The following is a 108791-nucleotide window of genomic DNA, read 5'->3' on the forward strand; positions in this document are numbered from 1 at the left end:
TGAAGAACCTGGACGCTCTGGACAGCGGCCGCTAGTATGACGCCTAAAAAGGCACTGTAAGGACTAAAGCAATCGAGCCGGGTATGGAACCGGAAATTTTATGCAGCTTTGAAAAAACTCGGCCAGGTTCTATCGAAATACGATCCGTTTTTGTACGACCGCTGCAAAGGTGGCAAAATGCTGATCGTTGCCATTTATGTTGACGATGTCATGATTTTCGCAAGCGACAAGACCGAAAAAGACGACATCAAAACGAAGCTTAGCATTACGTTCCGAATGAAGGATTTCGGACCAGTGCAGAATTGCTTGGGCATCCGGGTCACCCGACTGGAGGAAACCATTATTGTGTTGGACCAAAAGGCATACATCGAAACCGTTCTGGAAAGATCCAGAGTGCCAAGCCGGTAGCTACACCGTTGAATCCTGGTGTCAAGCTAGCCAAGCAGATGTCGAGCGATGGATGTGATGGCGAGCGTATGGAAAGGGTTCCATATCAAGAGACGGTTGGCTGCTTAATGTATTTGGCGCAATGCACCCGATCCGACATCCTTTTTGCGGTCAATATGTTGAGCCGCTTCAACCAAAATCCATGCAGCGCTCACTGGAAAGCCGTGAAACACGTTCAGAACATCTTCGATGAGGCTCGAGTGTACAAAGAACGGCGAGTCGAAGTTGGTTGGATTTTCCGATGCGGACTGGGCGGCGGACATGGACGATCGCAGATCAACGAGTGGATACGTACAGTAAACTTTTTTTACGCGTAAAAACCGCGAATTACATGATACGACATTGACAATGACATTGAGACCTAAGACATGAGACCTGAGATCTAAGATCTAAGACCCGAGACAAAAGACTTGAGACATGAGACATGAAATATGAGACCTATAACTTGAGTCCTGAGACTAGAGACCTGAGATTTGAGACAAGACACATGAGGCCTGAGCCAAAAGACATAAGACTTGAGACCTCAGACCTCAGATCTGAAACATGTCTCTTGTCTCAGGGGTTGCTCTGGGCTGGTAGTTCCACGTCCTCGTGGTCCAGCGCGGAAACGTGTCTGCAAGTCTCCCGGCGATCACTAAACCCACTAGAGGCCGTCGACGGATCTGGCAAATCCGCGCGGAAGAAGTGGTGCACCCGGGTATTCAGGTACCAGTACTTGGGTGTGAGGGTCCAACACGCGTTCGGGGGGTCATGGCCCTGAACTGCGGATGTGACCGGGGGGGTGCGATCGCTTACTCGTTTTGCGTTTCGGAGGGTATAGTCCCGACTCTCAAAACGAGTAGATGCGCGAGGTGACTATGTTGGGTCAACACATAGAGACTTGTCAGACCAGACACGTCTGGGTCAGTGAGGTACAGGGTTGGTCTGGAGGAGGTGCCAGGGTTCGACACGCGTTTCGGGAATTGATGCACCCGAATCGCGAGTGCGACCTGATGAGGGCGGTCTACAGCTCGATTTGAGTGGTGAGTGGTGACTTAAGTCAACACTAGAGGGTGCGGAGGAGTCTGAGTTTTACACATGGTTTAGGGGGCTTTGTCTCCTGACCCGCGTGTGCGAACAGAAAAAGTGTAGTTGACAACTCGCTTTGTGTTTCTGGACTTCCTGGACTAGATTCGAAAAGTTAGTAGTTGCGCTAAATGTGGACCTTTTTTAACACGATGAGATGTCGGGTCTTAACTCGTCAGAGGGAGAGGTTGTGCATCAAGTCTTGTTGGAATGAGGTATTTGCTGATGGTGGTTTCGGAAACGAGTATTGCCTTGGAGCGCTTCAGCGAGAAACGACCTCCCACTATTGAAGTATAGAGTGCTACATTTTTCGAGGTGGGAACAAAGGTCAAGTGGCCCCAGGTGGACTTTATGGCGTAGGGGGTACAATGTTGCTTGTAGCATTTTATCATGAGTCGTCCAATTGCACCCATGGACTCAGAGTAGCAAACTGGGGGGACGCGGTGGCTCGCCGTGCCTTGAAATGCAATCCGTAAAATGGATTTACCACCTGGGTTATCAATTAATAAAAAAAAAGGTTTCAGGTCTTAAGCCTCATGTCTTAAGTCTCAGGTCTCAAAAAAATGTGTTTTCCTTTGAAAATGACTTATAATGACTCTCAAATACCGCGTAAATTCCGAAAACCGCGTAAAAAACCGTGTAAAAAAACTGCGCAAAAAAAATCGCGTAATAAAAAAACCTTACTGTATTCCTATTCCAAGGTGGAGCAGTATCCTGGGCCTGTAAGAGACAATCCACCGTTCAAGAAGCGTCGTGGAGGAGGGGATTGTTATCGTAGGGTTGCCATCCGTCCCGCAAAAGCGGGACATGTTCCGCTTTTTTAGAAAATGTCTCGCCGCTCCGCTTTTTACTCAAAATGTTCCGCTTTTTACTGACCAAACTTTTGTGGTAGACCCCATTTTCAACTCCTGTTTTTTTTTCTAATCTTCTTTTATCCATTTATGATTTTCAAAACTAGAAATATCTTTACTTAAAGAATATGACATTCACCGATACGGCGAATCGCCCACTCGACTGTGCGTATATGCCCCAGTATACAAATAAAACATTCAAACATGGAGGACGTAGCATCATGGTGTGGGGGTGCTTTTCTTGGTACGGGGTGGGTCCCTTGTACTGGATCGACCGAATTATGAACCAGCATCTCTACGCCCAGATACTTCGGGAGGTAATGCTGCCACACGCCGAGTGGGAGATGCCCCTAAAGTAGGGTTACCATATCCCCAAATGCTAAAAAGAGTACAATTTAAAAAAAAAATCTAAAGGAAAACTCTAGAATAATTAAAAACAGAGCTATTTGAAATCGTTCAAATACTGCCAATTTGTTACTATTTTTATTATGAGGAAACATTCGGATTGCCTGCCTTTTTCCTGGTCCGTAAAATCACCGGTTATATCCTCAATCGAAGCAAAATCCAAATCAATACCAGGGGAGATGAGGGCATAACGAGCACCCAGGGCATAACGAGCACCCAGGGCGTAATGAGCAGTGATGGTAAATTTCGCCCGTCACGCTTGACCCGACTAGTTTTGTTTCATCAAACGACTGGCACTGTTCTCAATTGACGGAGCCTCACTACTCGCATGACGGATAAAGCACGACAACAATCAACATTTCTCCATCATCGACTGGCGAAGCTCCTACACATGGTCAAAATTTCTCCTGAGAGTGACTGACAAAGCTCTTCACACTTCGATCGGCTGCTGACGGCAGGTACAACTAATTGAACGACTTGCTGGCAGAGAGCAACAATAGCAATAAAAAACTGAAAACGAGCTTGCTGGCAGGAGCAACAATAATAATAAATGCGTTTGTTTTTCGTCATCGGTCGCTTGAATGCGATTGCTTGACTAGGTTATTATTTTAGCTTCAAATGAATGGGGAATGAATGACTGGCAAACGAAGTGACTGGTCGTTAAGGAACAGTCAATTGAGTTTGACGGACCAAGAGGCTTCACAGTCACAGCTTCACGCCTCATGACGATGACTTTTGCCAAGCATGGTAATGAGCACTCCTTTTTTCTACATAAGTAAGTATTTTCTTAAACAAATTTTCATAAGGACATGTTTCGTACTACCCATAGTATTAGTTTTTCACCAAAAAATAAATATCCTTTTCATTTTTACAGAAATATTAAATAATAACCAGCTAGGTTCTCAAGTGACGAAAATATTATAATTTTTAAGCACCACCAAATAAGCTTTTATGACTTTTAAATCATCTTGGTCTGAAATGTACGCACTGCAACATGATCTACACATTGTTTCTCAATTTTCAGCATTATAAAATTTTTGATTTTTCACTTTAATCAATTTAAAACGCTTTTTTACTTTAATTTGTTCACTAGAGGCGAACAGAGCACTATCAATGAAGGCATAATGAGCATTTTCTGCCGGGGAATCTACACTGAACAAAATCGGGCTATAAGGTTTATTGGGAATTTTAGTATTTTTGCACTAAAGGAAAATCCAATACTTTTTACGAATGCACGGTCGAAATAGAGGTGATAAATTTTATAGAAAATTTCAATGAATTTTAAAGTGCGCCATGATGATATAATTTACCATAAAAAGAAGTAAAATTGACAGTACCTAGTTGTAATAAAAATGTCGTAGTTCAATTTATTCTTAAATTCAAGTTTGTTTTTTCATTGCAGCGTAAATAAATAACATCATTGAGATTCATTATGCAAATTTTATTGATAGAAGATTAATCCCGTCTAAAAAAATACATCCATCTCTAGCCTCTGTTTCCCGAATTTTCCGTTAAAATCAATTGAACATGTAATTTGGAGCATTTTCTGGATTCGATTTTTGTTCTCAGCCGTTCTGTTGAAGTAAGAGGATTCATCTCGCCATCTCATAATCCGTTTTTATTCATCATCTGAAATCGACAATATTTGTAATATCACCACTACTCGTTGAAAATGCATGTATGTTAATTTTCAAAACTTACCGATTAAAAGCTTTCTGTATTCGCGAAGGTACCGGTCCGGAAGTTCTTCTGGTCCGGGTTACTCCAGTGTCAGAAAGGATATCATTCAAAGAGCCAAATCTCGCTGGGAATTGAATGAAGGAACTCCAGTATTGAACTTCTTTTAGTTGTAGCTTAATTATTCTCCTTATGCTGATGTTGTATGATGAACATTTTGATCTTCCGCCTGATCAAAATTTTGCACCCACAAGTTACTCTGGCCAGATGTCTAATTTAAATTGTTATGATCCTTCCGTTTAATTCAGATGAAAGCTGGAAAAAATAAATTCAATAAAAACGATATTTTAAAATTTAATTGAAAAGTTATGATTACTTACATACTCAAAACATTTTGGATTAATTTTTTTCTCCCTAGTTTGATTCTTCGCCGCTTAAGGATTTTTTTTTTGATTCCGCACTGTGGAGTCTTAGAACGGCCCGTTCTCATGGCTCATTCTAGACTGATTCTGTTGACACGCACGCACCAATCTGATGCACAAACTAATTATCTTAGAAACACACATTTCCGTTCTATTTTGTTGCATTTTATGTTTACCGGCAGGACTTAATTTCTCCAAGTCAAAACAAGTACCGAAACTTCACGAACAAAGGTACTGGATTTTCCTATACATTTCAAAAAGCGCTACAAGCTTATTAGATTCATTGAATTTTCTAGTACTTTTTACTGGATACTGTCGGATATCGACAAACTTGTAAAAAGTATTGGGTTTTGTAATATTTTTTACTGAATATACCATTAGTATCTATCAAACAGTAAAATCATAAAAATTATTAAAATGGAACTATACATTTTATAGCCCGATTTGGTTCAGTGTAGCAGCGAATTCAACTCGATGAATTCAACTGAATAATAGAGCTACAGCTTGGCTTGTTTCGTCTGTCGATTTGGCCTATTGGTAAGGTGTCGGAGAGATAATCAGTAGACTCGAGTTCGATTCCTGTTCGAGGGGATTTTTTTTTGCACATACCACATGATTGAGTTTTTTTTTATTGTTACATTATACGGCTAATAGCATCAAAGCATCATCCGTCAAACAAAACACCAGAAACATAATGTATGAGCATGTGTTAATTCTTTGAATTCTACAAACAGACCTAGATTATTTTGTTATTGCTTTGTTTGATGAATCTACGCCTCACCGTTTAGTGCAATCATGATAATGAATGATAAATGAAAAAAAAAATCACCTCCACCAGGAATCAAACTCGAGCCTACTGATTACCTCTCCGACATCTGACCAATAGGCCAAATCGTCAGACGATACAAGTTAAGCTGTAGCTCTATTACTCAGTTGACTTCATCGAGTCGAATTCGCTGCTAGATTCCCCGGCAGAAAACGCTCATTATGCCTTCATTAATGGTGCTCATTAGACTAAGGCTATGATCATTTAGTATTACTTTATTTCGGTGATAGCTACGTTATTAGAGCTTGGATATGCAAAACTTTGGCAGCGTTGTGTTGGTTATGAAAAGGACTATCTTGTCTATTTTTGCCAGATTTTTATGTTAATGTGTGTTTGAGATATTAACGATGCAAAAAGCCATGGTAAAAATAATTTTGCACAAATTTGCGTCTTTTGCGCATTTTGCGCCTCGAAAATTCTTCATTGTCGACTTGAAAACTCATAAACTGTTGATTTTTTTTCTGATTACTTTTTGGACTGAATGGATCCACACGAAGTTCAAATCAAGCATCGGAATGGAACGCTTGATGTTAAATATGCTAAAATGTCTATGGTTATTGGGGATAACTGAATGCAGATCCCTTAAATAATGCAAAAAGCCCATTTCCGTCAGTCAAAAAGTGTTGTCTTACTAGTAGACACCAAGTAAAATAACTAACAGTGAACAGTTCCTTAGATTGCAATATGTGCAACCGGTTTTTATGCAATGTGACAGATGTGTCCTGATGGACGAAGAAATTTATGTTATGTTATGTGCACAAGTTGGTGTGGAGCAAACTTGAATGAAAAATATTTTATCAAATCAAATTTGTTGCATAGATATTTGAATATCTTTGCTTGTACTGTTGCGATAATTAAGTGTTATACATCAAATTAAAGGTTAAAAATAAGGCTATCTTTTTATGAAAAGTTTATATCGAAAATAATTTTTTTCTATTTACTACTTATTTTAAGTTCTTAACTTGTAAGTACATTTTCTGTAAAAGTTGGTAGTTTATGAATTTTTAAATTTTTTCGGTTTGATTTAGTCAATTATCTAAAACAGGTCCATACGAATGCTTGTCATACCAATAACCGAGCACTATAAAATTATCATTTTATATTAACAACAGCTTGCTAGAACACATCTACGAAAATTTTCCAGAAAAATGGACTTTTTTCAATAAAACTTCTAGCGCACGCTGGAAAGTTACTCAAATGAGCTCAAATTCGGCCAGAGTTCTTGAAAATGAATGAGGATCAAACCCTGTAAGTGGCGTTGTGATCAGCGAAAAAAGCCGAAAAGTGAACTAGTCCAGTGCTCATACTGCCTCGGGGGGTTTCGCATTATGCCTCTACAGTGACTGGTTTTCAGCTTTCGGCAAAATTTTTTAAAATGCATTTTCAAACGTTTTTATCTACTTTTTCAAGTTTCATCCAATTAGGCAATAGACTATTTGAGTGTTTGAACACGAAACAATGATGTAATTCACATATTACAGCTGGTCTCTATGGTTAAATAAGCGTTTTCCTTAAGGGGGCCATTATGCCCCCATCTCCCCTACGTTTTTCTTTTCATAGAATTTACATAAATTGAACATTTTGAATTTACATGAGAAAAGCCTGCATTTTTCAGATTTTCCCGGTTATTATCCGATTTTTTAATTAAAAATTTCAAAATCCAATGACCGGAATTTGGACAGGTTTTTGGGTAAAATACCCGGATTTGCAAGCCGGAATACACTCAGAGAAATATCTGGCAGGCTTAGGTATGACGTAGGTATATGATAATTATAAATTTTGTCATATTTTTTTTTGTGAAGAAAAGAGAAAAGTCAGGGACTTAGTATTCCTATTTGGATTATTCGAAGAAAAAGAAGTATTTGATATTATACTGACAAACCACATCAAATCCGATAAAATACTTGATTTCAAAAAGAGATTTTAGGCGCGTAAAAAAAAAACTCAGAAATCTGTGAATATTCCCAAAATTCTGTTTTCTTTGACACAGACTCTGTGTGATGAACATTTGCTAAAAATTCTGTGAACTTACAGATATTTCTGTGATTTCGGTAACCTTGCCCTGAGCTACAATATTTTCGACTAAAGTGTTCGCAGTATACGAAAAATTTGTTAAACAAATTACATTTATACATGTTTTATTTCTTTCTATGAACCATTTTAGCTAAGAACATATACGTATGTATAGAAAGGATCATAAAAATAAGGTTTTTAAGAATTTCTAAAATGTTCCTTTTTTCGGCGACGTCCTGCTTTTTCTCGTGAAATGTCCCGCTTTTTTTCTGAAAGTATCTGGTAAGCCTATGTAATCGCAATTCGACAAATAAGAAATACAGAAGCACATCGATATTCGCCACCACTATATCCATGAGGCGCTGGAGAGCATAATCGTGTATCTGGATTATATTTGCACAGAAGAGTAAATAGCATTAGCTGATGGTCTTACGAAACTTCTGCAACGTGTGAAGCTGGAGTGGAAAACCGTGAAGCGATGGGGATCAAGAAACAACAAAATTTTCCGTTTTTCCATGCAAAATTTCATAGTCAAAATTGCATATTTTCAAAATTGAAAAAATTCTTTTCAGTTTTGTTAACTGGAAATGGACACTTTAGATCCCAGATATATTGAATTTCAAATAACACATAACCTACTGCGGAAAGTATGGTGATAAAGTTTGGCAGGAACGATAGCAATTACTAGACAGACATTTAGAGACAACAATAAAGGGTGTCCACGACGAAATTGCCACACACAAAATTGATTCGCAAAATTCGAGTTTACATCCGATTGTCATCAAATTTTCAAAGATTGAAGAATGACTATTAAACTTCATTTTACTATTTTTCTCGTATTTTATTCACAGTCCATATGCAAATGCCAGCACATTGGCCTTAACCCTGGCCATAAGATTCTGCACAACTTGTGAATCAACCGTTTTTTGCATGTAAACTAGAGTGCCCCAAATGACCCGACTCTTGAAAATATTATGCGCTGCAGGCTAAAATTGATCCAAGGTCAAGTACAAGATCCCATGTCAAATTTGGGCCAGATCGGAACCCGGGAAGGGATCGCTCAATGAGCCTGAAGTTTGTACGGGATTTTGAGACATTTTGTTCGGGAGAAATATGAAAAACAAGTTTTTCATCAATAACTTTGGTTCCTGTCGGTCCATTTCTTTCAAAAACGGTTTTTCTTAAACCCTAAGATATGAAAAATATTTCATCCCAACACTGCATTTCGATAAGAGTTAAGATAAAAAAGTTATTGGGCTTCAAAAATGGGCTAGCCTGCAGCGCATAACATTTCACAGGTTTTGAATTTCCCATTTGGGGCAGTCTAATGTAAACCCATACTTTCTTCAGCTCCTCGACTGTCTTCACTACCGTTTAAACGACCTAAGGTAGTGAAGACAGTCCAGGAACTGAAGAAAGTACGGGTTTACATGCAAAAAACTGTTGATTCACAGGTTGTGCAGAATCTTATGGCCGGGGTTAAGTAAGGCTAATGTGCTGGCATTTGCGTATGGACTGTGAATAAAATACGAGAAAAATGGTAAAATGAAGTTTAATAGTCATTCTTCAATCCCTGAAAATTTGATGGCAATCGGATGAAAACTCGAATTTTGCGGATCAATTTTGTGTGTGGCAATTTTATCGTGGACACCCTTTAGAAAAAATTTGGTTCCGTCCTTTTACAGGAAGTATATACTGTTTTTCAGAAAAAGTTTTTAATTAAAAAACTTTTAATAAAATTATGAAAAAAAGCAGAAATAATTCATCGCGAATGTAGATGTGTTGGATTTTCGGATATTTCTAATTTAAAAAACAATGTCAAATTTAATTCCATATATTCCGGTTGATAACTACTACTAGAGTATAGCAAACAGGAAACCTTCCACACGAAAGGTTGTAGCTTAAAACAAATTAACCACTTTAGAGTATCTGTATTTACAGTCATGTTTCTTATTTAAACTAGCTCTTTATATTGTCTCGTTCGTTTTTTTTTTCTTCTGAAAGCGCAACGCGTGACAAAATCACCTTTGAAACAAACTTATCCGATAACGCGACTACCGGTAAACTTAACTATATAATGTACACATTTGTAAAGATAAAGGTACTTTTCAGTTCTGTTCAAAATATATTCCTACAAACAGTTTCCGCTCTCAATTTCTAGTAGCTATATGCTTAGTTTGCAAAAATAAGGCCGATGTCTATTCAGTGATTTTTTTATGTCTATCTATACAAAGTACTTATAGCTCAACAACTCGATTATTTATAAGAAAGGCTTGATTGTCTGATTGATAGCGTGATCTATATGTAAGCATATCAAAATGTGTAAAACGCAGTCTTGTTTTGCAGCTCAGTAGAGTGAATTTTGATTGGCAGAGTTCGCGCAGTTTGTAATTAAATGCATTCGATCATTGTAAGCTATTATTGTTATTCCTGGGTGCTATAAAGAAGCACAACACCACCAACAACAGCAAAAAAAAAACGGTACCTATCGTATTTTTCTGTTCGACTGTTGTGTGGTGTGACTTCTACCTTCCTACTCTAAAATATCACGTTTTCCAATGAGGGGTTTCGATATTAGTGGTGGTCGATTGATGTTGTTCGCTTCAACGAAAAGGATTCTATTTGTTCCTGGCTCTTTTTGTTTTTGTTTTTTAAATTATCATAGCAAAATGAATATTTTTTAGCATTTGATGACGTGCTAGAATTGATTAACACCGTAAAGTTAGTTGAAACCCATTCTTGACGTCAGCTTGTGAGCACTTTTTTAAGGCTAAATTCTAGTTTAAATGATGACGAGTATGAACTAGACAAGGCATATGACTGTATTACAAAAAAAAACACAAACAAAAACAAGTGGGTTCACAGATAACAGTTTACTGTAGTGTTAATCAATCTAGCGCGTGTCATCATCCTATCATTTTTTTCTATTTGTTTTATCAGTCTTGCGATTAAATTTTCTTCCCGGAAAATCGTACGCTGACTAACTGGTACAGTAGGTGTATTTGTATTTGTTGTGTAACGCTATATTCGTTTCAAACGATCGACATTAACAAGGAACGTCCGGCATGCAAAGCTTCTCTCTGTTGAAAGTATTGAACGGATCAATTGTAGTTGATAGGGTGGCATATCGAGGGATTGGGTGGTTGATACACTACTTTCTGGATCATTTCGCCTCCGTTGGGACCACCGGAGGAGTTGAGGCCACCGGAGCTGTTACCATTCGGACTAGGTAGATCGAACTGCTGATGGTGGTTGTGATGATGCTGTCCCATACCCAATTGGTGGCTTTGTTGTTGCTGTTGTTGTTTCTGGCGGAACTTGGTGGAGTATTTGTAGAAGTCAGACATCTCGAACGGTTTGCTAACCTCCTTGTAGGGTAGTATCTTGCCTTGCTGAACGATGGTAACGTTTTTGGGCGATTCTGTTTGGATGTCCGGAGTTGAATGGATGATCGCTGTCACATTGGGTCCCGCTGAAGTTGTTGTAACAGTGGATGGTGTAGGCGATACTGAGGTCTGCTGCCGTAGTGTTGGGGATGTTAAGGTATGCGATGAAGAAGCGGACAGGGTTGGAGATATGAGTAAATCTGGATGACGGGAGGAAAGATTGTTGGGAGGAGGATAATCCTGGGAGTGACTGTACTGGTTTATAATATTTTGATTTTCTCTGTCATAGAGCTGGGAAGGATGTGGCAGCAGGTCCAAGTGTTGTTGGCTGGGATGTTGTTGAGCGTGATACATTTGAGCTTGCTTCAGCGATTGAGGAGATCGAAGCAGTTTCTGGTGTAGAATTTGCTGCTGCTGTTGCTCGATGAGATATGCTTGGTGCTTTTGTTCCTCTAGTTGCTTTATTCTTTGCTGTTGCTGCCTTTGCTGTTCTAAAATCTGCTGCTGTTTTTGCTGGTAATATCTCATCTGCTGGGGTGACAGCAGTAACGGTGACGAAGGCGAAACTATATACCCTCCGGAAGTATTAACATGTAGAGGAGTTTGCACCGGTGCATGATGCTGTTGAGGTGGAGGAGGTGGTTGAGGATAAGCCGGAGGACTCAAAGGTACAGTCATGGCTATTGAAGAAGTTGGAGATGGAAGAGTTTTATGTCTGATAACTGGAGTATCTAGAGAAGTCTCTCTCCAAACCTTCTCCCGTCGTTTATGTTCACTTGAGCCGGATGTTACAGATATAGCATCAGGTTGAATTGAACATTCCGAAGGCTGCTGTTTGTTGATAAAATCGAAGTTACCCATCGAGTTGCTCTTGGTGGGTGCGGCGTGATTCAGTGGATTTGGTTTGGATCGGGACACTTTCATGCTGCCCCCTTGCTTCCGATCCAAGCTGGAAAATCGATTGTCTACTGCACACCAAACCTTTTCACCGGTTTCCAGCATCATCCAGTAGCCGCCCAGCCCGGGAGTCACCTCATGTTGACTTTCGTAACTACTGTTGGCTGTTGTGTTGGAGTTTTGATCGTTCGGTTGTTGAGGTTGAGGAACAGGTGGTTGATGTCGCGAAATCAGCTTAGAATCATAAACAAAGGCTTGACTGGAAATGGCTGAAGAAGCACTTGCCGGCGGTGAGAGCACATATCCGGAACTGTTGGAATGGGAAAGATGGCCTGGGGGCGGTGGGCTGTGGCTATGCAATTGTTGATGGATTATTTTGTTCAACCTGTTTGGACCTCCCGGAACAGTCGTCGTTGGAGGTTGGGATTGTCGCTGTTGCTGCTGCAGTTGTTGTGGTTGAAAATGCTGATGAGGATGGACGTGCTGATGATGTGTGCTACCATTACTTACGGGAGACATCTTGGCTAAATCGATGGATCCGGCCATGTCATAGTTTATCATACCACTGAAGCTATCGTGCCGAGCGCGCTGTCTTAAAATATTCAATTGCGATACCATTGCCGCCGAGGCGGCTGGCGTCATGCTCTGCGAACCAGAAGGCATGACAGAGAGCATTCCAGAATGTATGGAATAAGGCGATATTTGTTGCGAATGATAGTGATTTGTATGTTGACTCGGTATATCAACCATAAGTTGTTGCTGCTTAGTCACGGAACCCATGGAGGTGTTGTGCAGACTGTTGGAATGATTAGAGGACGTGTTGGATTTGATCGAGTTACGTCGCTCTGACATATGAACCAACATCATGCTGCTGCTGTTGCTGTTTGATCGAAATCTGTTCACGGGTTGGCTCTTGTGAAGATCTATATCGTCTCTGGTAGAAGGTGGGGGTGGCTTTTGCTGTTCTGCTATCTGCTGTTGTCGTTTCTTCAGAACGCTCAGATTCTGATTAATCGCTAACAATTTCTGTTGAGCTGTGTCATAATTTTGTTTGTGAGTCCTTCGAACTGACTTGGGTTGTGACGTATCGTTAGCTAACCTAAGGGATGCTTCTGATATTTGTTGTTGAATCTGTTTCTCCAAGAGGAGTTTGTTTATGTCGTCTTCCTTGTTGTTCAATAAATTTTCTGGCAATTTGAAGCTTGTACCAATCTTCCGCCTCAACGTTGGTGCTGTTCCATTTTGATCCTGACTACCAACTCCAGCGCTAAAATCGCTTGGATACATTCCAATAAGCTGAGCCTCTTCACGTTTGATTTGTTGCAGCTGAGCATACTTTTCATTCAACTTTGCTTCTAGTTCGGCCTTACGCGCCTTCAACAGATCGTACTTGGTAGGACTTTTACCCACCACATCTTCCTTAACTGTCGGTGAGTTTTTCAAATTCGACGGACTCCCTTTCTGACCGTCCATCACGGAAGGTGCCATGACGGCTTTTGAAGTTGTTGCCTGCTGGTGAGGCGCCGATCCAAAATACGACTGCTTCACTTTCGTGTCCCCCATGGTTGGTTGGTTTGTGGTAATTTTTTTTTTTCCTTTTCCTCACTGATTTCGTGTAAATGACACTAAATCATGGTTATCCTTGATTTTAGATTACAAAAAAAAACAGAGCTCTTCAACGAATGTTTAATGACTGTGAGGGAATAACAATTTGCAGTTATAATAACACCAGCACTAGCCCTCCATGATCAAGACTTTGGACCGTTCGTTCTCCCAAAAACACTTTTATTTTGTTATAAGATTTCATACACTTTATCACTTTGTTTCACATTTAGTAAGGTGCTTCGGAGAATCAACGAGAATATTTTGTTAAACAAAAACCCCGACTCCATTTGTTTTGAATCAACCGTTGTGGCAAAATAACGTTAGTTTTCCCGGACAGTCTCGTTGATGATTCACTGTTAAATCTGCAGGCGTATGTTGCTAAACTCCCATTTAACTCGCAAACATTTTTTTCACATAGATCTCCTCGCTGTGTGCATTGCTTCTTGTAGATTGGGTAGGAGTATCGTCATCGTTATGCTCGTAATATTCATATCATCAGTGTGATCAGCAACTCGACGACGTAGCACATAGCTAACATAATGAACAAAATAGGGCTGGACCTTTCAATCATCAATCTGAACTACACACACAGCTTGAAACACATTTCCGACTCTCGCACGAGAGTGCATGTGTGCGTTGCCTTGCCATTATGTTGGCTCCGATGGCCCGAAACAAAACTGATGACGACGATGACTAGTGCGATGTCATCTCGCTCTCACCTTTTCGATTCAAGCGTGCTAGCCTGTTAACGACAACACCGATCTCTCTCTCTTCTGCTAAGTGTCCTGAATTCTTCTGCCCGAATACACACACAGCGCACGATCACTGGCTGTGAGGTTTGAGCCCGAGAAAAAAAATGGGTCTGTTTTCAAACACAGTTTTCCAGCATTTGCCCGAAACTAGTCGTCTGTTCTATATACGCAACAGTTTTTCGGAAACTGAATACACAAAACTAAACAAACTTTAAACCGAACAAATAACGAAAATTAAAGAAATAAAGCGAAACAAAAGCTACGCGATAGCAATGATCCGAATTGCTCTACTGCTGGCTACGAATTATGCCGTTTTCACTACTACTAGGGTAATGGTTGTACAGGTCTGTTGCAACGTTATGAATGAATGGTTCATTGGACGCTGACAATGCGGCAGAACGAGAAAAAAAAAGTGAAATGTTCACTGGCATTCGCAACCGAGCCTTGTCATTCACTCGTTGTGCTATAATAGTCCATAGGCGTCGTCAGTACACAGTAAACGAAAATTACCGAGTTCGGTAATTATTTTACCGAAATCCTAACATGTGGAGATCGTTAAACTGTTCGGTAATTTTCTATGGCTGAGAAGTGACAGCTGTCAAATATTACGGACCTTTTTCGGTAAAAAATAACCAAAACTCGGCTGATCATCTGTCAAAATATTGACAGTTGTCAACATGACAGCTCGTTATATAACCGACCAATCGGTATTGTTGAACCGAAAGGACTTTAATTAATACCGAAAGGCTGGTTATTTTTAACTGAAAAACTAAAAAGCTCGGTTATATAAACCGAACAACTGGTAGACTTAACCGTAAAACCTGTAATGATTACCGAAATACCTAAAACTATTACCGAAATACTTGAAATTTTTTACCGAAACACCTGTAATTATTATCGAAATACTGATAATTTTTACCGAAAAAACTGTAAAAGTTCGGTAATATTTACCGAACAATCGGAAGAGTTTACCGAAGTATCTGTAATTTAAACCAAAAAACCGGTCAGTTTTACCAGATAAATTCAAAAAGTTCGGTAATGTTTACCGAAAAACTGGTAACTTTCACAAAATTGCTCCAATTTTTACCGAAAATTCGGTAGTTTTCACCGAAAAATTGATTTTTTCGCCGAAATATCTGTTATTACCGCAATGCCGATAATATTTACCAAAAACTAAATTTTTCACTAATTTTTACCGAAAACCGCAAAACGTTCCGTAGATTGGTGTACGTAATCAGCATACTACACGAGATGATTTGAGTCTCGAATATCATCTCATGTAATATGCTGTGCATCATAAGCTGAAACTAGCAAACGTTTTGCGGTTTTCGTTAAAAATTACCGAAAAAAATATTTTTTGCTAAATACTATCGCATTTCTAGAGGACGCCTTAATAGCAGAGGCTCAATCTACAAATAAAAATGAGGAGCTGGATCAAATTATTTTAACTTTATTTTCTGTGTTATGGCAACATGGTACCGTCTCGTGGCTTTTCAAGGATCCCCTCCTCCACATTCTGTGGACAATGGCCATCTGCCACAGGTGACTGGAGGAAGGTTGTCACAGCCACGGGACCTGGAAGTAAAATTAATTTTTTACTAAAGTGCGGAAAATAAACTCATCTGATGTACCTTTACTGGAGCTGCGATCAAATTAGCAATCCATTCCATGCGAAGCGCCGCGGTGCTGGCGATGTCCCAAATCCGATCGTCTATGTGCGTTCAAGTGCATGCATGGAGGCCATCGAAGCAAAAATAAAAACTGCTGCTTCATTGCTCAAAGCACGCGAAACCGAAAATGCCGAGCAATGGCGACGACTGGCCGGTTAAAAGACACCCATCACACTCGAGCACACGAAAGTAGTCGAAACGATTAATTTCGGTTGCAAGAATGAGAAGGAAGACCCGGAGTGCGAAAAATGACAATCGAATTTTGACGTTCGTCTTGTTTGCAGTTTGATTTCGGTGATTTTTTACCGAAAATTGATGGCATTGAGATTTGTTTACATTAAAATATAAGAACTTCGGTAAGTCAAGAGCCGATTTACTGAACTCGGTAAAAACTAAACGTCAAATTGATCAATTACCGAAAATTTTCTAATTACAGAGCTAGTTCTGTAAAATAAATTACCGAACTCGGTAATTTTAGTTTACTGTGTATAGCTTCATTCTCCAATCTCCCGTTTAAGTCTTTGGACGGTTCTTGCATCAATGCAAATTATATACATATTATGCAAAAAAACATGTAATCCACGAATTTTTTATAAGGGGTCCCGATCAGGAGAGCATATCAAAATAAGAACTTAAACATATCTCAACGAGATATTTATATCTTTTTCAGTTAGAATATTGTTGTCATAATTTTCGACTCTTATTTTCTTGAATCTTGGTTATATCTTATATTGATTGGCAGTCTTGAATAGGATTGAACTCACTTTCAACGATAAAGAATTTGTTTCAAATTGTTATAATATTATAACCGTATCTTATTTTGATATGCATATAACTTTCAAAGAAACACGGACATTGAAGTCAACACGCAACAGTCCAAACCGTACTTTAATGAGTTTCGCTCAGCAGATTCATAAAATTGAACCAAATTTTTGGGATACCAAAAATGGAGCATGATTTTAGCAAATAGGGTGGGTTACTGACATTCCACTAGAAATCTTTCTCGAAGCATTAATATCTCGATAAGTTATAATTTTGATAGGATTTGTTCTGCCTAATATCAAACTATGCTATCTGAACCAGATATAAGCTTGATAGGAGCAGGGCTCGGCATCGTCGAAAGGAAAGAATGAAATTGAAATTTCCCTTTATTCGTCTCACTCCAACAAATTTCAATTTCGAGCAGTTCACTTTCATTACTCGAATGAAAGTGAATCCTCTCATATTCTCTGCTCGGGTGAAAGAAAGAAATTCAAAAGTCAGCAGAAGAGAATTTCAATGATGCTTGAAACTGTCCGCAATCAGTGTCATCAATTTCGACGTCAAACGAGACTTTCAATGCAGCAAAACAGGCAGCAAATAGCATACATACTTAATCTTTTCTCCTGTGGTCGGGAGGATTTCGTCCTGTATTTTCAACAGCTGAAATTACAGGACGATTTCAGGACAGAGAAACAGCTCAGGGAAACAACTGTCACATGCACCTGTACGTTCGAAACAGTTTTCTCTTGTAATTTGCAGGGAGTTTCGAAGTATTCCTGTAGGTTCGGAATGGTTTCCATCCGGTATTTACATGAATTTCAGATATGTTTACACCAAAATAACAAAATCTTTTGTTCATTATTATTAACATTTATTCACAATCAATAATACTTAACATTCCTTTGTCATAATTAGCACATAAAAATCCAAGCTGTCTTTCCTGATGGTTATGTAATTTATGTTGGATTTACCTGCAAACAAAGAACAGTCAAATATCAGTTTTCAGTCGATTATTAATTGGATGAAAATACTAACCTGCCCCAGCACCATAACTTGCTGCGGATTCCACCGGATTTTACCTATCCGTTAGATCCTCGGCCTTATTTTGTGAAGCATATTTCCAGCAGTCAGCAGAGGTTTCATCGGCAATCAACTTCTCCGGCAGTCAGCAGCAGCAGCATCGGTATCGGTATATAATTCTCCAACGGCCAATTCCTCGACCTGTTGATTCCTACCGCCCGCTAGACTTTCAGCCACTCCCGCTTTAATCGAACGACTATTAGTTTATTTCAAAAGGGAAAATTATGCGAAACGTTATACGTAAGACAGAAAAGGATGAATTATAAAAAACGCGACAGAAAACTTTTGACAGCTGAAGTTTTCCCATGATACAGGAAAATTGTTAGAGTGCCTGTGCATTCGTGAATATTATGTCCCGGATTTCAGGAGAAATCAACTGTCCCAAGATTCGGGATGGTTCCCATACGAACTTCGAATGAATTCAGCCATTACCCTGTGGTTCAGAGAGTCATTATCCCGAGGGGGAAATATGCAATCTAAGTGTGTACACTTACACACACCAGTCGCGTGGCAACAGATTTCTTGATGTGCCCCGTGCAATTGTTGGTATTTTTGTTGATGCGTCTACCGGCCGTGTCGGCCTGGCACCGTGTGCATCTTCAAGCAATTGTTGGTGTCTTCCTTGGGCGCCAGCAAATTGTCGGTGTATATTGTTGTTTTCCAGCCGGCATCAGCCGGCTTTGTTTTCGGAGGTATGCGAGTATACGCAATGAAACTTTCATTGAAAGGGATATGCTCGAATTTCGTTTTTAAATGAAATTGACGATTGCCAGTTTCGAACGAAGGAGACCGAGGTGAAAGCGGAGTGAAATTAGCGTTTGCCGAATGTGAAGAGAAGCTGGTGTGAGAGGGAATTGACAGTAAAGCTCTTTCGAATGACGCGTTTTGTGTTCATTTTTGAGTGACGATTGACGATTGAAAGTGAAATTGCCAGGGCCTGGATAGGAGCATATCAAAAACTGATATAATTTAGTTATGATCGTATAGATTTTTAGATATAATTTGAGATATTTTCCTTATCCCACGAGAACTGAATTATAACTCATTTAGATAGAAAAGAATTAGTATCAAAATATCTCATCTTGATATAATTTTGTTTTTCCCTCCTGATCGGGGTTACAAAAACTGGGCATGGCTGCTCAAACCCCGAAGAACATCCATGTTGAGCATGCCTTTGATCCTAATTTTTTTTACTCTAAAGTTCATCTAAAAGGAGACCAAACGAAATCTGGTAAATCGAAATTTTAATTTTGATGCCAAATAACTCAAACATGCATGAACGTCGAAATCTGGTGTTAGTTCGAAACAAAAAAAAAATGGTTGAAAATCGTCTTTCTAGCACTTAGCCGTTTTTACGGAACTCCGAACTGGATTTATACAGAATGTTTAAGAATTGGTTTGTGAAATAAATTACAACTCGATCTAAATCATGCCACAAAAAAAGTGGTAGAAAACTTCATCATACAATGATCTGTAATTATTTTCAAATGTTATAGAGCTTAAAGGAAATACAGTGAGCGAAAGCAATAGCGAATAGCACCACTATGTGTTTTGCTTGTTAAAATATGAATGATTGAAAATTACGAAAATTTTCTTCCACAGTTTGTTCTGAATTGCTTAACGGATAAATTAAGTAAGGTACACCGGGGTAAATGTGGACGGTTTTTCGTATAGTTCAACTTTAAAAAATCATTGAAAATTCAGCAATGTAGCAATTTTCATAAAATTACATTCAATGTGATGCAGAACATGTTGTTTACAAACGCTAAAGAGATGAGCTTGATAGAAGCAAAGCGAGAAAAGTTATCACGTAAATTGTAATGGACTGCTGGTGTCTTCACTTACCCCGCAAAAACAAGATTATTTATAAAAATTTACTGTGAAAAAGTCAATAATAATGTGTTGTGGGCGTCTTGCTCTACAAAACCCCTCGATCATCTACGCCTCTGAGCTCCGGTGTGACAGCTCGGTCTGTCTCCCTTGCGACGCCACAAGAAGCCAACCACAAAGAAGAAGAATACAAGAGAAGTGTCTTATACAATGAGTTGAATAAATGTAAGCCTAGAAGTAACACGCGGTTTTAATTGCTCCGACATTTCAACTATATATTTTAACGGTTTTTAATAAGTAATTTCTTATGAGTTCGCATTCTAATTATTCGGCCACCGTGCGGGGCGTGAATTCATAAAAGTGGCGACTTCGGAAGTGGAATTTTACTCGAGTTTTTAAGCTAAAACCCTTCGGGTAAAAAACGTCGACCACGCGGAAACGTAGAAGAATGAATTCTTCTCATGAGGACATTTCGGACCAAGTTCCGACCGAAAACGGTCAGCAGCAGCCTACAAATGGTGCCAGGAACCCTCCTACATCGTTTCCTCAGCAGCCGTTCATACGTCCACCAGTTCTCCAGCAAGTTCCTCCATCTCGTGCCGATCCGTACATGCAGTACCTACAGCAGCAGCAGCAAGGTTATGTTTCGGAGCTGTTAAGGCAGCAGCAGGAGATGATGAGGCAACAACAGGAGGCAATGAAACAGCAGCAACTTGCCTTCATCCAGCAGCAGGAACAACTGATGCGGAGCATGATGTCATCCATTCAGGTCCAAGTTCCTCCGAATCCTGAAGCGCTACTAGACTCTTTAGCAAACAATATAAAAGAGTTCCGGTACGATTTGGATGGCCAGATAACATTCGCCGCCTGGTATCGGCGATACGAGGACTTGTTTGAAAAAGATGCTAGCAGGCTGGAACCAGCAGCTAAAGTTCGCCTGCTAATAAGAAAATTGGGAATCGCGGAACATGACAGGTATGTGAGTTTCATTTTACCGAAAACGCCGAAAGACTTTACGTTTGTGGAAACAGTTGGGAAACTCACTACCTTGTTCGGATCACCAGAGTCGGTCTCAGCCGCAGATACCGCTGCCTGCAGATTTCCAAACAGTCGTGCGAAGACTATGTGACGTATGCCTGCCGACTAAACAAGTTATGTGTTGAGTTCGAACTGTCTAAGCTAAGCGAAGAACAGTTCAAATGTTAAGTTTTTGTGTGTGGGCTAAAGTCGGAGAAAGATTCGGAAATAAGAACACGTTTGCTGACGAAAATAGAAGAGCGGAATGACGTTACTCTAGAACAAATTTCCGAAGAATGTCAGCGCCTTCTGAATCTGCGTCACGATGCTGCTATGATCGAAGCTCCGGCAGCTTCCGTGAAAGTTTTGCGGTCCGGTAAACAACGAGCAAGAACAGTGAACAAAAATCCAACGAAATCGTTCCCGAAAAGTGCATGTTGGCTCTGTGGGGGGATGCACTATGCTCGTGATTGTGTCCATAAGAACCAAAAGTGCAATGGTTGTGGAAAGTGGGGTCACAAACATGGATTCTGCCAGAGCGCAGCGAAAATGCGAAGTGGAGATTCGAGCAGCGGAAGGGCAGTGTTGCAGCAAAAGTGGTTACAGTGAACACTTGTAGTGTAAAAGAAAGACGAAAATATGTGAAAGTTGATCTGAACGGAACAGTTGTGCGACTTCAAGTCGACACCGGGTCGGATATCAGTATAATATCCAGTGATACGTGGTGTAAAATTGGAAAACCCGGACTTTGTTCGTCGACTGTTGTCGCCAAAACCGCAACCGGAAAGCCATTGGACATTTGTGGCGAGTTTGAGTGCACATTAGTGATTAACGGCAAAAGCTTGCCTGGACTACTACGAGTGACAAGTGAAAACCTCCATCTATTGGGAACGGATGTCATCGAAGTGTTTGGGTTGTGGTCGGTTCCTTTGGATACCGTCTGTGGCCAAGTTACCAGCAGTATATCGACAGTAGAAGGATTGAAGAGCGAGTTTCCGTCGGTGTTCACAGAGCAACTGGGGCTCTGTAAGAAAGTGCAAGTGAAACTGGAGCTAAAAGCCGGCAAGTCACCTGTGTTCCGGCCGAAGCGGCCAGTGGCATATGCGGTACACGAAGCGGTGAACGACGAATTGGATCGTCTCGAACGGGAGAAAATCATCACACCTGTCGATTTTTCGGATTGGGCAGCCCCAATCGTCGTTGTCAGGAAAGCCAATGGATCGATTAGGATTTGTGGTGACTATTCAACGGGGTTGAATGATGCATTGCAGCCCCACCAGTACCCTCTCCCGTTGCCCCAAGACATCTTTACGAGTCTGGCTAATTGTACAGTGTTTAGCCAGATCGATTTGAGCGATGCGTTCCTCCAGGTTGAAGTGGAGGATGGTTCAAAAAGTTTGCTGACGATAAATACGCATCGGGGCTTGTACCGCTACAACAGGTTGACACCAGGAGTGAAGGCGGCTCCCGGAGCCTTTCAGCAAATCGTGGACCAAATGCTGACTGGTCTCGTACACACTTCTGGTTACCTTGATGACGTTGTTGTTGGTGGCATCAACGACGAAGATCACAGGAAAAATTTGCGTGCAGTTTTCCAAAGATTCGAGGAGTTTGGTTTTACGATCCGAGCAGAAAAGTGTTCGTTCGGGAAAAGTCAAATCCGATACCTGGGTCACCTCCTCGATCGTCACGGGCTCCGACCAGATCCAGCTAAGATCGAAACGATCCTCAAGTTACCTGCTCCTGCTGACGTTAGTGGTGTGAGATCGTTCCTTGGAGCGCTGAATTATTACGGGAAGTTCGTCCCAAACATGCGCACTTGGAGATACCCGATGGACGAACTACTCAAGGAAGGTGTCGAATTCCGGTGGACAACCGATTGCCAACGTTCTTTTGATCGGTTCAAGGAGATTCTCAGCTCGGATTTGTTATTAACTCACTACGATCCGACGCTTGAGATTATTGTATCCGCTGATGCATCGTCCGTAGGTGTCGGTGCAACGATTAGCCACAAATTCCCGGATGGTAAAATCAAAGTGGTTCAGCACGCTGCTCGTGCTCTCACCAAAGCGGAACAAGGGTACAGTCAGCCGGATAGAGAGGGGTTAGCTATCATTTTCGCCATAACCAAATTTCATAAAATGGTTTTTGCCGGAAATTTCGCTTGCAAACGGATCATGCTCCTCTTCTCCGCATCTTCGGCTCTAAAAAGGGCATCCCAGTGTACACAGCAAACCGTCTACAGCGTTGGGCTCTCACTTTATTGTTGTACGATTTTGTGATCGAGCACGTATCAACCGAAAAGTTCGGACATGCAGATGTCTTATCGCGGCTCATTGACAACCACGCAAAGCCGGATGAAGACTACGTCATCGCAACCGTCACCTTGGAAACCGATATCAGGTCAGTCGTACATGACGCTACTAATGCTCTCCCTCTTAGTTTCAAGGTGATTGAGAAGGACACCCAATCTGATCCCGAGCTCCGTAAGGTATTCCGGTACGCGAAAGACGGTTGGCCACCAGACGCTGGCACTACAGATCCGGAAATAAAGCGCTATTTTTCTCGTCGTGATTCGTTGACCACCTTCGACGGGTGTATTTTATTCGCCGAGCGCTTGGTCATTCCGGAAAGACACCGAAATCGTTGTTTGAAGCAGCTACACCTGGGACACCCAGGAATCCAGCGTATGAAGGCCATCGCCAGGAGCTATGTGTACTGGCCTACGCTGGACGACGATATTGCGGCGTACGTTAAGTCTTGCAAGAATTGTGCATCAGCAGCAAGATCACCGGCATCCTTACCACCGATTCCGTGGCCTAAGCCTACAGGCCCATGGAGTCGCGTCCACATCGACTACGCTGGCCCGATCGACGGTGACTATTTCTTGCTAGCCGTTGACGCCTTTTCGAAATGGCCTGAAGTGATTCCGACGCGCCGTATATCAACGACAGCAACGATTGGTATTCTGAGAAACATTTTCTCACGGTTGGGAATGCCGCAGATCCTGGTTAGCGACAACGGAACCCAATTCACCAGTAGTGAATTTCAACAGTTTTGTGACGACAACGGAATCCAACACATTACCACCGCTCCGTTCCACCCTCAATCGAATGGGCAAGCAGAGAGGTTCGTGGATACGTTCAAGAGAGCTGTGAAGAAAATTAGCGGCGGAAGGGGATCCATCGAAGAAGCTTTAGACATTTTCCTTTTAACTTACCGTTGTACACCAAATCCACAGGTAACAAACGGCACCTCTCCGTCTGAAGCTATGTTTGGTCGTCGCATCAGGATGAATCTTGACTTACTTCTCCCACCTACGAGGCCACCAGAAACGAAAATTGATAGGTGTTCTTTAAAACGGAAATTCGACATCCACGATTTGGTCTACGCTAAGGTGTTCAGCAACAACAAATATCGTTGGGCGCCAGGCATCGTATGCAGCAAGGTTGGGCGAGTCATGTACACAGTGTTCATCGAAGAAAGCCGGATGATTCGGTCACATGCGAATCAGCTTCGAAGCCGTACCGAATCAGATACAAGTGGTGAACCAAAAAGAGCACAGCAGAATTTGCCTCTCGACGTTCTACTGGACTCTTGGAAACTACCTGCCAAAGTGTCACCAGAACCAATTACGTCTACACAACCAACCGAAGCCAGTTTCCATTTTACACCGAATCAATCAAGTTCACTACTCCAATCAACGATAGTAGGTGGCTCAGCTCTGTACCCTGAGTCGTCTGTCATGGATACAAGTTTATCAATGTCGTCGTCAACCACATCTTCATCAGCACCGAGTCAAGAATCCGCTTCCATGAATGGCGGGCCAGTTACATCGGTGCCTACAGAACCACGTCGCTCTTCGAGAGTTCGAAGGCAGCCGCAGTGGTATCACCCTTACCATCTCTATTAAAGCCGGGGGATGTTGTGGGCGTCTTGCTCTACAAAACCCCTCGATCATCTACGCCTCTGAGCTCCGGTGTGACAGCTCGGTCTGTCTCCCTTGCGACGCCACAAGAAGCCAACCACAAAGAAGAAGAATACAAGAGAAGTGTCTTATACAATGAGTTGAATAAATGTAAGCCTAGAAGTAACACGCGGTTTTAATTGCTCCGACATTTCAACTATATATTTTAACGGTTTTTAATAAGTAATTTCTTATGAGTTCGCATTCTAATTATTCGGCCACCGTGCGGGGCGTGAATTCATAAAATAATGCATCTACGAATTATTTGAATAGATAACTGCATTTTAAAAAGCTTTCCAGAATTCCAAAGGTTTTAAAAGGGGGTTTTAAGATATGCTCCTTTAGCGTTAAGAAATTTGATATTTGAGCTGTGATTCTTTACCAAACTACTTACTTTTTTCATTCAAATGACGTGAAATGATGAAACAAATTAGGGGCGGGATTAGTTTTTAATCAGAAAAAATAGGTTGGAAATCAAAAACTTTGATTTTGTTCAGTAAACCACACTTTTTCCAGTTTCAAGTCGTAGCCTTATCTTGCAGTTAAAACCAAATTAAGTCTCAATATTGATTTTCCAGGTTTATTTAGGCACATATTCATCATTTTGAGGTATTTTCCCATCACAGTTTTGTGAAAGTTCACGCTGCAGAAAGCTTTTACGGAATTGCAAAAGAATCACCAGCACAAAAATGTACAACCCCCTAAATTCCTGCTCATCTCAACTTCCGATTCAATTGCAAATCATACTAATAATGCTGCTAGCCGTCTGGTCCATCAAGCTTCATCGCAAAGAATAACTGTATTCTGATATTCGATCTAAAAAATTCACTTTAAGTGACCTTAATGCAATTCTATTTTTTTTTTTTTTTTTTGATTTTGTGATCTTAGAATTTCCAAAGCGTTCACAAGGTACATGTATTCATTTCTTGACCAAAATCATCCAGCACTCCCTTATTAATCCTGGATATTTGAAAATGGGCATGAATTTGGTTAAATGGCAAGATAGTGCTGCCATCAGTGCCATCTATGACTTAAAACTAGAGAAATAGTGTTTGACTATTAAAAAACAACAGAATTTTTGAATTCCAACCTGCTTTTTGGATTCAAACTCAGCCTCAAATCTATGTTTCATCATTTTGCATCATACTTATGAATGTTAATGAAGAAATCAAGCAGTTTGATAAAGTTTTATAGCTCAAATATCAAATTTCTTAACGCTAGAGGAGCATCTTTTAAAATCCCCTTTTATACCTATATGAAAACCTTTGGAATTCTGGAAAACTCCTAAAATGCAGTTATCTATTCAAATAATTCGTAGAAGCATTATTATTCACAGTACATTTTTAAAAATAATTTTGTTTTTGTTGAAAAAATCAAGTGGTGCTATTCTTATTTCGCACCCCTTTTTCACATTTTTGGTCCTCAACGACAATTGCTACGTCCAAAAAAAGTAAACTTATGCTTGATTTATCCGTTATGCAATTCAGAACAAACTGTATGAGAAAATTTTCGTAATTTTCAATCATTCATATTTTAACAAGCAAAACACATAGTGGTGCTATTCTTATTTCGCTGACTGTATTGTAATAAAAAATAGGATTCTCTTGAAACTTTTGAAGCCACGTTCAAAGTTATTCTACAGAATTGAGAAATAAAGAAGCTACAACGGCTTTTGAGAAATGTGACGCAACGGAAACTGTGCTGTGGAACAAATTTTTTTTATTCGTTTTACCACAGAGAACAGAGTTCGAGCTGGAGCTCAACACGTGTGTTTGAATACCAACCTTAGTTTCAAACCAAATTCGTAAGTGGACTAACATCCATAAGATGTCGCTACCGGTACACCTATTTTATTTTCATTTTTTCGACACGCTTAGAAATTAATACTCATAGCTTATCTCAAATGAGGCCAGTGCAATGTATGACAGTAACACAAATTTTGGTGTAATAAATTTTAAAACATCATGATTTTAAAAAAATGCAAATCATATTTCAATAACACTTGAACGCTGTCATATGCACCAATCAAACAATTTTCGCGCTGAATTGAAAGTTGAATTCCAAGTGTTAAAGTATGTGTTGGGATTTTACTATCAGTTAACAGTTTTCTAGAACAGAAAATGTGAACATAAATGTTATAATTGTAAATTATAGCTCGATATTCTGGTTGATGTTACCTGAGATCGATACATGAGGACTTGTAACTCAGGGTTAGTAATCAGTAGAAATGAATAAGTAATAACAGAGAGAAATGAATAAATAAGAATACATGAGTTACAAGATAACATCAACCGGAATACCGACCATAATTAACAATTATAACATTTATGTTCACATTCTCTGTTCTAGAAAACTATTTACTGACAGACATACTTTAAAACATGGAATTCAACTTTCAATTCAGTGTCAATATTGATTGAACAATATGGGACATATGTTGGGACATATGACAGCGATTAAAGTATGATTGAAATATGATTTGCATTTTTTTTTTAAATCAAGATGTTCTTAAAATTTATTACACAAAAAGTTGTGTTACTCTCATATTTTGCAATGGCCTCATTTGAGATAAGCTATGAGTATTAATTTCTAAGCGTGTCGAAAAAATGTAAATATGTGTGTACTGGTAGCGACATCTTATGGATGTTAGTCCACTTACGAATTTGGTTTGAAACTTAGGTTGGTATTCTCACACACGTTTTCAACACATTTTTGTTCGGGGCTCGATGTCTGTTCTCTGTGGTTTTACGTATTCGTATTTTTATTGCGTCCTTTAGGCGCACATTTTCGTGTTACACAAATTGCATACTTTTGATTGTTTTTTTTATAATTTCTTCTTTGAAACGGCTCATAAAGGGCGAACACGAAATTGTTGCGACCCATTCAACAGTGCATAACTTTTTTACCATTGCACAATAGGAAAAAAAAGTGTACAAACCGCGAAGAAATTCAATATCTTTCCTCCTACACAAAACAAATCTATGAAAAAGTACTTTCCTTTAGCAGGGTGGCCAGCGAACCGGGATAACCGGGAAAAAACCGGGAATTGAAAATAGCACCGGGAAAACCGGGAAATAACTGGGAATTTGAAATCAAAACCGGGAAAAACTGTCATCAAAAGAAATCATTTTTCCTCTTAATATACTCACATACTTAATTGGAAAGTTCATCAAAAGAATTTTTTTTCAGGAGCTATAGATACAATTTGGTAATTTTTTTTTCTGTAATAATTCAATAAGAGATGGAGTTGCATGTTTTTGTGTCCCTATTGAGTTTTTTATTTGAATAAAATAACCAGCTATAAGAGTCCGAATTTATAAAATCTGTTTCAAATAATCAAATTAAAAAAAGAATTTTTATCTTTTATTAAAATTTGTGATATTCAGAAATAATATTCATATGTGATTTGTCGACTTTCAATGGATTATTGGTATACTTTTTCGGTCAGCAGTTCAACAAAAACGACTATTTCTTATGATTCCAAGGATCGATCAAGAATTGAAATTGGAATGCTAAATAAAAAGCCGTTGTTGCTATTTATCACACTGTTAGCCGAAAAAGTATCACACAGAATTTATGTTCAAAATTCTGATAAGAGTTTCAAAATCTGAATTTATTTTCGATTTGAATTCAAAGTTCAAGTAGAAAATTCAAATTAAGAGATCGAATTGAAATTTCTATTATTTATACAGAAGTCCGACTCAAAATGCAGATGAAGAATTCATATTCAAAATTCAGGTTTTAGGTTAAGATTTGTGATTGAAAAATCAGACTAAAATTTCAAATTTACAATTTAAGAAAAATATTGAAATACAATTTTCAAAGAAATATACAGCTTCAAAATCAGAGTCTGTTTTGAGAATTTCTGTGGAAAAGATAAACTTTTGAAAAACAAATCAATTTATGCAACTAAAATTAACTTAGATTTTAAAGCTGGAAAGTTAGAATAGAAATTAAAAATTAAAATTCTTTTTTCAAATTACATAGGATTTTTCAATCCTAAATTAGAAATTTTTCAATCACTGCTGTTTTAAGTGACATGTCGTTTGGAAGCTCTAAACCTTATCAGTTCTGAGTGTAATCGATATTGATAATTGATGAGCTAATAAATCTACACTCAGAGGAAATCTTATTATAAATTTCATAAGATACATCTTATGAACCACTTTTTTGCGTCCAAACTAATTTTTCATAAGAGTCTTATGAAATTCTTTCAATTTTCATACGATGTTCTTATGAAAAATAAAAGAAACGGCATTGTGAAAAAATGATGAACACATTCATTCATAGCATCAGTTTTTTTTCATCATCTAACAGTACGAAGCAATCGCCAGTTCATAGTTATTATAGTTTTCCTTCAATGTTAAATGTTATTGTTATCTCCGGAATGGTAAGTTCGATTTGATTTTTTTGTTGTGAACGTTGAACTAAAATACATTATTTTTTTACTTTTCAGCAAGCTGATCTGCAAAAAACGAAAGGTCGAAGATTAAGATGCGGCAAAAAAACTATGATGGAGCCGTCTGTTGATGCGCTGCTGATGGTGACCATGAAGGATTTAATTTTAAACAAATTTGGCAAACAATAAAGTGAATGTTTTCAGCATGAAATATCGAGAATTTTTCTTATTAGTGATTCACTGTTTCCATAAGAATCTCTTATGAAAAGCAACAACCTCTCATTGAAGTAGGCGTTCATCTTCAGAATTCATTCGCGTCATAAGACAATCTTATGGATTTCATTAATTTTTCTTATGGCGCCACTTCATAAGAGAATCTTATGGCATACATAATAGTATTTTTCTGAGTGTATATGAGGCCTTCAGAGTCAAAAGGGTATAAGTGCAAAAACGTTAGATTTAGAGTTAACACCTCAATCTTTTATTCATATTTCAAACTTTATTTTGTGTTTTTTTTCAGATTTCAAGAATTTTATTTTTATATGGTAACATTCGAAAAAAAAGTATTTTTTTGAGTATACGGAAAATAATCAAACACCACATCTTTAATGCGTGTTTTCTCGAAATTATACCCCTTTGGATCAAAAGGCCTTACAATTTCTATAAGCTTATGTTGCCCTCGAGGATTCAGATGTTTCCTAGATGTTGTAGATCTCATAATACAATGCCTTACTTTTGGCGTAAAATTCCTTAAAATGTCTACGAAATTTCCGTGTTTTACAGAATCAATACAATTCACGATTTTCAATGAAATTGATATGACATAACATCTAAAATCCTTCGAATGTTGTTCAGTTTTTCTAAAAAAGGTAAATACACATTTTTAGAAGAAAAAAATATTTTCAAAGGTCAACAAAATTCTCAACCAACTTTTTGACTGAAAAAAGCTTATTGCTAAGAATCAGCGCCTCAAATAGAAAATAGTTGTTAAATCTTGACTCTTCAGAAAGGGTAAATTTTGTAAACCTGTGTTAGCAATTGAATTTAGAATAAAATATTGAAATTAAAATACGATTCATTTTCTTTTATCTTAAAAAAATGCAAAATGTTTTTTCTACGGTATAGAAAGTATGTATCTGGGTATGTTGAAACCGGAAAAAAGATTAAAATCTTCATCAGGAAAACCGGGAAAAACCGGGAATTCGATTATGGACATCCGCTGGCCACCCTGCTTTAGTGAAAATGTCCGTAGAACCGATTGGACGTAGTTTCAGACGCCACACGAGCTTACGAACGGAGTTATAGTGCCCTTTTAATCCCTAATTATCCTACATTTTGTAAACAGTCCAGAAAAAAACTAATTTAGACTTAAAAATTTTGAACAAAAATAGACCTATTTTGTGAAAATGGAGTTATAGCTGTTTGTTGCGTATCTGGGATCTCGGAGGTAGATGAGACAATCGCGTTTCTTTTATAATATTTATTTCTAATTTAACTTGTGAAATTATATTTAATAAAGAAACCTTTTATAAGCCGACAAGTAAGTGTCGCAATCGAAAAAGCAGATTTTTGATTGAACTGATTGGAAGTGCTGCCAGAAACATTTTTAATCAAGTTACATACATAACATTTCTTCTCTCCTCTCGGAATGTAAAGCTACGGTGAGTACCTGCGAGGCGGGCGACGATCTCGGGTCGAGCGACGCACGATGACAGGAGTGGAACTTGCATCTTGCTGGACCGGGTTGTCAGACGTAGTCTGCAACGGCGGCGATGTGTCCGAGATACCTGGAGATGTTGATCTGCTTGGGGTCTGCATGTCATTTTCGTAGAAACGTATCCGCCTCGGTATGTCGTTGCTTCTTGGAGAACCAATCCTTGGACGTATTTGATCAATGTGCCGCTTGAATCGTTTCCCACCGAAGTCGATGTAGTAATGCAGGTCACCAAGTCGTTCTGCAATGACTCCAGGAACCCACTTATCCATACGCGGGTTGCCTGAGAGAAAATAGACCAGTTGACCAGGATTAAATTCACGAAAATTTGCTTCAAAATCGATTTGCTGCTTTGTCGTTATTTTCTGTTGCACATTTTCGGGTTTCAAAAGATCTAGACGCGTTCGTAGTTTTCGCCCTAGGAACAAGATGGAAGGCGACTCTCCTGTCGTTGCGTGTGGAGCCAACCGATATCGCTGAAGAAAGTTGTTGAGGTTCGAACGTAGTGTTGACGCAGTAGTATCCATAGCTTTAAGTGCATCCTTGGTTGTCTGCACATAACGTTCGGCCTGACCATTTGTGGCCGGGTGATACGGAGCAGATAGTTTATGGAATTTGACACCACTCTTCTTAAGAAACTCTTTGAATTCCGCAGCGGTAAATTGGGAGCCGTTATCGGACACTACGGTTACAGGAGCTCCATAACAAGCAAACAATTCATCCATGATTCCAATGGTTGCTGCAGTTGATGTTGATGTGGTGACTTTCACTTCCAACCATTTACTGTAGGCGTCGACGATAACCAACAGCATCGCTCCTGCTACCGGACCAGCATAATCAATATGTATCCTTTCCCACGGGCCTTTAGGGTATTGCCAGTGGTGGTCGGCAAACTTAGGAGGTGTATGTGCGTGACGAGCACAATCCGAGCAATTTTTCACTGCCTCTTCAATGTCTGCGTCGATTCCTGGCCAGTAAATGAAAGAGCGGGCCAACCCTTTCATTTTAACAATTCCAATGTGGCCTATATGTAGGTCACTCAACACTGACTGGCGAAGCACAGATGGAACTACCACACGATGCTCAAATAACAAACAGTTTGCTGCGAGAGTGTACTTTGCCTCGGGTGCTTTGTAACCAAAGCGAGTCAGATCGCTACCGGATTCCAATAGCTGGACAATTTTACCTAGGCAGGAATCTTTTCGTGTTTCTCGCCCAATATGTTCGGCGCGAACTGGTAGTTGCTCGATTTGGTTTAGCGCAAACAAGTCAAGTTCGTCTTCGCCGATACTTCTACCCTCCTCTAGAGAAAGTTTGTTTATATCACGGGTTGTTGGTCGAGGAATCCGAGAGCAGTAGTCTGCGTTCACATTTTCTTTTGTTGGTTTGAATTGCACATCGAAATTGAAGTGTGCCAAGTAATCCGCGTAATTGGCCATTCGACTTATACACAGGGTAGGGAGCGACTTGGTTGGATGAAGAATTTGTGTTAGTGGTTTATGGTCGGTTACAAGTGTAAATCGTCGAGCATACAAGTAGTGAAAAAATTTCTTTACCGCCCACACAATCGCTAGAGCCTCCTTATCTATCTGGGGATATCGCTGTTCCGTAGAAGACATAGAACAGCTGGCGTACGCAATTGGGCGCTCTAAACCACCTCCTAATCGGTGAGAGAGAACAGCTCCCAACCCGATTTTACTCGCATCTGTTGCCAATATCAATGGTAGTGTTGGGTCATACTGCATTAGCACCTGTGGTGATGTAAGTGCCATTTTGATGTCTTCGTAAGCGGAAATTCTTTCGGAATTCCACTTGAATGTATCTTCTCGAATCATTTCACGCAGACAACTTGAACGGGTAGACAGATTGGGAATGAAAGCGTTATAGTATGTGGCTTTCCCGAGAAACAGTTGTAGTTCATCTGTATTTGTTGGTAGGGGAGCATCTCGTATGGCTTCTATGTGTTTATCCGACTTGTGCAAACCGTTTGCATCGATTTTGTGTCCCAAACATTCAAGAACTGGTGTCGCAAAAACACATTTTGCACGATTTAGACGTAGTCCGTGAGATTTCAATCTATCAAGTACCTCTGCTAGCGCTTTGTGCAGATTTTTGAAGCTATCTGCAAAAACGATAATGTCGTCAAAAAAATTTATTACTTGTGACATACCTTGAAGAACTATCTCCATCCGCCGTTGCCAGATTGCTGGTATGTTAGCTGCGCCATAGACAGCTCTCGTAGGGCGTACTAATCCGTGAGTTGGTGTGTTGAGCGTCAATACATGTCGAAAGTCTTCGTCGATAGGAAGATGTGTGTAGGCATCCGTTACGTCGAGATGACAAAACAGACGAGCTCCTCGCATTTGATTGAAGATGGACTCGATCTTGGGAATAGGGTGTTCATCGATGATCATACGGGAATTCACTGTTGGTTTGTAGTTGCCCGTAATACGTAGTTTGCCATTCTTTTTAACGACAATATGTGTTGGGGAGGCCCATTCCGAGTAATCAACACGCTCGTAAATACCTGATGCGAGTTTTTGATCGATTTCTGCAGCATATTGAGCCTTCAAAGCTAGTGGTACGTCACGAGCTTTTGCGAACACCGGGGTGGCACCTGGTTTGAGATGTACAGATGCAGGAGGGCCTGTTAGCATACCAGGTTTCTCGCTGAAAACGTCGTCAAATTTCTCCAGCAATTGTTCAAGGGATTGTTTTTCGTCTTCTTTCAAAACTGGCGTGGTGCACAACAGTGATTTTACGGATTCTTTAGTGCCAAACAACTCATTTAAATTGATTTCAGACGAAAACTGAGATATCCATTCGCGTCCAAAAAGGGAGTCATAGTCACCCGAAACTACATACACATCGAGTTTACGAGTTGTCGAACCAATACCAACGGTAACTGGAAGACGGCCCAAACACTGGATACGGTGACCAGTGTAGCTGGAAAACTGTCGGTCTGTGTTCAACAATGGGGAATTTGGTTTAATCATACGCAGTTTCACTTCACTAATAATTCCGCATGGAGCTCCGGTATCCACTTCCATTTCAACATTGTGACCATTGATGCTAACGTTAACGAATCGCTTCTCGAACTTGGTTATGGAGTGTATTTTGCTTAGTGAATGGACTAAATCAATTTGAGAAGCGGGTTGCTCCTCTGAATGGACCTGGGCAGTATTTTGGAATCCGGATGACGCATCACTAGATCTGCAGACTTGGGCTATGTGACCCTTTTTGCCACATCGATAACAGGGTGCATTCCGATACTTGCACTGACTCCGAGCATGATCACCACCACAACCACTACAAACACTGTGGCCATGTGTGGGTTCTCTCCATACTTGCTGCTTGTGTTGGTAAGATGTCGAGCTACCAGGATGATGTGTAGGTTTTCGTGTGCTCGGTTTCTCGTAACCCAATTTGTTCGTGGATTCTGGAAGTGGAAACGATTTAGCCGTTCTAACCTCGCCAGCAGCATTTCGAATGGCTTCTAACGTATGCGCTATATCGAAAGCCTCTTTGAATGTCGTGGGTTTCTTTGCCACGATCTCATCACACATTTCACGGGAATCGAGTCCATTGAGCAGTTGTTCTATAAGCATCCTATCGAGAAAAGTATCATACTCACAATGCACAGCTCCTTGCTTGAGTCGGAGGGCAAAGCTGGTTATTGATTCTTCTTTTTGTTGAACGATTTCTCGGAACTTGATGCTTTCAACGTACTTGTTCTTAGGTTGGTCGAAATGATTGATTAAGGTTGTTCGAAGTTCATCATACTCGACTTCTGCTGGGTTTCGGGGGCTTACAAGAAATTTAATAGCACTGTTCAGCTCCGTACCCATGAACACTCGTGCATAGTGTGCGTATTCTGCTATCGGGATTTTACTCAATTCCAAAGCCCATTCAAAACGAATAAAATAATCCGAGACAGATGTATCATCCGAGGATCGGAATTCCGGAACAGAGAATGACGGTGGCTTTGGAAGAGGCATTGCTCCAGAGGTAGGTGCTTGTCCCAGAGTTGCTCCGAGGGACGACTTTAGGGCGTCGGCTAACATGCGTGTGAGGGATTCCATTAGCTCACTGGACGGTGGGGTAGCCATTTTGAATTTCCCGAGTTTTAGCGACCGCGTTTATACTTTCGACCGAAAAGTTTTTATTTTGTCTCACAATCCCACTTCTGACACCACAAATGTTGCGTATCTGGGATCTCGGAGGTAGATGAGACAATCGCGTTTCTTTTATAATATTTATTTCTAATTTAACTTGTGAAATTATATTTAATAAAGAAACCTTTTATAAGCCGACAAGTAAGTGTCGCAATCGAAAAAGCAGATTTTTGATTGAACTGATTGGAAGTGCTGCCAGAAACATTTTTAATCAAGTTACATACATAACACTGTTTTTACCCTAAATTCCCCAACATGTTTAAATTATTTCCGAAAAAGGCATGATCGGTCTTGAAAATTTTGAATCAAATGGAACGTATCTTGTGTGATTTTTTGTTTGAGGAATCTACCGAAGCTTATTTGAGTCAGCACACGCATTAAAAACAGGAGTTATGGCTGTTCTACCCTAGAATCCCTACATTTTGTTAAAACAGTTCAGAAAAAAATAATTTAGACTTAAAAATTTTGAATCAAAATTGACCTATCTTGTGCGACTTTTTATGAAGAATCGAATAAACGCTATTTGAGCCATCGTACGCTTCGGGTGATGGAGTTATAACTGTTTTTACCCTCAATTCCCCAACATGTTTAAATTATTTTATTTTTTTTTTTTTTTGTGTGGTCTTGAAAATTTTGAATCAAATGAAACGTATCTTGTGTGATTTTTTTTAGGAATCTACCGAAGCTTATTTGAAACACCACACGCATTGAAAACAGGAGTTATGACTATTTTACCCTCAATTTTCTTACATCTTTCAAACAGTTAGAAAAAGCATGTTCGGACTTGTAAATTTTGAACCAAATGGGACGTATCTTGTGTGATTTTTTTCCGAGGAACCCAACGAAGCCTATTTGAGTCACCGCAAGGATTGGAAACAGAAGTAGAAGTTATATTTCCCTACATTTTTCAAATAGCTCAGAAAAAGCATGTCCGGACTTGAAAATTTTGAAACAAATGAGATTTATCTAATGCGATTTTTTCCAAAGAAATCAATGAAAGCTTTTTAAGCTACCGCACGCTTTGAAAAATGAAGTTATGGCTATTTTTACCCTCAATTTCCCAACATTTTTAAATTATTTCCGAAAAAGGCATGTTCGGTTTTGAAAATTTTGAACCAAATAGAACGTATCTTGTGTGATTTTTCTTGAGGAATCTACCGAAGCTTATTTGAGTCACCATACGCATTGAAAACAGGAGCTATGGCTGTTTTACCCTAAACTTTCTTACATCTTTCAAACAGTTCAGAAAAAGCATGTTCGGACTTGAAAATTTTTAAACCAAATGGGACGTATCATGTGTGATTTTTTTTTCCGAGGAACCCATGCAACGAAGCCTATTTGAGTCATCGCAAGGATTGGAAACAGGAGTTATAGCTGTTTTACCCTCAATTCCCCAACATTTTTAAATTTTTTCCGTAAAAGGCATGTTCGGTCTTGAAAATTTTGAATCAAATGGAACGTATCTTGTGTGATTTTTTGTTTGAGGAATCTACCGAAGCTTATTTGAGTCACCACACGCATTGAAAACAGGAGTTATGCCTGTTTTTCCCTTAATTCTCTTACATCTTTCAAATATGCAGAAAAAGCATATTCGGATTTTTCCGAGGAATCCAACGAAGCCTATTTGAATCACCGCACGGATTGGAAACTTATGGCTGTTTTATCCTCAATTCCCCTACATTTTTCAAATAGTTCAAAAAAGCATGTTCGGGCTTGAAAATTTTGAACAAAACGAGACGTATTTTATGTTTTCTTTTCGAAGAACCCAACGATGCTTATTTGAGCCATCACACGGATTGGACACTGGAGTTCTGGCTTTTTTACCCTCAATTCAGGGTTGCTAGCGAACCGGGAAAACCGGGAAAACCGGGAAAAACTTTGGAATTTCATAACGTCACCGGGAAACCGGGAAAAAACCGGGAATTTCGGCACGTCACCGGGAAAATTGACATGTTTAATATTTTCTCATAAACGCTTATTTTCGTTTATTAGTAAACAAACGAAGTTTGAATAGATTTTTTAACTAATTGCGAAGAAATATGATTTATCTCATTTTTTCGCTCTCCGTAAGCAAGTAATTTGACAGCGTAAGACGTTTTTAAGCAGAGTTACACCTCTTTTTCACTAGAACAAGATATTGGTTTTCCAATTTTGTTTTTGTTTTGTATTACGTTTGAATTGGCCTGAGGAACGAAGCATTACATTGCAAATGTTAAGTTTTGAATCCATTCTACGTTAAGCTGTTGTTTAAAGTTCCCGAAATCTAAGGTCTTAACCCTGATAAAAAATAATATCTTACACTCAAACAATTAAAGCTCAGCCCCGTCTTCTACACAATTTCTATATTTACAAGAATCTTTAGTTAAAATGACTATTACTAAAGGTATTCATTGTTTTGTATTTAAAAAAACATTTTTTTCAAAAATATGTCTTTGGATTTGTACAAAAAAAATAAATACTGCATTTATAAAATAACTAAATATTTTCCTGCAATCTGATGATTTTAAGTTTTGTACGACAAATCCCCATTCAAGTTGATTTTATAATATGTTCCGATGTATTGTTAACATATTTCTATACAAATTATACCTTTTTTTCTAGATCAATTTAACCGGACTTATTTTTGCAAAATTAACCAATACTGATGTTGTGAAATCGCTTGGTACATCTTTGTACCTGAACATAATCACATTTTCGTAGATGATGGAAAGAATTAGAGAAACAGGAGATATCAAAGAACGAAAGAACATAAGCCGTAAATATCATGAATTTTTCGAAAAACATACAACGGCGCGTTTGATATTTACGGCTTATGTTCTTTCGTTCTTTGATAGCTCATGTTTCTCTAATTCTTTCCATCATCTACAAAAAATTGCAAAATTGTTTAAATTGCAGAGTTCGTTAGATTTGTTAAAAAAAATCATGAAAACCTGTCAATTTGGTACGAAAAGACTACGTGTTAGAAGACGCCGAAGTGTTTCTAACATGATTTCTAACCGTTTAACAAGTTTTGGGATACAATTATTTGAAATTTGAAGCCCTGTATATTGATTTTTTTTATTCACCATGATTTTATATCAAAAACCAGTATAATAAATATTGGAAAAATCATCATTTATAACCGGGAGAAAACCTGGGAAAAACCGGGAAAAACTTTGGAATTTCAGAACGAAAAATCGCTAGCAACCCTGTCAATTTTCTGAATTACCTATATGCAAAAAAAAAAATCCCCTAAAACAGGAATCGAACTTGAGTCTACTGATTACCTCTCCGACACCTTACCAATAGGCCAAATCGACAGACGAAACAAGCCAAGCTGGAGCTCTATTATTCAGTTGACTTCATCGAGTTGAATTCGCTGCTAGATTCCCCGGCAGAAAATGCTCATTATGCCTTCATTGATAGTGCTCTGTTCGCCTCTAGTGAACAAATTAAAGTAAAAAAGCGTTTTAAAATTGATTAAAGTGAAAAATCAAAAAATTTATGATGTTGAAAATTGAGAAACAATGTGTAGATCATGTTGCAGTGCGTACATATCAGATCAAGATGATTAAGAAGAAAGTGTATATTTTCACGCATAATTTGAAAAGAAACGAAACTTTAAGTGCTTTAGGGCACCCCTGAATCAAGTCCAATTAAGCTAAAATTTGCCACTGGACAGATTTTTGGCCAATCAACAAAATTCTAGAAATTTTATTGAGCATGGAATATGTTGTCTGCTGGAATATTGGGTTTCAAAAAGCTGTGCACAAAATAAAACAATATAACGCATTCCAATAGTCCTATTTGCCGCTGGTAGTGTTCGTGATATTATGCTGGTTGCTTCACCAACACTTTTCAGTTTTGGGACAATCAACCTCAAAAACGACCATGTGCGTCGACCGGCTGCCCGTTTTTTGTACCGAAAGTTTTTGAGGTTAATTGTCCCGTCTCATCTGTACACGCTCAGCAAGTGTGCGTAAGAAATGTCAAAAACAACTCTATGGTGCCTTGCTGTGCAATTTGAAGAGCGTTTTCACCAACTAAAAAAAATGGACAGTTGAACAGTCTTTTCTTCGGAATGAATATTATTCTACTGCAATGTTCAATAACAATAATTTTTTGTGGAGAATATTGAACCGAAATGAACGGCAGCGATTATTATTCCACCTAACAGTTTTTTTCTGGCTTGTCTGTTCATTTAATCGAGACCTGAGTAAAACCACTGTAATCTTCTTTTTAATTTTTGTTAGCATCGAATTTACCGTTTGCTTTTATCAATAATGAATAACATTAATGGGGATTGTAGTTTCGTTCATTCGTATACGTCGCCGTCTTGCTTATCGTACGTACGTTCACGACATTCGCATCGCGTATCAAATCAAAGGGCAGCGAGTATCAAAAGGCAAATTCGACGACAGTGAAAGAAGGTAGATAGAATATTGGGTTGCGAGCTCGACTCTGCGAAAAATCGTTCATCAGGAGCAATTGATTGACTCAAGTCGGTTAACAAACTGGTGGTGAAAAAGGATGGCTCTGAAAGGTATCAAGGTATTGGAGTTTGTGGGGCTGGCCCCGGGTCCGTTTTGTGGAATGTTATTGACCGATTTCGGTGCAACGGTAACTCGGATTGATAAGGTAAATATACCTTCAGGCTTTCTCTAAAATATTACAATTTAATGCACCGTAGAAAAGTTAAAAAGGTATTTGTTTACTTAGGTACTGAATAGCTAATTTGTTTCAGAATCCAACCAACAGCATCGATGTGCTCCAGGGAGGTAAAAGAACGTTGTCCTTAGATCTGAAGAAACCAAAAGCGGTGGAAATTGTGCGTTCTCTGTGCAGAACCACAGATGTTCTGATCGAACCTTTTCGACCGGGCGTTATGGAAAAGCTAGGTTTAGGACCTTTGGAGGTGATGAAGGAGAATCCAAAGTTAATTTACGCACGACTGACTGGATTTGGCCAGAGCGGGACTCTTGCTAAGCGTGCAGGTCACGACCTCAACTACGTAGCTCTATCCGGGATTCTTTCCATGCTTGGCAGAAAAAACGAACGCCCCACGGCGCCGATAAACTACATCGCAGATTTTGCCGGAGGTGGTCTGCTGTGTGCTTTCGGTATATTGGCTGCTTTGCTAGAGCGGTATCATTCGGGAAAGGGCCAAATAGTCGACCATTCCATGGTAGAGGGAGCCGCTTATGTCGGTAGCTGGTTGATTTGTTCCCAGAAGTTGCCAATTTGGGGACAACCTCGTGGTGAAAACGTACTGGACACCGGAGCCCATTTTTATGATACATACCGAACGAAAGATGGCAAATACATATCTGTGGGGGCCATCGAACCCCAATTCTACCAAGAGCTTCTGAGTGGGCTTGATCTTCAGATTGATTTGTCACAGTATGAGGACAATGAAAAGGCAACTCACCTTTTAGAAGCTATTTTCCTAACGAAAACTCGCGACGAATGGTCCGAAATCTTCCAAAACAGAGACGCTTGTGTGTTTCCTGTATTAGAATTGAATGAGGTAGATAGTTTTCATCACAACCGAGAACGAAACGTTTTTCTCGATAGAGAATTAACAAAAAATGGCGAACTTGTTCCCAGCCCGGCTCCAAAACTCAGCCGAACTCCGGCGATATCTGGAGCATTGGCGACAGACAAAAACGAATACGAAATGGTAGAGGAAATTCTAAAAGAGATTGGTCAGGATTCGCAAATTAACAATCTGGTTTCTGATGGCGTACTGTTGATGAATGTGAAACCTAAACTGTGATAGATAGAACAATTTGTGCTTCGGACCTTCGGTTTTTATTAAGTGATTTTGGTTTTTTGTAGTAGGTTATTATTGTAATAAAGGGTTTCAAAATACAGTGCTTTTAGCTGTCCAAAAATTTAATTCATATTCATTAAATGCTGACAACTCAAAGGGATGTGATACACAACGTACAGCAGCGAAACACATTTTGTAATTTTCAACAAAGACCGATACAAAATTCAACCAATTTGACTATTTTCTGTAAAACAATCATCAATCAACGATAGGTACTTTTCAACGTGGTTCAATAATTTTAAATTTTCCAACAAATCCCTCCGATTCGACAGCATCCGACTCAAGGTGTTCCTTATTGCTTCCAGATCAAACCGTACGTGATTCGAGCCAAGGTGAAATTTATCAAACAAAACCACCGATGGTTTTGGTTCGATTTTTTGCAACGTGGCTAGACGCCTTTCGCAGATAAAGGTTAAAAGGTTTAGAAAATTTTCTAAACTCATTCCATGTGCTGCTTTAAGCATCACCTGACAGTGCTGCTCGAAATCATCCATATCCCGGCAGTCGTGAATCTCAGCCATCACCTGATCTAGAGTGTTATCCAAAGCCGTCCAGATTTGCAGCACATTACAACCGTTAAACCAGTTATGATTAACTGAAATCGCATCCTCCACATTTTGAACCTGATGGTACCAGCCGCTTGGGATGAAAATGGCTTCACCGGGTGTTTGTGTGATAATATGGTAAACAACATGCTTGCTTTTTAAGAGCTCCTCGGAAACTTGAAATGGTAAATTTCCGAGTTGATCTTTCAGTTTAAGTTCCTCTCCAGGAGGCAGCAAAAGCCATTTTTTAATACCAAATATATTAGTAGACCAGCTGTAAGACGAGAAAACATCAGCGTGGAAAGATGTCCAAGTGCCCTTGGGGCCCATGTAAACGAACATGTAATCATCTTGATTGGTGCTCTGTAGATACTCGTTTAACCAATCGGAAGCAAAATATTTAGGGGTGTTATAAAACTCATATTCTGGCAGAAGCTTCCGGAGATGCCAATCCTTGAGGTACAGCATGCGAGGCTGTTCACCATTGGCTTTTTCAAAATAATCGAGATAATCGAAAAAGTTCATATCCAGCTTCTCGTGGGAATCGAAATACTGCTTACCACAATCGGCCACCGGCACCTTCATATCACCTATCGTTGTTCTAAGATAATCGTAATCGATTGTACCGGAACATGACCAGCGATTAAAACACTCCCATTGGTCTGCGGTGGAACAAATGATGATCGCTTGATTCTGGCACATATATTGGGTAAAAAATTCATCATATTTAAAATTTATCGCTGATCTTCGGCAAATGTCGTTAGAAGACTTTTGTTGAGCAATCTCTACGTTTTGTCGGTCGGGACCAATTTCTATTACTTCCATGAGCTTATTCTGGAATGACATAGAAACATGAACAGAGATTTCCTGTATAAAAAAGGTGTTCTTACTTGGTTTGAATCCTTCGAATCAGAACACAACAAGAAATAATTTTACTGCGCTGGTCATACAACATCAAAAATTGTGTCGTCGTATAAGGAAAATAAAAAGGTTCGAAAGTTTATTTACATTTTTGCAGAATTGCACACTGCAAACCAAAAATACTCAAATGGGTAAAATAGAAATCCCCCAAAAAATTAATTTTGATTTTTTAATTGAGAACCATTGTAAATTGTAAATAATGACCTGACGAGGTTGGAACAACTTGGAAAAGAATACTTAAAAGCCAATTTCTGACAACATTGGCACCAGGCCAGACATGGAATAAACGATGTGTCAACCGGAATGGGACACCCCATGCCAATGCAACCACCCAAGCAAGCAAACCCATCAGCAAGGAAACTTTTGGCAACCAGCAAGGAGATGGATTTTTGTTATTGGGTGAGGATACCTCAAGTTTATCTTAGATCCAAATTGAGTTCTATTTTTGATAACCCCACGAGTTTGAACTAGGGTGATAAAATGATAATCCTGAATCCTGAATATTAACGGCTTTCTTCCTGACTTTTCTACTTAAAACTACCTATTTAGGTTGAATTGTTTTCCCAAAAATAAAAACAGACAACAAACATCGTTCCAACAGTCAAAAAAGCACAGGAGTATGACATCCGGGGTCCCTAATACAGATCATTCATCTAAAGGCGTATACGGGAGGCGGTAGAAGTGCTGGACAGCTGGTTTTACTTCATAACTCAGAAGTGGCACCAGAAGGAAGAGATACCTGAACAAGTGATGTTTAAAAGTCAAAGATTTGGAAGCGCACAATAAATTTGTCGCTTCCGATGGGGTCACGTGGTTCAAGATTGCCAATGATTGGGGTCAGCGGTTTTTTTTAATGACTGAACACATGCTCACAACAACTGGATTGTTCGGATGCAATAGAGTATGTAACACAACTTATAGCTTTTTAGAATAACGGATTATTTTCGTTTTGTTTGCTGTTAACTGTTTACAAAAAAAAGAGAAATACACTAAAGTACATTTTCGCTTCTGTGTTATGAAACATTTACCATAACACTCCTAGCAGTATAATGGTTCATATTCAATAGTAAGAGGCGAGAAAGGTATAGATAGATGCTCGTCAATCATAGAGAGATCGAGGAATATTTATCAAACAACCATCAATGAAAGTATTCCCAACATCTGCCCAGTCACACGACTAACAGACCGATTGTGGTACATCAAACCTCCAAAAACCGATAACACACTGAGAAAAAGCATTAAAGCTGGAAGTAGTCGAGCGCTAGTTATTCCGAAATTTCAAGAATTTATAACCAATAAGTACTCTGGGTACAAGCAGTTCTATACAGACGGTTCCAAAAGTACCAACGAATGTGGAGCTGGAGTTTACACACGACCAAGGAAAATCAGTCGCGCTCTTCCGAAAGAATGTAGCATTTTCTCAGCAGAAGCATATGCATTGAATATTGCTCTTCAGGTGTGACAATTAGTGCCGGCTCGCATGTGGTCTGCTGCCACAAATGAAAAAATATTAAAGCTCGCAAACAATTTCAGTGCAATCTTAAATTGATGATTGCAAAATTTCTTAGAAGTTACCCATTTATGTTTACCTCCCCATGAAAAACACTTAAAGGCGACTTACGTGGCTTGTTGTGGTTTGTTGCTCCTTTTTATTGGGCCCAGGGTTGGGTTTCCTTGAGCGGCGAAGATTTCCACTATGGCACATGTTCGTCCCGTCTTGCTTCCTTGCCCTTGTCATCCGCTGACCAAATTCCGGTGGGCGAACTTTCCTCCTGCTTGTGGAAGATGTGATGGGGCACACTGCTGTAACAATGGATCCGCTGAAATACTGCTGCGCGGTGGGAATTCTATGTTGCTACCGGATCTATTTTTCCTTTCCTCGTGGCTCGCGCAAAATTTTGGTGCGAATTATGCCCACAATAGTGAGTTACGCACTGGTTCACAAGGTCGAAGTGGTTTTCGTGGGACTTTTATAAGACCACTGACCGACTTTCGCACCAGGAAACCGAAAAAAACTGCGAATTCCGCAGAAAAAAAACAAGGAACGATCCGAAGCTCGCCAAAACAAATACTCCACAGGCGATGAAAAGCGCGATGCCAAGGGTTGCCACAACTGATGTGGTGATGAACGGACGACCGATGCCTTCTGCCAAGGCCAACCTTGCACCTCGGGTTTTTTCCGAATCGGCAGTGATTCCGGAGAACCGTTTTGGATCACCTGCCAGCTGCTGCGTCTTGATGCGGTGCTAAGCAAGGCAAACGCCAAAAGCAAAAAGGCCAAAATGCCAAACGGATAAATGGGCCAAAAGCCAAACGGATAAATGGGCCAAAAGCCAAACGGAAATAGCCAAAAGGGGTCCTGTCGGAACAAAAAATATCTTGGTCAGGCATGAACTCTTTTTCTGTATTTTATTGTTGGGTACTTACAGCACATGTCTGACCCCTTTTTTATCTTGCTCTCTTCCTGTCTGTCTTTGCTGTGGCTCGGAACTAGCCACTCTTCGCCCGACGTGCACGGAATCGATTGGCGGATTTTTTGGCGACCAATTGGTGGATTCACGACTGGAATGAACTTTCGTAAGGGATCGGTTTGGTTAGAGCTTATTTGAATTACCTGCCGACTCCTCGTTTAGCGTACCGTTCTCGTCTCCTCCCGATTCTGGGATCGAGCGGTGTTCCTGGCTCTTTCCGCGGAGCGTAACTAAAAGAACCATTTTTTTTTTTGTTAGCTGTGGGTTCAATTTCGAATCCGAGGTTGTGAATGCCGCTTACCTTCAAATTTGCCCGCAAATCGTTGCTTCTCCGGGGAGCGGCGTTCGTCACACCAATGGCGCACTTTTTTTTTTTTCTTGCACTTTCTGTGCAGTTTTCCGGAAGCGCAATGACAGTTCAATGCTGCCAACCTTTGAGGTTTTGGTTTGACGCCTGTCAAATCCGAGTCTGTTCTATGCCTGCCAGATTTCTGGTTGAACATTCTTTCTGCAGTGCGAATTTTTGCACCGTGTTTTGTTTCCGTGTTTTTCGGTTTGTTGATGGCAACTTTTATTTTTATACTTATTTCGTGTATGCACGCTCAGTAATCTTTCATGAGGGAATGGGTTAATGAAAATAAATGTTTGCGAATGCGCTCGTATCGTATCAAATAAACATAGAATATTCATATGTAACATAACATTGCTACTTTGGTAGAATTTTTCATGAATCGTGACAGCGATTCATGAAAAATTCTTAATCACGCCACTAGGAATTCGAAGGAGACATGGAATCGACGATTGTGTCGAGAAATCCTCGCACTTGTGTCACCTTGCAGTGGTGAGTTTCTTCAAAAAACTAAAGACGAATCAATACAGTAGATCTCTACGCCAACGAGTTTTGGCAAAATCCATACAAATATCTAAGCCAACGAGTTATGGCAAATAATGTCGATGCATGCCAGCTTAACTGGCAGAAAGGAACTCCTTCGAATCCTTAAAATAATCCAACAAATATCTTCCACCTCAGCAGCATACGAAAATCCAAAATCAAATGGTTATTGATAGAGATAATAACCTAGATCTTACAAATAGAACTTAACAAACGAAATTTAGGTGGGAACTTAACTGGTTTATACTAAAAGCAACAGAAGTCTAAGGAAAAGAGGGATTTAATCCTCTTAATTACCAAGGGCCCAGAATAGAGGTTATACCGCGCCTCCAGATCGCGTTCCTTTTGATATTTCCTTGGCAACCCCCTTGACAACTGTGCATGATCCATTATGTATCATTTTGTGAGGTTGGTGATTTGTGGTCAAGTCTGAATCGGACAGTTGAACTGTCGACACCATTTCAGGCGAGGGTGTGGTTCCGCTGCGCGTATTTTGGGGTGTGGACCGTGGTAGATGGTGATCTCATAGCTTGTGGTCTTGATAAAGTTGGTAGATAGCTTTTGAGAATTTCGTCTAGCTCGGGAAGTCTTAATCGGGAGTTGACATGGTTGGTTGAAGATAGTCTTGATCGGGAAGTCTTAATCGGGAGTTGTCATAGTTGATTGAAGATGGTCTTGATCTGGTAGTCTTGATCGGGTAGTCTTGATCGGGTAGTCTTAATCGGGAGGTCTTAATCGGGAGTTCCTTGTGGATGTACTTGTTCGGTTTTCTTATTTCTGGGAAGCCTGGTCAGCTATGGTCCTCCGGACTAGGAGAAAGTCAGCAGGAATCTTGCAACCTCTTTCAAGCTACCCTGGGCGTTGTCCTGATTCGTCCTGTTGATACTGTGCTGAATAAGCAGGGTTCGTGTTTGCGGGACAAAATCGGATATTGCTGCTGCTGCGAATGAGCTCCCTCAGACGGGCCCTTCTTCCGGAGTCGTCGAGCAAAGCAGATGGTTGTGGTGCTGACGATGAACGTGTTTTTGCATCGGCGATGCTTTCGTTGGCAACCTTGGGTAGCGGACATAGCTAGACTAGTTACTGTACTCACGAGGAGGTAGATGAGAGATATTGCTCGCTGCGTTTTCCAGATGCACGATTTTTCCCGATCGGCCTAACGGTGTTTCCTGCGCTGATGCGCTTGGTTGACAGGCTTTGGCTGTGGTCATAGCTGAAGGTTTTTTGTATTGATTCGGAGATTGTTGGGGTTGGTGGATGATCTCCTGTTTGTGGTATTAACGACTGGCGTGTTTTGACCTCGTTAGGCTCTTGTTGACTACCTTGGGTAGCGGTCATAGCTGGATCATTGGCGTGTGGCTTTTGACAGTTGGCGAGAGAGAGTCGATATGGTAGTAGCGGCCGTCATGATGTCTACTCCTCACAACTTCTTCGCATAACTGTATTCTATGGTGCTGAATCCTCTTCTTGATGTCCTGACAATCCTTTCAATTGCAGCGACGTGGTGTTTGGAGCTGCTGTACTTGACTTTCCAAACATTCCAATATCCCGAACCTGGATGGGTTCTCTGCGATGGTGTGTAGCGCCTGGCTACGGTGGCTCACCAGTACTACTATCCCCAGCGCTGCTACGCTGCTTCAGATGACAGGATTGCATTCTGGACAATGAGTGGAGGCAATCCCACGCAAGGTTGCCAGCCCTCTCCAAATTCTGACGAACTTCCTGGCAGAGTTCTCATAGTCCATTCAGCCGACGCTGGTCCCGCGCAAGGCCGTTGTCTCCTTCATAAACGCCTACTTCGTCGTGTTCGTCGGTGTCCTAGCGACGAATTAGCATCAGCTGTGCTTCATTGAGTTATTCGAATGGAAGAGTTCTGCATTATTTACTCCGAGTTGTTGGGGGCGAGGTTTCAAAGATGATGTTGGTCCTTCAGCCTTCTCCATTTCGTGTTTCGTGCTCCGAGAGAGCTTGTGGTCAGCGTTGTTGCTTACATAGCTTGAATATCTAATCAGGTTTGATGTCCTTCGCATGGTAGCGCCCACGCTTTCCTGTGACGACATCCTCTAGAACATACAAATTCGCTCCCAGTTTCTCCTTCACGATGGCAGCGATGAACTTCGGATCCAGCTTCTTGTTTATATGGTCCGCCTTCGACGAAAGTACAAACGAACGACGCCATACTAGCTCGCCCGGTTGGAACGAGACAGTGCGCTTCCGTAGATCGTATCGTTCCTTCGTTCTCTCATGGTTCTTCTTGATTCGCTGCTGGATGAACTTGTGAATCCTGTTGATCGTGGACAACCTCATCTCCTGCGCGACCTTTGGATCATCTGACACGTTTAAGTCTTGCTGAGTGTAGAGGTCCGTATGCAGCAAAAGTTCCCGACCGAAGTTGGCGAAGTGTGGGCTGACCCCGGTGGATTCGTGCTTCGCACTGTTAATAGCGGCGGTAATGGCTGCCAGATTCTTGTCCCATTCGCGGTGATCTTCTTCCAGCAAGGAACGAATACATGTAATGAGAACTCTGTTCACCCGCTCGGCGTTGTTGACCTGCGGTGCGTAGAATGCTGTCTTCATATGGATGATGTTGTGACGACTGAGCAGCGCTCGAAAGACTTGTGACTCGAACTGCTTCCCGTTATCTGACAGTACTATCCTCGGCCTGGAGAATTTTAGGAATACCTTTTCCTCGAGAAACTCGACCATCTTGGTTGAATCGGCTGCCCGCATCGGGTGGGCAATGACGTATTTGGTGATCCAGTCGACGATGACCAGAAGAACTGTGTTGCCCTTCTTGGATCTGGTGAGTGGTCCGACGAAGTCGATGGATATTAACTCCCACGGCACCTTTGCTGGCTTGAGTTTCCCCATTTGCGGCATCATTTGCTTGTTGGGAGCTTTGCTGGCTTTGCACGTAGTGCAAGCCTTCACGTAACGAGCGACGGTGTCCTGCATCTTCGGCCAATAATAGTGTTGTTGAAGTTTGTGCCATGTTTTGTAGAAACCTAAGTGCGCGGCTGAAGGCGAATCGTGAAAACGACGGATCAATTCTGCTCTCTCTTCCTCTGGAACGATCTTCTTCCATCGATGACTGATAACGCCCATCTCGTCTTTGACCTGGCAATTCTTGTAGAGTTCTTCATTCGCTATTCGGAAGTCGGGATATTTTCCGCCTTGATTCTGCACCTGCCTGATGAGGTTTCTGTACCACGGATCGTGTACCTGCGTGATTGAGAAGACCAATGAACAAACTATCCTGGACAGTGCGTCTGGAACGATATTACAGCTGCCTTTCCTGTATCGTATCTCAAAATCGAACGCGTTGAGCCTCAACAACCACCTGCTCATGAGGGCCGTTGGATTCTTCAAGGTCTTCAGGTAACTGAGGGCGGAATGGTCACAGTAAACCACAAAACGTACTCCTTCGACGTAGCCACGGAACTTTTCAATCGCTCGTATTACGGCCAGGCATTCCTTTTCAGTTACGGTGTATTTCCTTTCCGCTGAAGAAAGTTTTTGTGAAAAGTAGCAGATTGGGTGTTCGTCTCCGTCGGTTATTTGCGTCAACACGGCTCCAATTGCCATATCGCTGGCATCGCAAGAGATAGAAAATGGCTTCGTATAGTCCGGCATAGCCAAGACCGGAGCTGTTACTAGGGCTGACTTGAGTTTAAGAAAAGCTTCCTCGGCTGCTGTTGTCCAACGAAACTTCGTTTTGGTTCTCGTAAGCTCGGTGATGGGAGCAGCAATACGGGAGAAATCGGAGATGAAGCGACGGTACCACCCACACATTCCCAGAAACCGTTGGACTTCCTTCCTGGTTGTTGGTACGGGGAATTTGACGATACACTCTACTTTTTCATCATCTACCTTCCAGCCTCCTTCGCTAAGAATATATCCTAGATATTTGATCTGCTGCCGACAAAACTTAGACTTCTCGGCCGAAATGGTAAGCTTTGCACGATGTAGTCTGACTGCGACTTCCTTAAGAACTGAGATGTGTTCCTCAAACGATTTCGAACAAATGATGATGTCGTCTAAATAATGGAAGACGTACGGCTCCATATCCGCGAACAAGTGAGTCATAATCCTCGCCAGACCTTGGCTGGCTGTGCACAGCCCAAAAGGGACCACCTTGAATTGAAAGTGCCCTCGGGAAGGTACAGTGAATGCCGTCATTGGCCTCGATTCCTTGTGAAGCGGCATTTGCCAAAAAGCATCTTTGAGATCTATCGACGATATGAATGAACAGCCTCCCAGATTGTTGATAATCGATGAAATTTGTGGGATTGGGTAGCCCTCGTTGACCATAATGGAGTTAAGATGCCTTGCATCCAAGCAGACGCGGTAACTCCCGTTTTTCTTCTTGACTGCCACAAGAGGGTTGTTCCACGGCGAAAAAACTGCCTCCTCTATCACATCTAACGAGATCATCCTGTCTACTTCGCGGTTAACCTCCTCCAGGACATATTGGGACATTGGGTAATATCGCTGCTTCCGTGGCATGGCGTTGCCCACATCTATACGGTGTTCATAAAGCTCCGTTCTTCCCAATTTCCCTTCCTCGGCTTTCGGAAATAGCTTGATTGTCTCATTCAGTATCTGGCGTTGTTCTACCGATAGTTCCTTCATCGGCTCTGCATCAAGTTCTTGCTCAGTAATCATTGAACAGCATACTGCTTTGACTCCGAACGTTTGCCAAAAGTTCATGCCCATGATGGCGCAGTCTGGCAGACTCGGCACAAGAAGGACTGGTAATATTTCATTTCGATTGTTATATGATATCGGTAGACGTGTGAAGTGATTTATTTTATGTGGCGTCCCATCCGCTGTCTTGATCCCACCGTTCAGTGCTTCCTTTCGCAACCCCAGCTCTTCCACAATTTGTGCTTCACTACCACCTAGCAACGAACAGTTCGCTCCACTGTCCAACAAGGCTGTGATTTTCTTTCCTAGGACGTCTAGAACGGCGTGTGGACGGTTGTCATGTCCGGGATTGATGATTATAGAGTTGATATTTTGTAAGTCGGGAGGTATTGAAGGTTGATCGATGTGTTGCGAAGAATCTGGCCCTCCATCTACCACTTCCTCGCTGCGGCGTTTTCCGCTTCGCTGTTGCAAACAAGACAGCTGCGTAACGTGTAACCTTTTCGACCGCATCTGTAGCAAAAGAGAATTGCCTGTGCCTTCGTGCAATCCGGAAACCTATGCCCCTCCTCATCGCAGTTCCAGCAAAGCGCTGGGCGGTACGCTGTATGCTGAACAGGATCTAGATCGTACATGTTGCTGCCTGCTTGCTGAAGCTGCTGGTTCTGGAGCTGTGGTTGATAGTGCTGTTGGAATTGCCGTTGAGGCTGCTGTTGTTGAAGCTGCTGCTGTTGAGGCTGCTGCTGTTGTTGAAGCTGCTGCCGCGGCGCCCATTTAGCTTGCTGTTGCAACGGATGTTGTATTCGATAGTTCTCCGCTTGACTGCCTTGACGATTCACCAAATTGTTCTGACCTGCCGAAGTTGTAGGCGGTTGTTGACGCTGTTCCGGTCGTTGTACAGAGTGCTGCTGCTGTAGTCCTGTAGTGAAACGATTCGATCTGCGCTCCAGTTGAAGCTTCATGGCACAAACTTGCTCGTACAGCTGGTTAAAGTCCCCTTGCAAACCGTTTGCTTCTTCTGGATCCACTAGATCTGCTTCAGTTTGGATAGCTGACGTTGAAGCCGCACCTTGCTGGACCTCGTTCTCCACCGCATGTACTCTGTTGAAGCGTGGCTGTTGTATTGGAAGCCGATGCGATGGTGCTGAGTATGATGTGGCTCCGTACAACTGCTCGTCCGCCTCCACTGCTTGCAATCTCCCGAAACGCTGCTGCTGGTGTTGCTGAGATCGACTTGTTGCTGCTGGTGTTGCGAAGTTCGGTTCTAGTAAGTGGTTGTGCGGAATCGGAATTCTGCGCTGCTGGTTCAGCAATAGCCTTGTTTCGTCGAAGTTGCTGCATACGTTGACCAGGTCCATCAGTGTCTTTGGTTGAGCGGCTGTTACTATTGTTGCATAGTCCATGTTCATATTCTTCTTGACTATGAACAACTTCTCCTCTTCCGAAAGTGGTGGATCGATGAAGCGGAATAGTGTAGAGATGTCACGGAAGAACTTATCGAACGTTTCGTTTGCACCTTGAAAGCGGAAGCTGGCTTCCAACCTCAGGATCTGAGCGTACCCGCTAGGCAGGAATTCACGTCGAATTTCTTGTTTGAATGCTTGCCAGGAATACAGGCGACGTTGGGCAAGTGCTCTGGAGTACCAGTCGAGAGCGTCTTCAAGCAACAGGTGCTTGATAGAAGCCAGAAGTGTCTGATCGTCGATTCCCTCTGATCTGGCAAACGTCTCCACCCGGTCCAAGAAAATGTTGAGGGAAGTGGTGTCCTTTTCACCTCGAAACTTGAAAGGCCAATTGTGAATCGCCTTCTGCATCCGCCTGTCATAGTTGCTACCACTTCGGTTTGTAAAGCTGTCGTTCAGCTGCTGTTGCCTCCTTTGTCGTTGTTGAATGTCGAGCCGCAGCTCGTCCAGAACGTTCACAGCAGCCAGACCAGCCGAACTACCTGATCTCCGGATGACTCCTTCCTCGAAGTCCCTCTGTCCTTGTCTGCCTCCTTGGAACGGAAGAGAAGCCGGCTCAACATCCGCTTCTTGCATCCGTGCTCGTGCTCCTTCATTGTTTTCAGCTGCTTGTGGCCTCAGTGGAATCGTCAACGCATCGCAGGCATCCCTACTGCTACTGTTCTCTGCCTGGATGGTTGGGACACTAGTTGAAAGGCTAGTGTTTTCTGTTTCACTTTGCACCATATTGACTGCACTGTTCACACACTCTATCTGAGCTAGCAGCGTCTCTACAAGCTCACACATGACCCTACGCGTTTCCTCTAAATTCGCGACCACTGGAATCAGTGATAATCGTTGCCGGTAATGAAGCAGTCTCGATTTCGCGCAAGCCATTTGATCGGCATTTCTATTCTGCGTGGCTAAATCGACCTGATTCCTCAATTCAACAATTGCCCTCTGGCAAACCTCGATGTTTGACTCCGGTGACATTACGTGTTCCGAATTTACATAAATGGTGTCTCTAAGGGCGTCCTCTTGGACAAGGGCTTTTAACTTGACAACCCTAGCTCTTCTAGAGCATGGGGCTAGATTCGTAACATGGCGCAAGGCCAATTCATATTCCATCTCCTCATCATTAAGATGATACAAATCAATTTGCTTATTCATTATTACTTATTTGGATCATAAACCAGGTATTTTTAAAGTGGACTTACTTATGAAAAAACTTGATACGATATAATAAATAGAGCGACAATAATAAGTACAATAACAGTAGCAATTACGAAATAACTGTTATAATAATAATGATAATATCATCACAAGTATTCATAGAGATGATATTAAATTCATCGAACAAATTAAAGTGGTTCGATTTTAGCTGGGCGCCATTTGTGACAATTAGTGCCGGCTCGCATGTGGTCTGCTGCCACAAATGAAAAAATATTAAAGCTCGCAAACAATTTCAGTGCAATCTTAAATTGATGATTGCAAAATTTCTTAGAAGTTACCCATTTATGTTTACCTCCCCATGAAAAACACTTAAAGGCGACTTACGTGGCTTGTTGTGGTTTGTTGCTCCTTTTTATTGGGCCCAGGGTTGGGTTTCCTTGAGCGGCGAAGATTTCCACTATGGCACATGTTCGTCCCGTCTTGCTTCCTTGCCCTTGTCATCCGCTGACCAAATTCCGGTGGGCGAACTTTCCTCCTGCTTGTGGAAGATGTGATGGGGCACACTGCTGTAACAATGGATCCGCTGAAATACTGCTGCGCGGTGGGAATTCTATGTTGCTACCGGATCTATTTTTCCTTTCCTCGTGGCTCGCGCAAAATTTTGGTGCGAATTATGCCCACAATAGTGAGTTACGCACTGGTTCACAAGGTCGAAGTGGTTTTCGTGGGACTTTTATAAGACCACTGACCGACTTTCGCACCAGGAAACCGAAAAAAACTGCGAATTCCGCAGAAAAAAAACAAGGAACGATCCGAAGCTCGCCAAAACAAATACTCCACAGGCGATGAAAAGCGCGATGCCAAGGGTTGCCACAACTGATGTGGTGATGAACGGACGACCGATGCCTTCTGCCAAGGCCAACCTTGCACCTCGGGTTTTTTCCGAATCGGCAGTGATTCCGGAGAACCGTTTTGGATCACCTGCCAGCTGCTGCGTCTTGATGCGGTGCTAAGCAAGGCAAACGCCAAAAGCAAAAAGGCCAAAATGCCAAACGGATAAATGGGCCAAAAGCCAAACGGATAAATGGGCCAAAAGCCAAACGGAAATAGCCAAAAGGGGTCCTGTCGGAACAAAAAATATCTTGGTCAGGCATGAACTCTTTTTCTGTATTTTATTGTTGGGTACTTACAGCACATGTCTGACCCCTTTTTTATCTTGCTCTCTTCCTGTCTGTCTTTGCTGTGGCTCGGAACTAGCCACTCTTCGCCCGACGTGCACGGAATCGATTGGCGGATTTTTTGGCGACCAATTGGTGGATTCACGACTGGAATGAACTTTCGTAAGGGATCGGTTTGGTTAGAGCTTATTTGAATTACCTGCCGACTCCTCGTTTAGCGTACCGTTCTCGTCTCCTCCCGATTCTGGGATCGAGCGGTGTTCCTGGCTCTTTCCGCGGAGCGTAACTAAAAGAACCATTTTTTTTTTTGTTAGCTGTGGGTTCAATTTCGAATCCGAGGTTGTGAATGCCGCTTACCTTCAAATTTGCCCGCAAATCGTTGCTTCTCCGGGGAGCGGCGTTCGTCACACCAATGGCGCACTTTTTTTTTTTTCTTGCACTTTCTGTGCAGTTTTCCGGAAGCGCAATGACAGTTCAATGCTGCCAACCTTTGAGGTTTTGGTTTGACGCCTGTCAAATCCGAGTCTGTTCTATGCCTGCCAGATTTCTGGTTGAACATTCTTTCTGCAGTGCGAATTTTTGCACCGTGTTTTGTTTCCGTGTTTTTCGGTTTGTTGATGGCAACTTTTATTTTTATACTTATTTCGTGTATGCACGCTCAGTAATCTTTCATGAGGGAATGGGTTAATGAAAATAAATGTTTGCGAATGCGCTCGTATCGTATCAAATAAACATAGAATATTCATATGTAACACAGGAAGCAGACACGAATGAACCCACTCTAATTCTGACTGACTCAGCAAGCTGTTTAGATGCGCTATCAAAAGGGACTTCACGACATCCATGGATCCAATCTCTTGAAACTCAACTAACCAATCACAACATCACTTTCACTTGGGTACCAGGCCACGCTGGAATAGTTGGCAATGAGGAAGCAGACACATGTGCAAATGACGCTCGAAACAGCTTAGCACCACCCGCTGATTTTCGAATCCCAGCTCAAGACGCTGTGCGATCCATAAAAACTGGAACATGGAGAGCATGGGAACATCGATGGCATTCAAGCCAATCATTCCTCAGGCAAAGTAAATACACACCCAACAACTACGTAGATCAGAATTGCCCATCAGATCAACGTGTTCTTACAAGGCTACGTATAGGTCATACCAGACTGACACATTCCTACCTATTCGACAAAAGCTCTGCACCGATGTGCCAGTTCTGTGGTGTATTAACAACCGTCCAACACATTCTGACTGACTGTCGCGGATTTAAAGAGGCCCGAGAGGAACACAACATCAAAGGAACTGTTTTTGAAATTTTGAAAAATGAAGACTCGCAGGAAAAATCACTATTACAATTTTTGAAAAAATGTAAAATTTATGAGACACTGTAAAACTTAAACTACATTGACACGAATGCCAAAGCGTTGGTAAAGTGTCACAAATAAAAAAAAAAAAAAAAAAATAGTAAGAGGATTTTTTCATACGCGTTTAATTATTTGATATCTAAGATTATTTGATTTTTTGTATTTTTTTATTTGCTATTGTTATTCATATGCATTATCATTTTATATATTTTTAAATTTGTTTGCTATAAAATATGTTCCATTTTAAACTCACCTGGACTCCTTAACACTTAGCACGATTCGGCAGAAAAGTGATTCTCGTTCGAAATCCGGATTATTTTTCTTCTTCTTTATATTGAGTTGAGCATGGTTCTGCTTTCCGTCCGTCGTGACAGATGCTGGATGTTGACTGTTGAAGCTTGTATCATTGCGCCTTATATTATTTTTCTTGCTTCTAATCGTGTTTGCCTGACCGAAGCACGACTCTTTTCAGAGAATCTTTCAAAACAGTGCACGTTCCTACTTATCGGTTCACATTGATGGTACATGTTTACTATTCTTAACTAACAATTTAATAGGTTTTCAAAACTGCAATTCATTTAGGAGTGTCGAAGGCAGTATGACGTTTTTTATTTTACATCCCTATCGACTTTTGTTAGATGGCTAGCACTTGTTTTGACTATTTAAGGACGTGTGCTACAAATCTAGTGACACTACACCACATCACTGTATTTTAACGCGAAATCGCAATATATTAGGTAGTCATATTTTCAACTTGTTGGTTATTGGAAGTCGCCTGGTTCGACTTGCACCGTGGGCTTGATAGAACCAACAGAGCTGTTTTTTCTCTAATGGTGATTTATGCTGTACGTAGTGTTGATTTCAGATTGCGGGAATATTTTCATACTTATTTTTCTCAAAAAATGGGCGATTTTACGGGATCATTTCACCGGAACACCATAATCAACAATGTAATAAACCGCAACTTTTCCCTGTGTTTCGTTTAACCGACACAAAAGCACAAATCAATATAAGGTACACCGGGGCAAGTGCAAACGGTTTTCACCATAGTTCAACTTTCACATGTCCTTAAAAAATATGTATATGTTCAAAAATTATCAATTTTCGTTCGTTGCATCACTAAAATAGTTCTCAACAAATTCCCGTTGAAAGTGAAAAATAAAAAAATGTTGGTAAAAAGTAACGGTGCTTTTGTGAAAAAAATTCAAAATTTGCACTTGCCCCGTTTATGGGGGCAAGTGCAAACGCAATACTTTTTCCGAACTAATTCACAGATGAGTCAGTGTATCGGTCCTAAAATGAAACGAATACATGTTCCGGTACGTTTTATCAACTTTTATTAATATATTTGCTGTTTTCTTGCAATATTGATAACTTTTTGGAACTTCATTTTTGGTGACTGCTGTTTTAAGCTAAAGACCTTCATTTACTAATGCATTACGGAACTTTGAACATCCGCTTCAGATACAATACTTTGGATACCCCTTCTGACCATTTTAATATAATGCTGAACCATTTTGGTGATGAATTTTCTGAAATGGCTGATGTTACATGGCTTAAAGGTGCGTTTGCACTTACCCCGGTAGTGTCGTTTGCACTTGCCCCACAGTGTGGGTTAACAAGAGCGAATATTATTTTCACAACTTTCGGGGTGTACTGAAAATTTATCATGAATTTTCTGCTTTCACTTGAATATCGGTCTCAAACACTCACCTTTTAACGGAAATTCGGATTTGAATGCCCTTTTTTTGTAGCCAAAATATACAAAACAAAAACACACTGTTCATGTCTAGTACGTACTTGAATTCGTGTGTGATCAAACAGTGCCGTGTTTTTAGTGAAAAATTTAAAGAAAGTTTTGTTTATCTATGTCAGATTATTTGTTTGGGTTTAAACAACAATTTCTAGAAGAAGAAATATTTTTTACTTTTTTTGTAACAGAGAAAAGTTGAACGTTTGCACTTGCCCCGAGTTTGCACTTGCCCCGGTGTACCTTACATATAATAATCACCTTATTTAAAGCTATCCCAAAAAAGAAAGTGGCTTAGAAAATATTTCCACTAAAATTTTGCATTTGAGTTCATAGACTTTCATAAATTTCATTATTTCTACTTTTTTTTTTTAATTTTAATATCAGGGAAGTAGATTGATTTGCAGTGGTTTAGCAGAGAAGTACAAATTAGATATCTATAAACTGATTTATGCCTGGATTTGTTTGCTTTTTAACAAATTTTAAATAATAATAGTAAAGATAAATCGAAAATAATTCAAAAAAAATTAATTCCTTAACCGGGAAAAGTATGAATTTTTTTCAAGCAAAGCTAATTGTTGATCTGTGGTCGTTCATCAAAAAATGTTGCTATTTCTTCCCCCGTAAAGTGACTTTTTCCCACTTCCGCCTCCACCGCCACCACCCGATTTTTTGTGACTACCACCGTAACCGCCGCCACCACCACCTCTACTGCCATGTCCACCGGAGGAAGAATGCTGTCCACCACCTCCACCACCACCACCACTACCACCACCGGAGCTGCTACCGAGGCCGCCGGGCCCAAAGAAACTGGGGGGTGGTCCGCTTTGCTGTTGCTGCTGTTGTTCGTCGGTCAGCGAGGCGAAGGCATTATTTTTACCCCAACCTTGGAACATCGAGGCTGATCCCAGACGAGTAACTTCCGTTGTGTTTTGCTGGAATAGGTTGAAAATAAAAAAAACGAATTAAAATAAAGAAATGGTGTGAAAGCTAGACGAACTTACCGATAGGTTCAACTTTTTAGGGTCGAACGGTGTGGCCAGCGAGCGAGCTGGTTTGTTAGGTTGCACAAATCCATCGTCGTCCACGAAACGTTGCTTGTTCTTGGAAGCACTGCCTCCATCGCGATCCCGATCGTGTCGATCCCGGTTGCCACGATCACGATCTGGTCCGGAAAGTTGAAAGTTTAAGATGCGATTCTTATGTTCTTCGGCTTCCACTTCCTTCTGGATTTGGTCCATAGTTTTTGGAGCGGCTTGCGCTTGCGCTTTCCTTGGCTGCCAGTTGTTTTTACGCAAATCTATCAAATCCAATATCATGAAACGAATTCTGTTGGACACTTGTATAGCATTAGGTTTTTTGTCGGCTATGTCTTGTAATCGTTCAAAGCAATATTGCAACCCTTGGGAGTCTGCAACCGGATCTTTCTCCATGCGCCCACCTATTGTGGTCAATAGTTTGCAGAGACATTCAAGCGATTCCTCACACAACATTTCCTCGCTTAGCAGAATGTTGATGCACGTGTACATAATTTTGCACGTCAGCTGCTCGTGCTTGAACAATTCTCCAATGAAACGGATTGTTCCGAGAGCACGTCGTCGGACTTTAGCATCCTTTTCCTCTAGTTCCAGTTGTAGCTCTTCGGAATCTTCAACTTTCTCCTCGATTGCCTTTTTAATAGTTTCCTGTTTCTCGCTGGCGTTTACTTCCTTATCAGTGTGATGCCGTTCGAATTCCTTCTGGCACTGAGTGATTAATTTCCGCTTAAAGTTGATTCTATCGCTGTTTTCAATTTTTATTATGGTACCCAATTCCTTGCACATTTGCGCATAAGTGTCTGTAAAATTAGGTTCCATTATGGCCTTCTCGAAGAGGATTTTAATGCAACCATCTAAACGATCCTCAGTGTCAATGACATATGTTTTGACCTGTTCTACCAATTTGCTGAAATTGTCAGGCGTCAGTTTATTCAGAACACTGCGGAATTTCTTGAATAATTCTTGGCTTTTAGCACTTTCTTCGTCAGTCTCTTCCTGTTTTTGCAAAAATCTTGGCTTCCAGGCATTGCTTGACGTTCGCAGCTTTACATCCTCGGTAATATTGATATTTACTTTAATTAAGCCACTGTCAACATCATCGGTAGATCCTCCTGATCTCATTTCCTTCGCAGACAACCGTCCATGGTATGGGGCACGGCGCATCGGAGGCGGACGGCTCATCATGCCTCCATCGTTGTCTCCGGATCTCATGAACGTGGGAAGCAGCGAATTATCTTGATGGCCGTAATTCCTGCCTGATGACATACCTGGAGTATGACTGGATTTCAAAATCGATTTACAAGCATCTGGTATGGTGGTAGGTTTTTCTCGGCTAATTGTGGCATCCTTTAATGAAAGCAACATATCTAAGGAGTATTTTTTGTGTCCACTAGCAGTGTCATCAGCGTGAAGTTTCTCCGAAGTACGACGGATGCGTTTCCCTATGGAGTTATGGCCAACTTCAACTGTTGTATTGTTGTTGGTGCTGTTGAGTTTATTTTCGGCCAAATTGTTATTATCGGTATTCTCTTCATTGCTGTCGTTGCTATTGTTGTGTCTTTCCTCTCCGTTAATGTTCAGCTTGCTTACCGATTCAACCAGATCAATCTGATTGTTGTTGCTCTCCTCGGCAACCACCGGCTCCCCTGACTCGGACATGGCTAATCTCGTGGGATCTATCTTTATCTGACTAGCGATCAGGTTGAACAGACTTCGACTGGGTGATCCTTTTTGTCGCACAGGAAAACGCAATAAATAATATAAAAGATAACAATTCCGACGCTTCTACGTTTAACGAGGCAGGATCGGATTTAAAATTGGTTATTACTAGAGTACAAAATATAAATTTTAACACCTTTTTGTTCTAATCACTTTCGGAAAATTTCCCAAGATGAGGTTTACGGGCGCTGATGCTGCGGCAGTTTCGCGATGTACAATGATTCTGAAATAAACGAAAAACGCATTTAAAAACTGTTCAACAGGTATATGGATTTTTTTGTCAAGCTTACAGGTTAACTTAAGTGTAATATTTAGCTTCTTCTGATTCAGGTGTAAATAAATTCATGTTCTAGGTAGGAGGATTCCAATTTTTGTTGAAGCGCTGAATGATGTTAATAAATAAACAAATAAAAATTTTATTATACCGCTGATAACAAAAACTTCAAATCTCATAATAATGTCGGTATAGTTTTACTTTATCGCGAATTTATAAAGTGTAGGACGATTTTAAGATGTTTAATGTATTTGTTTATCATTTCTTACCAAAAGGATATTTAACAAATAATTTGATTTAATTGACGATCGATTCGAATGAAAATTCCATCTTCAGTTGAAAAAACTCTTTTTTTTTAGCGAGTTGATTTGCCTAGAAATTTTCTTAAATCTCTATCAGAAAAATTTGATAATTAATCATTAGCACAGCAAAAATCTAACTGATTTTTGATATTCATGACAATTTCAATACGATTCTCGTGTTTCAATTTTTTTTCAAGCTTTTCAATCACGAAATTGCACAAAGTACATTGCGTGCATTGCTTTATTAACATCATGAATGAATCGCATCGACCAATGCGATGTGCGATCAGCTGCTAGACGAGAGACAAGCGAGAAATCTTCAATACAGCCGCGTTTTCAACCATCCTATAACGATCTCAAAGTGAATGATGTGAGTGCAGTTCGTCAGACATGTCGTGATCTAATTTCGCTTTCTTTCTTTACGAGAGTGGGAATCTGTATGTACCTTTTTTTCTACAAGAAGATGCATTCTTTCACACAAAATGCTGACCTTGTTGATATGTTCGCTTAATACGGAAATTACAAAGAAAGCTTATTTATTCTCCAAAGTTCTGTACAGGTGCAAATGCAAACGATCACTATAGGCCAACTTTCATAAGTCCTAGAAAAAATGTACATCTTCAAAAATAATCAGTTAACTTTCGTTGCATCAATAAATAAGAAAGTAAAAAATTAAAAAAAAAAAGTGGTAAAAAGAAATGGCACTTTTGTGATTTTTTTTTTTTGAAATTTTGCACTTACCCCGTTTATGGGGGCAAATACAGCCAAATTTTTTCCAAACTAATTCACAGATGCATAAGTGTATAGGTCTTAAAACGAATTTAATACATGTTCCGGTGTGTTTTGTCAAATTTTATTGTTATATCTGCTGTTTTCCTGCAGTATAAATTACTTATTGAAACTTGATATTCGCTGAATGTTGTTTTGAGCAAAAGACCAGACCTTCTTTAAGAATTTTGAATATCCGCTTCAGATTCAACGCTTCGAACAAACCCTTCTGACCATTCTAACATAATGCTAACCATTTGGGAGATAAAACTCTGAAAAGGGCGATGTCCCAAGGCATTCTCAAAAGGTACGTTCGCATTTGTGTCTTCACTTGAAGATCAGTTCCAAACACTGACTTTTCAACGAAAAAGCGGATATAAATGCCCTTTTGTATAGCCAAAATATGCCAAACAAAAACACACTGTTCATGTATAGTAGATTGAGTCGATTTGTGGTCATTTTCGAATTTCTCCAACCCTAGGGTCTACACAGTAAATTTTTGCCTCGGTTTCCAGCAAAAAAAAATTGCTGGAAACGTTCAGCAATCCAAATGTTTGCTGGAAACCAGCAATCGGTTTTCGCATTGCTGGATTTTTCAGCAATCGGTTGAGTTCTTCTCATTTTGGCTGAAAAATCAGCAATCGGTTTTCAAATTGCTGGACTTTCCAGCAACTGACCTAGTTTGCTGGAAAACCAGCAATCGAGTTGTCACATTGGAGTTTGTTTGTTTTCGTACGCTGAAGCAAGGTGAGACTCTATTTTACGAATTTTGGTTAGATTAATATAATTATTTTTATTTTCCTCTATATTATAGCAACCAGACATAAGTCAAGGGTGAGTTTTTATTGGACAGATTTCATAAAGATACTAATCAGAACTCTTTTCTCAGGTGGCGAATGATCAACACTTTGGCACAAAGCTGCCACTCCAGGACCGGTGTTGGAAAATTTAAAAAATAAGTTCTTGGAAATAAATCCAAACATAATTTTAAAATGAAAGAAACAAATTCTTTTTCATTGCTCATTTTTTTCTTTTTTTTTTTCTCAGGGAACATTGCTCAATATAAACACAGGCAGTAATCAATATTCAATTTAGAATTGAAATATAAATTTGGTACTAAATACAGCCGGTGGTTTTGAAAGAAATTGCTGGCTTCCAGCAATCTGGATTGCTGATTTTCCAGCAATTTAAATTGCTGGAAAGTCAGCGGGACAAAAACCAGCAAAAAAAAATTGCTGTGTAGAAAGCTACGCTTTAGTTCAAAATTAATCCATGATTTTGTGCAGAATTTTTAATTAACATTTACATGAGTAAATTCGATTTTTTAGGTTTGTATGGGAAAATTGAATTTTTTGTAGTGAAAAATCAACATCATTTTTTATCGTTCTGTGGAACAGAGCCTGCTTATGGTTTTTGTGCCAATTTGAATAGAACAATCGATGATCGGATAGGTCCAGTAGTCATCAACAACACAACACAATTACTGTACCTTCAGTTGAGAATTGCAATTAGGAACATTAATTGAAAATGAGTGATTTTCGGAGCACTGCGCTCAACTAGCTGCCTGCTCGAAGGTATAAGAGAGGATCGTAAATGATGTTATTTTCTCAGCTTGTCGGAACTGGATCTCTCAAAATCAGCACGGATTTTTCCCTAAACTTTCGGTAACCACGAATTTGACAGTTCTTACATCACATTGCATATCAGAAATGGATGGCGGAAAGCAAATTGATGCAATTTATACTGATATTTCGGCTGCATTCGATTCAGTGAATCACGATATTCTCCTGAAAAAATTGCAACGTTTGGGACGTTCTGAACGACTATGTGATTGGATAAAAAGTAATCTTACGAATCGCCGTTTAGCTGTTAGAATTGGTTCTGCAGAATCTACTGATTTTATTCCAAATTCTGGGGTTCCTCAAGGCAGCAATTTGGGCCCTCTGTTGTTTACAATGTTCTGTAATGACATTAATTTGCTTCTTATTCGCTGTGAAGTTCTCCTTTATGCGGACGACCTAAAAATACAAGGCTTCCTGGACATGGTTGTGAACTGGTGTGCTGATAATTTACTGGTTTTAAGCGTTGCTAAGTGTTGTGTTATTACATTCGGTCGGAGGAAACATCCATTTATATATGAATACAGCATACTTAGTGAGTCACTGCAACGTGGGGATCAGATAAAGGATCTTGGAGATCGAGAAGGCCAACAGGATGCTGGGATTCATTATACGCCTGAGTACAGAATTCACCGATCCGATCTGCCTGCGAGCTTTGTATTGCTGCCTGGTTCGATCAATACTGGAATCTGCAAATCTGGTATGGTGGCCGTTTGAGGCTTTGTGGGTTGCGCGTTTCGAAGCAATTCAACGGCTATTTGTGCGGTATGCTTTCCGTGAACTACCTTGGGAAAACCCGTTAAATCTACCGCCTTATCCACAACGATGTGCTCTGCTTGGACTCCATACGCTGGCGGATCGTCATTCCATTGGTCGATGACTGTTCGTGACAAAAATTTCAGAAATGAAATTTACTGCTGTTGGCTGCTTTCCCGTTGTAAAATTTATGCTCCAGAACGAACCCTTCGTAATCGAGACGGGCCACGAAGTACGCGCTATGGCAGTAACGACCCCCTTCGTTCCGCAAATTATGCTTCCTCCGTTGTTATACCCTATTCGATTTTAATGTGTCCATTGCAACTTTCAAACAACGGATTGAGCATAGCATGAGTGAACGGTTAAGAAACTAGCAAACGATTTATGTAAACCTAGATTTAAGTTTTATTCATTCAGACACCCATCTTTGTCAGATGATATCAAGATAATAAGGGGGCATCCATAAATTACGTAACGCTCTTAGGAGGGGGAGGGGGTAAGCTCAAGTGTTACAACTTGTGACATAGGGGAGGGGGGGAGGTGTGCTCATCGTTACGTAACGATTTTCCTTAAAAATTTCAGTTTTATCGCAACTATTTTTAAGTCATGCAATTTTTGCAGAATGATATGCAAACCAAAATCAGCTTAAAATTTGTAAGCTACAACATAATTGAAACTAGTTTGAAACCTTTCCTTTTTAAAGACTCTGAGATAAAAAAAAAGTGTATTGAATATACGTGAAATATAGCGGAAAACAGAATATTTGTAAATTTACCCCCAAGAACTCAATTCAACCATAAGACGAAAATTCTACAATTTTTCTCAATTGGTATAAAAAATGCATTTTTGATTATTCCGACGAATATTACTAAGTGGAGTATATTTTGCATAACAAGTTCTGCAGGAGTATGAACAAAATAAAGTGAACAAGGTAGATCATCAGTTAACAAGCACAGAGCAACTCGCAATAAGACAATCAATATATTTCATCTGAGAGTTATCATCAATGAGTACTAAGAAGCGATTTGGATAGATATTTATTCCGTTTTGAAGAACATTAAAAAAAATTATGTTAAAATCTTTTTTTACCTCAAGAAATCAGTAAACGAAAACCTGGGGGTGGGGGGGGGGTTATTATCCGCGTTACGTAATTTTCATAGGGGGGTACGTCGAAATGTTACGATCTGTGACATACGGGGGGGGGAGGGGGTTAAAAAAGTGCATTTTTTGCGTTACGTAATTTATGGATGCCGCCTAAACAAACTACGGTGCATTTTGTTGTTGGAGAATCACCCAACATTGTTTGAGGCGCTCGCTCTCTGTTTTCTCTCGAGCGCCCACCCGAGGCAAGTTGTTTGTACGTTTTTTAATTTTTTGAAAATAAAAAAAATACTAAAAATTTTCTTAAACTGACTTGAATTATATCCCAAGCAACCAAAAGTCTCGTTAACCCATTCGAGACGGATTGCACACCGTGTGTGCAATGGCTTTCCGAGGTTATAAGACCGATTGCACACCGTGTGTGCAATGGAAGTAGTTTTAACTTTTCCATCATTTTGAATAAACCAATTTCTTAAGTTAAATTCTGAAGCTTTAGAGCGTGCTGTTGGATTCTCCAGCCCTTGGCGGAGTAATTGAAGTAAATTCTACTTTCACCAATGTGAAATCTGTATCTTATAGTTGAAAACAATATGAACGGTAGCTATTCAACTAAACGTATGATCAAATAATATTTAAATTATTGGTAACTTTTAAACAATTTATCTAAAAAAAACAAATGAAATAAATTTCTGCTCTATGGTAATCATCATGGATTTTTTCATAGAATGTATTCAAACAATTGTTTTATATTGTATTGAAATTTTTGAAATTTCAACGTTCCGTTCCGTTCGATGTGTCTTCATGAAATGTTGGGCGAATCAACCTTCTTTTAAGGTGTGCTATTCAGTAGAATATACGCAAGATTATGTGACGATCATTAGATTTTTAAATGTATATTTTTTATGAAATATAGATCTAAATTATCGCAAGAATTAATTAGCCGGACTTAAATAGTTGAACAACTTAAATAGTTTTCAAAAAGAAAAAATCCACAGGAAGACGCAAGAAAAAAATGGGTTAAAACCGACAAAGTTGAAAACATGGTCATGAATCACAAAAGTAAACACATTTTGGAAAAAGTTGAAAAAACTTATTGTTGGTTTAAACCACATTACATAATATTTTTTTTTGCATTATATTCTTCCTTTATGACCAGGGAATCGGACGTATTTTTTTTCCGCGTGTGTCGAAATCGTAGTCGGAAAAGTGTATTTTGTTTATATTGTTCAGTAATTTGTAAAGTAATTACACAGGGCATTTTCCACTAATAGAGAAGCTGGAACCTGTTTAGGCCCTCGAATGCCGATGCAGCTCTTTCTGAAATGTTCTAGTGTGAGTGAGCAAGTCTAGTGGAGCGTAGTTTTGTTCTCCAGGCCGGGTTGGGCCCAGCGATTCCAGACTGCGGTCGTCTCTACAAAGTTCTTTTTGACAAATATTGGCAGAATGAAGTGAACCGGATTTAACAACAGGATTGCATAGAGCTTTATTTAGCATTGGAATTGTGTGAACTTAATGTGCTGAGAGTGTTTCGGGTCACGGAAATCAGATTCATGGGCAAGGCTTATGGATAAATTACTCCCTGTTCACCTGCTTGAAATGTGTATCCTTCTTCCCAAAAACGGATGAATGAAAGGAGGGGTTGTGTCCTTGGATGCTACTTAATGAAGACATCAAGTTGGAAGCATGAACATTTAAACTAAAATTTGATTGTGAATAAACTGGTGAACATAATGCTAGTGTAGGAAAAAAATTGTGTTTGGACGATCGCTATAGCAATTTCGGCATGCTGCGACCAGTCAATTTGTTGTATACATGCAGATGTTGCCTTACCAGCAGCTAAAATTCGAAGTGGTAAGGTAATAAGCTTTCCTAAAATACCTGCAAGGGCAGCCAGCGGCCAGCAGCGAAGACGCATGTTAATTACATTATTTACTCAGAAACATTACGAAACGGCATATAAATCAAACATCTGTTAAAATAATATCGGTTTCAAAAATTGGAATTCCACGTTTATAACTTTTAAGCATAAAATTATACAAATTCTTGAGTTTATCTAGATATTTAATTCATGAATTGCTTTCTATGTGTGATAAATTTGTGGTAAGTAAATAGAGTGGAACGAAATTTTTTAAAGTGAAAAAAATTACTCTTTTCAAAAACAATCCTTTGCAAGTTAGTTTTAAGTTGAAATTTCAGTAGAAATTATACATTTCAACAATTCATTTGGGCTTGTGATATAGCTCAGTTGGCAAGTCTGTTGTCTCCTGAGCCGATGTCCGCGAGTTCGAGCCCAAGAGTAAACATCGAACACAGTTGTACCGGATAGTTTTTCAATAACGATCCGCCAACTGCAACGTTGATAAAGTCGCGAATGCCATAAGAGCACCAGTACCGGTAAGTGCTATCCCAGGTGTTAACCCGGGACATATTTTCGGTCTTATTTTAGCTTTAGCAGCTCATTTGCGCACCGGTAGTGCTAAACTGGTTTCCATTTTTGCAACTGGTGACGCATCGATAGGTGTTGTTGTTGTTTGTTGCTATTTTCTTATGTAAATTTTCCCTAGACACTTTAGCACCTGTCAAATCAGGAGCTGGTCGGTATTCATATTTGACTCCTGGCTCGCTTTTTTAACACCCAGGAGCAAGATGACACCTGGTTTGAAACCTTGCGGTGCGCCGTCGAAGTTTCAAAATTGAGTGTTATTATAGCTTTGACACCTGACCGCTGCTGATACTCTAAAGATGGTAAAACGACTATAACCGAAACAAAAAAAAAAAAAAAAAACAATTCATTTCTCAACTTTTTGGAACTTCAAGTCCATTGAAGGCTATTTGAGACCCAATTTGTAACTTCTATACTGAATGGATTCGATTGACACATCACAAAAAAGGCTATTTGATTAACTTTTTGGAACTTCCAAGTCTATATAAGGCAATTTGAGGCTCTATTTGTAACTTCAATACTGAGTTATGCGATTGACGTGTCACAGAAATCCGATTTAAGGAACATTTTGTAACTATCATGTTCGCATTCGACAAAATTCGGTACCAATTCTCTTTGGAACCTTTGTTCAGCGAAATTCGAACTTTGGAGGAACGCAGACTTTTGGTTGAATTCCACCTCATGTGTCCGATCCGCTGCTAGCAGCGGGTTGTGGGGGTCCTACGTCGTTTGGCCTAAAGTCATTTGGCATAAAGCCGTTTGGCATAAAAGTCGTTTGGCATAACGGTCATTTGGCATAATGGTCATTTGGCATAATGGTCATTTGGCATTATGCCAAACGGCTTTATGCCAAATGACTTTCTGTCAATCGGTATACAATCGGTTGTGGGTAGCAATGCAGACTTTTTCGTCATTTACTAGTTACAAATTACCAGCTGGCGCTGGGCAAAGAATCACACTGGCAGTTTAAAGCTGTTCATAACACAAAAGCCCTAACTCATTCTTCGAATGTCTATTTAAATATTAATCGATGCATTAAAACAATCTATAATCTTCCCCGTCTTTACCCAACCAATTTACTTTATTCCGATAGATCTCATAACATATTACCTTTCTCTAAACTGTGCGATTTGCAAACCGTAGTTTACGTATTCGATAATCTGCACTCGTCTAACCATAACCAAAACTTGATATTTAATGCGGGCCGGAGAGTTCATAATACCCGTCAATCTCACCATCTTATGCGCAGCACAGCCTCTACCTGTCTTAGTCAACGTCGAATTTCTTTCATTGGTCCTACGAAGTTCAACAGTCTTCCAGAAGATATAAAAAACAGTTCTAATAGAAACATTTTCAAGATCAAACTAATACAATACTTCAAAGTAAACCTTAACCAATAACCAACCACTAATTTAGCAATTTTTTATTTTTTTGATAATTTTCTTAGCAGTAAATTTAGTTCTAATAATTTAGTTTTAGTTTATTATTATCAATTCTCATAAATAAATAATTAATTTGTTAATCATCAAAATGGATCTCTTCAAAGGAATATTCTTCCACTGAGATTCATTGAGTAAAATTCTCTTTTGTTTTTTCATACTTCTTCGTAGTAAATAATATTTTTTACGTTCTCAGCATGATTAAAGTTTGTCCGCGTTAGAGTTTTTTATGTTATTTTCTTGTTTGCTGCCAGACATGCTGAGAACAGTTAGCGTCCATTACCAGGGGGCTCAAATGTGCTTTCTTCTACCCAGAGCGCTCTAGCTTTGATCTGTCCACCATTTATATATTTCAGTATCTTTCTGAACCTTCCTATGCGGTTAGGGTCTATATTACCTGAACTGTACTTTCTCGCTAGATACTTGAAATTTTCTGACTCTTCCTAAAATGAGATTTATTTATTTTTATTCAAGATTCTGATTTAAAACACAAATGGATCATTTATTCCATTTTTCTTTACTTCATTGCTTTTGTAAGACATTTTTGACTGATTTGTGAATGGAAAAGATATTCAACCTTATTCTGCGCGGCGCGTGAGGTGACAATAGTCGAGTCGAGTCGGAGTCACGTGAGTCTTGTCACTTTATTCCTGATGTGATAGAGGTTCATGCCCAGCTGACTACTATATTAGGATAAGAACTCAAAAAGTTCATTCTAAAAGACATTTCTCACCTGAAGCGACTACTGGAATCGGGTGACTAGGGTGACTCGACTATCGTCACCTCACGCGCGGCGCATTATAAGGGGGATTGTTCTCATGAATCGTCCAAAATTTTATAGAAATCGCATTTTTAGGTTCATGCCGAAAATATTATAACTCGCGTAACTTTTGATCCCATCGATAGAACTTTTCAAAAATTTCAGACATGCTAACTTTATATTTCAACAATCACTCTGCAAAATTTCAATAAAAAGTGTAGCGTAGCTTCTGAGATATTGGAGTTTGAATGGTAAGAATCCAAAAAGTCCGATTTTAGTAGAATTACTGTATCGCAGGCCACACACACTTTAGAATGCTTAAATTTTTTGATATAATAGTGTGATAGTTGGCCTATCTTAGGCAGAAAATTTGATAAAAAAATATCATCGTGATCGATATTTTGAACTACACAGATAATTAAAAAAAAATTGCTATATCTGCCCGAGAATTCGTTTCGTATTAATCTCGCTACAACCAAAGTTTGCGTTTATGGGGATGGCTTCCAGGACATCGATCATGTTGTATGGGCGTGTGAACGGTATGATCGAACGAAGGCTTGGTTACTGGATACCCTTAGTGCCCGAAGTTGATTACATGGTGTTCCAAATCGAGGTATTTTGGCAAACTGAGAATTTGGATATTTGTTCTCATCTAACAAATATCTCAAACTGTCTGACTTGGTCGTGTAATCCTGTTGTTCACGTAAATTTTCCCACAGTATGTACTTATTTTCACGTCTGTTTCGTTCATTCATTAGTACCCTGGGTTGTCAGGTGCCCAGATTTGTTTGTAAAAAAACAGTCCATATATTGATCGGACACAGATTTTGCTCTGATTTCTGCTCAGAGTGCCCAGATTTTGCAGACTTTCAAAATTGAGTGATGAAATCAATATTTATGTTTCGGATATGATCCGTAAGTGCCAGATTATACTAGAAATCTCGCTTGTATGCATTGCTATTTCATCAATCATTCATGAAAATTTAATTATACTAGATCGGCATGGTATGTGGTAGGAAATAATGTTTGTTAAATAGTTCTTAACTCGAACGTAACCCGAATACAAAACCACACCAAAACACACCCCTCACACAATTACCGAACATTTGGAAATACAAATTCCAAGAACTTTTGCGTTCGGTAAATATTACCAGTATTTCGGTAATTTGGTTCCGTATAAGGTCCGCCCGTCATGATAAATAATTGCCGAAATGAATAACGAACTTCGCATGCAGAACATTCGTTAAATAATTTACAGAGTTCGTCGATTCAAGCTTACTGTGTAGAGTGGCCTCTGAGTGGGTATTGGAGCTTGATTAAATTTTGAAGATTGGTGGACTTAAACGTTCTCCCGTCGCTGTACGTTAGTGTCCAATTGTATCATACACGCAGAAACACAGTGCAGAACATTTTGTAATTGTTTGTTGAATTCAGGTTTTGGTCCCTAGCGGTACGTCAGCAATCTGAAAAGGCGATCACTCTTTGTTCTGAGCGATTCAAGTTTTTCGCTCTGAGCCAAGCGAAGTTGCGCGAAAACATTTTCCACTTTCGGTGTTCACGAGAGGAATAAGCCAGGGTAGCTTTATTTTGCATTGATATAGGTTGAACTAATTTTTAGCAGTCTCAATGCAATCGCTTCTGTATCCTACGTCCGATCTCTATCGCATGCACATACATACTTTCTTATGTGGTGACGTGACCATGACGGTATTGACAAGGTCGCATTGGTGATCATGTATGCTTGTTTTTTTTTCTTGAGGTGAATGACTTTACAGTCTGGAGCAGGAAGTTTCAAGGATATATGGAAAATTTAACTTTAATTTCTAAAAACAATTAATTTTAACTTAACTCCTTATTTTTATACACTCGGCAGAATTTAGGTCATTTGTGTCAGATTCAAACCCCTAACCAGCAACTAAGTAAAGTAAGTTGTGCTGAGCTATGCGCTAGGCAGAGTGGTGTGTGGAGCAGCTAAATGGAATTTTAATCGCAGCAACCAGACACGCAGCCAACATTATCAGCGGTGCAGCGATGGTGCGGCGTAACGAAAAAAAAGAGATGCTATCATGTGCGAGCGAGTGGTTTTCTGTTTGGCTGAATCTAATTACCATTGATGGCCGGGAGAAGGAGAACCGTAAAAAAACTAGTTTTACCTTCCCTTTCGTTAGAGGAGAACCACCACGATTTGTGCACAGCGCAGCGACAACCACTAGAAAAGAGTAGGTGTCTTACTGCGATCAGTTCTCTTATGCAATTTCCATGTCCCACTGATAAACGAATAACCCCATTTTTTGCGGGTAGGTACACGAGTAAACCACTTACCTTCGACAACGGGCTCGCTCCGTCAGAATCTGAATCGGCTACTCTACGTTTTGGAAATTTTCCAAGTTGAGCTTCTTCAACGCGAAATGTCTTGTTTTTTTTCTTGCTACGTTGACAATTGCCGAGATGGTGGTATGAAGGCCAGGTTCACCATTCGGGTACTATAGGAAACGGGTCAGTCTTGCGGATTATCAATCTCCAATCGATTCTGGTTTTCTTACTTGTCACGGCCAGCACGACAATACTGCGGCGTTATAAAATTGTCTTCCACGGGGAACTTCCTGTTTCAATGCATGAATTCCTTTCGGCAATGATTTTCTTATAACTTTACCCTACTTTTTTTCGCAATGCACGATTTTTTTGTTTCCCTATGAACCCAATTTTTGAGAACGTTTTCTCACACACAGCACTCGTTAGTATTACCAAGTTTTCACACTATAGCGTAGAGTTCAATTTAAGATTAATTTTTCCGGTAGACAGCCGTGATTTTCGGTTTTCAAAGTACGGTTTTAGTTGAAAAGTAATATTCAACTTTCATTTCACGTGCTACGTGCGAAGAAACTCAATGTCTGGCGAGTGTCCGATGATGAGGTGCGCGACGGCACTAACACAGCCCCACAAGCCAAGGCAGCCAGCCAGTCGAGTTGCAATTTTTTGACAGTTCCAATTGACAGCACAAGTACACTCTGCGGAAAAACACATGTTTTTGGTTTTACTAATGGCGTATTTTTTTTTGATTCCGGATTTGGCTCTGGAACCGTCAGAATAAAAAAGCAAGTTTCGGGTTTCGAGTTATTCCATACGTAGGTGTGCGTGAGAACGAGTGCAATGTTTACATGCAGCTGTCATTTTGTCCTCCCTTCTGGATTCCTTCATTCGGTTCTTCACATCCGGATTGCCGTTTTTCGTGTCCGGATTGCACTGGACTGCAGATAGTACGATTTTGCTTGGCTGAGAGGTTCAAAATCGCTGCAATAATCATTTGCCCGTTCATTATTTCAACTGTTTTGTTTTCAGCCAAAAACAGCTGTTTAATGTTTTGACAACAACGTTGAGAGTATTGGTGAACTTCTCGCAAAACTGACTTTTTTCTCAGGGCGACTCCGTCCCTTTTTCGAGCGAACCTAGGTTGCCTCTCGAGCAATAAATGAGCACGATGACAGCAGTTAGAGCGAACCTAGGTTGCCTCTAGTTTGCCTCCAGGTGAAAAAAATACACGGAAAATAATAAAAAGGTAAAATTTACCGAGTTAGCAAAGGTGAACGCTCGTGAAAGCCAAAAAGGTAACTTCTACCTCTTCGAGGTGAAACTCACCTCACAGTGAGGTAAAATTTACCTGAATCGAGGTTGGAAAAAAGGTACAATTCACCGAGAAAAAAGGTGAATCCAAAAAAGGTAAATCTTACCTCGTAGCGAGGTGAAGTTCACCTGAATTGAGCTCGATAAAAATGTATAATTCACCTAGAAAAAAAGGTAAATCCAAATAAGGTAAAACTTACCTCGTAACGAGGTGTAATTGACCTGGATTGAGCTAAAAAAAACGGTACAATTCTTCTAAAAAAAAAGTAACTATTCGCCGAACCCGTTCATTGAGGTCAAGCTGTTTTGTCATTCTAGGAACAAGTTTTGCTTTGTGCCTAATATGTGAAAATCGGAATAGAATGGTAAGTGTTCTTAAATATCATTTAGTTGTGCTGGTTCTCGTCATAATACTATTGATTTTGTTTCAGATCGGCCCATAGAGCTTTGAGGTTTATTCCACGTCATCCTCCAGCCGGAAAAGCCGAACCTGACCGGATTAGTCGAACGGAGGAGGCCAATGTACGCAACGCAGGTGGATTCAGCGGCCATAGCGGCTCAGAAGAACGCGAAGCCGAATTACCAGTCCCGATTTATCTCCATTAAATATCATTTTTGAAAGAATTTTGTATTTTTTTAATTCTTATTGAAGAAAACAATCAAACCAACCAGCATTTACCTTTTAAATCAGTAAATGGGAAAACGGAATTATTTACTATTTTGCTAGGTGAATGCGAAAAAGGTAAAATTTACCTTTTTGCTAGGTAAATTGAAAAAAGGTAAAATTTACCTTTTTGCTAGGTGAATGAAAAAAAGGAAAAATTTACCTCGAAAGAGGGGTGGAAAAAAATCACCTCGCAAAAAGGTAAATTTTACCTTTTTTTTATTTTCCGTGTACGTTATAAATCACACGCGTATGTACACGGTAAACAAAGTTACTCTATTCTGTATAAAATTTCATACAGTTTCAAGAAAAGTGTCTCCACGCACTTTTATGTTTAGGCGTTTTATTCAGAGCGTGCACGCTAACTTTTGGCTACCCCTTAACGAATACTTTTGACCCGTTATTCAATAAGACTGGGAGAACTCCTTTTTAAGGATACAGTCGCTGTACCCCTTAAGGGGTACTCAGCTTCATAACGCTTGTAGCGGGTCAAAATTACCCCTTATTCCAAACGCTCATACCGGATGAAAATTACCCCTTATTTGAGACGCTTTCATATGGTGGAAATTTCAGGAGCTGCTTATGGGAAATATGTTTGCTGGGAAATTAACGACAACAAAATATCATTTTTGATTTGGTTTATTGAAATATGACAATAGCAAAATTTATCCACCATTTTTTTTTACCATTGTGTTAATCCACTGCGGTTCCGGTTTCGTCCATCGGCTTAAAATTTTTCACCGCCCTCATCCGGAACTGTGCAGTTCTGAAAAAATAACATGAATAATTAAAATCGAGCAAAAGGAACAAAATAAATACATCATAAAATACTTACAATCTTTCGCATCAATCACAATTCACCGAATAAATAATAACGCTTTCAATGTTACATCTAGAACTACCCCTTTGAAGCGGACTCGAGCTTTTCGAAATAAGGGGTAATATTGATCCGTTAAAATGACCCTTCATTTGACAGATAGTGGAGGTTCTCAATAACGGGTCAATTTTACGCCTTTAAGGGGTAGCCAAAAGTTAGCGTGTGTCTATTATGATATATTGACAGTTCTACACGAACACCACTTTAACAGAAGGCCTCAGCCCTAACCTCAAACCATGGGAGAACAGAATCGATTTTTGAAAAGGGCGCACGATAAACGCGTTTTTCCGGTACTAAAATCGACAAATTCGCTCTGTGGAAAAGTGATACACAGATGTTCGTGTTTTGATTTTTTTGGGTGTTCAGGGCTGCCAAGTGCATTGATATTTGGAAAACGATGATTATGCAATTAAGAGCATTGTTATTGAAAAACCTTTTCATGAGTACTGAGAATTTGCAACTTTCCCGTAGATTTATATTCGAATGTGAAATAAAACGCATCATTTATCTGAACGAAAGAACAACTTACTGTATCGCACACTTTAGCGAAGAAGCGAATTATGTGGATTTGTTTAAAATAGTCAGAGCATGCAGGCGAACCTTGAACATTCATTAGCAAAAGATAGCTTATCTTCATCTATTTATGGACGCCTCGTATTGAACTCAAACGTTTAGCTGTTGATAGTTAAAAAAATTAATCAATTCAGAAATATTATAATAAGTTTGAAACAAGCAAATACTGATTTTAGTAACGCACCTAGCATCACTGCCCGAATAGAAAAACCAAGGCGGGTAAAGCTAGGTGTGTTCTTATACCAATGCACGGAATCGTCCATCTTGTGACCCTTGTGACAGGCAATCGTAATCGTAGGCATGGTAGGCGAACAATTCGCTGTCAAAAAGCGCACCGTCTCCACCCCCCACCAATGAGAAACTTTTAGTACCCCTTGCCTACTTTTCCTCAGTATGCACCCACCCTACTGGAGGCACTCTGAGAAAAACATTGTGAAAAAACCATGAAGATCATTTTCACACTGCCATGGATTATATGGTTGACACTATGAATATGATGGTGCATGAAACCTTGAATTTACTGTGAAGTTAATCTTTTTCGACGTTGAAATTTATGGTTTTGGCGAAATTAACCATGAAAAAAGGGGGTTGTTAAGCAACTTAACAATGAAAAAATAAACTTTTTTCCATACATTTCGGAACACAAAACGATATTATTTATGGTTATTTCAGCTTCCAGTTTTTTACAAGGGAATCGTAATATTCATTTTACTTTCATTGTTTTGACGATGATCATTAATTTTCACGGTTTTTTCATGGATTTTCATTTTTTTTTTTTTGCTTCAGGTTATCGTGCATTGCTTAATCATGGAAATTAAAAAACAAACAGTTTCATATATGTCAATATATTTATTCACGAATCACAAAACACTTAATAATTTACATGAAAATTTCTTTGAGATTCAGTGTTTTTTTGCAAGTTCTATGTCTTCCAGCTCAGGTTGAACATTCCGAAATCCAGCGTCACGGCTTCATTTTTCGGCAGACATCCGGGTCTGCCTCTAGCGCGATTCTCCGTGGACTGATCTGCTTCAATATCGTCTGCTTTTCCTGAAATCAAATAAAACATAAGTTTGATACAGCTAAATCCTTGAGATCGCTAAAACTTACCATTTTTTGAAGTGAATTACATCTCTTGGGAAATTTTTTTAGCAAAACATTTTTCTAACACCATCGCGTACCTACCACGCGCACCAAACCTGCGATGAAAATTTTCGTTTTGACAGCAAATGCTACACGCTCATTTTGAAATCCAACTAATAGGCAAAACATACAGTGAAAGAATATATTTTTACAGTGGTTTTCACGATAACTGTAATATTCATGATAATTTCATCATCATATACAATTTTTACCAAAAACATAAGATTTTGATCTTACATTGTTATTCACTGTTATGATAAAAATTATTGTTTATTTACTGTAATACCGCGGTCTTGGCTATTCGGGTGGTGAGGCCGCCAGCAAATCAAAATTTGAGGTTATGGCTGAGGCCAATTTTTCGTCAATACTATCGTCCGTATACCTACCCTTATAGAGCTTTTATACATTTGCGAGCTTTCGGCCGGTTAGTCAAATCTGTATATTTTGACATGGGGATGCCCATGCATTTTCAATTTTTCTTCAGAAAAGTAAAAGTTAATGAAATTTCTCAAAAAAAATCATAAAAATTTATTTTGCGTAGCAATAAAATCTTTATTATTGATCATAAAATATAAGACCAACCATCGTGGTATCGAAATATTGTTTTTTTTTTCAATATTTTTTTTCGGCAGAAACTTAAACCTTATATGGCTCAACTTGAAGTTTCCATGACTTTCCGTATCGATTCACATATCTGTTACCTTAAGGCCGGGAAGGAACTCAGAATCTGAAAAAGAATTTATTTTTCAACCTTTTGCAATAGCAGAATAGAATCAATTTGTATTGTAACAATTAATTATACTGGGAAACTAAGATTTTTATTTAATCGAAAATCTTGGGTAAAACTTTGTCGAATAGAAATTATAAATTTTGTCTGATTAGGAACAAACATTATTCATGAAATATTTTTGAGATACCTTTTCAAACAGTTCCGATGAACTGGCCAGACCGAGACGGTTGCTCCCTCAAGCCGGTAGAATGGCAGAACTTTTCGATGCACACCGATCGAAGATTCAACTGGGACGATGGCCGGATTGACACTAAGAATATTTAAAGTCAGATCCAACATCTCTTGGTTCAGCTCGTTCCCCAGCTGTTTCTGCAGTATTAGTCCTGTACCTGCGCTTTGCCTTCCTGTTCCTTTATCTTAAGAACCGTCTGTGCTGCAGTTAAAAAAAATCAGATAGGGAAAATAGTAATAAATTAATGTTGTTTGACATACCTTTTCCTATGTTATTAACTTTTGCTGTTGCCGGATTCGGATGCCGTTTTCTGCTGTGACCTTTCCACTTTCTTCGGCGTAATCGAATCGGGAATGGTTCTGGTTGCTGTGACATATCCTTCTTCTCGGACGCGGAGACTGCTCCAGCCACTAAAAATGTAACATAGTTATAATAATGATTATTGTTCTTCAGAATTGAATTCTTCATTCTTACTCAATTAACCAGCCGTCCGGCGCCTGGCGGCCCATGCAGAGCGGGATTTGCCTTTTTCGATGTTTCCTGATGCACATTATCGGATAGCGGGTGATTTTTCTTCTACTAAACCCAATCTGAAATAAAAAAAAAAAACAATCAAATTTTAACATCAACTCACCAATTTCCAAAGCCCAAATGACGAGAAGCGACAGATGATGATGATTTTACATCGAATTAACCGCAAAAATCAAAAATATGTTTGACTGCAGTTTATAATTAAAATGAATATCAATGTTGTGTTATGATAAATATTATGGTCTTTGCTATTCGGGTGTTACTCCATCATCATCAGAAAGCTCAAATGATTTTTCTTTTTTTCGCTTCGACATCCCTTCAAATAAAATTCCAACAACAGTAAACTTTTTATACAGAGCTGAATAATCGAGATTAAGTTCAAACCTGTATACTGGCAACTAAAAACTACTCAGAATTGAATTGGGGATATGCAAATCAAGCGTGAGTTTTCAAAAGGACGTATGTAACATCAGACAAAATCTGAGAAAAAGGAGGGACAAAATTATGTTAATATAAATAAATGCTATTTAAAGCTGTTTGATCTAGAATCAAGTTTTATCATGGCAGCTGCAGGAAAAACAATAATGTTTTAATTATAGGTTTGAGCATACTGGATTTTTTGCTGTTTCCTAGTGAATTTGTCAAAAAAAATATTTTACACCGTATTGTTGAGTTTTTTTTCACATACGCCATAATGATTCGTCGTTGTGACAGTTTAATATTTACATACACCCTTTATGATTCGTCGCTTGGACAAATTGTTTTCATTATGCGTCAAATCAGATACGTCGGTTTTTTCACATCATTGCAGATGCGTCAGTTTTAAAATAATAATTATTTTAAAACTGACGCATCTGCAATGATGTGAAAAAAACCGACGTATCTGATTTGACGCATACGACGGTTTGCTGCGATCCTATCTGCTGTGTGTGCGATATTATTTGTTTTGACAGATGCGTCGTTTTACCAAAAAGAGGTGTAAAGAAGAATTTCGAAAACACTGAGAAAAGATGACATAGGTCGTTTGTATATTTTTTTAGCTAACGGCATATTATTTTTTTTTTGTACAAACAGTTAATTCATACAGAAGAAAATAAAATTTACTATACCGTGCAAACAGTAACTCAATTTGTTTACTTTTGCGACATACGTCCTTTTGAAAACTCACGCTTGAAATTATGAACAACAACCGATTAGTTATGCTGAGTGTGTAACTGCAATGCATTTAAAGAATAACTCAATTTTTCCGTGTAGTTATAGCTACTGATAAATCATTTTACACATTTGACAAAAAAAAAAAAATCACGCATTATAGCGAGTACTTTTTCCCAATCTGAGACCACCAATCACCATACTCATCATGATATGGACAAAGGGTCGCATAAAAAGTCTGAGTTTTACTGACAAATCAGGGCACTTGGCAACCCAGGCTACAAAGTGCACCGCGGGTTTTCGCGCTAATGTAAACAATGAAAAATTAATAATTATTTTACTTAAATTATTATTTACTTTGGTGAGTAACGAACAACTTCTCTAGAAAAGCAAAAATAAACCAATTTAAAAAGTTCTTCTGTTAAAAGATATTCTGGAAAATGAAAGGTATGAACCGATTACGTTTATTTAATAATTTACTTTTTCGAAAAACGAATAGGTATACAATTACAATTTTTACTTTAGGTGTGAAAATTTTGGCTTGCCTTTCGATATTGGTTATCTTGCTTAGTAAATCGTCGGTCGCTGAAAAAGTCTTTCGGGATCCAGACGATGATTTTATCAATCCGTCATGGGTAAAACCTGACATTTGGAGAAGTCAAAAACGGCGTGATCCCGAGCCGCCCAAAGTCGAGTGTGAAAAGGTAACGAAACCATGTCAATGTCCACCGGCTCCCGTTTGCCTTTCTCCAGATCAGCGAACGATGCATTCTTACCGAAAGTTTGTCACCAGACTTTTTGATGAAAATCTTCTGGAAAAAGAAGTAGATTCCGATTATCTGGTTCGTAAAATTCAACTGAAGATAACCAACGGGCAGCTGACACAACTGAAGACCGCGCAAAGTATTGGAGATATCGATGCTGTAATTGCAAGCATAGTCGAACAGTCTGGCAAAATGACCTTCTACGAAAGGTATCAGTTGATTGCTTTCAACCTAAAGGATTTTTTTAGAGGATTAGGAAACAGCATTTTCTTCCTCCAATTTGCGACGCCTGTTTTGTATATCATCGTAGGATACTTGCTGATAACGTTGCTGTCTCGCATGATGCAAATCAACCGATGGTTTTTATTATTGCTTCTCTTAGCAGGAATCAGTTACAGTATGTCCTACGAAGACTGTAATCGAAAACTAGAGGCGGAAGCCCTAGCTCGTGTCAGCTTTAATAAAATACGAAATCCCTGCAAGGAAAACAACTCCGGTTGGCTTGATTACTTGAACCCGCTGAATATGTTCTCTGAAAGCAACGAACGAAAATGCTATCGACATTTACTTGATACGCACAACCTTCACATCGGCCAATGCAATCCAGCACAGGTAAATTGTACACCGTTTGTAAAGAGCGTTACGTTTTTTCTTTTGTTTGAAATTTAATCTTTTTTTTTATCAATTTGTTTGCAATTACTTAACTAGTTAATGAACATGTGCTTAACTTTTTCTCAGGTGGTTGTTCAAATGATTGGCAGCCTTCAAATGGAATATTTTGAAGTTGTAATCGAGAAAACAACACAGATGCTCAGTCAAAGCAGCTGGATTGGCATATGCCTTATAATACTGGTCGTTTACCTGTTTATAACAAACATCCCTGCATATATGCTATCAACAGCCAAATGTACAACAGCATTGCTTTCTACGCGCAGAATCGGCGAACTCCCGTCAGAAACAACCCAATCGATTGCACCTGCACCGACCAATATAAAAGTTGACATCAATTTACCATCATATGATTCATCAATGCTAAACCGATTGGAAGACATATTAATTAGAAACGTTTCCGTAACCAACCAGCAAAGCATCACAGAAAAACCTAACGACGACAGAGATGAATCAGAACCACCAAGGGCTTTGACCTCCACTGTACTTGAGGCGTGCACATCTCCAGCAAGCGATGTACAGGATCTGCATGAGCCTCCATCCGAACCTCAATCCACCAAACCAGCACCGGAATCAACTGTCAAAACTTCTTCAGCGGAAAACTGGGAAGAGAAGAAGCCACGTTTCGAAGATCAACCTCCAGAATAACGTCCTTTTGACGGAACGCTACGGCTTGTATAGGTAAATTAAGGAACTAAACAGTGATAGCTATTAGCCTTTTGAAATCCACATTTTGTATAATTTATGATGCTTCGGAATCAATTGATAGAATTTAAGAACAATTAGTCATCTGGAGCAGTAGCTCGTTTCTGTATAACTTAATTAATATTAGAACATAACATAGAATACAAAAATCTTCACAGTTTTAAATACCAACAAATAAACTTTAAGCATAGAACGGCATGTTTTTCCAACTATGAAATTCTTTCAAAAACGTTCTTCACATGGAAAACAACATCACTACACCATAAAGTGAATTTTATTGGTTAAAACCATTTTATCTGATCATTGGTTTGAGTTTGGAATTGTCAGTTAAGCAGACCTTCCTTACAATATAATTAAACTCTGATCTTTGCTAAAGCTAGAATAATTTAAAATCTAATGTAATATACTACAATAAGGGGTTTTTCCCACACTAAAAATCCGTTACCCGTCCTTTGCGTTCCCAGTCGCCATAGCGCGTGGGTTCCGGTCCCCGTGGGCCACCGATCTCTCCGGTGTTGGGATTGGTATTGTTCGGCCACGCCTTTAACGGTTCCTTTTCCTGATACGGATGCTTTCCGACAATTTCATCTAGCTTTCCGATCGGGGTCTTTTCGCGTAACTTCTTTTGGAATTCTTCCATCCGTGGGCTGACCGGTTTGTCGGTTGGAGACTTCGTTGAGAACGATAACGACGGCACTAGTGGTTAAAAGATGGATAATCGGATTAAAAAAACGTTTTCATTCTTTAGAACTTCGAAAAAGGAATCCAGTTGCGATGTAGAAGTTGTCCGCATGCTTTAGGTAATTAACGAGATTAACTTAGAACATTTCAAATTGACTTACCGAAGTTTACTACATAAACGTGCCGGGCGGAGAATGATGAAATTTGATTCAATAAAACCTTTGAAGTCATTTCTATCGAAAAATGTTTACAGTAACCGCGCACAGAAAATGTTTCGCAAATTGAACAATAAAAAATCAAAACATTCGAGAAAAAAGTTTTGTTGGAGTGGATTCAGACGATGTGGTCGAAAAGCCTTTTGAGCCAAACTACACGTAAAATTAAAAAAAGGTAAAATTTACCGAGAAGCAGAGGTGATTTTTTCCCCATTTTTCTTGGTAAATTTTATCTTTTTTTCATTAATCTCGCAAAAAGGTGAATTTTACCTTGATTCCATTCCCTAACAAAATGGTGAATTTAACCTTTTTTGGATTCACTGGCCACAGGTAACAGGTTTCTCATTCACTTACTAAAAAGGTTTTGTTTTGGATTTGTCACAAAATGATAATAAAAAAACAGAGATTTAAATTTATTTAAGATTTGATTTTTAATTAACGTTCTTCGCGTTCTTCCAAGCCAACATGGCCGCTGAATCCGCCTGCATTGCGTTAACACATTCCTGTTCTCCTTCGATTAATCCGGTCAGGTCCGGCTTTTCCAGAATGATATCTGGGGTATGTTAGGGAATGACTTGGAAGCTCTCTGGGCTTACCTGTAACAAAAGCACAGTTTTATGCCGACCAGCATAAATAAATGAAATCTATAAGAAAACATATACCGTTCTTTCGCGATTTAAACATATTGGGCACGAAGCAAAACTTGTTTCAAGGGACACAACAACTTTAACTCAACAGACAGGTTTAGCAAAAATAGTTAGCTTATTTTTAGATGAATTGCTCCGTTTTGTTTAGCTCAATCCAGGTCAACTACACCTCTCTACGAGGTAAGTTTTACCTTTTTTGAATTCACCTTTTTCTAGATGAATTGTACCTTTTTCAGCTCGATTCAGGTCTACTTTACCTCGCTGTGAGGTGAGTTTACCTCGAAGAGGTAGGTACCTTTTTGGCTTTCACGGAGTGTTCAGCATGTTATCTCGTTAAATTTTACCTTTTTTTTATTTTCCGTGTACAAAAAAGGTACTTACAGCACCATCTTCATCTCAAAGTATGAAAGTGTACCATGAAATGTACACGGAAAATAATGAAAAGGTAAAATTTACCGAGATAGCACGGTGAACGCTCGTAAAAGCCAAAAAGGTAACTTCTACCTCTTCGAGGTGAACCTCACCTCACAGCGTGGTAAAGTTTACCTGAATCCTGCTGAAAAAAGGAACAATTTACCGAGAAATTTAAAAAAGGTAAAACTTACCTCCGTAACGAGCTGAAGTTGAGCTGAATTGAGCTAAACAAAACGGTACAATTCATTTTGAAAAAAAGGTAACTATTTGCCGAACCCGTTTATTGAGGTTAAGCGGTTTTGTCATTCAGGAACAAATTTTGCTTCGTGCCCAATATGTGGGATCGGAAAAGAACGGTAAATATTTTCTTATAGATATCATTTAGTTGTGCTGGTTCCCTCATACAACTTTGCTTTTGTTTATGATTATGATTGTTGTTTTAGATTAGCCCAGAGAGCTTCCAAGTGTTTTTCACGTCATTCCGGAACATCCCCCAGATATCATTCCGGAAAAGCCGAACCTGACTGTGGAGTCCCTGTTCTAGACCTTATTAAGATCCAAATCCAGACTGCCGCACAACTGACTTGATTGCTTGCTACACTCTAAAAAGGTCAGTTGTGCTATCGATTGCTAAACATCGTCGGTTGAGCTGGGCTCTCATATATTGTCTGTATGGTGGGAGCGCAAAGACGATTAATATCAAGATACCACATTCTCCCCGTTCTCAATAATTGCTTCATATTACATTATCATATTATTTTTATATTGCCATGAGCTGAACCCGGCTCTTAACATTATACCAACGGCCATGGGCAAAACCCGGCTAACTATCGGTTGCCATGGGCTGAAACCCGGCTTTTATTCTTTTACCGATGGCCATGGGCTAATACCCGGCTTACTATCGGTTGCCATGGGCTGAAACCCGGCTATTCATCCTTTACCGATGGCCATGGGCTAATACCCGGCTTACTATCGGTTGCCATGGGCTGAAACTCCTGGCAGGATCGCCAATGTGGAGTCCCTGTTCTAGACCTTATTAAGATCCAAATCCAGACTGCCGCACAACTGACTTGATTGCTTGCTACACTCTAAAAAGGTCAGTTGTGCTATCGATTGCTAAACATCGTCGGTTGAGTTGGGCCCTCATATTGTGTCGCCAGTCCAGCGCTGTAAAATCAGTTGTGCGACAATGGATTTTTTTCGGAGTAGGTACGTTAAACCTAACGTCGGAAGTAGTGCGCTGGAATCGTACGGTGACCCGCCATCCAGCGCACTACTTCCGACGTTAGGTTTAACTTATCTACTCCGAGAAAAATCCATTGTCGCTCAACTGATTTTACAGTTTTTCCCTGTAACGACAATATATTGTCTGTATGGTGGGAGCGCAAAGACGATTAATATCAAGATACCACACTGACCGGATTATTCGAAGGAGAAGGGCATGAATGTGTTAACTCAATGCAGGTGGATTCAGCGGCCATGGTGGCTCCGAAGAACGCGAAGAAGGTGACCGTGAGGAAGCAGGAGTATTTGCCTGGCAATGAAGCACGGGCAATATTTTTTGATAAACACGGTGATGCTTACTTACTTAAAATCTTCTTTATTTATGTTATTTTAATACAAGGATTTGTTTTACATTTCAAGAGATGTGTTGTCGTAACATTTCAGCTTCGATTTTTTTTATGTAATATTAATTTTTGTTTTCAACATGAAAGTTTTTAAATGATAGTTTTGAACTGTGAACTGTGGTAGTTCTAGTACTTTTTATAAGATTCAATATAATTTTTAGAAACCTATTTTGTATGGTTTGTAACTTTTTTAAAATACTTTTTGCGCAAGTGTCCCAGATAGGAGCTGAGTAATCAATTACTGGAAGTACAATTTGTTTATATATGGCTAATTTGTTTTTCAAATTGAGTTTAGATTTCTTATTTATGAGAGGGTACAATCTATTTAGCATAATCAAACATTTGGTTCTAGTGTTTTCTACATGACTACTAAACAGAAGTTTATAATCGATTGTTAGTCCTAGATACTTCACAGAAGTAGACCATGGTAGTTGATTATTTTCAAGAATTACATGGGTTTGTGATTTATGTTTCCATGATTGGTTTAGTGGGAACAAGATAATTTGTGTTTTCACTGTATTCAGTTTTATCTTCCATGTATTTGTATATTCCATAAAAACATTGAGGCAATCTTGGAGCTTTTTAACCAATTGATTAGTTTTTCTACCTTTTACGGAGATAGCCGTATCATCCGCAAACAAGGATGGTTGGCCTTTATGCAGAGGTGGTATACTGTCCCTACTTTCATAACAGTCCCATATGCAAAAACGAGCAAGCGAGAAAATCAGCTTTTTCTGTTTTGGAATACATTTTTAAACTGTGACAACAGCTGTCAGCATAAACAAAAATTGTTTAATGGAATATGTTCAAGGTTGTCATAATAAATCGTAGGACCTGAATTTTTCGAAATTTGGCAACTGGTAAGGTCTGAAGCACCATTTTTGTTTGTTATGGGACTGTTATGCGGGCTTATTCGAGATCTTTTTCAAATCTACTCGCATAACAGTCCCATACAGAGTATGGTTTGCTTACCAAGCTACCTTCTATATAAGACTTAAATTTGATCATTTCTGAACTTGTAAATGTAGTTTGTTGCCGACAACGAGGTTTGATCGTAGCAGGCATGGACAGTTTTAAATAAAATTTCGACTGGTACGTCAGATAGAAGAAAATTCACACGTGTTTTTTGCTCGTTCGAATAAATCAAGGAGTTCTTTTGTAAAATAGTGCTTTTCCAATCACGGTCCGAAATTTAAACTTACCCCAGCGGAAACCTCCGGACCCGTTAGATTGCTCGGCCAGTAGAGTCCGAGGTTTAATATTTGGTCCTTCCCACCGGCAGGTAAAACCCGTTAGATTGCTCGGCCAGTAGAGTCCGAGGTTTAATATTTGGTCCTTCCCACCGGCAGGTAAAACCCGTTAGATTGCTCGGCCAGTAGAGTCCGAGGTTTAATATTTGGTCCTTCCCACCGGCAGGTAAAACCCGTTAGATTGCTCGGCCAGTAGAGTCCGAGGTTTAATATTTGGTCCTTCCCACCGGCAGGTAAAACCCGTTAGATTGCTCGGCCAGTAGAGTCCGAGGTTTAATATTTGGTCCTTCCCACCGGCAGGTAAAACCCGTTAGATTGCTCGGCCAGTAGAGTCCGAGGTTTAATATTTGGTCCTTCCCACCGGCAGGTAAAACCCGTTAGATTGCTCGGGCAGTAGAGTCCGAGGTTTAATATTTGGTCCTTCCCACCGGCAGGTAAAACCCGTTAGATTGCTCGGCCAGTAGAGTCCGAGGTTTAATATTTGGTCCTTCCCACCGGCAGGTAAAACCCGTTAGATTGCTCGGCCAGTAGAGTCCGAGGTTTAATATTTGGTCCTTCCCACCGGCAGGTAAAACCCGTTAGATTGCTCGGCCAGTAGAGTCCGAGGTTTAATATTTGGTCCTTCCCACCGGCAGGTAAAACCCGTTAGATTGCTCGGCCAGTAGAGTCCGAGGTTTAATATTTGGTCCTTCCCACCGGCAGGTAAAACCCGTTAGATTGCTCGGCCAGTAGAGTCCGAGGTTTAATATTTGGTCCTTCCCACCGGCAGGTAAAACCCGTTAGATTGCTCGGCCAGTAGAGTCCGAGGTTTAATATTTGGTCCTTCCCACCGGCAGGTAAAACCCGTTAGATTGCTCGGCCAGTAGAGTCCGAGGTTTAATATTTGGTCCTTCCCACCGGCAGGTAAAACCCGTTAGATTGCTCGGCCAGTAGAGTCCGAGGTTTAATATTTGGTCCTTCCCACCGGCAGGTAAAACCCGTTAGATTGCTCGGCCAGTAGAGTCCGAGGTTTAATATTTGGTCCTTCCCACCGGCAGGTAAAACCCGTTAGATTGCTCGGCCAGTAGAGTCCGAGGTTTAATATTTGGTCCTTCCCACCGGCAGGTAAAACCCGTTAGATTGCTCGGCCAGTAGAGTCCGAGGTTTAATATTTGGTCCTTCCCACCGGCAGGTAAAACCCGTTAGATTGCTCGGCCAGTAGAGTCCGAGGTTTAATATTTGGTCCTTCCCACCGGCAGGTAAAACCCGTTAGATTGCTCGGCCAGTAGAGTCCGAGGTTTAATATTTGGTCCTTCGAAACTCAACACCAGTTTATATGGAACCTAACCTACGCCGAACTGAAAGATCAACGGCAGGTAAAGTCCCGAAGAAGTTCGACGATTTCGTTTACAAAATTCCACAAGCAAGTACAATGTATCGAACTCCGGTGAAAGAAGTTCCTGCGTTATCACATGATGCTGCCATTCCTGGGCCGTCTGAAGTGGGCGCAGCACATGCAAGAGTGCACTCCGAGTCGGGTGATAATGCTAGAAGCAAAACCGGAAATATGAGCTGTAGGAGTAAACGATCGATTAATAGCAGAAAATCAGTCGTTAGTGAAACTGTTAGTCAGATTAGAGCCCTAGAATTGGAAAACCAATTAGAACAGGAAGAGTTAGAAGCATCTCTAAGAGTAGATCAGATTAGAGCTCAACAAAAACTAGAGGAGCTAAAGATACAGAAAGATTTAGAGATGCAACTAGAAAAGAAAAAGTCTGAGTTTCAACGTAGGCGCATTGAAAGGGAGATTCAGATTAACGAACTGAAATCTGTTTCGAGAAGTTCCATTCATAGTAGCCCTGATCGTCGTGTCCGGAGTTGGGTTGAAGACATTCCTGACGGTCATGAACAACCCAACCCACTACCTCGTTTTGTTCCCCCCGTTGACCGTGGCTCTGGACAAACCGAAGTTGTTACGCAAGCACTGAAAGCGTTGCAGTATCGTGCTGTAAGAGATTTGCCTCAGTTTAACGGAAACTTGATGGAATGGCCCATATTCGAGAACGAATTCAATACATCCACTATTGAATTTGCTTTATCTAGCCAAGACAACCTGAGAAGGCTGAATAAAGCGCTTCACGGCAAGGCCCGACAGTGCGTTGAGGCTCTCCTTACCTCCGCTGAAAATGTGAACCAGATTATGAAACTGTTGAAAACGAATTTTGGACGTACAGAATGGATTGTGTCGAATAGGCTGGACATGCTTAGAAACCTGGAAACAGTTAGAGAGGGAAATATTGAATCATTTAGGACATTTTTCAACGCTGTTACTGGTACTGCTGTGGCTCTGAAAAATGTTAACGCTGAAATGTATTTGATGAATCCCGAATTAATTGCTCATCTAGCAGAAAAGCTGCCAACATTTAGCAAGCAGATGTGGATTCGTCACAAGGCCAGTTTGACGAGAGAAAATAAGATGATAACTTTCGACATTTTTTCTGGTTGGTTGGAGGATGAGTTGGACAACCAACTAGCCAGTGTCAATCCTACCTTCCTTAGTCGTCGTCAGGCACCCGTCCAAAGAGTAAGACCGCCTGTGTTCCAGGTCAGCAACACTGCAACTGATAGCCGATCTCAATGTCCTCTATGCTCATCTGAAGAACACCCTGGTTTGAAGCAATGTGAGAAGTTTTTGAAAATGTCTATTGAGCAGCGTAGATCGACGGTAAGAGGATGTAAAGCGTGCTATCTATGCCTTGAAGTGGATCATTCGCGACGGAATTGTAAATCGAACAAAACCTGCTCGATATGCAAGAAAAACCATCATCAGCTCGTTCATCCTGGTAGCGATTCGAAGCAACCTGTCCTAACTGTAGGTGGAACATGCAATACGATTGTGGGTTGTAACACAATACTTCGAGTAGGAAAGGTGCGCATCCGTAGTAAAACTAAAACTGAAGAAGTTTTGCACTTTTCGACGAAGGATCATCGCTGACCATGTTAGATTCTTCGATCGCTAAGGAAATGGATTTGCAGGGTACAGTTTCTCCAATTTCGTACCGTTGGACCAACGGAATTACGCATACAGACGACACATCGATGATCATTTCTCTGCAAATATCTGGACCTTCTGATCAGGCAGTCTGGCACAAGATGAATAACGTTAGGACGATCAAGAACATGAAACTTTCGCAAATGAATTTCGACTTAGCTCAGATTCGTCAGTTGTATCCTCTGTTAGACGAAGAAAAGCTGAAAGTAATCGAAAATGCAACACCTCGTATGCTGATCGGTTCAAATAATGCTGGTTTAATTGTTCCTCTGAAAACCATCCAGTATTCGATTCGAGGATTACAGCTCACTCGATGTCATTTGGGTTGGACAGTCCATGGAGAAATTCAACCTGTTGCAGAATGCATTGAGATTCCTCATGTTTTACTATGTTCGATTGAAGACATGGAGTTGACTGATTTAATAAAAACTATGTACGCCGTTGATAATTTTGGGATGACAACTCAGTCACCTAAAATGGCTGAAGAGGATACGAGAGCAGTAGATATTATGAACCGTACCATCAAGTGCATCGGCGATCGTTATGAGGTAGGTCAGCTGTACAAGTTCAATCACTTCACGTTTCCTGACAGCAAACCACAGGCGTTGCGTCGTTTGAAAGTGATGGAAAAAAAGATGGATGCAGATCCCGAATTTGCAGATCAATATTGCAACAAAATCGAAGACTATCTACAAAAAGGCTACGCGCGTAAACTGACCGGTCCTGAATTGCTCGAAACACCTAACACCTGGTATTTGCCACACTTTAGCGTTTGCAGTGCTAAAAAGTTCCGATTGGTCATGGATGCAAAAGCAAAGTCAAACGGTTTCTCTTTAAATGACTTGCTTCTTAAAGGTCCTGATTTGGTTCCTCCACTTATTGCGGTCCTGATGCGTGGCAGAAGAAACAAGATTGCATTTATGGCTGATATTCAGGAAATGTTTCATCAGGTGCGCATTCGACCTGAGGATCAGAACTCGCAAAGGTTCTTTTGGCGAGGAATGGAACGCAAGAAGGCCCCTGATGTGTACGTCATGCAAGCGATGATTTTTGGTGCTGTATCTTCGCCTTGTATAGCGCAGTACATTAAAAATTTTAATGCAAATAGACTTGATGAAGCACTACCAGGAGTGCGAGAGGCGGCTTTGTGTCAGCATTATGTGGACGACTATTTTGATTGTCGCGATACCGAAGATGAGGCCATCCAATTGATAAACAACGTCATCGAGGCACATCGACAAGGTGGTTTTAAACTTGTGAAGTTCGTTTCCAACTCCGAAGCTGTGATGAAGTCCATCGATTCCTCTTTGAAAGCTGCTGATGAGAAAGAATGTCGAGTCCTCGGTCTGAAGTGGGACCTCCGAAGTGATGAATTTGTGTTCCCGTTAAAGTTCTCGAACTTGCCAACCTCAAAAGTCATCACTAAACGACAGCTGCTCAAGTTCATGATGAGTATTTTCGATCCTCTAGGTGTCCTTGGTCCGATAACCATTCATCTGAAGATCCTTTTCCAAGATTTATGGCGCCTGCAAATCGATTGGGACGATGATATTCCAGATGGTCTTATGACAAATTGGAATGGATGGTTAGAACAAATAGGTCAGATAGGCGAGGTGAGAATTCCGAGATATTATTTTCCACGATTGTCATCCGTTGGTGCAGTTGAGCTGCATGCATTTTGTGATGCAAGTGACAAGGCTTTTGCTTGTGTTGTATATATGGTACATAGAATCCGGAACGTTTCTCACGTAGCTTTAATCATCGCCAAATCAAAGGTAGCTCCTCTGAAGGCTCAAACTGTTCCCCGTCTTGAACTACAAAGCTGTGTAACCGGTAGTCAGATGGTGAAGACTATTCAGGATGAGCTAAAAATAGAAATAACATCAGTTCATTTTTGGACAGATTCTAGAATTTGTTTAGGATGGTTAAACTCGACACAGAAGTTAACTGCATACGTAGGATCCCGAGTCACTAAGATAAAAGAGAACGGGCACAATTCCGATTTATGGAAATGGATTCCATCAAACTTGAACGTTGCTGATTTTGGCACCAAGAATTCGATGTTCTGTAATATGAATATTTGGCTGAACGGTCCGGAATTTTTGCGTTTTGATCAGGAACACTGGCCAAAACAAGAAACCTTAACACTGACTAACGAAGAAGCAATTAATTTCAATGCTGATATAGAGGTAGAGGATAATTTGCTAATTTGTTTACAAATATCCACCCAAAAATGTTTTGATCTTCCTGATATAACACGCTTCTCAGATTTTAATCGCCTAACGAGAAGTACAGCATATTACTTGAAAATGCTTAAAAATTTAGCGCTACCCAAGTCAGAAAAACCTGAAAGATTTTCGATCGACGTGAATGATATCAACCAAGCAAGAATGATGTTGTATCAAAAAGTTCAAGCTGAAGCGTTCGGTGAAGAGCTGGTTCTTCTCAAAAAGCAGGATTTCGTCAAACGAACTAGCCGTTTATTCGCATACTCACCTTTTCTTCATGAGGGCATTATCAGAATGCGAGGACGAGTTCAAGATAGCAGCCAGCCATTCGAAGTGAATAATCCTGTTATTCTTCCGGACAATCATCATTTTACGAACCTGTTAATAAAAATGTATCATATTGCAAATGGGCACCAAGGCACTGAGACGATTATTAACAACTTGAATCAACGGCACAGAATTCTAAAAGTTAGATCTCAAGTTAAAAAATTTGCCCGTACATGTTTGAGATGCTGCGAGCTTCGGGCGAACCCGAAAATACCACAAATGGGTAACCTTCCTCCTGAGCGGACAACACCTTTCGTTTTCCCGTTTACGTATACAGGCATCGACTATTTTGGGCCACTGACTGTGAAAGTTGGGCGACGTACAGAAAAGCGCTGGGTCGCACTTTTCACCTGCCTCTCGAGTCGAGCTTTACATCTGGAAGTGGTACCTTCGTTGGATACAAGTAGTTGTTTGATGGCTATAAGATGTTTCATGTCGATTCGAGGAATTCCTCAAAAAATCCTAACCGATAATGGAACGAACTTTGTAGGAGCGGACCGTGAGACGAAAAAGCTGCTGCAGGAGTTGGATCTGCAACAGATTGCGGATACGCTGAGTGTGAGAGGAGTACAATGGGCGTTCATCCCACCCGGAGCGCCGCATTTTGGTGGATGTTGGGAGCGACTTGTCCGCTCTGTAAAAACAGCGCTTCGATCCATGTTGAAGGATAGGCATCCCTCGGACCTGGTGTTGCGTACAGCTCTTTGTGAAGTTATGAACGTTGTTAACAATAGGCCGTTGACACATGTTCCTGAAGATCCGCAAGATCCTGAACCGATCACACCTAATATGATATTACTTGGTAGAAACAATCATATGCAATACGATCATGATTTCGACGAACGGGACCTAAATTGTCGAGCTGCGTACAAACATGCTCAAATATACGCTGACAGGTTTTGGCGCAAGTGGGTGTCTTCGTACCGACCTGAGCTGCTGAAACGCCACAAGTGGCAAGACAACCGTAACCGGCACGAATACACTGTAGGTGATCTTGTAATGATTGTCGACGAAAACATGCATCGCGGGTGCTGGCCTAAAGGTATCATCGATAAGGTAATGCGAGGAACCGACGGTAATGTCCGAACAGTATCAGTACGAACTGCGTTTTCATCATACGTAAGACCAGTTACAAAAATAATCGTATTACAACCCAGAGCGTCTGGTGCCCCGGAGGATGTTGCCGACAACGAGGTTTGATCGTAGCAGGCATGGACAGTTTTAAATAAAATTTCGACTGGTACGTCAGATAGAAGAAAATTCACACGTGTTTTTTGCTCGTTCGAATAAATCAAGGAGTTCTTTTGTAAAATAGTGCTTTTCCAATCACGGTCCGAAATTTAAACTTACCCCAGCGGAAACCTCCGGACCCGTTAGATTGCTCGGCCAGTAGAGTCCGAGGTTTAATATTTGGTCCTTCCCACCGGCAGGTAAAACCCGTTAGATTGCTCGGCCAGTAGAGTCCGAGGTTTAATATTTGGTCCTTCCCACCGGCAGGTAAAACCCGTTAGATTGCTCGGCCAGTAGAGTCCGAGGTTTAATATTTGGTCCTTCCCACCGGCAGGTAAAACCCGTTAGATTGCTCGGCCAGTAGAGTCCGAGGTTTAATATTTGGTCCTTCCCACCGGCAGGTAAAACCCGTTAGATTGCTCGGCCAGTAGAGTCCGAGGTTTAATATTTGGTCCTTCCCACCGGCAGGTAAAACCCGTTAGATTGCTCGGCCAGTAGAGTCCGAGGTTTAATATTTGGTCCTTCCCACCGGCAGGTAAAACCCGTTAGATTGCTCGGGCAGTAGAGTCCGAGGTTTAATATTTGGTCCTTCCCACCGGCAGGTAAAACCCGTTAGATTGCTCGGCCAGTAGAGTCCGAGGTTTAATATTTGGTCCTTCCCACCGGCAGGTAAAACCCGTTAGATTGCTCGGCCAGTAGAGTCCGAGGTTTAATATTTGGTCCTTCCCACCGGCAGGTAAAACCCGTTAGATTGCTCGGCCAGTAGAGTCCGAGGTTTAATATTTGGTCCTTCCCACCGGCAGGTAAAACCCGTTAGATTGCTCGGCCAGTAGAGTCCGAGGTTTAATATTTGGTCCTTCCCACCGGCAGGTAAAACCCGTTAGATTGCTCGGCCAGTAGAGTCCGAGGTTTAATATTTGGTCCTTCCCACCGGCAGGTAAAACCCGTTAGATTGCTCGGCCAGTAGAGTCCGAGGTTTAATATTTGGTCCTTCCCACCGGCAGGTAAAACCCGTTAGATTGCTCGGCCAGTAGAGTCCGAGGTTTAATATTTGGTCCTTCCCACCGGCAGGTAAAACCCGTTAGATTGCTCGGCCAGTAGAGTCCGAGGTTTAATATTTGGTCCTTCCCACCGGCAGGTAAAACCCGTTAGATTGCTCGGCCAGTAGAGTCCGAGGTTTAATATTTGGTCCTTCCCACCGGCAGGTAAAACCCGTTAGATTGCTCGGCCAGTAGAGTCCGAGGTTTAATATTTGGTCCTTCCCACCGGCAGGTAAAACCCGTTAGATTGCTCGGCCAGTAGAGTCCGAGGTTTAATATAGTTCGTGAATTCCACATTGTTAGATGAATCTTATCATGGTTTTTAGTTGTTTCTGATAGTTTTTTTCACAGGAAGATCATCCTTCCTTTATCTTAGCCTGCCTTTCAAAAACTGTAGTTAAATTTACTGTGTAGTGCGCAAAATTCAACATCAAGTGAGTTGCATGGTTGCATCTTGTTTAAATGATTTAAAGCAATAAATAAAAGATCATTTTACCGAAAGAAACATAGTAAGGTACCGTAATCCGGGGTAATATTGATCACTTTTTTCAATATATTTCGATTATTTTTTCTGTTTACTATAGAATGTGGCATGTTTTATATTTTTAAAACCAGTACTGGACTCCTATGAACGTAAAACATGGATGCAGAAATTTATTAGACCTCTTTAAATTTGATTTAAAAATCGTTTTCGTCTCTGTTCAGAATTTGAAGCTTTGGGGTGACATTGATCAGTCTCTATGCTGAAGGTTTTAACAAGTTTCCTTGTTCATAAAGGATACAAAACACCTTCATTATATTTACAAATGCTAGTTTATCAATTTTAGGTTGATTTTTAACGTTTTATTTTAAAAATATTTATAATTGAAAAAAGAACTATTATGTTGCCTACATTTAGGGGCAAACATGATTATAATTGCTAAATAGTTTTAGCTTTAAAATACAAATGAAATTTTACCTTCACACATTCCCCTAGGCCCTCCCACTATTTCCATTTTCATTTTTTCTTCAAAGTTAACGATTTGATAGGGTTCCTACCAATTGTTCAATACGGGCTTACTCTTGGAAACTGTCCTTATTTTTTTAATATAAAAAATATATCATTAAATAACTATACAAATAGCACTATATATATTCATATACAAAGAAAAAAAGTTGTTCTTTCACATTAAACAACCCGTTTGCTTCTAAATGCTTTTTGGTATCATCAGGAGAGCTGTTTGTTTGCGAGCCTTGGAAAAATAGATATTTTAATATTTTGAAATTAGATTTTTTACTAACAGAAAAAAGTTTCAAATACAAACCCAATTTTTCCTATTTGATACTCAATTAATAGGCTTACAAACGTAGAAAACGGTTTTCAAAAATTCAAACTATAGACTGAGTTATTGATGATAATGTGGAAAAGTTTATTGTTGGTCAAATTTACCCCGGTGATCAAAGTTACCCCGTTTAACGGTAACTACATCCGTGGTATTTCACATATGGGACTGTTATGCGGGTATATTTCATATGGGACAGTCACTAGTTGATATTTTTTTTCGTAATTTCTAGAACAAATCTCTTTTTTATTGTTTTATATTGAAGTAAAATGTACAAATTGACGAACTGTCAGATTAGATGAAAAATGACGAAAATTCATATGAGACTGTTATGCGAGCAGGGGCAGTATATCTGATGTAAATATTGAATAAAGAACCGGCCCAAGTATGCTCCCTTGGGGAACACCTGCACGAATTTCATATTCGTCTGATTTAGCGCCTTGAAGATGTACTTGGAATTTCCTATCAGTTAAGTAGTTCAGTGTGATTTTAACAATATATGTAGGAAAGTTATACCTTACTAGTTTATGCACTAAGCCGTTCGTCCAGACGTTGTCGAAGGCTTTCTCCACGTCAACAAAGGCCATCGCTGTGGAGTAACTTAATGATTTATTACGTTAGATCATGTTAACTACTCTAGCTAGCTGATGTGATGTAGAATGTCCTTTACGGAAACCAAATTGCTCATTCATTAGGATGTCGTTTTGATCAATGTGCATTTGTAGTCTAGACAAAATGACTTTTTCAAAAACTTTACTTATTGATGACAACAAACTAATTGGTCTGGAACTTTTTGCACTTGTCGGATCTTTGCCCGGTTTCAAAATAGGAATTACTTTCGATTTTTTCCAGCACGTAGGGAAGTAGCTTAGATTTAAGCAGCTATTGAATATATTACACAATTGTGTTAGACTACGGTGATGCATTCCAACATTAATTATTAGGTTAAGTCCCTATTTATTCAAATTTAATTTTTGAACGAATTTTGTAATTGTTTTATTTTTATTGAAGAAACCAACCAAACCAGCTAACATTTACCTATTAAATTAGAGAATTGAATAACGGTATTATCTACTATTTTGCTAGGTGAATGCGAAAAAGGTAAAATTTACCTTTTTGTTAGGTGAATGAAAAAAAGGTAAAATTTACCGAGAAACCTGGATGGAAAAAATCACTTCGCTTCTCGGTAAATTTTACCTTTCTTTTTATTTTCCTTGTATAGTTTAGTCGAGTTTTTGACGAATATAAATATTTCCATTTTCACGTTCAAAAAACTGTAAATGTGGCTCCACTCGATTATACCCAGGGTAAGCCTTAAGCCCTGGTTTAATAGATTGGGTCTGAGTCGAGATTTCATTCGTATATTTTCCCATCTCATATCCAATCATTATTTCTTGAACGCGGTACTCCATCGTATAAATATTGCTGGCAGCAATTTGTGTGGCTGTGGCCAAGGTTACCACGACATCGAGCATATCCTTTGGTCATGTGAGGTCCACCTGGCCGCTAGAGCGAATTTAATAGATTTTCTTCGGGCCCGAGGAAAACCACCCTGCACCCCAGTACTAGCAGCGATAGACATTGACATGTTCGAAATATAACTTTTTCTAAAAGCTTTTGATCCTTGTCTATAATTCTTTTCGTTTTCATACTTACTTATGTATTTCCTGTTTTCTTCAAAAAGTGACGATCTATAAGCAAATAATTGTAAACATACAAAACGAATTTGGCTCCTTAAATCCTAAAATATTAACATGGAAACAGATTTAAATTTAGAAGCTGTAATGAAAATTCGATAAAAAATGCCAGAGTCAGTTAAGCCCCCTAACAAGTTAGTTATCTAAAATGAGATTAATTTTTCCATTTTTTTTTTTCTTTCCATTCTACCGTCTTGGATGATTTGCTAAGTGCACCTGTTGTGGACCACGATGGTAAAACGAAGCGCAGGGAAATGCATGTATAGTTTCGTCGATAGTATCGTCATAAAAATTTTCTAAGAGGGGAAAAATAACCAGAAACCACCCCCTGTGCGCATATTCAAACTCCCCAGCATCGCACAAGCACGTCTTGCTGCAATAGATTTGATTTTAAAACCGAAAAAAACGGAGAAAAAAGAAACGATCTCCCACATCCTGCTGACACAGCTCAAAGTCAGCGACTGATCAGTGAATAGGACAACGTGTGGGTGCCGGCCGCCTGGCGTCTTCGCTCGCAGTGGGTTTTCTGCTGCGCTGTCCTGTCACGACGATCGTCACATGCGGGGCTCTGCTGAGCTCGCTGTGTGGAGAGGAGAACCTTTGGATTGGGATGTGTAGATGCATGGACGACTCAAAAAATAGACATTACGTTAATATTTTTTTTTTCATACATTTACTGAATACTGACTCTGAAGACAATTTTCCGAGATTATAATTAGAATCGCTGGGAGAAAAGCGAGAAAAAACATTTTCTCCTACATCGCGCGGCTGTTGCTGATGATGCTTTTGGTTATTGGTGATGCTGTGGAAGGTAGCAGAGATTTTCTATTTTTAAAACCTGCTGCTCGAACGAGTGACGCGTGCTGTAGTTCAACAGAGGCATTTTTGCTATTTTGCTGTACGGTTATACCTTGTTACCATGTGTGTGAGCGATTCGGGTTGTTCAGCCATTTGTTTCTTTCCTTTCTTTTTTCGTAGAATGACTTAAGATCAACTGGAGGTTCCAATGACTCTGCAATGGTCTGGCGGGGGACTGGTTGGAATTGGATTCAACATGTGCAATGCTAGGGGTCTATAACTTAACTTTAAGTTCTCAGAGTTTTAGTTCTCTGAATTGGGTTACATTTACATTAGACTAAAAAAGAAAACATTTAGACAACCCGAATAAAAATTGAATTGTTTTTGTTTATTATAGTTGAAAAAGTTTGGATTGTGTTAAAGAGAAAAATATCTTCTGCTTTAGAATTGATAGAAGTTGGGATGATGCGAGTGAACAGGGACATAAACTTAACCAAAATAATGATAAGGGAGAGTAGGGGATCATGGGTCATGAGTTCACGTGGGGCACTTTAATATCTTGGCCATGTGTTGAGGTAACAAAAATTCAAACCAACTTTCTTCATCGACTCTCAGCATAACGGTGGGAATGGATGTATGAAAAAAAAATTCATTATCGAGTTTCGAAAACGTTCTGAAAATTGACCCAAAAAACTGAATTTCAGCTTAATCGGACTTCAAAGCGCTCAGAGTTTCGATTTTTGACCCTCAATAGGATCTCAAGAGAGGATCTAAAAAAATCACGAGAACTGAAATTTCAACTTGATACCCTATAAATTAAAATTGCATTAAATGTTGAAATCTGGCGTTATCTTGAAAACAAGAATTTTACCAAAAATCGACTTTCTGGAACCGGTTTCTGTAAAATCGGTGGCTCTATATCAATTGTTTCGGATTTGCGTTATCGAATAAATCACAAACCGCTCCAAACAACATGATAACCATTTGAATGTTTGTAAGGCATCTTAATCATAATTTTAAATATATTCAAAAAGAGCGAAGTTGATTCAGATTTCTTTTCAATCCAGCCATAAAATACGGTCTAAAATTCAGGTGAAAAATTTTCAGCATATACATATCTATTGCTTTCTTCGATCGTAGGAGATTCTAGACACAGTTCTATAGGGGAGTATGAGGATACTTGATCCCTGGGGATACTTAATTCTTCAGCTATATCTCGAAACTGGAATGTCGTACATAGATCAAATGTTCTAGAAAATTCGCCAAATAGAACCAAACAACAAACCTGTTATCTCAAAAACTTTAAAAAAAATTGGTTTTTAAGTTATTATACTTTGTTTGAAAAATCTAACAAAATGTGACTTCAAGATGTTTTTTATCACTTTAAAATGTTTCCCACATGAAATTTTTTTTATAAAAATATTTTATCCAATATGTCAATCGTTAGAGTATATTATGAACTTCTTAATGCCATATTTTCAAAGCAATAGTAAACTCTCAATTTTTTAAGAAAAAGTTTTCCAAAATTTGCGCCTTCAAGTATGCAATGAATATAGTGTAGAATAGACATACTTTTAGAATTATTGTTGTTTGACACTTATAAACTGTGAAATGAAAACTAATATGGCCAAACAAGTCAATGGAACTTTTATCTTTAGATTTGGCATGATTTATGTCAAAGCTTAGGGCACTAGACTGAGTCGATTTGGGGTCATTTTTGAATTTCTCAAACCCTGGGGTCTTAAAAGCTTCGCCTTGGTCCAAAACTCATCCATGATTTTTTGCTAAATTTTTAAGTAACGTTTACATGAGTAAATTTGAACTTTTAGGTTTGTATGGGAAAATTAAATATTTTGTACTGAAAAATCAACATCATTTTTGTTTCGTCTGTGTAACCGAGCCAGCTGATGGTTTTTATGCCAATTTATAAAATTCCTAAAGGAAATTTTCCGCTGAATAACTTGTCGAAGACCGTAACTTCGTATTCTTTTAGGAAAAAAAGTTATTAGCTGTTTAACAGGGGTATGTCTTTTCGCATTGATTAACAGTAAATTCAATAGACATCACTGCTTGAGCCTCGCGAAGTGTTGCATGGAAAGTAGTCACGCAATACCTCGCTAGGCATCCTGCAGGGATGTCAATTGAATTTATTGTTTATCAGTGCGAAAAGATATACCCCTGTTAAACAGCTAATAACTTTTTTTCCTAACAAGATACGAAGTTACGGTCTTCGACAAAGTGGTTCAGAGGAAAATTTCCTTTAGGAATTTTATAAATTGGCACAAAAACCATCAGCTGGCTCGATTTCACAGACGAAACAAAAATGATGTTGATTTTTCAGTACAAAATATTCAATTTTCCCATACAAACCTAAAAGTTCAAATTTACTCATGTAAACGTTACTTGCAAATTTTGCAAAAAATCATGGATGAGTTTTGGACTAAGGCGAAGCTTTTTAGACCCCAGGGTTTGAGAAATTCCAAAATGACCCCAAATCGACTCAGTCTATTAGGGCACCCTGATTAAAGATTCAAGTCTTCTTTAATAAGCGATCAAGTCTCCTTTAACTTTAAAAATATCACAATTTTTTTTAGTCCCACGAAAATGCTTCTAGTTCATCTACCAGTTCATGTATCTATCTAACTTTTGCAGTATATAAACTTGAAATTACACACTGTCAGAAAATGCAAAAGACGGCAATCTGCAAAATTTTCCCAAAAAGATATGATGAAAATAAAAAAAGGGGATCAAGAGTCCCCATTCTCCCTACTATTCACAAATAATTTGATTAAAACAAAAACTTTTGCTTTAAAATTTAATAATATTTAACCACTCGCTGTAGAAGCCCAAGGCGCATGTTCTAAAAAGCCGGCAGTGGTTTTTGTATTATTTTATCCCAGAATTCAGCAAGATGGGGCTTCAGATCTTCCAAACCGTCATGTTTTATAGAACAGACTTCGGCCTTCAATATACCCTAGTCAAAGAATGTTTTTATTGAAATGTGTCATCATTTTAAGAAGTTTTAATCAACCGTTTTCTTTTTTGGCCAACATCATCTTAGAAGTGTTCTTAACAGATTCATAAGACATGGCACATTATTTACTATAAGCAGTGTTTACAAAAAACACTTATCATGGTAGGGTACACAGATAAAAAAATGTAACCTTACAGTACAAGTGATTTTACATTTTTACATCACCGCTTGAAAATTTTTGAAAAAGAGTATAGCTGTACAGCCATTTCAATGAAAATTACATGTCGAAGCATGCTTATTCCAGCGCCAGTGTCCGTTTGTCAGTTTTGTTTTGTTTTCATTCCTGTTCGTTTCCCGTCCCGTGCTGCGTCGGCAAAAGTTGTTATTTTTTTTTTCATCAATCAGCCCGTAATTGCTGATTTAAGGTAAATCAATATTGAAAATAACTGTGATTGACTCATTAATTTCACATTAATTGCTGTTATTTACAGGAATGCTGAATGCCAAAAACATCATAGCCCCAACTGTGCGACATCCAATTTTCTGCTGTCTTATTGCACCAGCCGTCGTTTCCGTTGACGGGGGAATCGGCTACGAAAATCAGTGCAAGTGTTGTTAATCAAGAAGCAAGTTAGATCAATGTGAAATAAAACTATTTTTATTGCATAAAACCGGTGACTTTTTTATTTTGCGAAACCACTCCCTGTCCAATAGGATTCGTGAGACGTGCAAAATAATGTAAATGTACAGTAAACAACAGCATTGAATGCTACCGGGAGTTTACATGAGATGTGCAGTATTATCACTTGTAAATAGCCGATTCCTTTCTACCCATGTAGTTGCATGTAAATCTACGTGGATTTTTCTAAGTGTGTAGGTGTACCCTCCTCCGTCGTATCCTTCTTATTCGTCTTAATTCATGAATGCATGTTTTAGAGCCGAAAAATAACTTTCCACTTTAATGGGCTACTTCACATGATAAACTTACGCCTGTGAATTTATTTTCTATCACAAATTTGTCACTTTTAAAACTATTTTTTGAGATATTTGATTTTGAAATCTCGAAGTGAAATTAATTATTGGCACACTCCGCCATATTGAAAGACGAACTTAGTGATCCCCCCAACGTGTTTCTTTGTTTTAACGCTTCCTGTCAATGCATATAACAATCAAAATCATCAAATTCAACAGAAAAGTGTTGAAATAAAATTAGAAAAATGATTTCAAACTAATCTGAACTATTATATAAATTTGTCAATATTCGATTGAAATCGAATCGCTCGGCCCCCATAATTCGTCGTAATTTTGCGACAGGAATAGGAAACCTCTTTTGCAAGAATTGGAATTAGACCGGTTCATTTTTACTATTTTTTTGCTGACCACAGTCGGACTCATAGAGAATGAACATAATTGATTTCTAAGTAATCACAACACAATAAAGTAATTTGGAAGCTAGGAACTAAATGCGCTGGGAGATAAGTGCAAAAAGTCTTTTTATATTAATAAATTACTTGAATGTATTCAGCATTACTTATAATGCATGGTTTTAAATGAACATAGAATTGATGGCTTTTTTAAGCTAAGTGGTTGGTGTTTTAAAAATTATTTAATACCAGTACCGTGCATAATTTAATAGTCGTTTGAGTGCACGCAAGAATACCCGCATAAATAAGGATTGTAACCTAACGTTCTCCGTAATAATCGTGAATCGATTTGATGTAGTGTAGCAAAGATGTTTAGTAAACAATTATTCAAACTGTAAAATACATTGGTTAAATCGTCAATTCCGAATCGACAGTATTTTTAATATGTCGTTAGGTTATGTAACCGTTAAAAACTGTTAAAACACTTGTATGGGAGAACTGTTCTACAAGTAGTTCAGCTAAGGTCCAAAAACCAATTCAGGAAAACATTTTAAGATCATCTAACTTTAATCGTTATAGTTATTTTTGACGATCTCTTACACTTGAACGTTTACGTTATTAGTTCTGTAACGATTTAACTTTACTTCATTCCAACCAAAAGCAGACCGTTTTAGGAACTGTTCGTGAAAAGAGCACGCACACATACGCAAAAAAAAAATTAATGCATATTGGAAATTTTCCGGATAAGAATAAAAAAATCTTTGAAATTTCACCATTTTATTGAATTAATTTTTACTTTATAATTACCAACTTATTACTCGTCCCAGCTTTTCTTTTTTGTTCTATCAGCATGCCCTGTAGAACCTTCCGGTGCCATCCGGATTATTGAGCTTTCCGTCGACATCGATGAAATCGTCGAATTGAAGAGCAATCTATTTCCACCACGCATAATGTGTCCGAAAAGTCCCAAAATTCAATCATATGAGGCAAACCATGGCTCGGAGTTGTGGGAGTTCCGGAAGCATAACCTACAACATAAAAAATGGAATCATCAGATTTGTTTCGATAAAAAATTTTACTTTCACTTACCTGGTACAAAAAAGATGGTTTGGGGGTTTGGCATTCTTTCTTTTACATTCCAATGGCCGGGAGGGCTGATTGCACCTGGTTCAGCACGAAGGATCGAATTTCCGCGGTGATTGTTATGCCAAAAAAAAAAATTCACGGGGCAGCAGCAAAACAAATGAAAGGGCCGTTTGCTCCAGTGGTGCCAGATTCAATGTTTAATCAATATTTGTTCAGATATTGAGATGCGTAATTTCAATGTAAATTTTTTCAGATGTTCAAGATGAAAATGCGTAGAAACTCAAGAAAGTTATGAAAAAATGAATCAGTTATTAATCGTAATTATGTCCAGATGGATTCGCACATAATTAACTTGCATAATGTCGTCACTCAGATCGTTTTAAAAGCATCGCGCAAAACTATAGCTAAACCTCGTTTATTATAATTTTCTTCCAAATTCAATTATTGTCTTTGAAGCCCTCTAGAGTCGAATAAGAACTTATAAAAATTGAAAGATATTTTCATCAATTTGTATTGATTTTTGTGCAAACTATCTGGTATCCCTGACCGGCGTTTCATTCATTTTTTACGCAAGTTTGACAGAAGGAAAGAACGGTATGGGTAACGGTGCGAGATCAATTTTACGATTAAAGAAAATTTAGATACCATCACTCTTTCACATGGTCGTCCATGTATCGTTCTTATCGTTGTAGAAGTAACGTTTGATAGAACAGCTGCGTTTACAGAAACAATTACTATTTCTAAAGCCGTAAATGTATAGTTTAGACTGTTTGAGATACAGTTTTTTAGTATGCGGGTATCTCCAACTTTACACATTTCTAACGTTCAACTCCAATGACATTGTTTCTTCATAATTTTATATTTTAAGATTTGATTATTTTTGGTTCGATTATTTGATGCCACCAAACCTCTCTCAAGTATTTGAAACATTAAATACATCAACTATATGAAAATTAGACTTTTTCAACTTCTTTCATTCAAACTGCAATATCTTACATACGACCAAACGCTTTGCTCTACAGAATGTTCACTGAAAGATCCTTGAAAACTAAAACTTAAACTTCTACAGTTTTCAGAAATTCTCTATATGGGAATCAATAACTACTCGAGGAAAAAAAAAATCCATTCCTGGACCGATAACCTCGATTTCTATTCAATTTTGACGATGCATGAAAAATCGATGCAAAAAACTCCCGTTGAAGTTCAAAATGACAAGAGAATTCAGATGAATGAATAATTTAAACTTTGAAATAAGAGTTCACGAGTCTCTGGTTTGGATCTCAATACAAGTTTGGATAAAAAAAAATCGGAAGATATGATTTTTTGTACATGAAGTCGTTCAAAATAAAACAAAATCGAACCTCTTTTTATGCTGATTCCTACCATATAAGTTTTAAAGCTTGACTCATGTTTACTTCATATTTTATAAATTATCAGTGAATTTTCAACAAAAGATGTTTTGTCATTTTTGACATATTACAGTTTGAATGAAAAAGTCGAAAAGTTTTATCGCTTGTAAAAAAAACTCGAATAGATGAGCTGAACCAGTCTAATGCGCATTACACGCATCAACGTGGCGTTGCTTTTGCTTTGTTTCGATATCCTTCGCCAGGGTTCCCACCTGGATAAGAATACACATGTTGACAAAACGCAAATGTGATTTTGCCTATCCTCAAATGTCTTACTATTCAGTCTCATTACGTAGAAAAACATATAGTTCTATTAAAAATGTTGATGTTCTTTAAATATGGGTAGTTTCTGCGTAAATTTGTGCATTGTAATTTGTGTTAAATGTCTGTATGAATGTTATGAAATTTTATCTTACAGACAAATCCTGGATCATGGCAGCCCTGTCCGTTGGAGAGTGTGTTGGTAGAAAATACATTTGCAGGGTGGATTCAATTTGTAAGGTCTAATATTGTGCTGCCTGCAATTGCCTTTGTCAAGCAATGGTATTGCTGATCCACTCTTTTTTTCTATTTCTGCGATAGCTGATTTGGGCTCCCGTAGGGTACCACTGTAAAAAAAATTACAGTATTCAAGAAAAAAATGAGCAGTGTTCTGCATAAGGATTATTTATCGACTGAAATTAAATCGGATGAACAAGCGGAAAACATTTAAAGATGATTCAATAAAAAGTTGTCAAACAAACATGTATACCAAATATTATTATCGAGTATCTATTGTTTATAAAACAAAAAATTGTGTTTGCCTTGAGCTTGGTCAATCAGCGGTCGAAATCACGGAAAAATGAATAATAAAAAAAACTGTTTGCGATGGGGTCAATCAGCGGACAAATTCACGAAAAAAAAAGAAAACGCTGTAGTTGTTTAAATAAGTTTAGAGTTCGACGACACGGTAGCGATCATTCATTGAATGTTGGATTTCGTGCTATGTTTTGCAGTCGGAGTTATCCGTATAAAGTTTAACTGAAAAGCGGTTAGCGTGTAGAAAACCGACAGATTTTATACTGATTTGACAGATCGCACAAGTTTCGCAGTTATGAGTGCGCAGTCCAATTTTTTGCGATGCGAATGGTATTATTTCCTATAATAGATTATTCACCGTACACAACTCCTTTTTTTAACTTCTCATATACGATTTGTTACATTTTAACGACAACATAATTGAATTCGACCAGCATATAAAGTATCAAAGACGCATTTATCGCATCAAAAATCTTCGTCATGCCAAAGTCGTTAATTCTCAGGCTATGGAAAAATGTGTTTTCAATAGTGTTCAATATTTTTTGTTTTGTCTGGGATTTTAACGCTCGTAATTAATTCAATCTCAATGAATACTAAGAATAATAATATTTCATTCCGATGACTTCATGTTTTGTCCTCTCTTGCAAAATAATGATTTGAAGATTGATTCAAGAATTTACTTCTTAACTTTTCTATGAAATTAGTGAGTAAGAGTGAATTTTTTAACTGTGTTTACTGCTCCGGCTAGCCTACCGCACGGAAGGCTACCGTCGCTCGATTAGAAATTTTCCCAGTAACCGCAATACCTAGCTACAATAACGCTACCTTGAGATTTCTTGGCAAGACCATTTTATTGCGACTTAGAGATTATTCGAACTTTGCCGTTATTCTGCGCGGTTGATCCGTGCGAAGTAAATAATAGCATTTGCATGAATCGCAACCGCAAAATTTCAAATCTATACCTCATGAGGGAGGAATAGTTTGAGACAATTTCGGTATAATTGAATAGAAGGTATAATATTTTGCTGCCTGCATATGCATTAGCCAGGCAATGGTAGACCTGTTACAATAAAGCTATCCTAGTTTCATGGCTTATTGCGACTGGTTACTTGAAAGAACTTCTGCTGTTATCCTGTGCGGTTGATCCGTTCGATGTAAGCTAATGCCAATTGCATGAACCGCAACCGCAAAATTTTAAATGTATTTATGAAGAGGGTGGAATAAATTGAGACAATTTCGGTCTCCTTGTACGACGAAATTAGGAACCTGGTACGACAATATAGGAACTTGAATGAGGAAAATAAATCATAAATTGACTAAAAAGTACGTAATGAATTGATCAATTTCCTTCATAGTTTCATAAAACAGTATTAGAAATATAGTTCAATTGCTAAACATCAATTTTAAACCAACGTGGAAGGCAATTCTATTGAAATTATGAAAAAAGCTTCCTTAAGCCGTTGTCTTAGGGTCCTTTACCCTACGAAATACGACGGTTTTTAAATCTTCTTGATTGGTCCAGAAAAGATAAAAAAAAATGATTTGATAATCCAATCAATCACAACATAAATCTCAACGATTTTCTCTGCTCACTCCATTTAACGTTACATTTTTCTAATTAATGCCTAAGAAACGAGGACAGTATATAAACAAACCTACACTCAGAGGAAATCTTATTATTAATTTCATAAGATACATCTTATGAACCACTTTTTTGCGTCCAAACTAATTTTTCATAAGAGTCTTATGAAATTCTTTCAATTTTCATACGATGTTCTTATGAAAAATAGAAGAAACGGCATTGTGAAAAAATGATGAACACATTCATTCATAGCATCAGTTTTTTTTTCATCATCTAACATGTAACCAGCGGTTGCAGTCACTACCCAGCACTGCTAAGACTCCCCCAATTCTTGCCTCAGGGTCGGCTTTTCGAATAAAAGAACTAAAGGAAACACTAATAACTAAACTTCGAGCTTTGCTCGCCCACTTTATTCCCCCTCAAATGGTGTTATTGGCACTTGTCGACCGATCAATACTCCTCCCCAGATGAAGTAAATACCTCTCCTACCTCAGTCGTCTGCTTCCGGATCCTTTCGCCCTGCGCGCACCTCTTGCACTGAACCGGAGATACAGCAACTCGTCGCGCTGCGTATTGAGCCTACAATGCGGGTCTGATGGGTTCGAACGTCTCCGTAGCTCGCAGCGCGTTGTCGTTGCCTCACGACTCCGAAGTACAGGGTGCCTCCTGCGGTATCAGACGGTCTCGCTGAAAGGTAAGCAGCCCTCACACTTCCACTGGTGATGACGGTAGTTGGCGGCGCCCTTGGATGGCGATCACGGTTCCGGACACGTCGCGGGTGGAAGGCAGGTTTGATGCTCAGGAACACTGCTTCGGGTACTCTTACCGGACTTTCAAAGGGTAAAATACGGGGTCCTAGGATAGAGGGAACAAAATGGCGGCATGGCGTTAGGTCGGGTACTTTGCTGGCATTCAGGGCCTTGGGTTACCTGGGAGTCCTCTGCACACACACAATTGCTTTTTTTCTCGCTAACTCACTCACCGTATCTTCCACGGTTTTTTTAAAATAGACACTTGGCCTTTAGCACAAACGATACTTTGGCGCTTTTCTTGCCGTAGTATTCGCTCCGAGTTGCGACGAAGAATGACCCTATTGTTAAAGGTCCATGGCTCCCGTACCCGACCGTTGACCTCTCATGCCCCTCTATCCCTTCTTCCGGTTTCCCCTCAGCAGCTCAGCATCCATTTTCTGCCGCTTTATCCAGCCCTGGGCTCAGAATCCTGTCGTGTGCTGCCATCTGTTGACGCGTACCAACATCGCCAGTGTTTATGTTGGTTGGCTGCGTCCGAGGTTTTCTTTCGGAGTTCAAAGGCAGGTCCGCTCCACTCTACACTCAATCATTAGCACTTCCTTGACATTTAAATTTACGCGATAAATCTTGACAGCCTTGGATAGGAACTTTCCCATGGTTACACTCTCCTCCAGCTCGGGTAGAAAAAATATTGGCAGGCTAATATTAGCAAGCTAATATAAGCAAGCTAATATTAGCAGGATAATATTTTTTCCATATTATTTCGCAAGAAACACCAAACTAAAACACATAGCTCTGAACCAGACGAACTCTAAACCGGGCTTGACTGCGTTCTATTTTTTTTAACGAAAACCCATCTCAGAATACTTCCCGCCTCCGAAAAGATAATGGCCGGTTCATTTGGAAAAGTAACCAATTCCCAGTGCCTGTTGTGGAACGGGGTCATAAGTTATCATCGTTGGCGAGCCAACTCCTCTCTGTTTCAAGGCTAGGCCTCTACTGACCATCAATGTCTTTCGACTCCGGTCTCCAGCGTATCCACGGCAACAAGTTATTAACCAACAATGATGAGATTCAACTACAATTATTCATGAATTTTTAACACTAAAATAAATAAAAATTAAACGACCTTTCTTTATACCTAATTTCTATTCTAACTTATTTCCTAGTGCGCACTAAATTATTCCGGAATAACGATACAAAAATTAAACTAGCTAAACTAAACTAAACTAAACGCGTTAAAAAAATTTTAAAATCATTGAACAGTACTAAACAAAAC

The 108791-nt window shown here is 39.6% G+C and overlaps 10 protein-coding genes and 2 long non-coding RNA genes across 14 annotated transcripts; 4 read left to right on the forward strand and 8 right to left on the reverse strand.

Annotated features, from left to right (window-relative positions):
- Positions 1-9541: 9541 nt before the first annotated feature.
- On the reverse strand, positions 9542-14638 carry LOC129747329 (putative uncharacterized protein DDB_G0268364). The gene has a single exon (XM_055741485.1). The coding sequence runs from the start codon at positions 13550-13552 to the stop codon at positions 10808-10810; it is 2745 nt and encodes a 914-aa protein (XP_055597460.1). The 5' UTR covers positions 13553-14638; the 3' UTR covers positions 9542-10807.
- A 5498-nt stretch (positions 14639-20136) lies between these two features.
- On the forward strand, positions 20137-24782 carry LOC129741335 (uncharacterized). Its single transcript, XM_055733057.1, has 3 exons — positions 20137-20663; positions 20939-21081; positions 21189-24782. The coding sequence occupies exons 1-3, from the start codon at positions 20137-20139 to the stop codon at positions 22985-22987; spliced, it is 2469 nt and encodes an 822-aa protein (XP_055589032.1). The 3' UTR covers positions 22988-24782.
- On the forward strand, positions 23018-24618 carry LOC129741336 (uncharacterized protein K02A2.6-like). The gene is made up of 2 exons (XM_055733059.1): positions 23018-23085; positions 23148-24618. The coding sequence occupies exons 1-2, from the start codon at positions 23018-23020 to the stop codon at positions 24616-24618; spliced, it is 1539 nt and encodes a 512-aa protein (XP_055589034.1).
- A 5945-nt stretch (positions 24783-30727) lies between the features above and the next one.
- Positions 30728-34894, reverse strand: LOC129741337 (uncharacterized protein K02A2.6-like). The gene is made up of 2 exons (XM_055733060.1): positions 32956-34894; positions 30728-32907 (listed from the first exon to the last, which is right to left on the reverse strand). The coding sequence occupies exons 1-2, from the start codon at positions 34892-34894 to the stop codon at positions 30728-30730; spliced, it is 4119 nt and encodes a 1372-aa protein (XP_055589035.1).
- A 4064-nt stretch (positions 34895-38958) lies between these two features.
- Positions 38959-40823, forward strand: LOC129741662 (alpha-methylacyl-CoA racemase). The gene is made up of 2 exons (XM_055733410.1): positions 38959-39577; positions 39684-40823. Exons 1-2 carry the CDS (start codon positions 39470-39472, stop codon positions 40713-40715), a joined length of 1140 nt encoding a protein of 379 aa, XP_055589385.1. The 5' UTR covers positions 38959-39469; the 3' UTR covers positions 40716-40823.
- Positions 40786-42505, reverse strand: LOC129741661 (2-oxoglutarate and iron-dependent oxygenase JMJD4 homolog). 2 transcript variants are annotated; one of them, XM_055733409.1, is made up of 3 exons: positions 42208-42505; positions 41658-42151; positions 40786-41591 (listed from the first exon to the last, which is right to left on the reverse strand). In XM_055733409.1, the coding sequence occupies exons 2-3, from the start codon at positions 42140-42142 to the stop codon at positions 40937-40939; spliced, it is 1140 nt and encodes a 379-aa protein (XP_055589384.1). In that variant the 5' UTR covers positions 42143-42151; positions 42208-42505; the 3' UTR covers positions 40786-40936. The 2 variants fall into 2 exon arrangements, with proteins under 2 accessions (XP_055589384.1, XP_055589383.1); XM_055733408.1 differs by having other exon boundaries at positions 40790-42151; positions 42208-42499.
- An 8041-nt stretch (positions 42506-50546) lies between these two features.
- Positions 50547-55473, reverse strand: LOC129741659 (uncharacterized). 2 transcript variants are annotated; one of them, XM_055733406.1, is made up of 3 exons: positions 54399-55473; positions 54241-54327; positions 50547-54188 (listed from the first exon to the last, which is right to left on the reverse strand). In XM_055733406.1, the coding sequence occupies exon 3, from the start codon at positions 52858-52860 to the stop codon at positions 50680-50682; it is 2181 nt and encodes a 726-aa protein (XP_055589381.1). In that variant the 5' UTR covers positions 52861-54188; positions 54241-54327; positions 54399-55473; the 3' UTR covers positions 50547-50679. The 2 variants fall into 2 exon arrangements, with proteins under 2 accessions (XP_055589381.1, XP_055589380.1); XM_055733405.1 differs by having other exon boundaries at positions 50547-54327.
- A 2183-nt stretch (positions 55474-57656) lies between these two features.
- Positions 57657-72324, reverse strand: LOC129741660 (eukaryotic translation initiation factor 4 gamma 1-like). The gene is made up of 3 exons (XM_055733407.1): positions 71701-72324; positions 58165-60139; positions 57657-58095 (listed from the first exon to the last, which is right to left on the reverse strand). Exons 2-3 carry the CDS (start codon positions 59854-59856, stop codon positions 57757-57759), a joined length of 2031 nt encoding a protein of 676 aa, XP_055589382.1. The 5' UTR covers positions 59857-60139; positions 71701-72324; the 3' UTR covers positions 57657-57756.
- A 3618-nt stretch (positions 72325-75942) lies between these two features.
- On the reverse strand, positions 75943-76345 carry LOC129744052 (uncharacterized). The gene is made up of 2 exons (XR_008736793.1): positions 76224-76345; positions 75943-76163 (listed from the first exon to the last, which is right to left on the reverse strand). It is a non-coding gene; the product is annotated as an uncharacterized LOC129744052 (long non-coding RNA).
- Positions 76346-76825: 480 nt separating this feature from the next.
- On the reverse strand, positions 76826-78028 carry LOC129749322 (uncharacterized). Its single transcript, XR_008738014.1, has 4 exons — positions 77693-78028; positions 77479-77628; positions 77174-77419; positions 76826-76983 (listed from the first exon to the last, which is right to left on the reverse strand). It is a non-coding gene; the product is annotated as an uncharacterized LOC129749322 (long non-coding RNA).
- A 1123-nt stretch (positions 78029-79151) lies between these two features.
- Positions 79152-81337, forward strand: LOC129745384 (uncharacterized). Its single transcript, XM_055738440.1, has 3 exons — positions 79152-79348; positions 79427-80277; positions 80404-81337. The coding sequence occupies exons 1-3, from the start codon at positions 79342-79344 to the stop codon at positions 80980-80982; spliced, it is 1437 nt and encodes a 478-aa protein (XP_055594415.1). The 5' UTR covers positions 79152-79341; the 3' UTR covers positions 80983-81337.
- LOC129745385 (succinate dehydrogenase assembly factor 4, mitochondrial-like) lies at positions 81296-82045 on the reverse strand. Its single transcript, XM_055738441.1, has 2 exons — positions 81882-82045; positions 81296-81735 (listed from the first exon to the last, which is right to left on the reverse strand). Exons 1-2 carry the CDS (start codon positions 81949-81951, stop codon positions 81470-81472), a joined length of 336 nt encoding a protein of 111 aa, XP_055594416.1. The 5' UTR covers positions 81952-82045; the 3' UTR covers positions 81296-81469.
- Between the last annotated feature and the right edge of the window lie 26746 nt (positions 82046-108791).

Source organism: Uranotaenia lowii, chromosome 2, assembly GCF_029784155.1.
Source record: "Uranotaenia lowii strain MFRU-FL chromosome 2, ASM2978415v1, whole genome shotgun sequence".
Lineage (NCBI taxonomy): Eukaryota > Metazoa > Arthropoda > Insecta > Diptera > Culicidae > Uranotaenia > Uranotaenia lowii.

Bases quoted from the DNA above. Each gene is read 5' to 3' on its own strand.
- LOC129747329 (XM_055741485.1), bottom strand. From the start codon at position 13,552: ATGGGGGACACGAAAGTGAAGCAGTCGTATTTTGGATCGGCGCCTCAC.
- LOC129741335 (XM_055733057.1), top strand. From the start codon at position 20,137: ATGAATTCTTCTCATGAGGACATTTCGGACCAAGTTCCGACCGAAAAC. The intron at 20,664-20,938 runs GTATGTGAGTTT...TTCGGAAATAAG, and splicing joins GGAATCGCGGAACATGACAG to AACACGTTTGCTGACGAAAA. The intron at 21,082-21,188 runs GTAAACAACGAG...TGTGTCCATAAG, and splicing joins CGTGAAAGTTTTGCGGTCCG to AACCAAAAGTGCAATGGTTG.
- LOC129741336 (XM_055733059.1), top strand. From the start codon at position 23,018: ATGCAGATGTCTTATCGCGGCTCATTGACAACCACGCAAAGCCGGATG. The intron at 23,086-23,147 runs GTCACCTTGGAA...TCTCCCTCTTAG, and splicing joins AAGACTACGTCATCGCAACC to TTTCAAGGTGATTGAGAAGG.
- LOC129741337 (XM_055733060.1), bottom strand. From the start codon at position 34,894: ATGGCTACCCCACCGTCCAGTGAGCTAATGGAATCCCTCACACGCATG. The intron at 32,908-32,955 runs GTATGTCACAAG...TCGTTTTTGCAG, and splicing joins GATGGAGATAGTTCTTCAAG to ATAGCTTCAAAAATCTGCAC.
- LOC129741662 (XM_055733410.1), top strand. From the start codon at position 39,470: ATGGCTCTGAAAGGTATCAAGGTATTGGAGTTTGTGGGGCTGGCCCCG. The intron at 39,578-39,683 runs GTAAATATACCT...AATTTGTTTCAG, and splicing joins CGGTAACTCGGATTGATAAG to AATCCAACCAACAGCATCGA.
- LOC129741661 (XM_055733408.1), bottom strand. From the start codon at position 42,142: ATGGAAGTAATAGAAATTGGTCCCGACCGACAAAACGTAGAGATTGCT.
- LOC129741659 (XM_055733406.1), bottom strand. From the start codon at position 52,860: ATGAATAAGCAAATTGATTTGTATCATCTTAATGATGAGGAGATGGAA.
- LOC129741660 (XM_055733407.1), bottom strand. From the start codon at position 59,856: ATGTCCGAGTCAGGGGAGCCGGTGGTTGCCGAGGAGAGCAACAACAAT. The intron at 58,096-58,164 runs GTAAGTTCGTCT...AACCTATTCCAG, and splicing joins CTAAAAAGTTGAACCTATCG to CAAAACACAACGGAAGTTAC.
- LOC129745384 (XM_055738440.1), top strand. The intron at 80,278-80,403 runs GTAAATTGTACA...ACTTTTTCTCAG, and splicing joins GCCAATGCAATCCAGCACAG to GTGGTTGTTCAAATGATTGG.
- LOC129745385 (XM_055738441.1), bottom strand. From the start codon at position 81,951: ATGACTTCAAAGGTTTTATTGAATCAAATTTCATCATTCTCCGCCCGG. The intron at 81,736-81,881 runs GTAAGTCAATTT...TTTAACCACTAG, and splicing joins CGTTTATGTAGTAAACTTCG to TGCCGTCGTTATCGTTCTCA.